Consider the following 144179-nt stretch of genomic DNA (forward strand, 5'->3'; position numbering starts at 1 on the left):
TCACACTCCAAGGAATAAAGCATGAGGTGACATACATTGCATTTCAGCAATCTTGTACATGAATTCCATATCTATGAGAACTTCACAAAGTTACTCATGACATTCTCACAACTTAGTACTTCACCAGTAGGCCCTGTTCGGAATCACATAGTGAGTCCGAACTCTGACTTTCTCAAATGAGAATACGTAAGCTGTGAAATGGCATGTCTCATTTCAGGATTAAGGTAAGCATGATGCAATTCATACATAGTGACTTCGAGACATAAGAGGTTAAATGGTTTGTTCTTATCTTGTCTCTAGAAGTGCACTGGTCAATTCAGTACCTTCGGAAGATACCTAGAATAACTATAGAGTCTCCAACTCTCAATGCCTCATAACCAGACATCATAGATTCTTCTAACAATCGTATGGAGGTCAATAGTCCTTTGACCCTAAGATTGCGAATATATCGTTTTAAACAAACTACGAAGAGTTTGTTCATGCAAATCTACATTTGTCTCTTCGTAAGTTGTTAAGTTTGTTTATGGACTAAAAGACTAAGTTTTTATCATAAAGCTTCAAACAAAGAAAAAATGAATGAACGTTTCAACTTTATTATTAAACGAATAGGCAATTACAAGCAAGAGTCTTCATGAGACTTTATTACATCAAATGTACAAAATAAAGACTACAACTCTTCTTGTGGGCACCATTGACAACATTTTAATCCTCCCTTGAGGCTCTGCGAAAAGATATGAGTGATCAAACCAATTTAAAAGGTGGCTAGTCAAAATTGGTGTATTGATATCTTGGCTAAGCATTAATGATGTGTCATTTACTTATAAAAGGAGATTTTTTGCGGCCTTCTCTTGAGGGAATAGATTATCATTTCGTTTATAACACCTTTGGATTTTATCAAATCTTAAAAACTTAAATCCTAAACTAAAGGACTAATCATAAACTTGTTTAAACTCTTATAGGCAAAATGTCTCTCAACTCTCTCTCAACCATTCTTTACTCGAATAAACTCGAAGGCGAAAATTACATCGACTGGAAACGTAACCTCGACATAGTCCATACTGTCGATAAGCACAAATGGGTACTCACCACCCCCTGTCCTCAAACGAATGATGATTTGACACGAGAGGAAAAAGACGCCATTGCGGCGTGGCTCCGATCCGATGAGATTGCGAGGTGCTATATTTTGGCATCTATGACCAATGTGTTGCAACAACAACATCGTGACATTGAGACTGCCGCCGATATGCTCTACAATATCCATGAGATGTTTGGAGGGCAAGGACGTCAAGCAAGGCAACAAGCGATCCGACAGTTTATGAACTATCTCATGAAGGCTGGAACTCCCGTTAGAGATCATATGTGATCATTAGCTATCTAAACGAAATAGCGATCCTTGGATCTGAGATTGATGGGGAGACTAAAATAGACGTGATCTTGGAAACTCTCCCCGAGTCTTTTGATACGTTCAAGCTGAACTACTCCATGAACAAGCTAGACTACACTGTTACCGAGCTCATGAAGGAGCTTCACACCGCTGAGGGACTCACTAAGAAAAAGAGGACTCAAGGAGAGATACATGCTACTGCCTCCACCTCTGGATCTAAGAAGAGACCTCGCAAGGCCGAGAAGAAGAACCTACCTAAGGTTCAAAAGAAGAAGAAGATGCCAAAGGTTCCGAAGGTGGACAAGTCTAACAACAAGTGCCACCACTACAACGAGCCTAGTCACTGGCGTAGGAACTATCCTGCCTACCTCAAAACTAAGGAAAAATGTATTGTACTTGTTACCAAAGCTTGCTTAGTAGCTGATAATGTAACATCATGGATTATTGACTCCGCTGCTACTAACCATATTTGTTGCTCCAGCTTGACTGGTTTTAGGAAAAGCAAAAGCTTAGAGGATGGCGACTTCTGCTTCAAATAGGGTGATGGGAGCTTAGTGTCTGCGAGGATGTGGGATCCGTGACGCTGTCTTTTGAAGACTGCACTTTAAATTTGAATAATGTTTATTATGTTCCTTCCTTTGGGAAAAACTTAATATATGTTGCTCGTCTTTTAGAGCAAGATTATTGTTTAAAGTTTATAAAGAATGAAATTCGTATTTCTTTTTCAAATTCTTTTGTCACTGATGCATGTATGAAGAATGCTCTTTTCTACATTTATCGCACGCAACCCTCTCTTTTAGACACTGAAATAGATAATGATCTAGTTAGGGAGCCAAAGATGATCAAACTTTCTGATTTCTCTGATCTAATAAAATCAAGTATCTCTGGCACTTAAGTCTTGGTCATATCAGCCTAGACAAGATTAAGAGACTTGTGAGGGACGGTCCACTCCAAGTCTCTGCAATAGGTTCACTACCTACTTGTGAATCTTGCATAGAAGGAAAAATGACTAAGCGACCTTTCTCCGATAAGGGTCGAAGAGCCACTGAGTTGCTGGAACTTGTACATTCTTATGTATATGGTCTGCTCAGTACACAGGCACGGGGAGGATACGAATACTTCGTTACCTTTCACCGATGATTACTCAAGATATGGTTAAGGTCTGGCTAGCAAAGCAATTCAATATGAAGGATCTAGGAGAAGCCGCGTACATTCTGAGGATCCAAATCTTTCGAGATCTGAAGAACCGGACTTTATCGCTCTCTCAAGCATCTTATATTGATAAGGTGATTGATCGCTTCTCGATGCAAGACTCCAAGAAGGGCCAAACACCCTTTAGGCATGGAGTCTCACTCTCTAAGGAACAGTCTCCCAAGACTGCACAAGAGATTGAGGACATGAGAAAAATTCCTTATGCCTCAGCCGTAGGAAGTATCATGTATGCTATGCTTTGTACTAGACCTGATATCTACATCGCAGTTGGCGTAGTTAGCCGTTTTCAATCCAACCCTGGACCCGAGCACTAGATTGTTGTTAAGCATGTTCTTAAGTATCTTTGAAGAAATAGGAACTTGATGCTTACATATTCAGGTACTGACTTGACTACGACGGGATATACTGACTCCAATTTTCAAGCGGATAAGGATTCTAGGAAATCCACTTCGGGATCTGTGTTTATCCTTAATGGTAGAGCTGTTGTGTGGAGGAGTATTAAGCAATCTTGCATTGCTGACTCCACAATGGAAGCAGAATATGTGGCATCTTGTGAAGCATCCAAGGAGGCTGTATGGCTTAGAAAATTCCTTAAGTACTTGGAAGTCGTTCTAAACGTCGACGAGCCCATCACCTTTTATTGTGATAACAGTGGGGCTGTCGCTAACTCAAAGGAACCTCAAAGCCATAAGCGCTCTAAACATATTGAGAGGAAATACCATTTGATTCGAGAGATCGTGCAGCGCAGAGACGTGGAGGTGAAGAAGATCTCAACGGTGGAAACCCTGGCAGATCCATTCACCAAGGCCCTAGCGAACAAGGTCTTCGACCAGCATCGGGAGGGATTAGGCATGAAGGACTATTCACATCTTCTTTGAGTCAAGTGGGAGTTTTTTGTCAATAATGCCCACAAGAAGAGTAGTAGTGTCCTTTTATGTACATTTGATGTAATATAGTCTTACGAAGACTCTTGCTTGTAACTGCTTATTTATTAATAAAAGTTGAAACGTTCATTCATTCATCCTTGTCTGTTTGAAGCTTTATGATAAACTATAGTCTTTAGTCCTTAAACAAACCTAACAACATATGAAGAGACAAATGTAGATTTGCATAAACAAACTCTTCATGGTTTGCTTAAAACTGCACATTCACAATCTAAGGATCAAATGACTATTGATCTCAGTACGATTGCTAGGAGAATCTATGATGTCTGGTTATGGGACATTGAGAGTTGGAGACTCTATAATTCTTCTAGGTATCTTCTGAATGTATTGAATTGACCAGTGCACTTCTAGAGATAGAATAAGAACAAACCATTTAAGCTCTTATGTCTCGAAGTCACTACGTATGAATTGCAGCATGCTTACCTCAATCCTGAAATGAGACATGTCATTTCATAGCTTACGTATTCGCATTTGAGAAATTCAGAGTTCGGATTCACTATGTGATAATGAACATGACCTATTGGTGAAGTACAAAGTTATGAAGATGTCATGAGTAACTTTGCGAAGATCTCATAGATATAGAATTCAGGTACAAGATTGCTGAAATGCAATGTATATCACATCATGCTTTGTTCCTTGGAATTTGAATAAACGAACTGACCAGTGTCCAAATTGAGTCATGACTCTTTTGGATGAATCAATGTGACTTGTTAGCTCCTCGTCGATACATTGTTTCTAAATTATTCACAAGCGACAAAGGAGTTGAAGAAATAACAGCTAGAAGGGTAAAATGGTAATTTTGTAAATCCCGACTAGCTGATGATATTCATAAAGGGTAAACATAGATAATATTCAAGGGATCCACTCATCACAATTAAGTTGAATTCTTGAGTAGAAAATAAATTCATTTGAACCGAGAGATTCTTAGTGTCAACTCTTTAGTGGAGTCAGTTGACATTAAGCTAAACTTGAAAAAGGTTTGTGAACTTTTTAGTCCAAGTATGTTAGCTCAAGCTTTGTTCATTTGGATCCATGAGGTCACTGTCACAAATCATATCGAGTAGGAATAGTTAAACTAGAAGCTAAGTCAAAACAAGAACGAGACAAGTTTTACGAAAATTGTCTAAAGAGTATTTTTGTCATTTTGGACATAGGACGAAATGAATATCAATAAATATTTTGACATTGTCATATGATGACAAATATCACTCGGCCAAGTCTAAGGAATTTGGGCCTTGATGATTAATTTTATTTCATGGAATTTTACTTGAAAATTCTTGATGGACTTTTCTTATGTTGTCATGAACAAGTGAAGAAAAATCTAGAAACACCTTCTAGAAGCCCTATATGGCCGTCCAACATAGAAAAGAAAGGGAGATTATTTTGTGCATTGATGTATGAAGATACTTGCCAAAGGAAAAAGAGGAAACAAATCTCCTCTTTGAGGAAAGAGATGGGCGGCAAACACAAGGCAAGGAGAGAGCAAAACAAATAAGGAAACAAATCCAAGGACTTGCATGGCAAGCCTTGGACGTGTGAACGTGATAGAATAAGGGCAATATTTGCTCATGAATATGTGATATTCTATAGAAGAGGAAACTACCTTATTGAAGATAATTCTTTTCCTATAAATAGAGCCCCCATTCCTCTCATTTTATTCATTCCAAAATTTTAGAGATTGAGAGCTTCTCTCTCTAGAACACTTGGCCGCCCCCTTTGCCTTTCTCTCTCTAGTTCTTTTCGTTTTTGTTTTGGCACCTAGGTCAACATTTGACCTAGTGTTTTAGCTCTTCGACTCTTAGACTTGTTCTTGAGTCGTCGTGTTTAAAAGTGTCCACACACTAATTCATTTCTTTCTCGAGTGATTCTTGTGATAGCAACTTTCGTGGTTACTCGAGTTTCCCGAAGAACGAAGAAAGACGAGCTATGTGGGGAGACAAACGCTTCAACCTTTCCTAAGGCTTCTCAACGTTCAAGCTTCACAAAGGTTAGTAAATGAGTAATGGTCTTTAATAGTTTTAATTTAAATATGAACATGTGTTTGCTCTGTGTCTAGGTTAGTAAAATCGTTTTACTTGTTTAAAAGAAATTTTTTTAAATTCCGCCGCTTGCTTTAAGCGTTAAATCTTTTCTTAACCCTAGATCAATTCCAACATTCATATCCACCATTTGAAACTCAAGAAAACGAGTAATGGTCTTTAATAGTTTTAATTTAAATATGAACATGTGTTTGCTCTGTGTCTAGGTTAGTAAAATCATTTTACTTGTTTAAAAGAAAATTTTTTAAATTCCGCCGCTTGCTTTAAGCGTTAAATCTTTTCTTAACCCTAGATCAATTCCAACATTCATATCCACCATTTGAAACTCAAGAAAACGGCCCACAATATACTTCTTAGAGCTCGTGTCCTTTGTTTTATACTTACCATCCAATGAATCTCAAAGATCTTTGGAGGAGCGTTTGGAGCTATATAGTTTCTATAGCGAGTCATTAAGACTATTCATCACGTAATTCTGTCACAAGTAGTCAGAATCTTTCCACGCGTTAAATGCCATTAGCACTTGTGGATCAGTTTCCTCCTCGCGAGACGTTGGTAGATCATAGGTCAAGAATCGCGCAAGACCGATTGTTGTCAAATTGAACAATATCTTTTGTTGCCAACGCTTGAAGTTCAGCCCCATGAAGTTCTCGGGCCTCTCGGCCGGCATAATGGCGGTGGGCAAGCATTCCACAGAACCGCTCGAAAGAGACCCATGGATCCATTCATGGCCGTATGAAAAAGCAACATCTATTGTATTTCCTTCCACTCCAAACGAGTGATTTTCCCACGACATTTTTGAGGATTTAGAAGCGGCCCTAGAGGCGACATGTCGCTTCTAAAAGTGTCGCTTCTAATTTTTAGAAGCAACTTTATATGCGAATGACCTTTAGAAGCGACAAAGTCACTTCTAAAGGTCATTTAGAAGTGATTTTTTTTTTATCTTTAGAGGCGACTCTAAAGGCTTTTTTTGTAGTAGTGGTAGCTGTCATCGAGGTTTGGTCCCACCAGCATCAGGACTTGGATGGTCACATTGGTCACAATCGGGGTGTTCACCACGTTGGGAGTTTCGGTGATGTTCCCATCACCAATCACGTTCGTCGTGTCGTTTTCGTTCGTCATGTCTACAAGGCAAATCAAAACTATTAGTTTTCTTCGAAAAATCAAAACGGAAAAATAATGAAAATTCACTATTTTCTTCCTCGCAAATAGTCTAAACAACGGTTAGAAGCTTCAAGATTGTTAGCAATGTTATGAAAAATATTGTAAGGGAAAATTAAAACAATTTGCGAAAAATTAATTAAGTAAATCCAGAAAACTAATAAACAATACTGAAACAAAACAACATAAGAATATGGATAAAATAAATCGGTATAAACCTTAACTGGAAAGAACAAATATATAAAGAAATAAAGGGGATCGTCGAGGCTTGTTTGATTTCAGATCGTATCGTGTTTAGGGGGAATGGAATCACGGAATTCCGAGGTAGAGGGAGAGAGAAAAAGCACATGACCAACATATAAAGAGTTGATCGAAATTTTAGCTATTAGCTTGAGTGATTTATTTTCTTTCTCTTAGACCCATATTTATAGTGGTAGAATGGAGATATTCTAGGAAGCTCCTAGAGATATTAATTCTCATTTATTCTTTCATATTTTGTAGTTAAGCATGAGCCATTGGATCTTGACTACAAATCCTACTTTTTCTCTCATCCATCAGATCATAATCTAGAATATTTATTTCCATGTTTTTCTCCTATATTTAAGGAATCTAGATATTTGAGAATAATGATGACAATATCTTATTTCATTATTTAACAGAGAGAATATCTCTATCATAATTATTCTCATAGATATTAGAAAATTAATTATGACAGAGAGTAAAAGACAATATCTTATGTCCTTATTTAATGGAGAGAGAATATCTCAACCATTATTATTCTCTCTCTTATTTGATTAGTTACCTGATTTCTTTTCCACAAATCTAACAACTAATTAAAGAGAGAATATTGAGTAATTAATACCCAATGTAGGCACCTACCTCATCATCATGGCTCAAGGAATTTTTGAATTCTACAGTGTTCATAAGACCAAACTTAAAATTCAATTAAATATTTACTTGATCCAACAATAAATAATAAATAAAAAAATTGGCTACGTAAGCCACCTAAACTATAGGAATTGTAAATTAGCCAACCTTTGGTAAATACTTTGTAAATAGCCAACTTGCATATGTGGCAGCCTATTAACTGCCTTTTTTTTACATGTTTGGCTGAGTTAAATAAGTCTTTTATTAATCTGTTAATAAGTTAACGTGGCTATTTACAAGAAATTAACCAAAGGTGGGTTATATCCTAATTCACTATAACCGTGTGGCTATATAACTTAATAACCCATAATAAATTCCACAATAAATATTTAATTCCGCAAATAGAAAAATTTCCGAATGAATGCTGATAAACAATTTAAAGCTGTGAGATTGTAATAATAATATTTATTATTACCATAGAGTTCTTATTCGTCTTTATCGAAGCCGAATCGAGGACTATTGACCTAGTAATAGAAGCTTAACAAATCCAATGAAAAAGACGAAAAATTCTTTTTTTCTTTTTCCATCAATTCGTCTAATCTTGGTCAAATTCTCCACCATGTAAGTCAAGACCGAACCCTCCTTTATACTAGAATTATATTTACTCATGGTGACGAGTGTCCACTGAACCCTCCTTTATATTATAATTATATTTACTCGTGACGAGTGTCCACTAATCTAGTCAGTTCGTGATCAAGATCTTCCAGGTTCAACCCGTATCGAGAAAGGTCAATTATTATGTTATACTTTTGTTGATACATATATACCCTAAGCACCGCTGCTTCCCCAGCGAAAGATTATTCCGAACGTTACTTATTTCGATAGTGTTAGCAATTTATCGCAACTGGAATCAACCCTTAGGTGAGTGATCATTAATCTTCTTTCAGGAAGGCTGGATTCCGTATCTGTCAACCACTTTCTTCTCAGATCATATTATGAATTCTCAAGACATAAGTTTAATCAGCGTCTCAGTAGCCTTTAACAAAATGAGTCAAAGAACCCAGCGATATGAACTAGAAGTCCATGATCACTTCATGATTTAGATCAAGTCTCACTGTGACCATCATAAGTGACCCCGGTTAGTGCGTCGTAACGGTACTTAAACACCACATCTACAACCAAAGTCTGTCCGGGTCGTACACTTACCAAAAGCGCAGAATGCTCCCACAAAGTGATAACCCTTCACTCGTGTTCCACATATATGCTTTTAGATACAGCTTTCCATGTGTGTATAAATCATCGACCACGTTTTAGCTCACCGCCTGAACTTAGGTGCCCAACACGTTATTCAGTTTAATACGGATGCTATGGAAGATAGTGGTTATTGATTCTGATTTCAGAACTCAATCCACTAATCATACGATGCTAGTAAAATAACTTTTTATCCAATTCAGTAATCATTCATGTTTATTATCTTCAAGTGGACAATATTCCTAACACCACTTTCATCTCAGATCATATTCTGAATTCTCAAGACATAAGTTTAATAAGGGTCTCAGTGGCCTTTAACAAAATGAGTCAAAGAACCCGGCGATATGAACTAGAAGTCCATGATCACTTCAGGATTCAGATCAAGTCTCACTGTGATCATCATAAGCGACCCCCGCTACTGCGTCGTAACGGTACCTAAACGACATATCTACAACCAAAGTTTGTCTGGGTCGTACACTTACCAAAAGTGCAGAATGCTCCCACAAAGTGATCAACCTTCACTCGTGTTCCACATATATAATTTTAGATACAGTTTTCCAAGCGTGTATCAATCATCGACCATGCTTTAGCTCATCGCCCGAACTCAGGTGCTTAGCACGTGATTCAGTTTAATACGGAGGCTATGGAAGATAGTTGTTATTTATTCTAATTTCAAAACTTAATCCAGTAATCATATGATGCTAATAAAATAAATTTTTTTTTTTATCTAATTCAGTAATCATAATAAAATAAACTTCTTATCTAATTCAGTAATCATTCATGTTTATTATCTTCAAGTGGACAATATTCCTAATAAATCCTCGTTTTAAAGATTACAAAAATCTGTAAAAATAAAATATATATTTAGATCTTGACGATCAGACTAGCCAAAAAATCAAAAGTTGCGTAATAGTCTCATAAATTATTCATGCTGCACTTCTGCAACAAATTTATCGATATTAACATAAATAAACTCAATTAGCCGAAATTAACACAAAATTTTTAAGAGTGCGATTGACCCAAAAAAATAAATAAACACACCACAAAATGATTGTTAATTTTTTTTTCTTTGGTATAATTACAAAGATAATTCTACATACAGAATGAAAGGTTATTGATAGGAAACAATTACAAAGTGAATAAAATTAACAAAAATTAACGTTGGTTATCAATAATCAATGAAACAAATTAACATTAATTATCAAGATAATTAACAAAAATTTATCTTCACTTGACCGCCTCTCTATGCCGCCACCGATTTCTCCTTCTCCGTCGGCGGCAAAGTGGGCGGCTTTGCCTCCGCATTCCCGTCTCGAAGCTTCGACACCAATGACATAAATAAGAGCTTTCTTCACCGGAGGATGAGGCGGTGGCAAAATAGGAGCGGGAGGTAGAGTCGGCAAAGAGGATTCCAGCAAAGGACTGGAGACCGAAGACGATGACCCGGATTCATCGGAGCATTGGCGAAGAAGGCTCGCTAGGTCACGATTTTCCGGATTTGGAAGCCGATGTTGGGGTGAGGAGAACGAAGCCGGTGGGGAAGTCGGAGAGGTCGGCAGCACGGCAAACGAATGTGGCGTTGTGCGTGGCACCGAGAATGGAGACAAAAGCCGAAGCTGCCATGTACGGTGGCGCGTGAGTTGCCGGCGGAGGGGGCTATAAAGCTTGACTTTCTCTATAGGTACTGTCGAGCCAGAGACAATTTCGCGAGGAGAGAGAGAGAGAGAGAAAGATTAGTAAATCAAATAAAAAAGAAAGAGCATCTAATAATAAATAAAAATAAATAAAAAATATCTACCATAATTACTCAATCAGTTATATATGGTCTTTTTTTTTTCCCATACGTCCATCAGACATTTAAAATAGTGGCTCAATGTTACAATTGGCATTAAAATTTTGCTTGCATATCCATGTATGCAAAATTAGCTATTTTTTTTTAAAAAATTCATCCGAACGTTGGTTATTTTGCAATCATCACGTTTCACGTGGCTTATTCCGTATAATTTTTCATTTTTTAATCTTTAGAGTGGCCAATTGTTTTTTCTTGAGGGACCAATCTTCATGACTGTGTTTCTTATGGAATAATTGTCCCAAGTTCTAAAAATGATATTATTGTTCATGTCCTTACTAGAAAATGTTTGCATATGTAGCTTTTTTTATATATTTTTTTTATGATGAAGTAAAATTTTACATTGATATTTTAGCCATAAAAATCTCTAGTTTGTGATCAGCAGCAGCCCAAAAGCACTCGCGTGTTTTTATTTTATTTTTAATTTGTTAAGTGCAAACATGTGATTTTATATATGAAATACAAAATTTACCGTGCAAAAAAAAAGTATATATATATATATATATAGAGAGAGAGAGAGAGAGAGAGAGAGAGAGAGAGAGAAATTTCATTTTATAGACCTACAAGTTAACAAAATATCGGGATTAGACCTCACACTTTAAAAATATCTGAAAATGGACTTTTGTCCCAATTTCGGACACAAATACCCTTTTGAATAAATACACTCATTTCACTTTCACTTTCTATCTTTTCAATCCATATTTCGGTCTTTTATGCTCGATTCCGATGAGATATAACTGAATTCAATGAGATACGAGGGAATCCGATGAGCTATGATAACATAAAATGACAAAATTTTACGTGATTTGACTTTTTCCGCGTAAAATATCCAAAAAGTATGAATTTTATCGTATAGCATCGTACATTATCGTACGGCATCGTACGTTATAATTATAATGTATATTATAATTTGTATGAATTTTATCGTACATTATAATTATAATGTATCGTATCTCATCGTACGACATCGTACGGCATCGTACGTTATAATTATAATGTACATTATAATGTGTATGACTTTTATCGTACATTATAATTATAATGTATTGTATCTCATCGTACGGCATCATACGACATTGTATGGCATCGTACATTATAATTATTTGTATGAATTTTATCGTACATTAAAATTCATACAAATTATAATGTACATTATAATTATAACGTACGATGCCATACGATAATGTACGATGTTATACGATAAAATTCATATTTTTTGGACATTTTAAGCGGAAAAAGTCAAATTCACGTGAAATTTTGTCATTCTATGTTATCATAGCTCGTCGGATTCCTTCATATTTCATTTAATTTAGTTATATCTCATCGGAATCAAGCGTGAAAGATCGAATGAAGGATTGAGAAGATATCTCAAGTGAAATGAGTGTATTTGTTCCAAAGGGTATTTATGTTCGAAATTGGGACAAGATTCCATTTTTAAATATTTTTAAAGTGTGAGGTCTAATCCCGATATTTTATTAATTCGTAAGTCTATAAAATGAAATTTCTATATGTATATACAACGCATCATTTTTAACGAGATTGTAGATGGGCTGTACATTTTTACATTAACGACTACATTTGACTCTACGAAAATGATCACTCCCACTCCCACAATGATGATGCAGAGCTGTCTAAGTTACGACTTCTCAAGGCAATTAATTTAATTGGAATTCTTTTTCTGGAATGATATTTCAACTCTCCCACTATAACCACCAACTCTCACTTTCTCTCTCTACATTTCTCTTTCGCTTTCTCTCTCAGTAATCGACTATGAAAACCTTGTCATTCGGCTCCAGAATTTCGCAAGTAACGGCACAGTCTCAGATCTGAGCTTCACTGCTTTCGATTCCTCATCGCTTCACTCCTATAAGCTCTCAATTGTATGTGTGCTCTGTCTCTACTTATACTTTTGCACCTCGGTTTGGTTGCCGAGAAAATGCGAGGCCTAACAGACTTTGAAACTTAGTTTTTCTGTTCTTTTTTTTTTGTTCGCTGCTCCTTGGAGCATCCTTCCATTCCTCTCTGCAGAAAACTCGCGAAGAAGTTTCTAAATTGGATGGATTTCGTTGTTCTCAATGTTACTAATTTGGTGGCCTTCGAAGAAATTGAATACTTTTAAGACGATAGAAAAGAAAAGAAATTGAAAAACTTATCCTTGTTTTTCACATTGTGTAACCAAACCGAATTCTTAGAAGCTCAGCTTAGCGAAGTCACGAACTCCTTTTTATCCACCGAGTGGAAAATTATATATGCGTGTTGACTCGTTTGCTAGTACATGGTTGGACATTTAATTTGGTAGAATCAGTTGTTGAAAGAAAATGGATAATCGCTGAATTTGTTTTTGATCGGGTAGGGAAATTTTCTCACAATTGAAACTTTCTATTGTTGCAGAAAGTTTAGTGTGGATTAAATTAATAATGGCTAGATCAAGAATGCATTTCGCAAGCCAAGATTCGTCGATGTCGCCTACTTCTGTAAGATCAAAGGAATGGGAGGGTCCAGCGAGATGGACTGAGTACTTGGGTCCAGATGTGACACCTAAGAGCACTAGAACTACCAGCTATGATGGCCATGCTCAAAGTTCAGGCGGGTCACACAAGGGTCTGAATCTGCAGTGGGTAGTCCAACTCACCGAAGTTGCCAAAGGTCTTATGGCTAAAATGTATAGGCTAAATCAAATATTGGACTTTCCGGATCCAGTTGGCGCTGTCTTTTCAGAAGCTTTTTGGAAAGCGGGTGTATTCCCTAATCACCCAAGGCTCTGCATTTCACTCTCGAAAAAGTTCCCGGAGCACTTTAGCAAACTGCAACTTGAGCGTGTAAGGTTTAAATTTTTGTTTTTATTATCTTCGATGTTTGCTACCTTCATTTGCATGATGTAATATCAGATTTGATTGAATTTGAAATTTAGAGTCGGGCCGGAATATCCATAAAATTAAGGAGAATAATATTGCAGGTTGATAAAATTGCTGTGGAGGCTTTGCATGAAAATGCTGAACTGCATTTACAAAGCTTGGAGCCATGGATTCAGGTATTGTGATTATATTCATAATTTTTGCAGTTGAGTGAACTCTCTTGTTGGAGACTTTTCATTATGGGCAGTGATATATTGAATATTATAGTTGTAGGTCTTCTGATTTATAGTAATGGTTTTCTTGCGATAGTTAATGTGTGGGTAGTGGAGAAGGTTGAGATTTATTACGAGTATGTTCGATCTATGTGCTTTATTTTTAGGAGAAATGTGTAATGTTTATAAGATTAAAAATCTTGGCATAATTGACAATGGTATATGGAGTTAAATAAATCTTTCTTCTCTTTTTCTATGTGGATCAGCTGCTGCTTGACCTAATGGAGTTTCGAGAACAAGGGCTAAGACTTATATTGGATCTAAGCAGTACTGTTATCACTTTGTTGGTGAGTTTCAAAAACTCTCTGCTGCTCTTACTTTTATGTAACTTCTGTTTTTGTTTTAAGAGTGATATCATGTGCTGCATCTTTGTTCAAAGTACACCTATGGTTACTTATTTATTCCATTAAGATATAGTAACATGGTAATTTGTTGGAGATTTAAGTGTTCTTATCAGTAATCATTAAGAAAGAGTTAATAGAAATTCCACGGGATTGATCTAGTAGTAATGGCTATGCTGAGATGTGGCGGTTCCAGATTTGATTTCCCCTGGACTGGCTATGCAAGGGCCTATTGGATTAGTCTTAGCAAGACTTGAATACACACGGTAAAAAAGAATAAGTTTAAGCAATCTATAAGTGTATGGTGGTTGAGTCAGCTGTTATATGTTACGAATTCCCAAAAAGAGTAAGAAGTTGTGAGAGGCTTGTAAAGTCATCTGCCCAGCAATCACTCTTTGTGGAATTTCGTGCAAAGAAACAGGTGTATTTTTTATGATGTAAAACCAAAGGTGGTTGAGTGTGAGGAGAGAAGAAAAACATCATTGCGCTACGGATGCACTTAAATTGTATAGAAAGAGATTCAGTAGTTTTCTTTTGCAGACAGGTCTAGTGTGATTCATGTTTGAGGAAGTCTTTTGTAATCTTAGGGACCGATCTAGTGTATTATAAGGCGGAGAAATTTCTTGTAATTTTTTCTACAAGCGTAATTATTAATAATAAAAATAGTTTCTTAAGATGAAAAAGAAGTAATCGATGAAAAATGTTAGTTCTACGTGATAGCCTAATAACTTGGTACAGTATTTTGCAGCCCAATCAGAACTCACTTATACTACATGCGTTTATGGATCTCTTTTGTTCCTTTGTCCGCGTTAATCTTTTCTCGGAGAAGGTAGTGTTTCATCTCTCTCTCTCTCTCTCTCTCTCTCTCTCTCTCTCTCTCTCTCTTCATTGTTCAGTTTACGTCATTGTACATGCTCAATTTTTTAATTGACAAAAGACTTATGATAGATGCCAAGGAAAATGATGCTGCAAACATATAACCTTTTGCATGCAATGTCAAGAGATGAACGGGATTGTGATTTTTATCATAGGTAAGGTAATTTTTTTTGAAGGTTTTTTTTTTCCCTAAACAAAGGATCAGATATATATATATATATATATATATATATATATATATATATATATATATATTTTGTGAGTACATGTATGTTCTATTCGTAACGTGCAGTATGGACCTGTTTATTATTGTCACCAACTATGACTCACATAAAATGCTTCTACAAATGAATCAATCCTTTTAGTTGATGGTTTATCCAAAGATTGTACGTTCTAAACCAAGTGGTATACTTAACAAAGATACATCACTACAGTTGAAGGACATAGTAAACCTAAAAGCAGTCCTTTGATTGAAGTAGTTCACTACAAATGAATCAATCCTTTGAGCTGATGTAACAGGTTTATCCAAGGGAAAATGACACATTTATACCCTGTGTTTTAGTGAAATGTCGAGTTTAACCTTTGGTTTTCAAAAATGTCAAGATCATACCTTCTGTTTAACTAAAATGACGAAATTATACCTTGAAACGGATAACAGTGCCACAAATCTTTTTATTGACTTTTCATTGACGTTGACTATAATATTTATATGTAAACACCAATTATCTTTATTCATTTGCGTCATATATGTAATTTATTTAAAAACCAAAAAATAAACAACAGTCTCTTAATCATGAAAAACGCAAAAGGAGGCAAAAGGGTTAAAATCGACAGTTGATAGTCATCAAAATTACAAATTCGAATAGAGAACTCATGATTCAGAGTTGCAATTCGAACACAGAATGAAGTTATCTCTTGGGAGATATATATTTTATTATTTAATTTCAATTTAAGGCTATTTTTATTTCAAAATTGGTAATTTGAAAATTATGTTACTGTTTTGGATTTGATTATGTTTTTCTTATATAAGAGTTAATATCAATGAAATAGAGATTTGTGACACTATTATCTGTTTCAGGGTATAATTTCGTCATTTTAGTTAAACAGAAGGTATGATCTCGACATTTTTGAAAACCAAAGGTTAAAGTCGACATTTCGCTAAAACATAGGATATAAATGTGTTATTTTCCCTTTATCCAAAGACTGTACGTTCTAAACCAAGTGGTATACGTAACAAAGATATGTCACTACAGTTGAAGGACATAGTAAACCTAAAAGCAGTCCTTTGATTGAATTAGTTCAATAATTTCATTCAATATATTCAATAATTTCAGGATTGTCTGGTTTCAACGATGTTGTGCTAACAAATAAGAATAGCTTGAGAAAGATTATAATTTATTATTTTTATCTTTTAAATAGAAACAGGGACATTTTATAAAAACCAAAGTTTAACTGGCAAAAACCAGAATTACAAGCAGCGAAAAAGCCAAATTACAACAATATCATTAGGACTAGAAATCCCATAACCGCCGGACTGAACTCAAACTAACACGCCAACCCGGAGAGGAAAGGGGAAATCAGAACCTAATACGAAGCAGATCCCCAGTCCCTCAGTGTGTAGATAATGTTTATTGTTTGCAAATAATGCCTTCATGGTCTCGGTGTTTTAGTAGTCTTGCGTGCGAACATGGCGTTATGAAATGGTTGATTATTGTCATACTGTCTGCATGATACACAAATCACATTAGTGATTTCTTTATTTTTCTTTGAAAGAAGCACTAGAACTTTTATTGATAACAAGGCATATTGCAGTTTTATCTCAACCAATTGGAAACATATTGCCCTTGCTACTGTAGATCACGAGTCTGTTTTTGTTTAGTTATTTATTTTTATATTTTATTTGTACGGAACTATGCCAGCCACAATCTGAAAGTGTATTATTTTCTTATAGGTATAATGAAAATAATAGAATCTTAGTGGTTGAAGACAAAATTGCTTACAAATTTTTTGACATTAATGGAAGAAAATAACTTAACCTATTAGGGGTTTGTGGAGTTAGCCTTGCTTCCTGTCTAGGCTTTGTTCTTACAGTTAGTCGCGTGTATATTTTAATTAGCTAGATTAACTATGCTAGTTCAACTTGATTTAAATTCCTATTCCCACTTATCACAACTAACAAGCTTCCTATTTTGATTGTAGGCTGGTTCAATTCATAGATTCCTACGATCCACCAATAAAAGGATTACAAGAAGATTTAAATTTTGTGAGTCCGCGTATTGGAGAGGTTAGTATTCTATACGTAGGTAAAAATTTTGTGCTCATTTTGAATGGAAATCATACCAGAGTGACATTTTTGCTTTCATCGGTGTTACAACTGTGAATTCTACACGTGGCATTAGTAAAATACAGTGTCATTCGGAACTGCTTATCAGACAAAATGCTTTGTGCATTAAGATGGAAAAATAAGTCTAGACGTTGATTAGGTGAAATTTTCAGCTGTGATTTTAATAAATCTTTGGCTATTCCTGCTTTTTAAATACATATGCTGTAGTTGATTAAAGTAAAATACTACTTTCATAGCTGAGAAAATATTCTAAAAAAGCTTAGTTCTGAAACTATGCAAATTTTGAGCAGGGTATTTGCTTAAAGATTTATATTGTACTCTCAGGTATTGGAGGCAGTGGGCCCTATCATTTTCTTATCCACAGATACAAGGAAACTTAGAAATGAAGGATTTTTGAGCCCATATCATCCTCGATATCCGGATATTCTGACGAATTCTGCTCACCCAATGGTAGATACTGTGTTTTCTCTAGTACCTTTCGCTTAGGGGTTTTTTTTTTTTCCTAGTAATTTAGTCTACCAGTTTATTTATTTAATTTTTCTTTAATTCTAACTGTGAGTTTGTTTTTGTTGCCTCATCCAGAGAGCTCAAGATCTTGCAAACGTTACATCTTATCGGGAATGGGTACTGTTGGGATATCTTGTTTGTCCTGATGAGCTGCTTCGTGTTACTAGCATTGATATTGCGCTGGTAAATTCTAACATACATGTAGAATGTGAAAAAAATGATTCCCATATCCTATCAGCTAGGGTTTTTGAGAGTAGTGAACTAAGAAGATCGAACCTGTGATTTTTTTTATTATTTTTTTTTTTTGGTATGTAGGAACATTATTTGTACAATTTGATTTAAAATCTGGAATTTTTCTACCATGCTTAGTGAGTACCTCATATAATCTTATCTCGTGCTTTCCATTGTTTGATACAGGTTGTACTAAAAGAAAATATGTTACTGACACTGTTCAGGGATGAGGTGAGGTTTTTTTATATTTGATTTCCGACTATTTACACCATCCTTATCACATTGTTGATTTCTTCCTGTAACTTAAACATGCAGTACCTACCTCTCCACGAGGATTATCAGCTATATGTTCTGCCAAGAATACTAGAATCAAAGAAGTTGGCAAAATCTGGACGAACAAAGCAAAAAGAAGCTGATTTGGAGTATAGCATCGCAAAGCAGGTTGAAAAGATGATTAGGTATGGTTTTATTTGTTAAAGGAGATCAACCTAGTCAGGTCTTCTGGAATTCCCTCTTCCATTGAAATTTGACTAAAAGGGAACTAGTAGAAGCTGAAATTCTGTCGGGAGGCTTGGAAACTGTGTGCTTATGGAGCAGGCTGTAGGATAGGAGACTTTGGCTGTGTGATGATGAAGACGTTCAATTTATTTATTTGAAAGACTACTATTGTTGATGGTTGCAGTGAAGTGCACGAACAAGCTTTGCTGTCATGTGATGCCATTCATCGGGAGAGGAGAATTTTACTAAAGCAAGAGATAGGCCGGATGGTACTTTTTTTCACTGATCAGCCTAGTTTGTTGGCTCCAAACATACAGGTAATATTGAAGTTAATATATTGACATTTAGTTGCCTTTTTCTTTTAGTTGATATACTCTTTGGTTGCCATGGAAAAAGCTTAATAAGATTACCCAATTTCTTCCATGATTTAAGCTATAAAGATGTAGTTTGGGGATCAAATTCTAGAAATCATCCATCTGTAAAAAAAAATTGGGAACTATTGATTTTCTTAATTCTTAATGACACTTGAAATATTAAGAAAAATGGATTGTCTGACATCTTCTGCTTTGTGGTAAATTTATCATGAATGTATTTACTTTGTTTATTTGGAAGGGAAGATTTGTGTATGAATGACCTTTCATGGTGACTCACTGGCATAATGTACACAACAGATGGTGTTCTCGGCTTTGGCTTTTGCTCAGTACGAGGTCATCTGGTATTTCCAGCACGTTGGAGTGGCATCATCAAAATCTAAAACTGGCCGAGTGGTTGCTGTTGATATTGTAAGTCAATCTTGCTGTTCTCTTGTTGCTCTGAGTTTTCTGAATTGTCCCATTCTCATGCTAATTTTTCATTTGTTGAAGTTCTTCATGTTGGTTGACATTCCTAAACCTGTCTGATCACTACTTTGGCTATGTCGCAGGATCCAAGTGATCCAACTATTGGGTTTTTATTAGATGGAATGGACAGACTTTGCTGTTTGGTTCGCAAATACATTGCAGGTTTGCTCTTGTTTCATATGTATCATTGTATTTTATACTAGGGAAACCTTTTCCATTATGAAACGATGGCGTTACTGATTTCACGTACCCAATGGCAGCCTGTAGTGGTATAATTATATTTTCAGAAAATACATGCGTATTTATATCCTCCCAACATTCTGGACTTTAGAATCTAGTCAATCAGTGAGCTTTGTATTGAGTAGAGGAAAAGGCTTAGTGCAAAATAAACGGAATGTTAGATTGATAGAGGAAAAGGCTTTGCTGGTCTAGTGGTCAGGTCCTAGGTTCAAGTCCCTTCTAAGGTACCCACCTAGCAATTTCTAGTGTTTTCAGCTCCCCAAATGTTGTGGGGCCAGGCGGGGAACCTACGGACTAAACCCTAGTTAAAAAAATGTTAAATGAATAGGGTGTATCCTTGCAAATTCTTAGTTTTTGAATAACTTCATTTATGGTGCAGCAATTCGAGGCTATGCGTTGTCGTATCTTTCTTCTTGTGCTGGTAGAATTCGGTTTTTGCTGAATACTCCAGGGATGGTGGCTCTTGACTTAGATGGAAGCTTGAAAGGGCTATTTCAAAAAATTGTTCAGCACCTTGAAACCATTCCGAAACTGCAGGGTGAACAGATATCTGCAATTCAATGCGATCTATCTGTAAGAGTTGTTCTAACATCAATTTTTGTTGTGCAATTGAGTACATCTCTGGAACTCTAGGAGTCTGACTAAGCTCACTTTCTTACTTAGGAATTTCGAAAAGATTGGTTATCAATATTGATGATTGTAACATCATCTCGTTCATCAATAAATATACGACATTTGGAGAAAGCTACAGTTTCCACGGGAAAGGAAGGTCTCCTGTCCGAGGGGAATGCAGCGTACAACTGGTCGAGGTTGGCTATCCATTCTTTTTAAGAGAGATTGCACGCAATATGTAGATGTACATAAATAGTAGTCAGCAGGATACACTATACACCTGAAATCGTTGATAATAATATATAATTCTCAATTCACAGATGTGTAGATGAATTGGAGTCTCAGTTATCAAAGCATGGCAGTCTTAAAAAGCTGTACTTTTACCACCAGCATCTGACAGCGGTAAGATCCTCCCATCATTGTTCTACATTCATGATTGGTAAACCGGTTTGGGGCGGTTTAAACCGACCAGTTCAGTGCACTTGATGTTTCCACTGGAACGGAAGGTTTCCTGTCTTGACTTGTTTATATATAAAATTAATGTTTATTTTGGAAATTTATTGTATAATTGATAACAAAGATAAAAATTTATTAATTAAAAAGGATTGAGTATTACAAATTTATTATCTATACATCTTAAATTGTTGAGGTTACCAAACAACAGTTGATGGGAATATCCAATATAACTTCTCAAATATCCAATATCACTTCTAATCCTGACCAGTATAAACCACCCAGTTTTAATCCTTTATTGAAACCGTCCAAACAAACGGGGCCTTGGACATTCCTGATTTTTTTTTGTACGTACGTAGTTTTATTAACTTTTTTTTTTTTTTTTGAATAGGTGTTTAGGAACACTATGTTTGGCCCAGAAGGACGCCCTCAACATTGTTGTGCGTGGCTTGGTGTTGCGAGCAGTTTTCCGGAGTGTGCTTCCCCCATTGTTCCTGAAGAGGTGATTGTTGGATTCAATTCTCCTTGTCTTCACCTCTTATTTCTCTTCTTTTTCTCTTCTGCATGCTTAGAACCCTGAAGCATAAGCATAAGTTTTTGTATCTTTAAAAGTTTGTGATTGACTTGAAATTTTCTTTTGAATCGTAATTTGTTAGGTGTGTTTTATTTAACATGGTGAAATATTTATTATCCCCTTATTTTTTTTAATCTTAGTGATCCTCAATAGTTGTGTATTCTGATCTCAGTCTGTTCAGTAAGATTAGAATTTGCTATGTTGAGTCAGTATGCATATCCAATAGCGATCGAGTTTACAATTTGCTGCTTAAGCATTCAAGAATGCGCTTTCTTAATAGTGAAATAAATTATTGTGACTGTGTTCCTTATTATTCAGGTGACTAAAATTGGTCGCGATGCAGTCCTTTATGTGGAATCTCTCATTGAATCTATAATGGGGGGACTTGAGGGCCTAATCAATATTCTTGATTCTGAAGGAGGACTTGGAGCTCTAGAGAACCAGGTATAATTGCATTTCACCTTCTTCTAGTAAAGAGTACATAATTTTGGTATAGCTATTGTTGCTTCATATAAATTTGGTGGGAATATCAGCTTCTTCCAGAGCAGGCAGCTTCTTATATGAATTATGCATCAAGGGTTTCGATTTCTTCAACTAAATCTCCGAAGATACCAGGAATTTATGCTTTGCCTGGCCACGAGAGCCATCCTGAAAGCAACAATTCTATCAAAATGTAAGGCATTACATATGTATTCAATGAATATAAATATTGTTTCTGCACTAGTAAATATTACTCTTCCTCATTTGGAAATCGCAGGTTAGAAGCTGCGATGCAGAGGTTGACCAATCTATGCTCGGTATTGAATGACATGGAGCCCATATGTGTGTTGAATCATGTCTTTGTCTTGAGAGAGGTTAGCATTTTTATGTTATATATTATATAAATTCCAAAATATTTCTGTTATCTAATCGTAGATAGCATTCCCTAATCTTGAAATAACGTTGTACTATCTAATTTTAAAGAGACATGCGAATCAAATGTCATTCTATTCATTGTTCAATGAATATTCACCAATCTTAAATTCTTGTGTCAATCCTACTTGATTTCTGAATGGAACTCTGTTAGCATCTCATTAAAGATTTCTCAAAATCCTGCGCGCAGTATATGAGGGAGTGCATATTAGGCAACTTCAGGAGGAGATTGCTTGCGGTATTGAAGACCGATAGTGATCTGCAACGACCTTCTGTTCTGGAGTCACTGATCCGAAGACACACAAGTATCATTCATCTCGCAGAGCAGCACATTAGCATGGACCTAACTCAGGGAATCCGAGAAGTGTTTCTCCTCGAGGCCTTCTCTGGACCAGTCTCTTCTCTGCATCTGTTTGAAAAACCAGTGGAGCAACATACAGGATCAGCTACCGAAGCTGTTTGCAATTGGTATATCGAAAACATCATCAAAGACACATCGGGTGCCGGAATCCTTTTCGCTCCGCTACACAAATGTTTCAAGAGCTCGAGGCCTGTTGGTGGGTACTTTGCTGATTCGGTCACTGACCTCAAAGAACTGAAGGCTTTCGTTCGTGTCTTTGGTGGATATGGAGTTGACAGACTGGACATAATGTTGAAAGAACACACAGCCGCTCTTTTAAATTGCATCGACACGTCGTTGCGATCGAATCGAGAAGTACTGGAAGCAGTTGCTGGTAGTCTCCACTGCGGCGACAGAATCGAAAGAGAGGCGTGTATAAAGCAGATTGTTGATCTGGACACTCTCATTGGATTCTGTGTTCAAGCTGGGTTAGCGCTCGCTTTTGATAGACTGTTAGCCGAAGCCGCAGGAGTTGTGCTCGAAGAAGGTGCGCCATTGATACATTCGTTACTCTCCGGAATGGTTAAGCATATTCCTGAAGAACTGCCTGAAAAGAGGGATATCAGAAGGATGAAACGGGTCGCAAACAATGTTGGAGTGGTCAGTGATCACGATTCTCAGTGGGTGAGACTGATCTTGGAAGAGGTCGGAGGCGCAAACGACGGTTCGTGGAGCTTATTACCATATCTGTTTTCCAGCTTCATGACTTCTAATATATGGAACACAACTGCCTTCAATGTCGATACCGGAGGTTTCAACAACAACATTTATTGCTTGGCAAGGTAGGCTTGGTTCTGTATGGTACATAGAATGAACACAGTGGATTGGTTTCACTTGCTGTGACCATTGATCTTTTTTCACTATGCATTTTGGCAGATGTGTCAGCGCTGTTATTGCAGGAAGTGAGTATGTTCGATTAGAGCGTGAACAACATCAGAGACGGTCATTCTCTAACGGGCATACTGATTTGGCGCCGGAATCTGATGCACAAAGCCCATTGTCGGTTGAAACGAGCATAAAGTCTACGATGCAGCTCTTTGTCAAGTTCGCTTCAGGTGTCATACTAGATTATTGGAGTGAAATTAACAGGTACATCCATTATCAAATCAACATTATTCTTTTTTGTCTTTAACTTGTATATTCTTGTGACAACTCAACTTTCTGCGTACAGATCTCATCTCGTGGCACAGCTTATTTTCCTAGACCAACTCTGCGAGATATCACCATATCTCCCGAGATCCACTCTCGAATCACACGTCCCGTATGCAATCCTCCGTTCGATATACAGCCAATACTACTCAACTACCCCCTCAACCCCACATGGAATGTTACTGAATGCTTCGCCCCGAAATTCGCCTGCTCTGTCGCTGGGGCACGGATCCCCCGCGGTGCGGCAGCCCCGCGGCCCCGGCGGAGACTCGACTCCCCAACACAGCGGTGGTAACGACTCGGGTTTCTTCAGAGGACATGGCCAGGACTATTCTCACGAGGGGGACATTGGAGGCCTAAAAGGCGTCGATCACCGGCAAAGGAACTCTCGTCGTTCTGGACCGTTGGATTACAGCTCGACCCGCAAAGTCAAGTTCTCGGAAGGGTCGGCTTCCGGAAGCAGCATTCCCAGCCCGTTGCCGAGGTTTGCGGTTTCAAGATCTGGGCCGCTAGCTTACAAGTAGCTATGACAAAAGCGTGTTGGTATGTATTTGCCGAATATATAAGCAGATCAGGGTGGGATGGAGTGGAAAGAATGGAAAAAAAAATGAGTTTTTGGTACAACCACTTGACATTTGCTTGTGTGATTGTGTAAATGATATCTTATTGTATTACTATCCTAACGCCGTGCTCTCAAGTTATGTTAATTTTCTAATCCGTGCTCAATGTAAGGTAGTTGAATAATGACTTCGTGTAATTGTCATATTATTATTATTATTTTTTTTTCAAACAAGAATTCGTGACTTCAATGTAGTGTTCAGCTACAATACAAACGCACAATTTTATTTATATTTTAGTTTTACGTAAAAGAAAAAAAAAGAGAAAAAGAGGTCAGGTGGTAGGAGGTTGAATTAAGAGCAAAAAAGACCCGAGCAATGCTAGACGCTGATGAGCTGTTTTTGAAAGGAGTCACAGTGATTAAAGGCACGAGATTTGCATATAAAGTATAGATAACCGGCTCACTCTTTTTTTTCACTCCCAAGAGCTGAAAATAACATTTTATTTTAGAATATTCTTTATTTTAATACATTTCCGTTCTTCTCCGAAGAAGTAAAAAAAAATTGGAGGACGTCTAATTATTTTTTATGCCAGGATGAACTTGTGCAACATCGCACGAATTTTTTTCCTATCATTTAAAGAACAATAGTGCAGTTGATATTTATTAAGTACAAGAAATATTTCTCAGAGTGTATATTTCAGAGGGGTAATTGTGGAGTATTCATGCTCAAGACATTGTTCTTTTTACCGTACTTTTATATTTCATTAACCCATCTTGGTTTAAATCCTGACATATGAAATTCTTCTTTAAAGTCTAAGATAACTGGATTCAGAAATGACATATGAAATGTCTCGTAACTATTTTTTTATAAGGTCTAAAAGTCAAAATTATAAGCTCAACTCCAATCCACATGGTCAAGCCCTTTGTGTAAGATTGTTTATTTTTACATTTATATAAAACTTTGATGAGATTTAAATAGTAGGTATGCTTTGATGTTTGATGACTATTTCTTTTTTCTTTTACTGGAAAAACCTCTCTCTATTAAACCAGAGGAACTATTACTTCGTCTCATGTCTCAACTCCAAATTCATATCAAAATTCATTTCCAGTGCTCCTTACTTCCTTTGGCCAACTATAGGAAATGTTTCAAGTTTATTTTTATTAATTGATTTCGATAACAGTAACTACTTTCGAATGCCTATAGGCTAGAGTGAAGAATGCTTCTTAGAAATGATCCCACATAGAAACAATACAAAGGAATACACTATAAAAAGCACATATAAGTAAACCAACTCAGTTGAAGTTCAAATTAAGCAGCCACGTGATAAGTACAAAGCGAACTATTCTTTCGCCTTTTACTAAAGAATACCGTGTGCTTGTCACAATTAGTGGCATACTCTTATTTTTTGAGGTTCTTCTTCTAAGAAGAAGTTCCTGCAATTCTCAGTTTTAAATTTACATCTAAACTACTACAATGAAATTTTAAAATTCATACAAATGGAAAAAAGTTGAAAGATTTAACACATGTGTATGAAACAGATTACCTCAAATTTATTAAGAAAATAATATTTTTTCCTTAAAATTAATTGAACTTTGAATATATCATTTTATAATAATAAAAAAATTCAAAAGAAACAAAATGTCTCTCTCCATTAATATATAAAAGTTATCAATTTTTCATTATATCATTGTAATACTCTAAGAAGTAGTGTCTTGACTATGACTTTGACCATCTACTTCAGCCTCACACCAATATATTTACGGAAATGATTTTGGTCACGAGGGGACGACTGTAAGATATCGAATTTTAATTATTATTTATGTAAATAATAATTATATGGTAAGGACTAAATTGTTAAGCGTTTTGTTGTTGTGTTTTGGATCGAAATGATGTGAAGTTGTTTGTGATGACGATTAGAATCTGAGAAGTGTGTTTATTAGGAATTATGGTTATAGTGTGATATATGTTTTTTCAGATTTGTTATAGAATTATTAAGTCGTTTTTGTTGCGAGTTTCTCATCGAGAGTTAGGCTCGGTTAGGTAGGCTGAACAGCGCTCGGGGCAGCGGCTCGGGACGGCGAGGAGGCTGTCCGAAGATTGGCGGAGGTGCTGCGCGAGCGACAACGAAACGGGGCTGGTCAGCGTGGTTCATCGGCTCGGTTGGAGCGAGCTGTTGGGCCAGGGACGGCAGCGACGCTGTGGCGGCTCTCGGGGGGCTGTTTACGGGAGTCTCTGCCTAATGTTAACGAGTCGAAATTTCCCGAGTTCCGACTCGAGTCTAAGACGTTATTAAGTAGTTTATTTTTCGAGTTAGTTACGAAGTTTTGATTAAGTTGTGCGAGTGCTCGAGTTAGTACGTTATTATTATTATGTTTTATAGTCAAACCCGTTTGATATATGTTGTTAAGAAAAATAAATTAGTATGTTATCATTATTAAACTCGTTGATTATTCAAATAATTATTTAGTATTCTTATTTACTTAAGTATTAAAAATCGAGTTCGACTATAAGCTCGACTCTTTTAATTTGGAAAAAGAATATCAACGAGAAATGTTTTATTTACGCAAGAAATGAAAGAATTGTTCGAATACGAACCAAGGGTTCGGTTATTTCATAAACATTTTATTAAATCGAATCCAAGATTATTTATATATGGTTAGATATTTAAAATAAACGACTTGGTTTATTTTAAGTGAAAGGTTTTTACGTTATGTACTTCATTTCTCAAATGGTTATAACTTGTCAATAAAAAGAGACAAGTCAAAAATATTTTCTAGAACATATTTGAAAAGTATCGTTTTGAGTTATTTTTATATAACTTCTGTATGCTATAGATTGTTAGTAATAACTTATTACGTTCTTTTCTTTTAGTTTCGACCTCGGGAACCTATTCTAAGCAGTGAGTCTTGCCCAGTCAAAGGAATAGGTGGTCGAATAGTATGAGACGTTTCTTAGCTTAAGTCAGAGAAGTTATGTCAAGATCTTATTATCTTTAGGCATCGATTCTTTTCTGTATCTCTGTTATGTTCTCATGTGTTCTTGATTGCTCGTGTTTGAGACGCTCTGAGTAGCGTGACTAGGAGGACGTTTGAATACGTTCCTTATGAGCTTTCTTCAGTAGAAGTATGTACGTTAGTATGTCGAGGGATGAGATACTGAGTACGCTCCATGTTCGATCTTTCTCTTCTATAGATAAGTCCAGATTGCTACAAGGATAGCAGCGAGTGTAAGGATATTATGTGGACGAAGCTACGAGAAGTAAAGAAATGACTCTTTCTGTTGGAAGAGAAGGATTCGGGATTCGAAAGAATCGTATCCAGGTAAGTAGAAACATTCCAACTGTATCACAAAAACAATGTGTTGTGTGTGTTGCTTATGTGCTTTGCATTTATATGATAGGGTATGTGATGATTGCATTTACTGCATTTGCATTCATGTGCATCTCATCTAAAAATGAGAAAAAGAGTTTTGACGAGAAATGAGGTTTTTTGAAAGAATGATGTGTGTTGTGGGTCGTCCATGAAAGGTCGGCTAACTCCTAGGATCGGGGAGTTAGCAACAACTTCGTGGGATAGGATCGGTCTCACGAAGGCTCGGGTCATTTGAATAGTTCTGGGAACCTTATGACTTCGAGGAGCGAATCATATGTAGTACTGGGTACCTTATGGTCGCGTTGGACCATTTGAATAGTGCTGGGCACCTTATGGTTGAGACTCCGGGCTGTTTGTATAGTGCTGGGCACCTTACAGCTGCGGCGTTAGTCATACATGTATGTGAGAGAGACCTGAGTGAACTACTTACAACACACACCTTGCGCGCAATTAAGAAGAGATTTAAGAAGAAGAAAAGATGATAAAAACTTGCTTGAGTTTTTAAAGTGAAAATCATATCATATGCATTGTTTCTGCTTACTGGGCGTTAGCTCATTCGTTTTTGTGATACAGGTGAGGGATGTGATTAAAAGATGTTTATACGGTAGCGGGTTGACTGGCGAGCGCTTCCACGTAGACGAGACTTCGTATATGGGCTATTTTGACCTGATGGGCCTAATAAGAAATCGTTTTGAATAATGTTTTGTGAAAGTGGTTATGTTTTGCAAAGTCTGTTTAAGACCTAGAGGTCAAGTAGATTGTTTCTTTCACTATGTCGTTTATGCATGTAGACTTTAAGTCAAAACGATGGAGTTGTGTGTAGATACGAAAGGTTTGTCATGACGTCGTGTCGTTTATGTTTTTTTTTAAAAAAAAATTCTACGTGTTTTCATTTAAAATAAACGACTCGTCGGGGCGTGACAACGACTGACGACTCACCCCCCAAAAAGTGATAAACACCAAAAAGTATTTAAAATTGGTCCAGTTGTCACATGCTCAATGGATCGTTCAAAGATCGGACTCGTGACAAATAGCATTCCTCATATATTTATGCTCTTGCTCTACTAGCTCAGAATGCCCTTCACATGGTTTCACTTTCACCTGAACCATGCTCTCTAGAGTATCAACATGGTTAGTATTATAAGACTCTCCGCCTCCATTTGGGTTAGGCTTAACAAGATAGCCTTGAAAGATACACTTAACAAATCTAGGCTCAAGCTTGCCTATGCTCTGATGAGCATAAGTTGAATACTTGGTAAATATGTTGCTATACGCTTACTCATCGAGATTAGTCTACAGTACACTACTCTTAAATGCATGACCTTGTAATACATTCAAACTTCAAAGTGAATCTTGTCAATGATATAACATCATGCTTCTTAAAAAAAAATGACAAACATTAGGTTCACTATTGACGTGGATATTATCCTATAACACAAACCAAACTTTTTTTTTTTTTTTTTTTTTTTTTAAGTTTTTATCACCGTTCAATGGCCATTGGTCATTCTTTTGCAACACTAATCTCCGAATTTCAAAAAAAGGCTAAAGTAGTTACATGCAAAGAGGTTTTTTTTTTTTTTTTTTTGCTTTTTATTTATAATTTTACAGCAGCTTTGAGTAAAGTTCTCAATACAAAGAATCACATTCTTTGTGTACATATACACAAGCTATAAGTGACCTTCAACAGGTCATTCGAGATAAACTTATCTAATAATGTTGAAGATATCGAGTTCCAATGGGACGATCTGCTAAGGCTCGTCACCGAAGATGATGCCTGGAAAATAAAGGAAGACACGGATAACAGTAAGCCATTTGCACATATCATATGCAACGCTAAATAGAAAGCGCTTTCAAGACCTTAATGTCTCTTTCGTTCCACGCCTAACTTTACAGCGGATTGTAGGAAGGCCAAGGCGTTGATGGGCTTCGTACCGATGACAACCAGAGAAGCCTGGAAAAAAAAAAAAAACCCCCTCAAAACAAGGATTTTCGCCCTCAAGACTTTTTTTTTCCTTGCAGCTGTAATGATATCTCAGAATTAAATGAAAGCAATAGAAGGAACGAAGAAAAAAAATTCGGTACCATAATAAACTCCATCAACTTCAAGCACATCAATCTGCATAATATAGAATGTGATTAGCCAGAAGTTATCATTCATCTTTTTTTTTTCTCTCGTTCCATTTTAACATAATTAAAGGCAAAATAACAACTTTTTCATTCGAATTAAGTGAAGAAATCTATCACATAAGCCATAAACATTTAGTTCATAAGTCTCGCAAAACGCATTCACGATTCGAAGAAATAAAAAAGGTTCCATTTTTTTTTATAAGGAAATTAAAAAGCAAGGGAGTAAGTAGAGAGAGTTACAGGGACTTGGAGGCCGATTTGACTGATACTATCCATGAGATCCTTAACCTTATTCTGATCGTTCGATCTTGTTAGCATCAATGGTCTCCTTATCTTCTCCAATGGAATCTCAATGACCACTGGTCCGGTCCCACCACTGCTCGTCGGACCTGCAGATCCTGAATAAAAAACAACACAATTTCTTGACTCGCAATTGCAAAGAGATACTGTATGTATGTGTTTACCATTTGAAGAAGCAGAAACAGGGAAGGTCCGCAAACTGTTTGGTAGTTTCAGAATAAAGCTTCCCATTTTTCGTCCTTCAAAAGAGGGTCGTTGTGATATTATTCTGTAAGTCTTTGTGTGTTCTGCAATTAAAGATTAGACAGAATGACATCAGGGTGGGGTCTGTCGCTTAGGCTCCCTTCCACGAATCTTAAAATGACCCTTTGGGAAGAGGACTGAGGAGTAATATGAAACTTTAGCTTAAAAGAGGTTTTTGACCTATCATAATATCCATCATTAAAATCGAAAGATTATTACCCTTGCTTTCAACTGTTTGAAAAAAATTCAACTCTTATTTAGTGTTACGTTTTATCATTAATCCACCTCAACAAGTGTTACTTGAGCTCGATGAAATTGCAAAGAGGTAGAAAGAGAAATTTGGGAAAGAGTCCAAAGAGAGACTAAGGTTTCATATTAAAAAGTACTCGTGAAAGATTTAAAGGAAATAATAAATAGTCAAATATATAATAAAATGCTAAGACTAAAATAATTTTAACATATATATATATACATATATATATATATATACATATATATATATATATACATATTCTAGTATCCCTCCAACTCACGATGCATTGGTGTGAAGCATCGAGAATTTGCTAACTAAGAATCGAAAACGTGGAGTAAAATGAGCTTTCATAAACAAATCGGCGATCTGCATGGCGAAAGTAATGAACGACAATGTGATGGTCCCAATTCTGATAGTGTTGACGAGTGGGATGACAATCGATCTCAATATACTTTGTGCGCTCATGAAATACAGAGTTACGAGTAATCTGAATAGCACTGTCACAATGCATGAGAGTGAGATTCGAAAGAGAGATACTCATGTCAACAAGTAACCATCTCAACCACACAACGTCAGCAGTACTAGAGGTCATGGCGCGATACTCGACTTCTGTAGGTGATCGAGAGTCAACCGTGTGCTTTTTACTCTTCTAAGAAATGAGAGAGTCGCCCTTGAGTATGCAAAATACAGTGGTAGACTTACGATAAGATGGATTTCCACCCGAATCGGCATTCGAGTATCGTAACTCAAGTGAAGAGTTAGACGAAAAGTGCAAAATCTGAAACTGATTTCCTCGAAGATATAGAATAATACGATGCACAACTGCCCAATGAACTGTAGTCGGAGAAGCAACAAACTGACTAACAAAATGGACGACATAAGCAATGTATGGCCTTGTGATAGTGATATAAACTAAGCAACTAACCAAAATGCGACACAAAGTGAGATCTAAAAGAGCAAGACCATCCGAGGAAATTTATCAAGCATTAAGCTCGAGAGGAGAATCAACAATGCGAGAGTCAGAGAGGCGACCCTAATCGAGAATATCAGCAATGTACTTAGATTGAGAAAGAAGATAGCCACGAGGATAGTGTTATGTGTCATTTTTCCACACATAGAAAATGAGACCCACATACAAAGAGACAAGACCAAATGAAGTAATAATCGGCACCAAAGGACAAGAGTTAAAGAACGAGCTTGCACGGAGGCTCGGGGACATAACTCAACCTGCCGGCCTGAGTCATATGGCCGGTCTGGGTCACATGACCGGCCGACCTGGGTCACAACCTGCCGCCCTGGATCACTTAACCGGCTTGGGGTCACATGGTCGGTCGGTCCTCCTTGAAGTCACTTGGCCGGCCCCATGGCACACGGTCGGTGCCTCGTCCCTTGACACAAGGTCGGTGCCTCGTCACTTGATCGGCCCCTCCTTGCTCGGCCGATCCAACTCTACATGACCGGTCTATTGCCACATGACCGGCCTCTCCTTGCTTAGTCGGTCCAACTCTACACGGCCCGTCCATTGCTACATGGCCGGCCCCTCCTTGCTCGGCTGGTCCAACTCTACATGGCCAGTCCATTGCTACGTGGCCGACCCCTCTTTGTTTGGCCAGTCCATTGCTACATGGCCAGCCTCTCATTGTTTGGTCAGTCCATGCTACTTGGACGGCCGAACACAACATGGACAACCCCTCGTCACTTGCTGGTCCACTGACACACGGCCGGCCAAGCCTTTTTCCTCCTTGCCGCCCAAGCCAAGCAAAATAGGTCTCCTTGACCCCTCAGACTTTATAAAACCCCGATCTGGACAAGAGCTTTCCTCCGCCTTATAGAAAAACATTACAATGGGATAAAAGAATCAATTAAAAATTATGCTAGAATTCCAATTCGAAATTCTTTAGGACCTTTAGGAACAGCCTGTCAAATTATGAATTTTGCAACATTCCCCACTTGTCCGATTGTTGCTGAGCAGTTTTTGGGTATCAAACGGACCTCCCCATAAGGTAATTTTAATGTGGCTGATTTCCCATCTCCGCGAGGGGTGAGGTAACGAAAATTCTCTACACTTGAGCTCTGCTAAAATTGTTTCTCACTGAGTATACTCTTGAGAATTCATAAGCAAACAAAGCAATCACACTAATGTTGAGCGTCGGAGAGCGGGTCAGAGGCACTGCCTTCGCGCTCCAATAGCTCAAGTGTTGTTTTTCTCTCAAGAACAAACAGGCATGACTAGAGCGCCCTCGTGGCTGGAGCGTCCTCACAACTGGAACGTCTTCATGGCTGGATCGTCCTCGTGGCTGGTGCGTCCTCATAGCTGGAGCACTCTCATAGCTGGATCGTAGTTATAGCTGGATCGTACTCGTAGCTGGAGCTTAGCCATAGCTGAAGCGTACCCATAGTTGGAGCATAACCATAGCTAGAGCGTTCTCATATATAGCTAGAGCACACTATACATAGCTGAAGCGAACTCACGAGCTAATCAACAACTCTTCTATGTGGAGCTTAGGTTGGAGATTCTTGTACCAATTTGGCCTTAGTGCGATCACAGGGTCTGACCCTGGATCGAACCACTCTAGTTTTCAATGTTGATCCTTTTTTAGCATTAACATTTTGGCGTTAGAAGGAAAGGGTCTCGAGTAACAATCACGAGATTCCCACAACATCAATTTCTTTTCATCTCAATCAATCTACAATTATGTCAACCGACATCGGTCAACAAGCATAGCATTAAAGCCGCGGTTTTGATATCTGGAAGATTTCAAACGGTAACATACTAATTTATTTTTTCTTAACTTATATCAAACGACTCGTACACATAATTGACAGTTCGTAATCAATTCGAGTCAAGACTCGGGAATTTCTCGACTCGTTACACGCTAAACGAATATTTCGCGAGCCTCCGAGCCAAAGCCAAAAGGCCTTTATTTCTTGGCCTACTCTCAGCTTGGTCCGGCCTCGCCCCGTCGACACTCGCGCAGCAGTTCCGCCATTCCTCGGACAGCGTCCTCGCCGTCTCGAACACGCTGCCCCGAGCCCTGTATAGTTACCTAAATCGAGCCTAAACTCTCGACCATCACAACTCACAAGCACACCAACGAAAATAACCATTAACTCCTAGTATCAAATCTGAAACTCAAACTTAACTTCTTAGATAAAAAAAAACCACAATATTCCATAATCCCTAGTAAACAAAATTCTCAGATTCTAACCGTTATCACAAAACAACTTCACATCATTTCAGTCCAAAACACAACAAACGCTTAACAATTTCAGCCAATACACAACACCAACAGTCTCGAATCATCAACAATTCAACATCACAATTAAATCTATCATCACACGGCCAGGACCCAATAACGCAAAACCAGCAACGTGAACCATCACCAATAACGTGAACCATCACCATCAACATAGACTCGGCAAGCTCAACATTTACAACAATTCAGATTCCATATCAAATTTTCGGCCAAACAAGCTCAACCAAGTCACCTAATCAGTCAACATAGAGGCAACGAGAGAAAATTCCAACAACCAATTCAATCAATAACTAAGAATCATCGTCGAAGTTAAATCACGAAACCAACATCCAAACAATCTCAGCCGAAACCCTAATCCACAAGAAAAGAGGTCGATGTTATGGTCAACAAAAGAGGCTCTTGCTTGAGGCTCTTGAAGGTGGCCCAAGGAGAAGGCAGGATGATTCTTATCCCGGAGGGCTATAGGAAAAATGGATGGAGAGGTTTTGCAAGGTTTCTGAGTTCGACACTTAATCGTTGGTCGGCAAATCATACTTACAACAACAAGGTTCAAAGATGGAAGGACACCAAGGATGTCAACAGGGAACTCAATTTCGTAGAGGCGGTGAAAGGTCAGAAAAGAAATGGGAAGGAAGTCCAGCCCGAGCAGATTTTTGTTCCTCGTTCTTCTTCGGAAGATCCGGGGTTCGTAGGAGGAGTTTGCAGGAGGTGTTTACGGAAGTACCGGAGTTCGAAAGAAAGAAACTTCTAGGAGAAGGAGGGGTATGCGAATCTCCGATTGATCCTGGCACGAGGATTTCCAATGACTCAAGGATTGACAAAGCTGATGAGGTTTTGGGGATTAACGAGCCCGATCACTCTTTTAACCTTTATGGCTGCAATCTGGGATCGAAGGGCGAGGATTTTCTTTCACAGACGGGTGACCAAATCGCACTTTTCCACTTCAACGAATGTGCTCAGTTCTTAGTTCCCCTAGATCGTGGGCATGGGCTGATTTCGGAGCCGGCTTCAGCTCGCGATGATACGTTCGAGACGTTGGATGGTGTGGCGGCTCTTTCCGGTTATGATCTTGAGCATGGGCTGCTTTCAAAGTCGGTTTCAAATCGTGTTGATATGTGCGAGGCTTTGGATGGCTTGGCGGCTCTTTTCGATTACGATCTTGAGCATGGGCTGCTTTCGGAGTCGGCTTCAATCCGGGTCGATACGTTCGAGGCTTTGGATGGCGTGGCGGCTCTTTTCTACAGCAGCGAGGAAGATGATAACTCTTTTGTCCTAGATTCCGAGTCTCGAAAGTCTGATGGGATAGAGCAAGGCGTCGTAGATCGGGTGGTATATGCTCCCGTTAAGCGAAAAGACAAGATTGAGAAGGTCTTTTTTGCTCAGAGAAAGGTTGAGAAGATCGATTTGGATAAAAGAGATCTTCGAAAAATGGCCTATTTAATCAGAGTTCGGAAACCAAAGTTCATGAGGATTCGTTCTGGATTTTTATGAAGTATTCTCAATGGTTTGAGAGGAGTTTTGGAGGATGTCTATGGTTTTCGTGGATCTCGTTTTGGGGTTTTTGTTTCTTATCGGAGCAGTCAGCGGGTTTAGAGTTTTTGCGTCTCTAGGAAGTTCTTCTCAGATAGGCTCATATGTGTTTCAGTGTTTAAGTCGAGAAATGTCCCTTTGTGTCTATTTACTTTTTTGGGGTTTTTATCGGGTTTTTCCCGAACAACCACTCTTGTAATTGGCATTTGCAAGATCTTAATATAAAGGTGTTCTTGTTTCAAAAAAAAAAAACCCTAGGTTCATAAATTGAGAAATTGGTACTTTACCTTGGGTCGATCTAAGCCTCGTCGGAGTTCACCTCGCCATCCTCTTAATCCGGCGACTTCTCTTTCTTCCTCGGTCGCCGACGTCTCACAACCGCCCGATTTCCTTCTTCCTCGGTGCGATTCCGACGCGACCACGCTCGGCTTCAATGTCCTCGCCGAGCTCAACCTCGTCTCCCACTCTCTCTCTCTCCCCCGAGTTCTCTCTCTCTCTCTCTCTCTCCCGTGCTCTCTTCTTCTTTTTCTTTTTTTTCTTTCTTTCCTTTCCTTTCCTTCTTTCTTGAGAAATTGCCCTATTTGCCACTTTTTTGATAACTTTTTCCCACATTCCACTAAAACCTTAATTTGTCCCAAAATGCCACCAAGACAAGTGTAAAAAGTCAAGTTTGCCCTTCACTATCTATTTTCTTTACAAATTGGCATCTATGTTTACTCAGCCATTTTCTCCCGAAATGAAGACCGAATTGTTCTCCTATTTCTCATATCAAACTCAAACTTTTCTCATTTTCCCTCTCTCTCACGTCAAAACCGTCGAACTTCTCTCTCTCTCTCTCTCTCTCTCTCTGTAACTGCATGTAACCTCCGGAAACCGTCGACTCAAACCCACCCATTTCGTCTCTACAGTAACTCTCTTTTCTGAACCCACTCAAACCCATCACTTCTCACCCAAACCCCTAACATCGAGAAGAAAAATGGCGGACTCAAATCCATCACCCCTGCGGCTGACACCCCCGCGTCGGAGTCCTCGAATCGTAACTAAAGTCCCGGAGGAGCCGGCAAGTCCAATGCCGGCTCGGAAACGGAAAACAACAACTTCGCCCAAACCCAAACCCCGGACGAAAATCGCGGCGGCGAAGCCCCCAAAGAGGAAGAACATCATGGCGAGTTCGTCCGACACGGAAGAGGAAGAACTGGTTCCCAAAAAACCCCGTACAAGAATGGGAACTTCAAAGCTTAGTGTTGTTGATGAAATTTTCTTGATTTTTCCGAATATTAGTCTCTGAACATGGGAATCGGTTCATCTCTGAATATTTGTTGGTGATTTTGTCTCTGAATACGTGTTGGAATATTTGTCTCTGAACATGAGAATCGGTCTGTATTGTTGTTGTATTTGTCTCTGAATACTCATAATGTTGTTGTATTTGTCTCTGAGTAGATATCAACAATGTTGACATCGATGTCAACATTGTAGACATTGTAGACATATAAGTCAACATTGTTGAAATCTATAAGAATAGTGGACAATGATGTCAACAATTTATTGTTTGATTCTCATATCATTTCCTGATCTCTTAAATCTTTATTTTCAGGGTTGGTCGAGATTTGTTCCCGAAGGGAACATTGTTGACCATAATTTCAGTTTCTTTGGATCCCTCGAGAAATTCGAGGAAGCTGCAGATATGAACGAAGAAGAGAGGTCATTGTTTAGCAACTGCTGCTTTGGCCAGTTTCTGCAACTACCAAAAATCAACCGCTCTTCGAAGATTATCAACCACTTGCTAATGTGGGAAAAAGTTATCAAAAGAGTGACAAATAGGGCAATTTCTCTTCTTTCTTTCTTTTCTTTCTCTTCTTTGTTTTTTTTTTCCTTTTCTCCTGGTTGCGTTTTACCCATGTCGGCCAAGTGATTTAAATCACTTAGAAGAAGATTCCACTCCCTTGATGACGTGGCAAGATAATACTAATCCTCTTATTTACAATTTAGCCCCTTTTTCTTTGTTTTCTTTCAATTTCGTCCTTTGTCAACTTTTTATTTATTGTTTACAATAAAAAAAAAAGTTGGTATCTTACAGTTTAGTCTATAAATTTGTAGTGTAAGCATTATTTGTCAAGACTAACAAATATTTTTCGCAGGGGTGATTGTGGAGTTTTTATTTTGAAGACATTAGAGATGCATATTGCAGGTCAATGCGACATTCATGCAAAGATAGACTCAATGACACGAACATTTCGGAAATTCGCAAGAATTATGCTATTCTTATTTTACTAATAGTGCAAACTACGAAATTATTTCCTTAGATTGATCTTTATAAAAATTGTTTGTATAGCTTATTTGAACCACTTTTGTACACTATGTGGTATCTATTTTATATGTCACTCGTAGCTTTTTTTGGAACCACTTGTGTACATTGAATGGTATCTATGTTATATAAGTCAGTTATTATTCTAGGAACCACTAACTATCATTGTATCTTTGACTCATTGTGTAATAGATATTTGTAATAGTATGGACTGCCAACAACCACAAATAAGACAGAACAACCGTAAAATGCACTGCGAAAAACCATTTATTGTTCCAAGACTTTGCCCATGATTAAGACATCAAATATATTATAATTTATAGAAAATGAAGTGAAACATTAATTTAGGTACACCAAACTCTTAATAAGTTGAGGAAAATTATTCGGTAAATGTTATTAATGCGTTAAGTTTTAGTTTTGACCATTTGTGCATTAACGATTATATTATATCTAGTATGATTTATCCAATGTGTTCGTTTTTTAATAAAGTCGTTAAACAAGTTATTATTGAAAATAGATATTTCAGGTTATAATATCAAACACATGTACTAATATGTCTTCAATATTTGTAATAGTATGGAGAACAACCACAAATAAGAAAGAACAACTGCAAAATACACTACGAACAACTCTTGTTGTTCCAAGACTTTGCCCATGATTAAGACATCGAAAATATTATAATTGATAGAAAACGAAGTGAAACATTAATTTAGATACACCAAACTATTAATAAGTTATTATTCGGTAAGTATTATTAATGCGTTAAGCTTTAGTTTTGAGCACTTGTCCATTAACGATTATACTAGATCTAGTATGATTTATCCAATGTGTTCATTTTTTAATAAAGTCGTTAAACAAGTTATTATTGAAAATAGATATTTCAGGTTATAATATCAAACACATGTACTGAGATGTCTTCAATATTTGTAATAGTACGGAGAACAACCACAAATAAGACAGAACAACCGCAAAATACGCTGCGAACAACTCTTGTTGTTCCAAGACTTTGCCCATGATTAAGACATTGAAAATATTATAAATTGTAGAAAACGAAGTGTAACATTAATTTAAATACACCAAACTCTTAATAAGCTGAGGAAAATTTTTCGGTAAGTGGTATTAATGCGTTAAGCTTTAGTTTTGAGCACTTGTCCATTAACGATTATACTAGATCTAATATGATTTATCCAATGTGTTCGTTTTTTTATAAAGTCATTAAAAAAAGTTATTGAAAATAGATATTTCAGCCTATAATATCAAACATATATACTAAGATGTTTTCAATATTTGTAATAGTATGGTGAACAACTACAAATAAGACAGAACAACCGCAAAATGCACTGCAAACAACCCATTGTTGTTCCAAGACTTTGCCCATGATTAAGACATCAAAAATATTATTATTTATAGAAAACGAAGTGAAACATTAATTTAGATACACCAAACTCTTAATAAGCTGAGGAAAATTATTCGATAAGTGTTATTAATGCGTTAGGTTTTAGTATTGACCACTTGTCCATTAACTATTATACTAGATCTAGTATGATTTATCTAATGTGTTTTTTTTTTTTTTTTAATAAAGTCATTAAAAAAGTTATTGAAAATAGATATTTCAGGTTATAATATCAAACATATATAAATATTTGTAATAGTATGGAGACACTACTAGAAAAAAAAGGCATTTAACTACAGCTTTTATATTTAGAAGTCTACGGTTTTGGCCTAAACTAGAGTCTTTGGAAGTAGATTACGGTCATCTATTTTTGGGGGTTTGTTAGACTCCATTCAAGTATAAAACCGTAGTGACTAAACAAAGTCCACTATGGTCAATGTAAAGCTGGAGTGTAAATCTTTAAATCTGAAAAAAAATTCTAATTTTTTACTAAGTTGGAAAAGTCCACTACGGTCAATGTAAAGTTGTAGTGTAAATCGCAAAATTTTTACTAACTTGAAAATGTCCACTACGGTCAATGTAAAGATGGAGTGTAAATTTTAAAATCTAAACTTTTTTTAAAATTTTTACTTTGGCAAAAGAGGGAAATTTACCTCTCATTTTCATTTAGGCGCCATAATGAAAACTAAAAAAAATTGACCAACTATATTTTATTTCACCTTCGTGTCTTTCCTTTTATTATTTGGACAAACAATAAAGAATTCTCTCATCTCGTCTCTCTCTCAATGTCGTGGCACGAAGTTTTCTCGACGCGAAGGTCAGATCTTGAGGCCATTTTTCCCGGCGATTGGGACACGAGCGTCTCAGACCCAGGCCTGTGCGGCGTGCTTCCTCCATCTCTGACGATACCCTTTCTTCTCCGACTCGCGTAGCGTGGTTTCGTCCTTCTCTGGTGGTGTGGGTGACAAAGATTCGCGAGCTCCAAGCCGGACGCGTTGGTCTCCCGCTACGTCTCTCTTGCACGGGCCTTTTTCGAGCACAAGCCTTCCCGGATCTGATTCCTCGTCGCTCGCCCAGCTGTCACTTAGGTTTTATTTCATCGCTCATCTTCAAGGTCTGAAATTGTATTATGAGAAGTGGTCTGATAATTTTTGGATTGATATTGAGTTTAATAAATTCCCTTAATGATTTAGGATTTTTATTTATCAGATTTAGTTTGATAATCTGATTTTGAAATTGATTTGAGTATCGATTTGAGCATATATAAATTTTAAATTCTTCTCACCTAATTACATGCATATTCTTCTTGTGTTTGTTTTCTTCTTTACTTCAGGATGATCAAACCCTTCATGGTGTTCCGAGGTCTCATTTTCCCCCATCAACGCCTAATAGACTTTATATTTACATTTCCCTTTCATAAGGACCGAGGGCCATCGGGTTCTTCGCAAGGTTTGGCATTTCTGGTTGATGTATCTGAATGCTTTTCTTTATTCAGAAGAATCACATATACACTGAATTGGGACTATGTACTAAACTGTGTTATGTGTCACTCTAATTTTGCAGAGGTGATAAAGAAACTCACTAAGCGCACGCGGAGCCTCGGAGAAGAATATTGATGGGTCTCGATTCACGTGGTCAGGTGAGGTTTCTAACTTTTTTCCAATTGTCTCTGAAATTAGGGTTTAATACTCTGTGAATTGGGGCTTTTTTCTCTGTTTGGCTCCATGGATTTCATGTAAATTTGAGACTCGGATTGGCTTGTTTTCGGTTTGAATTCATGGTATTGATTTTGTTTCTGGGAATTTTCATTTTGAATTGAAATTGTGGCTTTACTCTTGTGAATACTATTATGGTTGAGGTTTTATTTGGAGATAGTTTCTTTATTTGCTGAGGATTCATAATTGGTTTGATTTTTGAAGTGGGATTTCGAGCTGATTTCGAGAGGAGAGGTATGTGATTGTAATTCTTCTTATACTTTAAACTTAACTGTAATAATATTATGTTTTGATTATGGCTTTTGTTTTGTTAGTATATAGTCGATGGCCAAGGATATTGCATTGAATTGATCAGTTAGGCTTCATTTTATTGGATTATGAAATTATGTTGATGGCTAAGGCTATTGAATTGAATTGGTACTGAATTGAATTTTTGTGAAAGCTTGTTTTACTTTTTTTGTTTTTGTGTCTTGTGTTTATGTGAGGGGCTAGGCTCAGCAATGAGTTTGTTGCTTGGCATAGGCGAGCTGCAGAAAGCCCACAACGGAGACGGAGTTCAACGACCCGTCTGCTCAGAATAAGTCCCACTTCGTCTGGTCCGTCGATCTCCACTGCAAATTCGTCTCTTTCCTTAACCAGCTCGGCGTTAACAGTAGGCTTTCTCTCTCTCTCTCTCTCTCTCTCTCTCTCTCTCTCTCTCTCTCTCTCTCTCTCTCTCTCTCTTCAAACTTGCAGAGGCCGAGCCATTGTTCTTTGTGTTTTGGTCAGTGAAAAGTTTGAAAAATACTGATTACTCTTGGGTCTTTTTTATGTGCGCAATGCCAGTTCCATAATTCCTTTAACACAAGCCTGTTTTTAGGCGGCTTTGTAGACTTGGAAAGCTACTTTAAATATCTTTATTTACTTAGAATTATTCACATGTTATATTACACATCTTCTTTAGATGTTTGTGTTTCTATATGTGCTGAGAAGATGCAATGGTCAAGGATGTTTGTTAATTCCTTTTTGTGGATAATTTTGGTTGCAGAGCAGCGAGGTCGGGAGGCTGATTCAGGTAATTTCAAAGCGGGAGCGAATTCCGACATAAACCGAAGGAAGTTAAATACGGACCTTGTAGTTTGCGAATTCTGTTTGATATTATTAGAATATTTACAAATCTATATGATTGTTGTGATTGTGTATTGCTATATTGCTTGGTCTTTTATCTAATTTGTTTATGCATTCACATGAACATCAAGAAGGAGAGGAAGACCTCAAAGTGATGGAGGGCGAGCTTCTTGAAGAAGCATTCGCGACTCTTCTACATCGTCGCTGTTGTGGGCTCAAGTGTGGCGCTGCTTGGAACTGGATGCGACTCTAGGCGCTAAATATTCAAAGACTTTGATTCATAGGTAGTGTTAAATATGTGTAATGATATATCTCATTAGTTGACTAAGTAAATTGTGTGCATTGTTTGCATGCCTTTGTAAATTGTAAATGACTTTTCATGATGATTTTATTAAATATGAGAGTATATACTGTATTTTGTTTTGTTGTGTTTTGAATTTATTTTAGCATGTATTTCAATAGAAAATTGAAATTTTTAAATACAATTTATAATAAAAAAGAGATCCATAAACTACTATTTATAATCGTAGTCTTAGATTACAAGATAAGTAAACACTACATATAATCAAAGTAGTCGTACGATACAACTACAACAAAAATTGGTAGTCTATATAGTATATAAATGAATTGAATCATAAAAGACTACATTAGAACCATGTAGTCATATAGTATATAAATTAATTAAGCAATAAAAAGTACATGGTAAAAATGTAGTGATTCAGTTTAAACTACATGTAAATATCGTAGTAGTATAGTTTCTCTACGGTTTTTGATAGTATAAGAAACTACGGCAAAAAACCGAAGTGTTATGCAAAGTGGAAAGACTCCGGTGCGATAGACGCCGGAAAAAAAACCGTAGAGAAACTATATAGACTACATTTAAAAACTATAGTTAAAAGGCATTTTTGTGGTAGTGGAACAACCACAAACAAGACAGAACAACCGCAAAATGCACTGCGAACAACCCCTTGTTGTTTTAAGACTTTGCCCATGATTACGACATCGGAAATATTATAATTTATAGAAAATGAAGTGAAACATTAAGTTAGATACACCAAACTCTTAATAAGCTGAGGAAAATTATTCAATAAGTATTATTAATGCGTTAAGTTTTAGTTTTGGCCACTTGTTCATTAATGATTATACTAGATCTAGTATGATTTATCCACTGTGTTCGTTTTTTTAATAATGTCATTAAAAAAAAGTTATTATTGAAAATAGATATTTCAGGTTATAATATCAAACATATATACTAAGATGTTTTCAATATTTGTAATAGTATGGAGAACAACCACAAATAAGATAGAACAACCGCAAAATGCACTACGAACAACCTCTTGTTGTTCCAAGACTTTGCCCATGATCAAGACATCAAAAATATTATGTATACGCTAAGATGTCTTCAATATTTGTAATCGTATGGAGAACGACGACAAATAAGACTGAACAACCGCAAAATAGATTGCAAACAACCCCATGTTGTTCAAAGAATTTGCCCATGATAGATCATCAAAATTATTATGTATATCCTATGATGTCTTCAATATTTGTAATAGCATGGAGAACAACCGCAAAATTAACTAAGAACAACCCTTGTTGTTCCAAGACTTTGCACAATTCAAAATAATGAGAACAATTCAGAATATTCATAATCAAAAGGAACAAGTCAAATATTTATATTGAACAAAAGGTAAACTCAAATTGTCAATGTACGTTGTCGTCGGTTCCTACATGAGATTGTTATGGACGATTTGTACAATTTTTTGAATTGTGTCATACTTTCTTTCATACCGTGCACTTGTATTTTTTCTTTTATGATATAAACTCACCTTGAGATGGAAATCGAGATAATCTTGAACTTCCTTTGACTTTTTTCACATCCGGCTCCAAAACTTGTATAGCTTTAACTTCCTTCGGGATATTGATCCATTGAGACACCGAAGGAACATTATAAATAGTTTCAGCATATGCCAACATCCTATATTTTGGGTTGTAGTATTTGGAGCAAAGGTTGTACACATATGCTCTAGCTTCATCCGGGTTTTGAAGCTTTGCGGCCGCTATGGCATGAATGCAAGGAATCTTTCCAAGATCAAAGACTCGACAAGTACAACTTTGTATTCTCAAGTTCACGTTCGAAATGAAAAACATCACCATTCACCACATATTCTTCCTCATTCAGTTGGTATGAAGATAATGAGCTAGCCAAATCGAATCTTGCTATGAGTTTTTTTGTCAATTGTTGGTGTGATTGGTGTAGTTATAGCTTCTGCTTCCTGTCACTGTTTGAAAAACCATTTCCCCATCTTTTTTACAATAAAATTGATCAACGAAGTTATCGGATACTCTCTAGCATCCTCCAACATACTATTTAATGTCTCAACAATGTTAGTAGTCATAACTTCATACCTATTGCCGGTAAAGTGAGCTCTAGACCAATTTTGAAACTTCACATCATCTTCAAGATATTTGGCAACTTTAGGATGTCTTTCGCGCATAACATTAAAATGCCCCCAAAACTTATCCATACGGTATGCCAAAGTAGCTTTCTTGAATAAGTCAATTGATGTTGAACTCCTAAAGCGCTTTTTTATATTGAGCATAACATCGAAGTAGCAAGCCCCATGATGCACCATAGGATAAATTCGAGACAACGCATTTGTAATACTCTGATTCATATAAAAAATAAAGCATAATTCTGGACTATCCGGTATCACCTCTTGCAGCTTCTCCAAGAACCAAGACCAAGAATCGATATTCTCTGTATCATTCCCACACACCAAGCGATAGGGTAGGTGTGGCTTTTAGTGTCTTGTGTAGTGGCAACCAACAATATCCCTTTGTATTTATTTTTTATCCACGCCGCATCGATTGCAACAACTTTTCTCATGTTTTGAAATCCCCGAATGGCTGATCCTAAAGCCATAAAAAAAAAACTTAAACCTGCTACGTGAATCAACTTCAATGCATTTGATCGATCCTTTGCTAACTTTCTTAAGCATGTCACAATATGAATGGAGAATTGCAAAACTGTATTGTGGCATGCCTCTAATTAAGTCACTGGCAAATTGTCTTCCCTTCCGAGCCTTCCAATAACTTACGTTAACCTCAAGTTCGCTTTGTATGAATCCCATAAGAACTTTTGGCTCCGGAGGCTTGTTGCACTCACTGTAGTGTCCTTTCATGCGAGCACCAATGAAACGACTCGAAGCTTGCCTGTGACGGATGGATCTATATTCTAGCGAACATGTGTGGAACCCGTTGTATTTTCATACAATAAATGTGTTTGAGGCTAGCTCCTTTGTCGCGCGCAACCTCCATTTGCAACTTGCATCAATATACACTACTTCTTTCAAAGATTTTGTTGACTTGACCACTTTCATTTCGAACTTTCCTCTGATGGCTATGAGGTTCACTTTGAGACTAAAATCTTCTTTGTTGAGAAAAGAATCACCAACTTTTACATTAAACCCATCATGCCTCTTAGTTTGAAGAGTTGTGAGTGAATCAGTTCCAGGTTCGTCGAAGGCATGGCCTCGGCTAGGACCATCATAAACCGTCTCACGTATGTCGTCACATTCTTGCGAAATATTTTCAGCTCCATCAAGTATATGATCATCTCCACCCAAACTATCTTCATTGTTTGCCTCATCGCGATCTTCCATGATAGCATCATTATCTCCCATTATAGCATGATTATCTATACCTGACACACAATAATAAACATAATCATAATCATAAAAAAATAGTAGCAATGTTATTTTGAAAGTAAAAAAAAATATATGACAGTTGCTTACCGGAATGGGACAAATTCAAATGATCAATTCAACCGCAAGGTCATCTCTAACAATTTGACAATCAAAATAATCATCATATGCTTCATTCGGATCACCATCACCATTGCTCGAATCTTTATCACCATTGATCCACACTATTTCATTTCCATTAGTTTCTATATACATGACATAAAGAATCATTCCTTCTTTGTCTCGATAAAAGAGCATCAAATCTTTAATACCCGCATCATTTGAAATAACAACCGGCGCAACGTAGTCTTGAAATCTGTGACTAGGGGGTTTGTGTGTTATTTCAATAGTGACTTTTTCTCAGTCAACGTTTGTTCTTTCATAAATTGTATCAACCAATTTTGAAAACTTGGTGCTTCTTTCAATTGCAAATCCTTTGACCATACCAACTCCAATCCATTTCCAAGAGCCACCATCAATATTTTCCCATTTTCCATCACTCTCTATGTGAACGTAAATGCAACTCATATCTGTAAAAGATTGTAATATAATTTTGTTTAATAATTATTGTTGATCTCTAAGTATTGTAAAACAAAGTTATAATAATTATACATCAACTTCTCCTCTAAAAACTACAAACTATTTGGATAACAAAAGTACATTTGAAACCTATTTCATATGTAAGAAAAAATACTTTCATATATGAACCAACAATGAAAAAACAACGAAGAACAACCACCATGAACCCATAAAGATGCTCCTGCACAAAATTGGTTGTTCATGTCGAATAACAGTTGTTTCACTTCATTATTTGTCCAGAAATTGTATTAAAGTATTTAGCTTAATAATAAGTGTATTTATATAAACAATTATCTTGAAAAATCATATAATTATCATTCAAATAACAAATAGAACAACCGAGAACAACCACAAATAACACAAGTTAGTTGTTCTGTGTATTTGTGGCTGTTTCTGACTGCAACAACAATGGAAGCTCTAATGAATTTTTTTTTTTTTTTTTTTTTTTGCAAAAATGTTGCTTATATATATAAAATAAAACTTTTTAACTTAACTTTAACAAGATCTTAAAGCATTACCTTTGTAAAAACTTGACCTTTCCTCCATTCACTTTCAATCTTTCAAAATCCATTTTTTAAACTTTTCAAATGCCAAGAAAACTCCAGTGACGACGAGCTCCGAGACCTGAAAAAAAAAATGTCCTCTTTGAATGAGGCGGGAAGCAAAACAAGTGGAGTAAAAAAAAATCGTTTTACGTACGGGACAATTTGAGTTCGAGAGAAAAGGTCTCTTTCTCTCTCCTCGTCAATTTAGCCTCCTCTGATTCTCTGATTAAGTGAAGAGATTCTATTAAAATCAATTTTTTTTTTTTTTTATCTGACAAGTCATTTTGTAAATAATTTTTTTTACTTGTTGTTTTATTAATAAAAATATGTCAACAGGTTATTCTGCCATTGCCTCGGCAGTGTGAGCGAGTCTCAAAATTACCAATGGCGACAATCCCTTCCTTTTCTCTTCTCAGGTAGTACTGCTTTCTTACCCCACGCTCTCTTGTTCTTCTCAGCCTCAGACTTTCTCGCTTAACCAAACAGGAATTGTGTCACAACCACGGCGAGAGCTTTTTTTACAGTCAAAGCCTACAATCCTAATCTCACATTTGCAAAGCTCCTTCTTCCTCTTCAACCGCGAAGGTTCTTCTCAACTCTTGATCATTTTTTCCAATTACTTTGGGATACTCTATCGGTTGACTTGGCTCTAGGGTCTTATCCTTAAGGCTGATACACTGTTGTCAGTTTAACGATTTCGGATCATTTTGGAGCAATTCGAACAGTGCTCTTGTTGTGATATTCTGGGTCATGTAATATGAGATGAGAGAGCTTCAGTTTATGTTTTCAGGTCATTGTGCCATATTAAGGCTTCAAACAACGAAGAGGCGGCTGCAAAGGCAGCTGCAGCGAATGCAGACACTGGGGCTCCGACTATGTATGGTATTCTATTACACATTCAAACTGATTTGATATCACATTGAATTTATAGCATGCTCTTCAGTGGTTTGTTGTCTCGGATCTTGCTTCATTAAAAAAATTAATACTAATCGCATGCTCTTTAGTCTTTTCGAATATTGGTCGATGCGTTTATGGGATTTAATTATACCCGAATAAAATGGAACTTTGTCTCTACGCTTGATTTTTCAAGAGATGTTTTTTCTTAACAGGTTGCTAGAGTTTTTAATGGATTTTCTAAATATATGATGAAAGTGTATCAGTTGCAGTCTGATACCTGCAAGAACTGGTTAGCACAGCTCTTATGTTGTAGAGAAAGGTTTTTCCAGTCTGTGGCGTATTTGTATACACATAAATTTGGATATCACTAGAGTACGAAGGTCAATCAATTTCATGGCAGAGCGTGTATGGAAATTATATTTTCTGACAGTATATAGTCCTTATGAGCCTGTATCCACATATTGCTCTTGGTACGCATATGCCATTTGCTTAAAGTTTGACATTTTATGCAGAAATTTGTGGGCTGAGAAACTTCACTTGGACCTTTGGGTTACATTGAAATTTTCCCAAGAGTTAAGAAAGAAAACTTATTTTGAGTTTCCTAAGCACTATTTTTCTTTTCAGATTTGATAAGATAATTGCTAAAGAAATCCCGGCTAACATTGTATATGAGGATGACAAGGTGTTGGCATTCCGAGATATCAGTCCACAGGCTCCGGTACACGTTCTTATCATTCCAAAGCTCAGAGATGGATTGACACAGCTCGGAAAGGTGGCTTTTTCTGTTCAACCGTGTATGCGTTGCTTTCTGCTTTTGGTTGAAAGAGCTTGAACCTATGCTTTATTTCCAGAAAGGATAGTGAGGTGTTAGACTTTCACATATACTTTTGTCTGGAATGTGCAAAGGAGTTAGTTCATGCTCTTCCTATTCTTTAATTCTTTTAAAGAGGGAAAACAAAAGAGAGGAAACTAAAAGAGGCAATAGATGGAAATTTGAAGAAAAACACTGGCCAGATTAAGCAAATTATGAGAAGGTTTTGTAATTGATGTTTAACCATAGAACCACCGACCGACCCATTTATTCTTCCATGTGTGGTGTGGCTTGTACTCAAAATTTCATCACAGGCAACAATTTGGTGATATAATTCTTTACAGTGCTAATCTTTTTGAGATGTCTTCGCTATGTCAACCATCATAATTAGGGAAAAATGCTCTGAGAAATTCATTCAAATCTTTGCAACTCCTTTCCCATCAGGCTGAACCAAGACATACGGAAGTACTGGGTCAACTTCTTCAGGCTGCAAAAATAGTTGCTGAGAAAGAAGGCATCGTTGATGGGTTTCGTGTGGTCATCAATAGTGGTCCAACTGCCTGTAAGTTGGTTATTCTCACCATTTATTATCTGTTTTCCCTTTTCTAATAGTCGTGTTACTGATCAAGATAAGAATCTCCGGCTTTATGTTTTAAGGTCAATCAGTATATCACCTTCACTTGCATGTCCTTGGTGGGAGGCAGCTAAAGTGGCCACCTGGTTAAAAATCTGAAGCTTGAAGCTTTTTATATGGACAGTGAATCACTCTTTCAATTTTCATGAAAGTCTCTCTAGGACTCGGAATATTTCCTTTGAAGGCATACATTGTATTGTGTATTTTCTTTTAGAAGATGTTCTTTTTTGTTGTTTACATTTAAAACGGTTGCAAAAGCTCATACTTGATTCCCTCTATAGGTAGATACGAAAAGCTGCTTGAGAAGAAGGAACAACTTGACATCCAAAACATATAATAATAATAATAATTATTATTATTCTTATTTTTATTTTTGTAATGGATTCAGTACAGGTCTAAACAAAGCCAAAGTTGTGAAGATCTGAACTTGCATATGAAATTTTGCATATAAACTCGACAAAGATGATGCATAACCTGATGAAATTATTTCATAATTACAAATGAAAATATAATTTTTGCGAACCACGGACACCGTATGGTCGGAAAATGGGATCCTCATAAGATGTTTACAATCGCGGAATGGTTTCAACAAAGACAGGAACAGTCCAGTAAGTTATTCATCTGGGCTAGTATTTTGTATTGATTGATCTTTGATCTGATCAACCTTAGCTTTTGCAGCACCTGGAGCCAGATCTCGTTCACAGTCCCTCCCTTCCCCATACTCAAAATAATGCCTAGCTCGGATCAGTTCTCACAAATCTCTCCACAACCATGTTATAATTAAATCTCAACAATAGAAATAAAAACTAAAAAAAAAAAGGAATGACTCACCTGTTTCCTCTTCCTGGAATTCAAGTATAGCATCTCTTCTTGGGATTCAAGAATTCTTTTGGCACCTACCTTTCACCTTTTTTGATGTTTCATTATTATTTTGATGTACAATATTTTCTTCCAAAAATACCTCGACTAGGAATTCAGGCGCTATTGACGTTCCACGAATATTACGATCTTCATGTAGTCTTTGACATCTTTAAAAAGCATATCATTGGTATCAAAATGAAGAACATAATGAATTGAGAGAAAAAGATTTCATTACTGAACTTAGTTCTTACAATACAAGAAAACTCTATTTATATAGTCAACACTCAGTATTAACAATACTAACTAAGACTTAATAAATGCCACGTCACTAGTTCCCTCAATAGCCCCCTTCAAACTTAAAGTGGATTTGTTAATCAGTTTGAGTTTGGCACGCAAAGAAGGGAAGCTTAAACCTGAAATAGTCTTGATAAGAACATCCGCGAGTTGGTCACAAACTGGAACATGCTTGACTTGAATTTGACTATGCAACACCTTATCTCGAACATAATATAAGTTCATCTCAACATGTTTAGTCCTTGCGTGTAAAACTGGATTAGCTGAGATAATAATAGTACTAAGATTGTCACACCACATATCTGGAACCCTAGTTTGCGAAAGACCAAGCTCTCTGCAACTAGTGAACTAAGCCAAGTCACTTTAGACACCATACTTGCTAGACTTCGAAATTTTACCTCAGTTGAAGAGCAAGATATAGTGTGTTGTTTCTTTGAGCTCCAAGATACTAAGTTAGATCCAAGAAACACACAATATCATGAGTTTGACTTCCTATCATCAGGTTCTGATCTCCAATCAGCATCATTGAAGCCTGTGATGTTGTAGTGCGGTGAAGGAGTCAACTTAAGACCGTAGTCATTTGTAACTGCAAGATATCTCGGGATTCGTTTCACAGCAACCCGATGAGATTGTAGTGGAGATTGCATGAACTGGCACATTTTGTTGACTGAAAATGATATCTCTGGTCTTGTCACATTGAGATATTGAAGCCCTCCTACAATACTCATGTACAGTTGAGCATCAAGGATCTGGTCACCCCTATGACCAGATAGCTTTGTGCCACTAGTCATAGGAGTAGAACAAGATCTTGCATATTGCATCTTTGGCTTGGAAAGAAGTTTTCGAATGTACTTCCCTTGATTCAGCAACAACCCTGTATTCATAGGAACCACCTCAATACCTAAGAAGTAATTCAGAACTCCAACATCCTTCAATGAGAACGCTTTGCTCAAGTTAGTGAACTCTCAACTCTTACTGAGTCTGCTCCTGTGACTAAAATATCATCCACATAAACAATGACAAGGATTTGAGACTGACCTGATCCTCTAAGGAACAGAGAAGGATCAGTCTTTGATGTTGTGAACGCTAGTTGAATCAAAGTTGCTTGTAGTTTTCCAAAACAGGCACGTGGAGCCTGTTTGAGTACATAGATGGAGTTTTGCAGCTTGCACACCATCTTAGGATAAATAGGATCCTCAAAGCCTTCCAGTTGGACCATATAAACCTCCTCATCCAGTTCAGCATTCAGAAATGCATTGTTGATATCTATCTGCTGCACTATCCACTGATTGGTCAAGGCTACACTGAGAACCACTTTGATAGTTGTAGGCTTAGCTACATGGCTAAATGTATCATTATATCAAATCCAGCTACTTGATTATTTGCAACTAATCTTGCTTTTATACTTGTTTAGAAAGCCATCATGATTATTTTTCATAGTGAACACCTACTTACAGCCAATCGCTCTTCTATCAGTTGGAAACTCAGTAAGATACCAAGTTTCATTTCTCATGAGTGCTAGATACTCAGCAGACATAGCACCAAACCAATCACTGTTGTTCATTGCTTCAAGTACACTGTTAGGTTCTACTGAAGCTGAGTATACCTTTGGCTTATGAATACCCTTTTTGGCTCTAGTCACCATAGAGTGTGCGTTGACAGCATCAGTTGATGCAGTCAAGTTGTGACTCTCAGCTATAGCTCTTGAGCTTGTTTGAGGTTTAGTAGACATTTCAGCACACAATGGTTCTGAAGTTGAGCTTCTGATAGGTGTAAGAGAAATATCAATATCCACATGTTGGTCATGACTCAATGAATGACGGGGAGAAGTGTTTGGCGCAATTGGAATGACTGAATGTATTGGAGACTCACATGTGTAGAAGGAACAGGCACAAAATTTTGAAAGAGTTTTTTGTATGGAAAAACTGATTCATCAAATATTACATTCCTAGAGACATATACTCTGCCCTTGCCATCAAGACATTTATAGACTTTGTGATTTAGACTAAAACCCATAAAGATACACTCTGTAGACCCGAACTCCATTTTGTGTCTATTGTATTGTCTAACAGGCACAACCAAAGACTCTAAGTTATGAATAATTGGGTTTTTTATTATAGAGAATCTCAATGGGGCTTTTTTCACCTAGGACAGGAGTTGGAAGTCTGTTGAACAAGTATACAGCTGTTCTACAGGCTTCATCCCAGTATTTGTAAGGTAAACTAGACTGAGCCAATAGAGTGAGTCTATTTTTAACTATATGCCTATGTCTCCTCTCAACCAGACCTTATTGTTCATGCGTGGAGGACACGGAATTCTGTGAGTGACACTCCTAAAAACTCTAGATAAATGGTGAATAGTATAAACTCTCATATCTAATGAGATTGAACAGATTAAATTTTATAAGGCAATTATAGTTCAACCATTGTTTTGAAGTTTTGAAAAGTAGCAAGTGCTTCAGAATTTTACTTTAACAGATAAAGCTAGGTATATCTAGAATAGGTATCAACAAATGAGATGTAATACTTAAACCTATTTTTAGACACATTAGGAGAGGGATCCCAAAGATCTGTGTGAATTAACTACAAGGTCTCAGTGTATATAGGTTCAGAAGGCAAGTATGGAAACTTATGAATCTTACCCAAACAATAAGCTGAACAAACTTCAATTGGCATTTTATTCATTGAAAACGGTATATTACATTGACTAAGAACATGTTGAACCACTTTACATGAGGGGTGGCCCAATCTGAAACACCAAAGTTTGTACAACTCAGAACTAGGTAATCTGGTCCTTGACAAAACAAGAAAGAGAATGAAACTAAGAGAATACACGATTATTTTGACAAAACTTAAGACACACTAAGAAGTGTTTTTATAATTTCTGGCACATGAAGAAGTGTCCTAAGATCTAGAGTATGATTGATGTAAGGAGATTCAAAAGAAGATTGACCAATATGTTTAATTAGTAGTCCCTTACTATCACCAACATGTAGCTATTCCAGACCAAAATGCTCCATCTTCTGGTTCAGACTCTGAGTGTTTGCTGTGTCATGATTGGTGGCACCCGAGTCTGGATCAAAGATTGAAATTCCGAGCATTCCGATCGAAAACCGGATCGGAATCCATATTTTTTAGAGTCTCGGCACCGATAGTACAAAACCGAAATTTTTCTCAGATTCCGAGGTAACCCGGACAGGAATCCTTCTACTTTCCGACATTCTTAGGGCAAATTCTCACTGCATTCCGTCGGAAACATCGTGGTAAGTGGTCAAATACCAAAACTTCTTAAAATCTGATGATATTTAGTGTTTTTCATGGAATTTGTTGATTTGATGATTTAGTTCAAATTCTTAGTTTCTAACTTCATTATTGTGTTTAATCTGAGTTTGTATCCAATTTTTTTTTTCAATTTTTTGGTTAGATTCGAAAATAGGTTTTAGATTTGAATGTGTTTGAGTTTTTTTTTTGTTAAATTAGTTGTAGAATATGAATGTTTATGAATAATCAGTTGATTTTTAACATGAATATTATCATTATTTTGATCTTTTACTTTGTATTGAACTATTTCATTAGGTTCTTGTTGGATTTTTTTTAAACTATTATTGTAGACTTTTTCTATTTTTATCCTATATTATGTATGATTTTTTTTTTAAATATTTGTTCACTGCATTGCTCTCGGTAAATACGATATTTGATGATATTCTTCAACAATAATGGCAAATTTAGAAGTACAGTTTATTAGAAAAATCCGAGTCTCGAAACGGTAACGGTATTTTGATCTTTGGTCTAGATACCAATCAGGATAGTGCCAATTACCATTGTTAGGACTCTTAGATTACTAACTGTACTCCTGTGACTGTTGATCCCCATCCAATCCGACATGTTTCTCATATAGAGAACTGCGCATTCATCAGACTTCATTTTGTTATCCATAATATACTTCAAGAGATTATAAGTCGAAGTCATGCTGAAATTAATAAAATACAAGTACATAAATTACTATTGAAAAAGAAAAACATTCATCATATAAATTTAGGAAATAAAAAACATAATGCATAAGAACAGGGAAAAATACTAAAGATTTAAAAGACCCAGTTTTTTATATTCCAAGGTAATTCGACTAATAGTCACAGTCCTTTCACTCTGGTGACGTAACGGAGACACCTAGTGAAAATGAGAACCATCTCAGATTAATGAACAATCTCAGTACATGTACCTTCATAACTATGCTCACTAACTACCATTTTAATAGGAATCGTTGGCCACATGAGCAACCACCGGTTGGTTCATGCATGAGTCGACCCAACATTTCAATGAAAGAAATCTAGCCCATACGCACTAGCATAACTAGTACACGCAGAGATCAACCCTCCCCCCTATCGTCAGAGACACAACCTTGGTATTGGAATAAGAAAAGCCCTTCAGAATGGAACTGACCACCATGTTTAGAAAACCGCCAGTCACGAGGGGATCTTTCATCCTCACGGTGTTGTGTCAATGTTGGAGGCCTAAGACTCAATATTCTTTTAATATTTTAATTTCCTAGCATTTACTTTAATCTATGTGATACACTCGTGTTTACTAAATCACATTAAAAGCTCGAGTGATTCTAAGCTACCCTTAAAAACAATAAGTTTCGATATAGCTTAGTGATTAGGAATTTTGTGACATTCTAGTCTTGATTATCCTAATATTATTCCTTCACGGAAAAGCTCCCAGTACAGAAGGTGAGACACTAGGTATTCTTAAGTACCTTCTCAGCTTAGCCTCTTACCGGCTTGGTGACAAAGCTCTCCGATCCGTTCAGCTCATTCATTAATTAACTATCCTAATCCAATTAGCAAAATCTGAGTCTCGAAACGGTAACGGTATTTTGATCTTTGGTCTAGATACCAATCAGGTGTTGGAAACGATCTAGGGTTTAAGAAAAAGTTTAACGCTTCGTTAAGCGGCGGAATTTTAAAAATTTTCTTTTCAAGTAAAAACAGTTTTTTACTAACCTAGACAAAGAGCAAGTACATATAAATAAAAACTATTATGAGCATAGAAGTTTACTAACCTTTTTAGACGCTTGAACGTTGATGAGCCTTCGGAAGGTTGATAACGTTCGTCTCCCCTTGCAGCACGTCTCTCTTCCTTCCTCGGCAACTCGAGCAACCACGAAAGTTTCTATCACTAAATCACTCGAAATAAAAGGAATCAGTGAGTGGGCACTTTTAAACACTACGACTTAAGAACGAGTCTTGAAGTCGCAGAGCTAAACTCTAGGTCAAATGAGGACCTAGGTGCCAAAACAATAAAACGAAATTGACTAGAGAGAGAGAGGAGAGGGGCGGCCAAGCTAGAGAGAGAAGCTCTCAATCTCTAAAACTTGGGATGAATGAAATGTGAAGAATGGGGCTCCTATTTATAGGAGAGGTCTCACCTTCAATAAGGTAGTTTCCTCTTCTATAGAATATCACATATTCATGAGCAAAATTGCCCACTTCCCCTTTAATTCACTCGGCCAAGGCAGCCTTCTAGAAGGCTTGGATTTGTTTCCTTTTTTTGTTCCTTGCCTTGCCTTGCCTTTTGTCTACTTGGCCGATTCCCTTAAGCATCCTTATGCAAATTTGTTTCCTCTTTTTCTTTTGGCAAGTATCTTGATACATTTATGCACAAAATATTCTCTCTTTTCTCTTAAGTGGTGGGCGCCCAACATGTCTCTAGAAGGAGCTTCTAGAAGCTTCTTCATTTGTTCATGATAACATGAAAAAGGCCCATTAAGAATTTTCAATAAAATTCTTATGAAATGAAATTAATCCACAAGGCCCAATGATCAAGTCATGGCCGAGTATTATTAGGTCATCAAATGACCTTGGCAAAAAATTTACTGACATTCATTTCATGCTATGTCTCAAAAGACAAAAAATACCATTTTGACAATTTTCGTTCTTGTTTTGACTTAGCTTCCAGTTTAACTATTCATACTCGATGTGATTCGTGACAGTGACCTCATGGATCCAAATGAACAAAGCTTTAGCTAAATACTTGGACTCAAAAGTTCACAAACCTTTTCCAAGTTTAGCTTAATGTCAACTGACTCCACTAAAGAGTTGACACTGAAAATCTCTCGGTTCAAATGAATTTATTTTCTACTCAAGAATTCAACCTAATTATGATGAGCGGATCCACTGAATATTATATGTGTTTACCCTTCATGAATATCATCAGCTAGTCGGAATTTACAAAATTACCATTTTACCCTTCTAGCTGTTATTTCCTCAACTCCTTTGTCGCTTGTGAATAAGTTAGAAACAATGTATTGACGAGGAGCTAACAAGTCACATTGTTTCATCCAAAAGGAGTCAGGACTCAATTTGGACACTGGCCAGTTCATTTATTCACACTCCAAGGAACAAAGCATGAGGTGATATACATTGCATTTCAGCAATCTTGTACATGAATTCCATATCTATGAGAACTTCACAAAGTTACTCATGACATTCTCACAACTTAGTACTTCACCAATAGGCCTTGTTCGGAATCACATAGTGAGTCCGAACTCTGACTTTCTCAAATGAGAATACTAAGGTGTGAAATGACATGTCTTATTTCAGGATTAAGGTAAGCACGATGCAATTCATACGTAGTGACTTCGAGACATAAGAGGTTAAATGGTTTGTTCTTATCTTGTCTCTAGAAGTGCACTGGTCAATTCAGTACCTTCAGAAGATACCTAGAAGAACTATAAAGTCTCCAACTCTCAATGCCTCATAACCAGACATCATAGACTCTTCTAACAATCATACTGGGGTCAATAGTCATTTGACCCTTAGATTGTGAATATATCGTTTTAAGCAAACTACGAAGAGTTTGTTCATGCAAATCTACATTTGTCTCTTCGTAAGTTGTTTAGTTTGTTTATGGACTAAAGACTAAGGTTTTATCATAAAGCTTCAAACAAGGAAGATTGAATGAACGTTTCAACTTTTTATCAATGAATAAGCAATTACAAGCAAGAGTCTTCATGAGACTTTATTACATCAAATGTACAATATAAAGATTACAACTCTTCTTGTGGGCACCATTGACAACATCAGGATAGTGCCAATTACCATTGTTAGGACTCTTAGAGTACTAACTGGACTCATGTGACTGTTGATCCTCATTTGAGATATGCAGTGATGCCAAATGTCCTTGAACTGACCACTAGACTGTATACAATGTTGAGTTGTGATAGACCTTTGAAGGACTCATCAAACCTATAGAAGCAAGACAGTGCTAGATGGCCTAGTTTTCCACACACTTGACACTAAGGCCTGGAATTAATGTTGAATCCGCTGCCTGTACCACGTTCACGACCTCAGTAGTTACCACCACCTCCTCTAGACTGAGAACCAAAGGCTTGAGAGCTGTAGTTGTGGTGCGGATGTGGCGAAGAGAAGTTTCCACCATTCTGAGAAGCATGATGAGGATAGTTGTACTAGGAAGAACTGAATTGACTACCACCACCACGTCTTTTGTCAAACTGTGGTGAAATCGCTGCATAATTCACATTCAGTGTTGTCGATTTTGAGTGCACAATTTCCAGATCATCATGCTTTCTCTTAATTATGGCCTCTTAAGATAGCAAGAGTGCCTCAATTTCTTCCTCAAAGTGAACATCATTTAAAGCAACTGTAGTGAGCACAAAAGTCTCATATTCATCAGAGAGACCCTCGCAAATAGCATTCACATGATCTTGTATAGAAAACCAAACTCCAACATGAATGAGTTGATCTACTAATTTTCTGATTTTCAGCAAGTATTCGTTCATTGTGGAGTCATTCTTCTTAGTCCTAGAGAGTTGATTCCTAAATTGTGTTACCTTCGCTCGGATTTGCATGGAAAGTAAGTTTCAAGCGTCGACCGGACCCGAGCTGAAGTTTCACAGCTCACAACTCGAACTAAGATATGCTCCGCCATCGATGATTATGTGGGGGATGATTCTCCCAAATAACCATATTAATGCGGAAAAGTAATTAATTACGCTAATCATGAGCTAATTAATTCATTGATTATATGACAAGATCTAGATTTACGTTAATTAATTTTATACGAGAGCATATATGTCAAACAACCGATTTAAGAGTAAACGAATACTTACATTGATTTTCGGTTCAGCTACAGAACGCTCCTAAACCAATCGCGTACTCCTTGCATCGTCTTGATGAAGGACTCGAGGATGACACCTTAGTATTCCGAAACGTAATCTCCGAGACGAATAATAAAGATGAGTGGGCATAGTCTTTATCTCACTAGATCACGAAACTAGGTGTTTCGAGATCTCGCTCTTATTTTACTAAGAATGGAAACGAATTTCCGAGGGGAAGGAGAGGCAGAAGTGCACGGCCAAGGGAGGCTAGAATGAACGAATTTTTTCACAAATTAATTGCTTAATTTTGCCTTCCCATGAACCTCTATTTATAGTAGTAAAATGAGATATTCATGGAACCTTCCAGAATATATTATTTCATTTTATTGTGTTCACACTAGAGGATTTAATCTAGGCCCTTGGATCTCAACAAGTGAATCCTACTTTTTCTCTCATCCATCAGATCAATATCTATGGGATATTATTCTCTATTTAAATAGAGAATATTTTATTTAGTGAGATAATAAAGGAGAATATATTATTTCCCTTTAAATATATTCTCATATATTCTCCTAAATACTTTCCTTTAAATAAGGAGAGAATAAAATACAATATCTTATATTATTCTCTCTCCTTTATTTAAACAACTAAAGAGAAAATATTGGTAAATACCGATTTGAAATTTTCGAACTTGATGGCACACGGCCAAGGTGATTTGCGCAACTCCCTAGTGCCAAAACCCTAATTCGACTTTTCCATGTGTGCAACGCCCAATTGCTTAAAACCCAATTAATCATTTATTTACTTGGTCCAACAATAAACAAATAATTAATAATTGTTTATTTACTTGATCAAACAATAAATAAACAATTCTACCATAAATATTTATTTAATTCTGCGAATACCCGTTTTCCAGAATTAATGCTGTCAATCATAATTACAGCAAGTGAGATTAATAATGATAAACATTATTATACGAAAGTTCTTATCCGCCTTTATCATAGCCGAATCGGGGACTATGGACCTAGTAATAGAAGCTTAACAAATCCGATGAAAAAGACGAAATAGTCCTTTCCCTTTTTCATCGATTCGTCTGATCTTGGTGAAATACTCTACTTTGTAAGCCAAGACTGAACTCTCCTTTATACTAGAACTATATTTACTCATCGTGACGAGTGTCCACTGATATAGTCCGTTCGTGATCAAGATCCTCCAGGGTCAACCCGTATCGAGATAAGTCAATTTATTCCGTTATACTTCCATTGATACATATCAGCCCTAAGCATTGTTGCTTCCCTAGCGAAAGATTCTTTCGAACGTTACTCACTTCGAAAGTGCTAGCAATCTATCGGTTCTGGAATCAACCCGTAGGTGAGAGAACATTAATCTTCTTTTTGGAAGGCTGGATTCCGTACCTGTAAATCATTTCCCACTCGAACTATGCTCTGAGAAGACTCCCAAGACATAAGATGTGATTAGCATGAATAGCCTTTTAGCGAATGAGTCAAAGAGCTCAGTAACATAACCCAGTGTCCATGATCACTTCAGGATTTAGATCAAGTCTCACTGTGACCATCATAGTGGCATCGGTTAGTGTGTCGTAACGGTCCTTAAACGACACATCTACACCAAGACCTGTCCAAGTCGTACACTTACCACAAGTGTAGAATGCTCCCACATAGTGATCAGCCTTCACCTATGTGTTCCACATATATGACTTCAAATATAGTTTTCCTGGCGTATATCAGTCATCGACCATGTTTTAGCACACCATCCGAACTCAGGTGCCCAACAGGTGACTCAGTTAGATATTGAGGCTATGGAATAATGAATGTTTAATAAATCTCAATAAATAAGAAATAACGCTTTCAATTCAAATAGATAATAAATGTCAAATTTTATTTTATTAATAATTTCAACGAGAATTCACATAAGTATCTTCTCGTGGGCAAGAATTCCTAATAGATTAGCCACAAGATGAGTAGTTGATCTTGCCTCTCCAAAAGTCAAAATTTAGGATTAGGTCGTTCCAGTTCTTCATCGCTGATCTTCAAAAATTTCTGAGGCTGTTTGGATGTTCAGAGCAAGAATTCGTCCAAATCGTAACCTCGAACTATGGACAAGATCTGCTTCCTCCAAATTTAAAAATTGTTGAGATCTAAATTTGTTACGGTAGATCATGAGTAGTTGAAGACAATTAGACTGGATCGTTACTGAGCAGATTGATCTGCTTCATTTCAAGTAATTAAACTTGTCGCCATCGGATTGGAGAGAGAGAGGAGGAAAGAACGATCGAAAAGATCGATCGAGAAATCCGAAGCCGGTTATGGCTCTGATACCATATTAAAATGAAGAACATAATTAATTGAGAGAAAAGAATATCATTACTTAAATTAGTTCTTACAATACAAGCAGACTCTATTTACATAGTCAACACTCAGTATTAACAATATTAACACTTAATCAATGCCACGCCACTAGTTCCCTCAATAATTAGCGTTGTTCAACAGTCCACCAATAACATCCCAACACTAAAAAAACTGTATAAATACCCCATGTTCCACCATTTGAAGGGGAGAGCACAAAAATTATAGCCAAAACTCAACCTAAATCCTTTCTCACCTAAATTCTCTTAACAACACACATCTCCCAAGAAAGATTTCTTTAGAACCGCCCTTTCTCCTTGCTCATCACCCATCTAATCAAGAACATACCTCTCCCACTACACCATATCATCAAGAACATTCACATCTCCATACTCATTTTTCACCAAAAACACCATCAAAGAAAAACTTTCTCGTTCATTTCTCTCTAGAATTGAAGAGGAGATCTCCTAACCCACTCTCACATTCTCATACTTTAATGACACACAATAAAAAGAAAAATATTCATCTTTCTTTCTCTCTAGAATTGAAGAAGAAACATTTTATTTCTCCCACGCATTCTCTCATACACAAGCCAACGCTTCATATTACCTCTCAAAGGTGTCTAAGAGCTTGTTGAAATGTCATTATCAAGTTCTTCACCTACAATAGAGAAACATCCCAATATTTTCCCTATTTCTCTTCACTTTATATAGGGAAAGGAAACTACAAGTAGTCAATCCATTCACCACCATAAGAAGAGTTTGTTCGGAGATTCGTCACCACCTAGATTGATCTTTCTAACGTTCCTTGGAGACCGTGGCCTGTCGAGTTTGTCCTCACAAGTCACGATCTTCTTTCGACCAAGAAAAACAATCTCCACCACCACCACCACCCCGATTAACCTTCTCAAAAGACCTTGAAAACTGTTGCCATTGACCATGTTCTTGCTTGCTGGCCATACCACAAGGTGCTTTCTAAGCCTCTCTCCATCGCCGTTGACCATGTTCTTGCTCGCGGGCCATACCAATAACCTAGATTTGGTTGTTCTCGTGGTCTTTGCACTCGGCCGGGTTAGTGTTCATTTTTTTCTCTTTTAAATATTATCAATTTTTTTTAAAAAAATTTCTTGTTTGTGTAGGTGATATTGTGGATTGAAAATCAATATAAAGTGTCGGATTCTTGTTTCTAAGCCTCTATCATTACATCCGACCTCAATTTAGGGTTTGTATTTTGTTTCTTTTTTTGTGTAGTTATACTCTCTGACCCCGTTCTTGCTCGGCCGACTATCTCGAGGTAAATCTTCTTTGATTTTTAAATTTTTTATATGTTATTTTGGGTTTGTTTGATTGTTGCAATGTTACAATAGTTTATTTGGATTTGTATAGATGAATTTGTGTTCGGATTGTTGATTTTGATAGGTTTTAGCTCAAATTTGTGAATGTTTCTAAGTTATATGATGATTTGAAATAGCGTATAAAATCTTGAATGGTGGGAGTGGTAGGTCCAACATAATGTGTTTTAAAGGCATTTATACAAAAACGCCCTCTATTGTATAAAAAATAATTTTTTTTGTCCTTTTGTGAAAATAATAATTGTATACTAAAAATTTGTCTTTTGTGAATTCATGATTATTGTGCTTGTTTGATGGCGTTTTTTTTATTGAGTGTCAACTATATATAATGTGTTATTTATGGTTTAGTATAAGTTGTTGGATTTGTGATAAGTGAGATTCATTCACACTTATCTATGACTCTTAGATAAGAATCGAAGCTTGTTCTTAATGTTTTTGATATTATTTTGTAGTTTTTATTGAATTTTCAGGTTTGAGAGAGTATGAGAAGGTGGTGGTGCGAAAACGGGCTGAATCGGAGCTAAATCGAGCAAGTTATGGTCATTTGAAGTCAAGTCAACAAAAGTCAACGACGGTCAATGGAGTCAACGTTTCTCGAGAGGCGCGCCGCGCCTAAAACATGGCGCGCTGCGCCCTGGTGCCAAAATTTATACCGAGAGCTCGAGGAGATGACGCGCGAGAGAGGCGCACCGCGCCTTCAAAATTTTACGAGAGGCGCGCCGCGCCTGTTATGTGGAGCGGCGCGCCTATGTGATTTCGCTTAAGGGGCGCGGCGCGCCTGATAAGTGGCGCACCGCGCCATATCACTTTTCAGCTTTTCCAAAAGCTCGTTTTGAGCTATTTTTGACCCTTGGATTCGATCCAAGGGCTGATATTTGTTCCGAAAACCCTCCTTCAACCCTCATATACACTTGTTTGAGAGAGGGAAAACAACTTTTAGATTCATAACACTTTTATTTTTGGTTTTGAAAACTTGAGAGAGAAAGTGAGAGAGAGAAAGCTAGGGTTTGACACTCATTTTGTTCTTGAGCTTGGGAGTGAAGAAGAAGAAGGAGAAGTGACAACCTCCATCCTCCTCATCAACTCCATTTGTTCACCCTTAACTCTATCTCTTTTATTTATTGTTCTTTATTTATTTACCCTACTTATTGCTTTGTTGGATATATTTTAAGCTTTCAAGCATTCTATTTGAGTTTTGTTGATTACTTTTATCTATTGAGCATTGAATATTGTGATTACTTTATTGTTTTATCTAAGTGAAATATTGAAGTAGTGCTTGAGTTAATGAAAACTTTGTTTGGTTGTTGAGATTAGCATTCAATGTCTTGTTTCTTTATTGTTTTGTTTCTTTTACTTATTTCTATTTTGCTTTGTTTATTCATAATCATGAGTAGCTAAGTAGATTTAGGGGTGCGATGTAGTTAAGTAATTGAGTTGGTTGGTCAAACCTTTAGATTAGATTTTGTGCTTCATGGTTGGGTAGAGAGGGAAATATTATGGGTATGGGTTGTGTGTTAACGCTAATTAGAGTAGCTAACTAATTAGTGAACCTTAGACGAGTTTAGAAACCGAGAGGTAATAAACGAGTGAGCTCTACCCGTCCCATCATTAACCTTCCTAGAGCTATAGAAAGACTAGGGGGTAAATGTAGTTGATTGAAATCCCGGGCTAAATGCGGTTTCGTGTTTTAGTAGGACCCAAACCGAGAGGTGTAAGTTCGACACGTAGCTAGATTCCTAAAGACTCGAGAGAGATTAGTGAATGTGTTAAGAGGGATTGAGACTAAATTTTACAACTCTAAACCCGAGCTTAGAATCGTACCAAGACCGACCGACTCGATGAAATAACGAAATCGCGCCCCTTCCTTTTAACTTGTGTTTAAACAGTGTTTTCACTTTTGTTTACATTTCATCTTGTTCTCAAAACAATCAAAAACCCCCATTTTTCATTTTCATAACTCGAAAAAGAAAGCTAGTGAGTTTGCTTCGGAAATAGTCTAGAGTCCTTGTGGGATCGATATCCGTGCTTTTGCACTCTATTACTTGACGACACGTTCGCTTGCGTCATGTAGAATTTTTCTTTAGTTAAGAAAATTCCCATCAAGTTTTTGGCGCCGTTGCCGGGGACTACGGTTCTATTTTCGATTGAATTATCTAGTTTAATTTTTTAGTTTGCTTGTTATTATTGTGCTTATTGTGTGCCTCTTATGTTTTAAAGGTGCATGCGACGACGTAACCCTCCGCTCATTCCTATCAATCACGAGATCGAACGGACTTGCCGACGGAACCGAGCGGAGGCAAGGCGAGCCGCCATGGAAGGAGGCAATGAAGCACAACCTCGTGCTCGTCGAAACGGAGAACAAGTGGAAGAACGAAGGACCATACTCGATTATGGTCAACCCACTTTTGACGAGCATCAATCGACGATACGAATTCCGGAGATGGAAGGGAACCCGAATTTCGAGATTAAAACCTCGATCATTCACATGGTGCAAAACAATCAATTCGCCGGTTCCCCCTCCGAAGATCCGCAAGACCACATCAACAATTTCTTGCGGATTTGCAACACGTTCAACCTCCCTCATTTGTCCAAGGAAGCCGTGTGTCTCCGACTTTTCCCGTTCTCCATCCGAGACCGCGCACATGGGTGGTCATCCTCGCTTGCTCCGGGTTCGATCACCACATGGGATGACTTGTGCTCAAAGTTCATCTCACGATTCTTCACTTTTGAGAAGATGGCCCGGAGGAGAAACGAAATTCATAACTTTGGACAATTCGACGGAGAGTCCCTTTACGAAGCGTGGGCTCGCTTCAAGGACATGATTCGGAAGTGTCCGGGCCACGGTATAGCGGAGTGGGTGCAACTACAAATATTCTATAGTGGGCTTATGGCCTCGACTCAAGACCGAGTCAACACCGCATCGGGAGGCTCACTTCTCGACAACACCACCACCGACGCATTTGCACTACTCGAGAAGATGGCCCAAGTGAACGATCAATGCCCGGTCGAGAGGAGAATTGCCGCGAGAGAGCCGATAACTCCGGAGATGGAGCTCCTCAAATCGTTGACAATTGAGGTAGCCAAACTCGCGAAGACCGTCCACGGTAAAGAAGCGGTGAAGGCGGTGGGGAAATCTCACCACAAGTGTGGTTTGTGTGCGGGTCCTCACCCGACGGACGAATGTGGCGAGATAGAGGAGTCTAAGTTTGTGGGAAACCACAACAATCGTCCCACGTACCAAAACTCGGGGAATTATTACACGGGAGCGAGGAACAATCATCCAAACTTCTCATGGAGAAATCCTCAAGACCAAGTGGCAAGCAACCGGCTCCACCTCAACACCAACAACCATACCTTCCACCACATCATCAACAACATCAACACCCACCGCCTCAACAACACCATCAACAACACCATGGGAGCTCACAATACCGGAATAATCCTCCTCCTCAAGACAAGAGACCGAATCTTGAAGAATTAATAGCCCAAATGGCAATTGAAAACACCAAGTTCATGACGAATACCACGGCCGCACTCGAACGTCAAGAAGCGGCCCTCAAAAGCAACTCGGCCCAAATAAGAACTCTTGAAGTTCAAATGGGTCACTTCGCTAAAGCCATGAGCGAGAGACCGCAAGGTTCCCTCCCAAGCAACACCGACGTCAACCCTCGACCACAATGTAACGCCATTACATTGAGAAGCGGTGACGTGACCAACGACTCGACCGAGAGTCAAGAGAAGAAGAGAGGAAAGGCACGCGTGGACGAGTCATCACCGACGAATCAAGTTTCACCGACAAGACTTCCGATCGCTCCACCAAGTACCAAGGTGCCCGTGCAAGTCCCTTTTCCTCAACGCCTCAAGAAGAACGAGCTCGACAAGCAATTTGGTAAGTTTCTTGATATCTTCAAGAAACTCGAAATCAACATACCATTTGCCGAAGCGATAGAGCAAATACCAAAGTATGCGAAGTTCTTAAAGGAAATCATTACCCACAAGAGATGGATAAGCGAAGAATGCGACACTATCGCTCTCACCGAGGAGTGTAGTGCGATTATCCAACTGAGGCTACCCAAGAAGTTGAAAGATCCGGGGAGTTTCACCGTCCCTTGTGATATTGGAGGCTCGAATCTTGGGAGAGCACTTTGTGACTTGGGAGCTAGCATCAACTTGATGCCGTACTCGGTCTTCGTCAAGCTTGGAATCGGGGAGATCGCACCGACCCGCATCACACTTCAAATGGCGGACCGGTCGATCAAGTATCCATGGGGAGTGATCGAGGATGTACTCGTTAAGGTGGATAAATTCATCCTCCCGACGGATTTTGTTGTGCTCGACATGGAGGAGGATCGAAACATTCCGATCATTTTGGGGAGACCATTCTTAGCGACCGCCGGTGCGCTCATCGATGTGCAAAAAGGAGAATTGAAGTTGCGGGTCAATGGCGAAGAAGCTCATTTCAACGTCTTCAACTCGGTGAAATACCCGCGAGCTAGCGACGATGTGTTCCGCATCGACATGTGTAACTCCATCATCAACGACTACGCTCACCAATCCACCGATTCACTAGAGGTATGCCTTCTAAACTCAATGGATTTTTCTAATGACTTGTTGAAATGTGAAGCTTTAGATGAGGCAAAGTACATGGATAGCTTTGAGCCTAACCGGAAGAAGTATTTTGAGAGTTTGGGGGAGAGACCACCACGAGTCCTTCCGTCAATCGAGAAGGCACCCAAGCTCGAGCTCAAGGAGTTACCATCACATCTCCGATATTCCTACTTATGAGATGAGTCTACACTCCCGGTGATCATTTCCGCGCACTTGAGCAAGACGGAGGAAAATAAACTTTTGGAGGTGTTGCGAAGCCACAAGACCGCTATAGGATGGACTTTGTCCGACATCAAGGGCATTAGTTCATCCTATTGCACGCACCGAATCCACATGGAAGACGGTCACCGCCCCTCGGTCGAGCATCAACGGCGACTTAACCCGGCGATGAAAGAAGTGGTGATGAAAGAAATTTTAAAGTGGCTTGAAGCCGGAGTCATCTACGCCATCTCCGATAGCCCTTGGGTGAGTCCGGTTCAATGTGTGCCAAAGAAAGGAGGCATAACGGTGGTGAAGAACTCCAACAACGAACTCATTCCGACTCGGACCGTGACCGATCACCGCATTTGCATGGATTATCGAAAGCTCAACAATGCGACCCGGAAAGACCACTTCCCGTTGCCTTTCATCGACCAAATGCTCGACCGTCTCGCCGGCCACAACTAATATTGCTTCCTTGACGGCTACTCCGGGTACAATCAAATCACCATCGACCCCGAAGATCAAGAGAAGACCACTTTCACCTGTCCCTATGGCACATTTGCTTTCCGGAGAATGCCATTTGGACTATGCAATGCACCGGCGACTTTCCAACGATGCATGATGGCTATCTTCTCCGACATGGTGGAGCGTACCATCGAGGTATTCATGGACGATTTCTCGGTGTTTGGTTCCGACTTTGACCAATGCCTTGAACATTTGTCCATGGTGCTTGAGAGGTGTGTTGAGACAAATCTTGTGCTAAATTGGAAGAAGTGTCACTTTATGGTGAAAGAAGGCATTGTGTTGGATCATCGAATCTCGGCGCAAGGATTGGAGGTTGACCGAGCCAAGATAGAGACGATTTCTAAGTTACCTCCTCCAATATCGATTTCTATAGGCGCTTCATCAAAGATTTTTCAAAGATCACCAAGCCTCTTTGTGGTCTACTCGAGAAAGACGCGAAGTTTGTCTTCACTTTGGAGTGTGTAGAAGCTTTCAACACTCTAAAGAAGATGTTAAGCACGGCCCCGATCATCACCGCCCCGGATTGGGACTTGCCTTTTGAGTTGATGTGCGACGCGAGTGACTTTGCGGTTGGAGCGGTTCTCGGCCAAAGGAAAGACAAGGTCTTCCACACCATCTACTACGCAAGCCGAACCCTCAACGAAGCTCAACTCAACTACACCACCACCGAGAAGGAGCTTTTAGCCGTGGTGTTTGCCTTCGACAAGTTCCGGCCGTACGTCATCGGAAACAAGGTGGTAGTCTACACCGATCACGCCGTGATACGTTATTTAATGACGAAGAAAGATGCCAAGCCTCGGCTTATTCGGTGGGTTCTCTTGCTTCAAGAATTCGATGTTGAGATCAAAGACAAGAAAGGAACGGAGAACCTAGTAGCCGATCATCTCTCTCGTCTTGAGACCTTCGAGCATGTCCACGACCACTCTAAGCCCATCGACGACGTCTTCCCCGACGAGAAACTCATGGCGGTTCAAGAAGTAGCACGACCATGGTACGCCGATTATGTCAACTATCTAGTCGGCGAGGTGATTCCGGAAGATCTCAAGTCGCACCAAAAGAAGAAATTTCTCTCGGATGTGCGACGGTACTATTGGGAAGAGCCGATTCTCTATCGGCAATGTGCGGACCAAATCATTCGGCGGTGTGTCCCGGAAGACGAAATGGACTCAATTATGAGGCATTTCCACAAGTTGGAGTGTGGAGGGCACTTCGGCCCGACACGTACCGCGGCTAAGATTCTCCAAAGCGGCTTTTATTGGCCGTCGATCTTCAAGGATTGCCGAGAATTCATAATGTCATGCGATCGTTGTCAACGGACGGGAAACATCTCTAACCGGAACGAGATGCCGTTGACAAATGTCCAAGAGATTGAGCCATTTGACGTGTAGGGGATCGACTTCATGGGCCCATTTCCATCGTCCTACAACAACAAGTATATCCTCCTCGCGGTGGATTATGTAATGAAGTGGGTCGAAGCTAAAGCGACATCGATGAGTGACGGGAAAGCGGTCCTAAAATTTTTCAAGAAGAACATCTTCTCTCGATTCGGTACCCCTCGAGCCATCATAAGCGACGGTGGGTCTCACTTTTGCAACCGCCAATTTGAAGCGCTTCTCACCAAGTATAGCGTTACCCATCGGAAAGCGTTGGCTTATCATCCTCAAGCCAATGGCCAAGCGGAAGTGTCAAATCGAGAAATCAAGCAAATTCTCGAAAAGACGGTGGGTAGTTCGTTGAAAGATTGGTCTAACAAGCTCGACGACGCTCTTTGGGCTTACCGAACCGCATTCAAAACGCCCTTAGGTATGTCTCCGTATCGACTTGTTTATGGAAAAGCTTGTCATTTACCGGTTGAGCTTGAGCACAAGGCCTTGTGGGCGATGAAAAAGCTAAACTTCGACTACCAAGCGGCGGGGCAACAACGACTCCTTCACATCTACGCCCTCAACGAGCTAAGAACCGATGCGTATGAGAACGCAAAGATCTACAAAGAAAAGACCAAGGCGTGGCATGACAAACATATCGTGCGCAAGGAGTTCGTAGTGGGTCAACGAGTTCTTCTCTTCAACTCTAGGTTGAAACTCTTTCCCGGGAAGCTGAAATCTCGATGGTCTGGACCGTTCTAAGTCACTCAAGTGTTCCCGTACGGCTCGGTGGAACTCAAGGCCGCAAATGGATCGGTATTCAAAGTGAATGGACAACGTGTGAAGCCTTACTACGGTGGAGTATTCGAGAGTGAGCGGGTAGTCACTCTCCTCGATCCCGAACAATGAACATCAAAACGGTACCCCGTCGAGCTCTAGACGTTAAATTAAGCGCTTATGGGAGGCAACCCACAAATTTCTTTCATTGAATTTTCATTTGATTTTCTTCAATTTTATTTTTTTTGTTTTTTTTCTTTAAATATTATGTTTGAAGTTTTCCTTTCTAAGTTCTTATTTTGTTCTTTTTATACTAATATATATATAAAAAAAAAAAAGGAGCTACAGGGCGCGACGCGCTTGACAAGTGGCGCGCCGCGCCTAAAGGAAAAAAAACTTACCGAGAGCAGGCGCGTTGAGGCGCGTTCGGGGGCGCGGCGCGCCTTTGATTTTCTGAACGTCCGTGCGGCGCGCCTGATAAGTGGCGTGGCGCGCCTACTCGTGTTAATAGCCCGAGATTGGCTCAAAACACTCATTTTTTCAAATTCTTTCAAACTCTCTCAACCTCTCTTAAAACCTCCGACCCCAACAACCAAAACTTCAAAAATTTCAACTTCAAAACACCAAATTGTCTCATAAATCTTGCATTAAACATCATTATTCCCGCTCCTTCTTGTGTGTTCATCGTCGATTTCAACTCTTTTGTGCATTTTCACTCCGAATTCCCTTTTTCACGGTGAGTTGAGTTTCGAAATTTCTTAATGATTTTGGCCGAATTGATGATGGATATGGTGTTTAGGATGTGTTTAGGTTGTTTGTAGATGGGGTTTGGGTGCTCGAAAATTGCATTTTGTGTGGGTTTCTTGCTCAAAAATTTGCACGCTAAGTGTTCGTAAAAATATCCGAGAGAGAAATTTTGTGATTTTTGTGTGTTTTAGGCCGAGTTTGAACTTGTTGTTGACTTTATATAAGGTGATAGTGTGGTGCATAAGTGTTGATTTGACAATTTTGAACATCGGGTCGATGTTTAAATTTTTCCATATTGTGACCCGTTGTCCCGGACGCCGTGTCCCGGCGTCGTGAGTCTAATGCCGGGTCGAGTTGTGATTTTCAGGAATGGCACCAAAGCGAGCGCGAGCAGCGTCAGCCCGTGGAACTCCGTTGTCGAGGCTCATCGTCGGAGCCGAAGCAAAATGGGCAAAAATCGTAGTCAAGAACTTCATCCCGGAGAGGAAATTCGTGCCGAGCCCCGACAACGGAAACCTAAAAGCTCAAATCGAGGAGCGAGGTTGGGAAAAATTAGCGACCATCGAGACCCGCGCTATCATGGACCTTGTTTGCGAATTCTACGCGAACCTTGGGGCCACCGAAGAAACAAGCCCTTCGGTAACGGTTCGTGGGGTTCTCGTGAGCATAACGTCGAGGGCAATCAACGAGCATCTCGGCCTCCCTAGCATATCCGATGACGACTACCACAACTTGGCCCTCAACCCTCCATTCGATGATATCTTGGCGACATTGTGCGGCCCCGGAGCGTTGTGGAAGCGCAATCAAGCGGGAGAACCGCTCGAGCTCAAGACGACACACATGAGCAAGTACGCAAAGACTTGGGCTCATTTCATAAGCTCAAACATCATGCCAAGCACGCACACCCACGGCCTCCCAATCTCCAAAGCGGTGCTCTTGTATTGCATCGTCACCGGGCGAAGTGTCAACGTCGGGAAAATAATTCGAGCAAAGATGTTCGATGCGGCAAAGTGTTCAACAACCGGCGGTCTCGGTTTTGGCGGGCTTATCACGGAGATGTGTGAGACGGCCAATGTGAAGACGTATGACGACGAAGAGCGGGCGCCGAAAGGAAAGAAGATTGACTCCACCTTCATCAACGGTCTTCCTCAAATGGCCGGGCTAGCGGAGGCGAATGGAAGAGGCTTCATCAACATGGCTCCCGACCCCGAGGAGCCCGGCCGCTACCAACAAGCGGCTCCGGAAGCGCCTATGCCCGAGCCCGACATCAATGAGCCACAATACGCTCAAGTGCTCGCAATGATGGGGAACCTCGGTGTCGCCTCTCAAGAGCGGTACAGAGTCGAGGACCAACGGTGAGATGAATTCGTGCGTCGAGACGCCGAGCGGCGCCAACAAGACGATCAAAGATGGGAGTACGCCTCCCAATTCATGCGCGAGGAGACGGAACGACGCCGTGTAGAAGACCAAAGATGGGAGCAATCGGAGGCTCAATTGGGGCAACTCGAGCGGAGCATAGATCAACTCGGTGCGGCGCACAACTCGCTCGCTACCTTTGTCAAGAATCAACAATCGTGGTTCTCGACCACGGCGGAGTTCGGCTACAACGCTTACAACCAATGGGCTCCCGGAGGCGCCTCGGCAAGCTACCCCGACACAAGTGGATCCGGTGCATCGTCAAGTCTCCCCGACGGTTTCTTTGACCCGTTCCCGCCATGCTACCGATACTAAAGCCACTACGGCGCACCACCACCACCGCCGGACAATGATGGCGACACCGCCATGTGATCCCATAGCTCCGCCCCCCTCCAATGCGCGTCATCGAGGACAATGTCGAGTTCAAGTTTGGGGGGGTGTTTCCACAAATTGCGAGGGCTTGTCGGTACTCTATTTGCTCTCTTTTCTCATTTTTTTTATGGATAATTTAAGTTTTATTGCTTTATTTTCGTTTTCGTAGCATGTTTTGTTTTGGATAATTTAAGTTTGTTTGTTGTGTTATGTGTCTCTTTAGTTTAATCTAGTTTTTTTTTTTTTTTAGGTTTTCCATAATTTGTGTGACTTTATCTTAAGTAGCTTAATTTCATAATTTATTTTCTTTATTTTTTTTAGTGTTTGGAAGTGTGAAATGCCTTGGTTTTGCTTGTGGAATATATATGAATGTTGATGACCCGTATAGTCTTGAGACTTAGGAGTAATAGCAATGTATCTTTCTTGCGCTACAAGTCTTGTGCTTGGCCAAAACTCTATGGTGGCTTTGCTTAGCTTTTAGTGACCCGATGAATCTTCATCTCACGTTGCACGTTTCGAGTCCATAGAGAGTATTTAGGAGTTTTGAAAATATAATCTTAGCAAGAATGCATCTCGAAACACTAGAACCGTTTGATGCTTCCTCGAGGCTCAATGGTAATAGGAGAGAAGCGTTAGGATGAAAAAGGCATAGGAATAGCCAATCGAGCCAAAAGCCAACCCGGTCTACTTCCATTTAGAACCCTATTCACATAAAGCCGAACGTAAATCAACTCTTGATACATAGTCACAAAGAAGCCTAGCCAATGAATTGAAATTCCCATAAAGAACCCCGTGATCTAGCGACTCTTGAGTGACTCTTTGAGCATGTGTGTTATATCTTGTAGAATGTGTGCTCTTCTTGCTTGTCGAAATTTGTGCCGCGCCGGCTTTTGTCAGATCCATGTAATTATTATTTTCCTTTATTTCTTCTAAGTAAAAAAAAAATGAAAAAAAAGAAAAGAAAAAAAAAAGAAAAAAAAAGAGAAAAAAAGAGCACAATCTTGCTTAGTAAAGAGATGTACATATTCATATATCCTTTTACATTTTATTTTATTTTGTTTGTATTTGGCATGGTGCAACGTTTCTTGTTAGACAAGCAAGCACATAATCTAGACTAGAGTTTGAAAAGTCTAAGTTTGGGGGTATTTGTGAAGCTTAGTGTTAACGAAGAAAGGAATGTAAAAGAAAATTGTGAATATTGCTGTGAAACCCCGAAATCTAATCTAGCAAAGAACCTTAGAATTTTTATGGGCTAAGTTTTAAGTTCTTTTTTTTTCTAAAAAGAAAAATATACATATATATAATTGTATATAAATTTAATGCCATAATGATGTCAAATTATTTTTTTTTATTTCCAAAATCATATCAAAAGAAATAAAAGTATATATATTAGGTTTTATCTTTCTTGATATGCATGGATATATACGTAGATATAAATCATATATATATATATATATATATATAGTATTTGGTATGCGGTGGGTAATATAATATTATAAATATATATTGGATTGTATATAGATACTAACTATATATATATTTTGTTTTTTATGATACGTATATCTATATATATAGCTTTTTTTTTTAATTCCATAGAAAAAGTATCAGGTTTTATTATATGGGCTTTGTTTTTAGTACGTGTTGGTTGCCGTTTAAGTAGCCAACGAAATTCTTTTCCCCCGCTTTGAAAACTCTTTCGGCCAGTGAGAAAAATAATAGTGACCAAGTCTTCCGCCTAATTTTTAGCATATGGGTACATATTTACAATAATAATATACCATATAATTTTTATTACGTGGGTTTTCGTTTTGGCTTGTTATGAAATTATATTAGGTTAGTTTTTTTTTGTTCCACTCACTTTTTCCTCAGACTCTCTCTCCAGCCCTCTCACTCACGTTTTCTCCTCCCTCTCCCTCACTTTTCCTTTTCATAAAAACCCTAGCCACCAAGCATTTTTTAGATCTATCTTTTTGGAGTCTAAAACTCTTAGGAAACACTTTTTCATCCTCTCTATTAAGGTATTTCGTGTTCCATCACTAGATTATACTATAATATTATTATTTTTCTCTCTTTTTATAACCAAACTATTTTTTAAAGTGGTTTCTAGTTCGGATTCAGAGAAAACCGATTTTAATACGCTTACTACGGTTTTGATATTGATTATTTTGCGTTGATTCTTTTTGGAAACACTAGTTTAAGATGTCTTCTTTTTAAATCTGCAATCGAAAAATATTTTCAGGCTGTACATAATATTTTGTGAATTTATTCCGATCAGTGCGCATACCAGTTTTACAGTTTTGATCAAATTTTAGAAATCGTTTTTCAGACGCTTAGTGCGAATTGCCCGTTAATTATTTTTATTCGAAAGTTTTTGCAATGGTTAGTACTATGTGTCATTTTTCTAAATATGTAATTTATTTTAAGTTTCAATCAAAAAGTTTTACGGTATAAGAATTTTGGAAACGATGCGCAGATTGGTTTTTACAAGTTCCTTTTTTTAGCCAAATTGTTGCATCGTATTTTATTTTTAATAAATAGTTAAAAATTTATTTTGGCCGTGATGCCTTTACAAAAAGTGCTCAAAATTATATTTTATACATACTGGAATTTTTACAAAAGTTTTTCCAGAGTTTTAGTTTTCCCCGAAACCCTAATAGCCAAGGGTATTTTAGTAATTTCACGTCGGATATCGTTTCTGAAAATTTCCAGAAACTAAGTCATGTATCAAATCCTTTTCTTACCTGATAAGTAATAGTCAACCTTTTCCGTTTAGGTTCCGAGTCATTAAGAGCGTCATTTTCCTTCGACGATCTACGATCGTAACCTTCGATATCCAGGTAAGAATAATCTCACTGCAACACAGATTAGTTCAAAATAAATTTGATGAGTGTTTATTCATGATATGACTTGTTTATAGATTTATATGTTTGAGTATGCGATTTGTTATTTGATTGCGTGACTAGTTGAAGTAGTTTGTGATTTATGTGTTGTATGCCATGTGGTGTTATGTTAAAGTATATTTGAGATATATGTTTTATTCTAGTCATGTTTTTGGTATGAGAATATAAATAAAAGTTTTTATGCCCATGTCATATCAGTATGTAACGTAAGGTTCAAAGTGAAAAGATAAAGTTAAGCAAGGGAGTCATACCGCCTCGAGCTACGGAGGTATTATGGAGAATTTCTCGGGCCGAGGCTCAAATGGGGAAATTTCTCGGGCCGAGGCCCTAATAAGTTAATTAGCTAGATAGAGCGAAGTGTGGGCTTTGCAACCCCATATCTTCGTCTCTAAAGTGATCACTGAAATAGGTATGACTACCCTAGGGGCACCCCGAGCTAAAAGTTGATGGAATCAAGAAAAGAAAGATCAAGTTACCGAGTAGTTTCAAAATACTAATAAACAGTTCATGCATTGCATTACTTTATTTTGTGAGCTTTATATTATTCTCGCTGAGCGTAAGCTCATCTCTTCGAAAAAAATATACGTCTGTGTTGTAGGTAAACAACTCGCAAAGAACTGAGTAGGGTGGACTAGCGGCGTCAATAGCGAGAGGGCGGGTCATGGTTTCCATTCACGAAATAAGTCTTCCGCTACAAGTTATTAAGAAATAAATTTTAAGGCTTTTGTTTTCTTTATTAAGAAATAAGTCTTCCGCTACAAGTTAAGATTTTCTAGTTCATTAAAGTTATTTTATGGATTACGTTTTATTTTTCTAGTATGTTGGTTTAAATTGAGTATCTCATAGTTTTCATATTTGGTTAAGTACTTCTCAAGATATTTTGAAACGCAATCTATTTTTTATTTAATGCTTTTGTTTTTTTTTTTTATGTTTAAAATTTTGGTTCACCTTTGTATGATATGTTTTAAAAAAAAAATTTCTCCAAGTTTTCTAAAGAATTTTCTAAGGTTTAAAAAGTAAGATAAGTAAGACGGTCCGAAATGTCGGGTCGTCACAATTGCTCTTTTGGTGAGTATGAGTCGCTAGGGTAGCGTGTTTAGTCACTTAAAAACTCAATATCCTACCCTTGACCCAAGCCTAACGTTACAAGCCTTGAAAGACCTTTGGACTAGCGCTTACTCTCCTAAACCGAGTGGAGAGTGTTTGGTGAAAGCCTTATGGTGTTCCTAATTCATCATTGAATATCATTTTTGAGTTTGCATGCTAGGAAAAGGTGGAAAGAACTCCGAAGATACTTGACTTGGACTCGATGAAAACTTTTACACGGGAAGCCTCAAGCTAGGTAAAGCCACACGAGAATTGGTTGAACACTTGTATTAATTGAGCTTTACATGTGATTGTTCTTACTCTTGAGTCGATTTTGTCTAGGAGAGACGTTCATGCGAAACCAAGACCATAGCACTTTCAACACTCATTTTTTTAGTTTAGCGTAGCATAACTTCTTTTATTCTTCGGTATAGCTTTATGACTTTGTTAAGTTTTGTGTGGTTGTGTTGTATATACTTTTGTTTTGTTACTTGAGGACAAGTAACGGTTCAAGTTTGGGAGTTTGATAAGTGAGATTCATTCACACTTATCTATGACTCTTAGATAAGAATCGAAGCTTGTTCTTAATGTTTTTTATATTATTTTGTAGTTTTTATTGCATTTTCAGGTTTGAGAGAGTATGAGAAGGTGGTGGTGCGAAAACGGGCTGAATCGGAGCTAAATCGAGCAAGTTATGGTCATTTGAAGTCAAGTCAACAAAAGTCAACGACGGTCAATGGAGTCAACGTTTCTCGAGAGGCGCGCCGCGCCTAAAACATTGCGAGCTGCGCCCTGGTGCCAAAATTTATACCGAGAGCTCGAGGAGATGACGCGTGAGAGAGGCGCACCGCGCCTTCAAAATTTTACGAGAGGCGCGCCGCGCCTGTTATGTGGAGCGGCGCGCCTATGTGATTTCGCTTAAGGGGCGCGGCGCGCCTGATAAGTGGCGCACCGCGCCATATCACCTTTCAGCTTTTCCAAAAGCTTGTTTTGAGCTATTTTTGACCCTTGGATTCGATCCAAGGGCTGATATTTGTTCCGAAAACCCTCCTTCAACCCTCATATACACTTGTTTGAGAGAGGGAAAACAACTTTTACATTCATAACACTTTTATTTTTGGTTTTGAAAACTTGAGAGAGAAAGTGAGAGAGAGAAAGCTAGGGTTTGACACTCATTTTGTTCTTAAGCTTGGGAGTGAAGAAGAAGAAGGAGAAGTGACAACCTCCATCCTCCTCATCACCTCCATTTGTTCACCCTTAACTCTATCTCTTTTATTTATTGTTCTTTATTTATTTACCCTACTTATTGCTTTGTTGGATATATTTTAAGCTTTCAAGCATTCTATTTGAGTTTTGTTGATTACTTTTATCTATTGAGCATTGAATATTGTGATTACTTTATTGTTTTATCTAAGTGAAATATTGAAGTAGTGCTTGAGTTAATGAAAACTTTGTTTGGTTGTTGAGATTAGCATTCAATGTCTTGTTTCTTTATTGTTTTGTTTCTTTTACTTATTTCTATTTTGCTTTGTTTATTCATAATCATGAGTAGCTAAGTAGATTTAGGGGTGCGATGTAGTTAAGTAATTGAGTTGGTTGGTCAAACCTTTAGATTAGATTTTGTGCTTCATGGTTGGGTTGAGAGTGAAATATTATGGGTATGGGTTGTGTGTTAACGCTAATTAGAGTAGCTAACTAATTAGTGAAGCTTAGACGAGTTTAGAAACCGAGAGGTAATAAACGAGTGAGCTCTACCCGTCCCATCATTAACCTTCCTAGAGCTATAGAAAGACTAGGGGGTAAATGTAGTTGATTGAAATCCCGGGCTAAATGCGGTTTCGTGTTTTAGTAGGACCCAAACCGAGAGGTGTAAGTTCGACACGTAGCTAGATTCCTAAAGACTCGAGAGAGATTAGTGAATGTGTTAAGAGGGATTGAGACTAAATTTTACAACTCTAAACTCGAGCTTAGAATCGTACCAAGACCGACCGACTCGATGAAATAACGAAATCGCGCCCCTTCCTTTTAACTTGTGTTTAAATAGTGTTTTCACTTTTGTTTACACATCTTGTTCTCAAAACAATCAAAAACCCCCATTTTTCATTTTCATAACTCGAAAAAGAAAGCTAGTGAGTTTGCTTCGGAAATAGTCTAGAGTCCTTGTGGGATCGATATCCGTGCTTTTGCACTCTATTACTTGACGACACGTTCGCTTGCGTCGTGTAGAATTTTTCTTTAGTTAAGAAAATTCCCATCAATTTGATATAAATTTTTTTGTCTTATCAAATGGACAAGTCATGGATGACTTTACATAGAGGTACAAAACAATACGTGGATGGTGTGGAATCTTTATTGTGTCGTTGTCGAGCAGTTTTCATTAATATAAATATAATTCATTGTCCTTGTAAGAAATGTGGAAATTATCAATACGGGGACATCCGTTTGTTAAGAGATTATTTGATCATAAACGGTGTCGACAAAAGCTACACACAGCGAGTACATCATGGTGAAAACTCTAAGAAGTGCAAGGGTAATGAAGTATCAGCCGAAACAGTTCCTAATGGTTACGATTTTGACGCTTCGTATGTTGCTAAGATGATCGATGATCTTCAAGATGAACTGCTTGATAATTTTGAAGATCTTCATTCCTTATTATCTGACGCCGAAAATCTTTTGTATCCTGGTTGCTCGAAGTTCACAAAACTCTCAATCTTAGTAAGGTTGTTTAATCTAAAAGCTAAGTTCGGATGCAGCGATGTTATTTTCTCATAACTCCTCGATTTGCTAAGAGACATGTTGCCCGAAAACAATCAATTGCCAACCAGTCTTTATCTAGCCAAAAAAATATTGGCGGCCATCGGTTTGGGTTATACCAAAATTCATGCATGCCGGAATGATTACATCCTCTACCGTAAGGAATATGAATCTTTAGAGCAATGTCCCGTGTGCAATGAATCAAGGTGGAAGAAAAAAGAATTCCAAAAAAGAAAAATCCGATTCCTGCAAAAGTATTATGCCACATTCCTATCATCCCACGTCTGCGATGCCTATTCCGAAATTCTGAGCATGCCAAGAACTTGACTTGGCATGCGACTAAAAGAGTAGATGATGGAATATTACGACATCCTGTTGATTCACCATCATGGAAACACTCTGGACTTGATGTGGCCAACTTTTGACAAAGAGCCGAGGAATTTACGTCTAGCACTTTCTGCAGATGAATCAATCCACATAGCAGTCACAGTAGCAGATACAGCTGTTGGCAAGTGCTTTTTGTAATTTACAATCTTCCTCTTTGGTTGTGCATGAAACGCAATTTTATGTTGATGTCTTTACTTATTTCCGGCCCGAAGCAACCTGGTAATGACATTGATATTTAGTTGGCCCCTTTGATTGATGAGCTTAAAGAATTATGGGAGAATGGTATACATGCAAAGAGAGGAATTTACCCATAAAGCTCTTCTTATGTGGACGATAAATGATTTTTCTGCTTACGGTAATTTATCTGGATGTTTTATGAAAAGCTATCACACATGTCCAATTTGTGTAGAAGCTAAAGAAGGCACTCTTCGCTTGGAGCACGGGAAAAAAATGGTGTACATGGGTCACCGACATCACATTCACCATACATTCTAGATCTTCCTCAGGTAATATTTTGAATAATAACTAAAAGTTTGTATATGTTCAATATCATTACTATAAGTAATAATGTGAAATTATAGAAGGCTAGATCTTCACCGCGTTTGTCTCCTACGCATGGTTGTACGTCGACTTCATGCCATTCGAACCCTACATGTGTGAATCAACACCTACTCCACCATCAGCTCAACATCCGCCTCATAAACCGAAACCAAAGAGAGCGCAAAGAAAAAGTTTGTCACCTCTGAAAGAACCTCACGTGCGAGATTCAACTCATACTCCTCCTAAGTTATATAATTTGATGTAATTATTATTTTTGTGTTTGATTAATGTTGCATGTAACAATGTTTTCATCGTTTTAGGTTATGTCCCCTCCAAAACAAACCGAAGTGCCAGTCACATCGACGGCGAGACCTTCGTTTCCCGCTATAAAGTGTCTTCTTGCCATTGAAAATTTGGAGAAATTGTTGCGAGCGGTTATGTTATAGATTTAGGAAGTGATCGTATTCACGGGATGCCACTTGGGAGCGATAATGTTCGTGTGAGTGTGTGACATGTTGAAGTTGATCACGAAATGATCAATTACCGATACGTTCGCAGACGAGATGTATTTGGTCACCCACACTCTTAACTCGATGGTCATATGGCCGAAGTCTCTTGTCATATACGAAGATGATATAAGTAATGTTTAAAATTTATTTTAGTATATGTTAGTATGTAAAGTAATAAACTTAATCACTTATTCATAGGAGGAGTTATGGCAAGCACATAAGAATGGTAAAAAAGTTGCACAGTCGGTAAAGAAATCGAAACCCCAAGCTACATCTCATAAAAAAAAAGGTTCAGCTCGTGCACCTCCTCCTGTAGTCTCGCAAGATCAAAAGTCTTTATTACCGACATTGGTCGATCAAATTTCGAGACTAAAAAAAGACGTGGTGCTCGATTATAAGTTTCCCGAGTTTGTGTTCATCGAAAAAGCCAGATTGACTTTGATGAAAGAAGATTTCGAGCAATTCATGGGCTTGAGGGAGATCGGAGTAAGCTGCATTCTAGTTCTTATAGGTACACTTCTATCAACTTTAAAAGATATTGAATATGAAAACGTGCATTGTTATTTTAGTTGATGTGTTTTTGTTTTACTTTCTTACATTTTTTAGACATTTGCGTGATCATCTATGAGATGTGGACGGATTGCGAAAATTCGCCTTTCGCAATCCGATTGATGTTTCTCCATCCGTAACTCAAATAGACGAGCCTATAGAGCGATCACGACACCTATTTAAGGGAATGCAAGAATTGTTTCACGATCAATTATTACTCGCTCCTTATAATTATGAGTAAGTAATTAGATTTGAAATATCTTTTTTATTTATCTCTGTTATATTTATCTTGACATGCATATGAATTTTTTTTATAGTTTTCGTTTGGGTGCTCCTTGTGGTTGATGTTAGAAAGCGCACGGCATACTATCTTGATCCCATGAATACGAAAAGGGTGCCAACTCATTCGAATACGATAGTGGACTTGTAAGTATTGAAATTTAAGGTTATGAACTTAAAGTTAATAGTTATGATAATTTTTTTTAATAACTTTTATTTATGCATATAGAGCGTTCGATGACTTTGTCGGTAACAAAAAGTTTTCATGGAAAATTCCAAAGGTATGTGCATGATTAAACTAGTGTATCAATTATTATAAACTTTAGTCTAACTTTTTTATAGGTACCGAGACAACCTTCGAGCACTGAATGTGGGTATTTCGTTTTAATGATGATGAAAAACATTATTGAAACTCAAAATTTTCAAAGAAGTGTACAAGAGGTATGTACACATTCAAATATAATAATTCAATATTTAATATACATATGTTTACTATTACTAACCAATTGTCTCATATATTATTAGTTTGAAAAGTTGAAGACTTATACGAATGAGGCAATAGAGGCGTATCGAGAAGAATGGTACCAAATGCTATTATACGGTATGAACATGCAATCCAAACATCAAATGTAGATGGATAGTTAGCATGGCTTAGGTACACTTTTATTCGATTTGAGAATGTTGAAGTTTATTTTGGTATGTTTTGATTCAGATATTCGGTCCAACTATTATTATGAATTGTAGAATTTGATTTTGGAATTATTGATGGATTATTAGAAATGAATATGTAATTGTATGCCTAATTAGGTTCGGATCTATATTGGTATATATGAATCTTTGCAGGAAATTTTGGTTATATTTGAATTTGTATATTTAAAAAAAATACAATAAACGACGCTTATATAATCGCCGTTAAAACCTCTCACCCGAGAGCGTGACACGTGGCAAAATAATAGATGAGCCCTCTAAAAGTATACACGGCGCTTATATATATAAGCGTCGTTAAAACCTCCTGCCCCAAAATCCTACTCTTGTCTCCTACGTGGCACAATTATAGACTGCGCTTTTTTAAGGCGCCGTCTGATAATTTTAACGTCATGTGATTCAACGGCGTCTATAAAACGCAATCTTTTTTATTTAATGGCGTTTATAAAACGCCTTCTATCACTTGTTTTGTAGTAGTGCGTATAACATATATATTCACGATTTGTCTCCGTTTATAGACTAAATTGACTTCATTATAAAATACATTTTGTGATGCCAATCGTTTTGTTTGAACATGAACAATATGGTTTTCTCAAGCTACTATCTCTGACGAGCCGTCTTTGGCGGTTGATCATCAGCTTAATGAATGGCAGCTTATGAGTAACTTCGCGCCAGATCTGATCTATTGTTTCACTTCGGAATTCGAAATAAGGCTTTACCTACAATATGTCACATAAAAGTTAGAGATTTAACAAGGTTAGTACGTAGAGATTTTAGGCTCATACCTATCATCTTAAAATTGTACTTATCTTTAGATAATTAAGACTCAATCTTGTCACAAAAGAATCTATTGTTCACTTCGGAATTCGAAATAAGGCTTTACCTACAATATGTCACATAAAAGTTAGAGATTTAACAAGGTTAGTACGTAGAGATTTTAGGCTCATACCTATCTTTTAAAATTGTACTTATCTTTAGATAATTAAGACTCAATCTTGTCACAAAAGACAATTATAATATAATGATTAAGACTCCTGTATTTAAATTGTGACAAAGTGCATACATTTTTTCTCTTCATGTTCTCTGTAATACAAATAACGTTGTGAAGAGTTCTATGAGAATAAAAGTAGCGAAAAAAAAATAAGCACTAACTAGATATACGGTCATCAAAAGTTTATAATCGAGTTTGGAATATAAGTATATACTTAAAAATCACAAGTAAATATACCAGAGCCGTCCCAGACATAAGGTCTTGTAAGCTATCAGTCTAGGCCTCAAATTTAGAAATGGAAATTGTCTATGGTAATGTGTTAAAAGTTTTTATCTTGAATTTTTTTTCATTGATGTTTATATGTATATATTACTATTTTAAAACAGTTTAATTTTGTTCACGGTTTAAAACATCATTGTTCACAGTATATGTTGAGTTCAGGTACTTATCCCACCACTTTTAAAGAATGAGTCTTTAAGTAACAACTTAAAAACATTGAATCTTTATGCCGTCGTACAAACAATATGCCCCGCACGTTACTGCGAAATAATTAAGCAATGATTTGTGCGGTACATTTTCATATCACTATTTTGAAAATGTTGCACTCTTAAAACACTATTGTATAGCAGTTTTCTTAATTTAGATTGCTTAATTAGTTTTCAAAATAAAAAATTGCTTAGTTATATTTATATATAGGTTCTTCTAGAAAGAAAAAAAAAACTATATTTAGGCAGTAGAGTTTTGGGCGCTCTAACTTATTAGCCTTTCTAAAACTTAGAATTGTGAAATAACCAATGTTTTAGTAATATTTGGTAATTAGCCAATCTTTTATGCAATAAGACCTAATTACCCTTACTTTTCCCCTAATTCTTTACCAAAAATAAATTAAATAAAAATAATTTATCACTAGTACAAAACATGTCATCAGGTGCGACTTTTTTCGCACCTGAAAGTGCAAAGGTCGCACCTGAAAGTACTTTCAGGTGCGACTTTAGGTGCGACAAAGTCGCACCCGAAAGTCCGCACCTGATGACTTTAGGTGCGAAAAGTCGCACCTGAAAGTCTTGATTATCAGGTGCGACACATTTAGGTGCGACTTTTCGCACCTAAAGTCGCACCCAAATTGTCTCCAAAACGCTCTATAAAAGCAGGGAAAAAGGCATCAGATGCGACTAGTCGCATCTGATACTTTAGTGCCAAAAGCATCAGATGCGACTAGTCGCATCTGATGCTCTTTATCTTTATTTTTAAAAAAAATTCATAATAAATATTCTGGAACGACATGATGTACATTGTAATACCAATCTGATGCAGTACAGTCCCACATCGAACACGCTTTGACATTTCTGGAACGATTTAAGAAACGGTCCAAGCACGCTCGACTTTGAGGGGGCGCACCGGTTGACTCGAGCATCAGTTTTGCTATTGGTACCATTCGTTTCGAAGCTACGGACGTTATCTACATGGAACGCTTTTCGAGTCTATAAATGAAAACTTTTCGGCTCCTGAAAACGTCATTTACTGCACTTAATTCGAGTTTAATGTTTAGTGTTAATTGTATGACTTTTCGCTTACTTGTCTTTTGATTTTCTTTGCCTTTTCGGTTTCTCTTTTGGTTTGTATTTACTCCTCGTTTTCAGACCTGGGGAGGCAGTTTAATGGATGAAATATTTCAGGAAAAAATATTTTGGACCAGAATCACACTTATTATTACATGTGATTATATTGTATCCCGCCTAATCTAGTTTACAATTTTAATTTCATTAAACTAATTTTAAACTAAACAACCTATTCACTAACCTAATTGATAAATTGATAATAAATCAAAACAAATTTAAATTAAACTAAACACTAAACACTAACCTAAACATATTACTAAACATTAACATGTTATCAAATTACTTACAATTACAATTAACATAAACTAATCAAAATTAAATTAAACAACCTAAACATATTATTCCTATCTAATTAACATTTACAATTATTAATATATATTAACCTACATATTTCACATTAACTAACCTACATATTAACTAACCTAACATATTAACTAACAGATTATATAAAACTAACCTAACTAACTAATATATACACTAACCTGCAGACAAAGGACGCGCGGCCGGGGACTCGGCTCAGAGGCTGGGACTCGGGGACAGCGGCTCAGAGGCTGGGACTCGGGGACAGCGGCTCAGAGGCTGGGACTCGGAGGATAGGAACTCGGCAGCGGGGCCGGGACTGAGCGCACGGCAAGGTTCGGAGGCTCGGACGACGAGGCTGTGAGCGAGGCAGAGAGAGGGAGAGGCAGTGAGTGAGAGAGAGGGAGAGGCAGTGAGTGAGAGAGAGAGAGAGAGAGAGAGAGAGAGAGAGAGAGAATACCGGTGGAGAGGCGGAGAAGATGGCAGAGCGCGGCGGAGGCTGTGGTGGCAGCGAGAGAGAGAGAGAGAGAGAGCTGTCGGAGAGGCTTGAATGGTTGTGGAGAGAAGTTGGTTGTTGTGGAGGTCGTTGTAATGGTTTGTGGTGGTGGAGAGGGCAGAGCAGAGTTGCAGAGCGAGAGAGAACGTTTTTTTTTTGTGAAATCGGCGGACTCAAATGAAGAAGACGAAGTGCAGAAGATTTGGTTTTATAGAAAAACCTAAATTTCAGGTGCGACTTAGTCGCACCTGAAACCTCTATTAGATGCGATTAGTCGCACCTGATGCATTATCAGGTGCGATTAGTCGCATCGGATAATATCTAAAAAAAATTAAACCAGAATGCCACGTCAATACTTAATGAAAAAATGAGGGGGAGAATTGGCCCGCTTAAAATTTTAAACTATCAGGTGCGACTTTGTCGCACCTGATAGTTTTTTGAACTATCAGGTGCGACTAGTCGCACCTGATACTCAAAAGAAAAAACAATTTTAGCGAAATTTTTTGGACTTCGGGTTGACAATCCGGTGCGACTAGTCGCACCCGAAAGTCATTTAGATGCGACTTTTAGGTGCGACTAGTCGCACCTGATAGTCATGCGCATCAGAAAACCAAATTTGTAGTAGTGTATCTATACCAAAATACTCTCTCTCTCTCTCTCTCTCTCTCTCTCTCTCTCTCTCTCTCTCTCTCTCTCTCTTTGTTACATTTTTAGCCATAACAGAGGTTAAAAAAAACAGCATCTCGCAATTAATAGTCGGTAATAACTGTTAATACGTTTCTACCATAAACCTATTAACAGTTATTACCGACTATTAGTTAAAGCAGAAACCTATTAACAGTTATTAAAGATTATTAACTGCGGTTTTTATGTTTTTGACATTTGTGTATGGCTAAAAATGTGACAAGGGATAGAGAGAGAGAGAGTGAACATGAAAAATAGAGAGAGAAATAGAGAGATAACTGAGATCCTAATAATTGGGGATTTTGAATAATAAATTATATTTTATTAATTTCGAAAATAAATAATATTAACTAATTAATAAGGGTAAAAATGATATAAACAATGTGCCACATAAGCAGAATGGCTATAAATCAAAAAAATTTGAAACGTATGACAGAATTAAATTCTTAGGTTTGAATTGGCTTAGTCAGTTTCAAAACTCTAGAGTTTTTTACTAACTTCAAAAACACATTAACTTAGTCACTTTATACTATTACTTTATATATATATATATATATATATATATATATATATATATATATATATCAATCACCAATTTTTTTTTAAAATATCAAATTTTTAAATTGAAACTATAAACAACTTTTATCCTAAATAAAACGGCAAGCAAAAAACAAAAAAACAAAAAAAGAAAAAAAAAAGAAGTTAAATATAATTTTAGATCAGTCAAAAAAAAAAAAAAAAACCATCAATGAAAATAAGCTCAATAAAATAGTATACCACAAGAGAAATTGTAGACATTTCGTGTTTATATGGTATTAAAAAAGATTGGTCATTGGAATAAATAAGATTGAAAAGTCGGTATTCCATGTCATATGTGATCATTTATTACCTCTCTTAGCTGTTTCTGATATTCAATGACTTGCTGATCAGGTACGGTTCTAAGCAATGAAACAAGGAATCCGGGCTTTAGAGCATCGTTGGCGGAGATAAACATGGCGATCTTTGTGTAGTCGATGACGTCTTCGAAAGGCAACTTGACCGCACCGCCGATAATGACGGGTATGCAAAGGCTGACGATGGAGTCGAAAAGCCGGTACGAGTCTGGATTCAGGCAGAACTTCGACGTGTGCATGCCACGTGTCAAGTCCTCTTTGGCTTCTTTCATCACCACATCGTCTTCTTTCTCTAGTACCTCGAACAGCGCTTTGCGAGTCCTACCACCCTATAATCAATGCATAAAAGAGATGGAGAAAAATGCGTAGTTAATTTAGAAAGAATTAACTTCTCAAGATAATTAATGAAATAGATCAGTCATTATTCTGAACATTCATTGTCCCCAAATGTAATGAATATTTTAAAAAAAATTAGACGTATAATATATCAAAACATCTCTTTCGTAATAGTAATAATAAGGGATATATTATTGTAATTTGATCAAAATATATATATATATATATATATATATATCGACTTTGAATTTGATCAAATTATATATATATATATATATATATATATATATATTTAATTTGATCAAATTACAATAATATATCCCTTATTATTACTATTACGAAAGAGATGTTTTGATATATTATACGTATATATATATATAATGTAGAAAAAGAAGTTGAAGAATAAACACATTAAATCAAATGAAAAAACTGTGAATAACCCGAAGGTAATGCATGATTGTAACAGAATGTAGATATAATCCATATCAAATTTCTCATGTAAATTTGATAAAACTCAAAGAAACAATGTACCTTTGCGCTACATATACAATTTATTAAAAATCAAAAGGCTGCACTATTATTTTTAAGTTAGATACATAATTCAAGCTCAAACAAACATTAATATTGAAAAATAAATTACTTATATCAAAAGAGAGAACGATTTGTATACAATAAATTAAACACGTATATGAGATGAAATTACCTCTTTGGCGCCCATGAAAAACAACAAAGTATTTCGATTACTAAGGCCGAGGTCACCCGTGTAGGAATTGACTCGATGGGCGTAGGGCGCGACGACGTCCTTCACGAGCGAGCCCCGGGGCCCACCCAAAAGCATGGTGCAGTTCACGACCTCCTCTACGACGTGTCCGTACGCGTCCGGATCCGAGGCCGCGATCACGTGGTCCCGCCCCCCGTTCCTCCACCAGTGCTCCTGCGTCCCCAGCCACTCGATCACCGCCCTCTGCGCTCCCTCGTCATCGTACGCTTCGGGCCTCATCCTTGCCACGAGCACGCTAAGGGACGAGAAGAACGGGACGTAGAACAGCTCGGCCTCGTCCGGGTCGTAAACCCTAATCACCGGCGACCCGACCCGCTCCGAGTCTGGTCGTTGCAAGTCCGTGAAGATGAGCCACTCGGCCATGTGTTGGTGCGCTGGGTAATACGCGAGCCTCCCGTGGTGGTGCTCGATTACGCCGTATGTGAACCTGTGTGGAAGGTCATAGACGTATAGCTTGACCGGCTTTTCGGGGTTTTCGTTGTTCGAGACGATGATTGGGGTTTTGTCGGGATGGGAAAACGGGGAAGGGGCGTTTAGGATTTCTAAGACGGTGTAGAAGACGAGGATGGCAAGGATCATGCCCAGAGCTCTCTTGGAGAGTTTTAGGATTGAGGTTTCACTTGGCTTTCCTAAGCCGTAGGAAGAAACCCGAGATGATATTTCTGCGTCTCTTGGCCTCTGTCTCAAGCTCATCATTGCTCTATGTGTTATTACTATTATTATTGCTAATACTTTGTTTTGTTCTGTGAATCGGAAGACGAATTGTATACTTATTGTGAATTTAATACAAGGCTCTCTCTGAATTTATTGAATATTTTAAAGTTGAGTTAATTCATCATTAGCATTTTGAGTATTGAATTTGCTGAGTATGCACATATGATCGTTTTCAATTTGTATACATATATTTTCTCGTTGATGGACATGAGAATGGACAGGATGTGATGCATCCAAAATTCGACGTCAAATACTCGTTTAATTTGTGGAAATTATTTATGTTTCAACATCTCTTTCAGCAAGAGGGTTTATTTTCTTATGTAAAACATTACATCAAAATATCACATACATACTTACAATAAATAGATACTCTTAGCGCTTGGATTTGTAGTATGTTTTAAACGTTTGCGGTGAAGGCAACGTCAATATATTCACGTTACTGAATGATGCTAACGTATAACCTAAAAAACAAAAAACAAATTGGTTTCAAATATTAAAGTGAGAATCGTTGAGAATCTCAATCCTAATCACAAATCAGAGTTGTCTGTTGTACGGTGACCGAGTATTAATGATTTGAGGAAACTATCTTTTTGTGGTCAAAGGAGAGATTGTTATGAGTGTTGTCCACTGATGATAGTTACTTAATATAATAAGAAGTTTACTTTATTAGCATTATTGATTAGTGGATTGTTTTCTAGTTATAATCAATAACAACTATCATTCACAATCTCTGTATTAAACTGAATTACATGTTGGACATCCAAATTCGGACGGTAAGCTAAAATCACATATGTTGAACACAAGTGAAAGGTAGATTACTTGGGGGAGCGTTCTACACATTTGGTATGTGTACGATCTGGACAGACTTTGGTTGTTGATATGTCGTTTAAGCACCTTACGACACACAAATCGGGGTCACTATGATGGTCACAATGAGACTTGATCTAAATCCTGAAGTGGTCATGGACTTCTAGGTTGTATTACAGGATTCTTTGACGCATTCATTAATGGCTACTTGAAGATGCCTAAATACTTATGTCTTGAGAATTCGAGATATGATTCGAGCGAAAAGTGATTAACAGATACGCAATCCAGCCTTCCTGAAAGAAGAGCAATGTTCACTCATCTAAGGGTTGATTCCAGAACAAATTCATTGCGCGCACTTTCGTAGTAAGTACGTATGAAAAAATATTTCGCTAGGGAAGCAACTATGCTTAGGGCTCATATGTATCAAGAAAGGTATAACGGAATAATTTATATTTCTCGATACGAATTGCACCTGGAAGATTGAGCTCATGTACTGACTATATCATTGGATGCTCATATACATAGAGTAAAATATAATTCTAGTAACAAGAAGAGTGCAATCTCGGCTCATCTTGTGGAGTGACGCCAAGATTGACGAATCGAATGAATAAGAGAAAACATAGATTTCATCTATTTTTTCGGATTCGTAGGAGCTTCAGTTACTACTTCCATGGTCCCCAAGGTGACTCTAATAACATGGATAGAGATGCTCGTAATAATTAGATAATTGATTACACTCTCACTACATTTGGTTGCAATTTCTTTCACATTCATAATAAAGAATTTTACGAATAAGTTATTAATTGTTTAAGTAACTTCGGAATATCATTTAGATTTAAATGGGCTTGTAAAAGATCAATTTAAATCAGCCCACAAGGCCCAATTAGGCTTGGGTAGGCGTGTACATAGAGGTACATGGGCCTTGTATTTGTTTGATCAAAACCCAATAAGGATGGAGCTTTCTCAAATAGTAAATAAGTATTATATATTAGATATGATCCGATTTAGTGAGTATTTAATGTAGTAATTATTTATGAGAGTATCATGGAGATATTCTCTACTTTTCTTTTATTGAATAATATATCCTATTGTAATAAACAAATAATAGATTAATTATGTTATTTATTGAGAGTATCAAGAAAATATCATCTACTATCATATTTATAGAATAGTATCTCTTATTGTGAGAAATAAATAATATATTGATGATGTTATTTATGGAGAATATCATGGAGATATTCCATATTAATCAGTTACCTGATTAATATATTCTAAAGTGAAAAGTAAATAAATATCAAATGCGAACTGGATATTCTATTTATTAAAGTATCTTGAAGATATTTGATTTGTTCTATTCATATAATAAATATCTCACATTAATTAGAATAAAATCAAACAAAATCAAGTAAGTGTATATTCTACTTTATGTAAGATAAAAAGGTATAAATTAATAGGGGGTTTGGGATAGTGTAAAAATCGCCCGAAACAAATACAATTCAAATCTTGGAATTTGTGCATCGCCCTCCCTCTGGTCATGAATGTTTTTTCACTCTCTCGGAGTTGGAAAATTCGTTCATACTTTCTTCAAATAAAGAAAGAATTATTCCATCAGCTTGTTGGAGTAATTAGTGAGAAAAGAGTTGGCTCACACCTTCGTCTCTTTCCTTCCAAAGATAACATCTTGGAAGATTATGGTATCGATCAACCCGAGCGTGAAGATCCGAAGATCCAAGAAGCAAGGAGCCGCCGAGGAATCCAAAGGCTTGAAGATTTGAAGATCCATAGAGCAAGGAGTCGCCAAAGAGTCCTAGAGCTTGGAGATTCGAATATCCAAAGAGCAAGAAGTCGCCGAGGAGTTCGAGAGCTTGGAGATCCGAAGATCTAAAGAGCAAGGAACTGCCGAGGAATCCGAGAAGCAAGGAGATCCAAAAGTAGAGAGCGTGGATGATCTGTAGCTGAGCCGAAAGGTATGTATTACTAAATACCCTTATGGTTTGTGGTGATTATGCTTGTCTTAAATATTAAATATATTGTTATTGAATATTTTTTTAGTATCCTAGTAATTATTGTTTACGTTAAAAATTAGTGATTGTTCGTGTATTCTTCTATTCCGCACTAGTAAACATATTGTAAGGGTTACGCGATTGATGATCCAATAAGAAGTATTGAAACGAGTGTTCGTGTTCAATACATAGGAACAATAATTAACCCTAGGGAAGTAATTAATAAAGATGAAATTCAGTTTACATATTAATATTTTCTTTTAAAATTTTAACAGTTTAGTCCCGTTCATTTACAATTTAAATTTGATTTTTGTTTTTTTAATTATTTAATGGAAGTTAACAAAAATCCATATTTTTATTAAGTCTAACGGAAATTTCACTTCCGTTAAACAATGGAAGTTACCAATTTGCTTAATGGAAGTGTCACTTCCAATAAGCAAATGGAACGTAACTTCCTGAAAATGAAATTTCTATTACTGAAGATTCATACGTGAAGACAAAAGTCCTAATAAATGAGCTACTATCCTAACTGACCTAGCATGATTTTATAAAGTTTTTTTTATTTCTTGCGATAATTATTATACAACTTCCAAGTTGCAAATATATACGTTTATTTATTTTGAACGGCTAGCTAGGCTCATAGCTTACAAAGGTATTATTTCTCATGAGTTAACACTAACAAATTCTCTTACAAATAGAGAGGTGATCCACAATAAGCTCTCACATCTCTCTACAACAGAAAAATAAAATCACCACCTCTTCTCATTATACATTATACATTATACATTATACATTATACATATAACTAAAGCAAAGTGAGAAAATACTGTAGCAAGAATAGTATTAATGGGCCTCGCTGTTACATTTTCATTGGTTACGTTGAATTTTCACTATATATATTACTATTTTTTTTTTGTGTCAGACGGTTGAATTTTTATGCAAGTTTATCTCTTTAACAAGGATTCAACAAATTTAATAAATAAATAAATAAAGAAAAAATAAGAAAAAGAAACAAAAAAATTACACGTGGCCCCTCTCTCTCTCTCACTAACGTTTTGTTTCTCAACTTTAAACTCTATTTTTATTTCAAAAAGTTTATGAATAAAAAATAAATAAACAAAAGATGGACATATTTGATAAATGTAACGAAAATATAAAGCATGTTATGTTATATACATTATTATTATTATTATTATTATTATTATTATTATTATTATATAAACGATATTTATTTAAATAATAGAGAATTCCATGTACACTCTGATTTGTTCATACAAATTTTGACTTTGACACAAATATAAATTATTATAGTGATAAACCTATTATATCTCGGTTAAATAATAATATAAAAGAATAGATAGACTAAGACTTAAATATGTATAATAGATATAGAAATAGATATATATATATATATATATATATTATAATAATATATGTATGTATATATAATATAGTATTATCTTTTATATTGAGATTTATATATATCATGTCACAAATGTGTATATATATATTATTATTATTATTACGTGATATAATATTGTTTACTAACTTTAAATTTTCAGCGTATAATAATTTTAATTTACAAGCTTAAATATCACTATTATTATCTTTTACTAAGTTTAAAACTTTCATAAATAATAAATTGCTTTTAACCCGGGACAGTAAACTCGTATCTCTCTATATGCATGTATCTCAAATAGTCTTCCAAAATTGTAGTTATAGTGCTTGAATAAAACCAACATTGAAAAATAATTATTTAAAAGAATCTTTCAGAAGTATTTATATCAAATAAGATATAGGTCACCAAATAACAGTTAATAAAAAAGAAAAAATGACATGAACTAGTCAATTCAAACTATGACTTTTGCAAAATAGCCATAGTTTCATTAGGTTAGACAAAATAGCCACCTCTAATAGAAAGAAAAAAAAAATAATCCACAGAACGAAGAAGAACGCCGGCACCGCCGCCAGATTTTTCCAAGAGCTCTTCTCTGCAACTTCGGACTCATCACTCCGAAGAAGAACGCCGGCACCGCCGCCGGAGGCAAAGTCCGACGAACCTTTCCAGCGAGGAAGCCCTCCTCGTCGCCGTAGCGTGACGGAGAGTTCCGAATCTCCGTCGATCTCCTCGCCTACGCCGCCGTGACGGAGAGTCCGACGGGAGGTAAGATCGACGGAGCGATCGGGAACATCGCGAGCGTCGAGGACGCAAGAATCGCGTCGCCGAAGAAGGAGATGTATCGGTTCTGCTTCAGATCCTCGATTTCCAGATTGTCATTAAATTTAATCCTGCCTCAATTAATTTTAATCCAGCCCTCATAAACCTTACATTATGTCTTTATAGTTCGTTGGGATTAAATTTAATCCAACCTGGATTAATCTTACTTTGGCTAGTTTGCTTATAGTTGACAAACTATGGCTATTTTGCAAAAGCTTAAGTTCTATTTGGCTATATAGCCGCTTGATCCAAAAATAAAATAAAAGGCAAAACATAGTAACTTACCGTTCATTGTATAGTAGGATAATGTTATTCTTTTTAAGTGAAAAGGACCGATTTGTAACATTTAGTTGACAGTTACGGTGAAAATTAGGAGGGAAAAGTAAATCAAGGATTTAATGGCAAAGCATGGAAATCCTTGTCTTAGCTACCCCTGACATAATGAGCTTCATTCCAAGTTCCAACACAAACACACTGTCAGAACAAAAGAGAGGCCTTAAAACAGAGAGAGAGAGAGAGAAGAGAGAGAGAGAGAGGGGAAAAGGAAGAAAGAGCGGGAAGTGTGAAACGCCGAAGAAGAAGTAGAAGAAGAAGAAGAAGAATTAGAAACAAAATAGGAAATCAATCTGAATTTTAAAGACGAAGCGTTGAAGTTCTTCTCAAGGTAAAACCCTTAGTTTTTCCATCTCAGTTCGAAATTCAATAAGAAATTTAGGGGTTTCGTAATCAAATGATCGAGTTTAGGCTTGAATTTGTATGAAGTTTGTTGATTGTGGCATGTTTCTTCTCAATTTCATGTTTTGGTCTGAATTTGCGTATTGAATTTGGGGGTTTTTGTATTTGTTTTAATGTTTTCTCTAATTGAAGACGAAATATAGATTTTTTAGAGTTAGAACTCAGATGATTATTGTTGATTGATGTTTGAATTGTCTGTTAGTTTGAGTTTTTCTATTCGATTTCATGGTCCGAGTCCGATATCATCGCGAAAGATTAGGTATTTGTCAGAAAATCTAGTGTTAGATTTTTTACTTGAATTGATAATGAAATTGTTGTTTATTATGGTGGTTATTTTGTTGAGACTTGCTCCTGGAATCCGAAAATCTGTGGTTTGGGACATTTTTTTGAGCTTGATTCTGGATATGAGAATCGTCTAACTTAGGACTCCGAGTATGTGTTCTAGATTGATGAATTGAATCCAAATTTTGATTTTTTATTCTCGGATGGCTTGTTGTTGAAAATGGTCAAGATAGTTGATTGATGTCTTGATTGCTGAGAATTCTGAAATTGTAGTTGTTTGTGTTTTAGTGTCTTGTGTCCGTTTTGTCTAGTCTGAGAAATCTGAAATTGAAGTTGTGGTTTGGACACCGGTCATGGTCATGGGGGACTTGGGGCTTGTACACCGAGATTGGTGGTACCGGGCTCCCGTTCCTGTTTGTGCGACTCCGCTGACCATTGCGTTAAGATGTCACTTTTATTTTTTTATTGATGTTGACCGTCTTGGTGGGTCCCGTCCCTTTGGTTGATCTCGTTTTCTCTTTTGGTATTTCAATTCTCTATCACCAACAAGTGAGCATTGGCAATTTTGCTAAATAAGCCTTAAAACTTAGGTTGTCTTTGCTAAAAGACTTGTAACTATTTTACTTATCAATTACTTTTGAATGACTTTGTATAATTTTATTCTTTAGGTACTCCAGTAAAGATATACTCGCATCATTCTGTCCACCCATTCCAAAGTAGGCCGAAGTGCAGGGCCATATATTTTTTTCTTGTGGAAGAGGAACAAGAGAGTGAGAGATTTTCCATAATCTTCAATATTCCATCAAATATAGAGAACAAATATGGTCCCAATTTCGTTCACAGACCGGTTAAACCCAACAGCCCAAGTAAACCCATATTACTGGACAGCGAGACCTCTCTCCACCAAAAGACTCCATTTCCCTTTTCTCCTTCGAATCCGTAGACCAGCAAGAATCTTAACCCTCGCCGCCAAAAAAGACGACACAGAAGTAGGGGGAGTTGGATCAGACGGTGGAGATGGGAAGGAGAATCGGCGGTCGATGTGGGAGGGGGTGAGGTGGCAAGATCTGGTGCTGAGTCCAGATCCCGATAATGTGGTGGCCGTCGGATTGACAGGCTTGCTTACTTGGGCGAGCGTTCAGGTGCTTTGGCAGTTGTTGTTCATCTCCTCGGCAATTCTTGTTGCTGCGCTTAAATACTCTTTCATCGCTGCTCTTCTCATCTTCATTCTCATCACTCTCTTATGACCTTCTCAACAATAATGCATTGTACAATTATAATCTTTACTCAACATTTTCTGCTATGTGTTTCGTTCGAGTAGTGAAATACTGCTCGAGCTGTTCCCAAATTTGGCTCATATGTTTAAGAAACACCCAATTTAGAAACACTGGCCGTTTCGGAAATCCTTTTTTTTAGAAAAACCTGATCAGCTTGGTTGAAGTTTGAACCAACGTGCAGTTATGACCTCGACAGGGTAGGGTAAGCACAACCCTCAGCACCTGCGAGTGGAAATCAAGAGGAGAAGAGACTCGATTGTTAGGAAGCGCATCCAAAGGCTATCTCAGTTTGGTAATGGGCATGAGGTCTTCGGCCCTCCTCTAGGGTCAATTCCGATATCAGACATAATATGATATCCAGAAATCGACCAAGCATATACATCAAGATTCAGCTCAACCCTATTCACACGAGACCAAGCATACGAATTACTCAAGTCACGAGCCTAAGTTGAAGCCGACACTAAAAGAGTATTTTATTGAATCAAGGACTCAGACCGTCCAGCGTCTTGTTCTATTTCAGAATTCCCGGCAACTACTCGTTTTTTTATGGTTTCATACTTAGTCACACTACATATCTACATATATAAGAATAGTTATCATTTTTATATGATATAAGATTAAAAAAAGAGTAAAAGGCTGGTTGGGATATTAATGAAATAAATGTGGAAAAGAACACAGGAGCTTGTTACTCCATTGCCAAAGACTCACTCAGTTCAGGCTCTACTAGGCTCATCTGTCCCCTTCTCTAGGAATGAGAAGTTTCATCATAGACTTCGACAACTTTCCAAACAGCTCACTAACAAATGTCTCATCTTCACATGTTCAAGCTCATTCCCCTTAACAGTCTCCAATGAAACCAAGGTCTTCACCCGAGTCTCTACACTTCTACTAACCAGCAACGATGAGGAACCAGAGCTTGGCAACCTTACACAAATCATCTGGTGGTCATTTATTCCATGTTATCATCTTCCAATTCCGACAACATACTAAATTGCCATAGCCAGTTCAAGTGACACAGTTTTGATCACTCACCCCAAGCACGCTCTATTTTATGCTTCATTTTTATGTCAAAACTAAGTATTTTATCATAATAATAATAAATTAATAAAAACGGAATATAAGAACATACCTCGTAATCACCAACATTGGGGTAATAGAAAATCAAAACAAGACCTCATCAAGGATATTTAAAAACAATACAAATCATAAGCTATCCACCTAAAAGATAGAAATAGAAACTGAAAATAAAAACTCAACCAAGTGGTTGATGAATTATTCAGATGCCGTGAATTGAAAATTTTCCCTTACTAATGGGTAAAAACAACAAACAAACAGAATAAAACTCGTATAGTTTATTCATGAGGCAGTGAAGTGAATGCCTCACTTGGTGCTGGCGAACTTGGCACGGAGTTGCTTGGCGGCAGCGACCATGTTGGTGAGGGCGGGCTTGACTTCGGAATATTTGCGGGTCTTGAGGCCACAGTCTGGGTTGACCCACAGAATGTTGCTCTCCAGCACAGCAAGCATCTTCTCCACACGGTCTGCGATCTCTTCCACGGACGGGATTCTCGGGGAGTGGATGTCGTACACTCCCGGCCCGATCCCGGCTCCGTACTTGACTCCCTCGCGGAACACCGACAGAAGCTTCTCGTCCGACCTCGAGTTCTCGATCGTGATCACATCAGCATCCATGTCGATGATCGAGTGGATGATATCGTTGAAGTTCGAGTAGCACATGTGGGTGTGGATCTGCAAAAAGGAATTTCAACAAAACAGAGAACACGAGTCACATAAATATAATACATGAACGGTCGGTCGGTCGGTCGGTCTCACGTAAAAAAAAAAAAAAAAAAAAAATAAAACTCATATATCGAACCTGGGTCGTGTCCTTGACTCCACAGTTGGTGATTCTGAAGGAGTGGACGGCCCAGTCAAGGTAGAAAGCCTCCTCAGACTTCCTGAGGGGCAAGCCTTCTCGAAGTGCAGCTTCATCGATCTGGATAACAGTGATGCCTGCTTTCTCGAGATCCTCGACCTCGTCCTTGATTGCCAGAGCAATCTGGTAGCAGGTCTCAAACCTGATGGCAAACGGATGTCAAAACAAACCATGAAACTATAAACAAAATTAGATATTGAGGAAGAATAAAAGAGTAATTTCTCACCTAGGCTGATCATTTCTGACAAAAGACCAGTTAAGAATGGTTACGGGACCAGTAAGCATTCCCTTCATGGGGCGCTTGGTCATGCTCTGGGCAAGGGAAGACCAGAAGACTGTCATGGCCTTGGGACGGCTGACATCACCGAAGATGATTGGCGGCTTCACACAGCGGGACCCGTAAGATTGCACCCATCCGTTGGCCGAGAAAGCGAAACCGGACAGTTGCTCGCCAAAGTACTCAACCATATCGTTTCTCTGATTGGAAAAAAAGAAACCATAACGAGTTGGTATCACATGCATCTGGAACAATAACTTTTAAGTTGTGATAAAAGTTAAAATGCAAGCTTTTGTATTGGTGCAACTCACCTCTGGCTCTCCGTGAACCAAAACATCGATGTCAAGGTCTTCTTGGATCTTGACCACTTTCTGGATTTCTTTCTTGATGGCTTCGATGTAGTTTTCCTCGGTGACCCTAAGATAATAAACAGGAAACCATTTTAAGAGACTGAAAGGAAAAGGAAAAAAAAAAGGTCCCAGAAAGCTTACTTCTTGGCTTTGTATTCACGGCGAACTCTTCTCAACTCGATGGTCTGAGGGAATGAACCAATGGTGGTCGTCGGAAGAATGGGAAGGTTTAATTCCTTCTGCTGAGCATCGAGCCTTGAGGTTACATTTGTGGCTCTGCGGTGCTCAGATCCCTTCAAAGCGGCAGCCTTAACAAAAACAAAAAAAAAAAAGAAAAAGAGAAACGTAGATGCTAATAAGAACAAACGAACATCTACAGGCTACTAATAAATCACTAACTGATTTTTTTCTTCGTCTTTTTCACACACAAATAAAAAATGACTTACAGCTTTCTGGACAGCCTCGTTAGTCACCCTAGGAGATGACTTCCTCGAAGCCTGAGCAGCAGCGTTTGAAGAGAAGAAAGCCTGCAAGAAAATATGCAACAAAAAGTTTAATTTTATAAATAGATCCAACACAGCATATATTTACATAATTGACACTTAATTAATTAGACAGAATTAAACTGCACTAAAACAATTGACTAATTAAAATAAAGTAATTAAAAGAAGAAGAAAATATAGTTAACAAGGGAGCACCTCATCCTTCTGTCCAACCAGTGCCGTAGCCAGAGCATTGACTTCCACAACTTTCTGTGCTGCGAATGCCAACCATGACTTGAACTCAGCATCAAATTTGGGCTCATTCACAAGGTCGACGGCAGTGTGGAGAAGAGAGCATGATGTAGAGACAACCAGCTTGTCTGAATACACGCAAGAATAATTAAATACGTTAGAAAATAATAAAGGATACAAACATAACACATTAAACTAAAATGACTACGAACCTTTTCCAACAACGCTTTCCAGAACCTGTAGAACAGCGAGAGAAGATTCAAGATTGTTGGCCCAGATGTTACGACCGTCTACCACTCCAGCAAACAGGTACTTGTCAGAAGGAAATCCTCCCTTGATCAAACCAAGGGTCTTCTCTCCACGAACCAAGTCAAACCCATAACCAGTAACACCCTTCAGAGAGGTGAGCGTTTTGTATGCCTCGGCGGGGATGTCAGCGAAGTATGTCTCGACAAGAACGTTCAAGCCGGATAAGCAAGACTCGAGCTCTGAGTAGGCCTTAGTGAAAACCTCCAATTGGTGAGAACCAAGATCCTTCACAAGCGTGGGCTCATCAAATTGGATCCAGGTAGCACCTGCAGCCTTGAGTTCAGCCACAACCTCCCTGCAATAAACAAGTATATCATATGTCAATAAATGAGGAAACCAAAGAACATATAGTGTCAAGTAGAAATAACGGAACTTACTTGTAAACAGGGAGAATCTGGTCAAGGAGAGAAAGGAGTTGGAACGACTTTTCAACCCCCTTTGCTGGCTTCGACAGCAACAAGTATGAAACTGGACCAACGAGAACGGGCACAGTATCAACTCCGAGCTGCATAACAGGAAAGTAAAACAAATTATACATGATAATAACACACATAATCAGCAATAGTCGCTTATTCATCTTCTCTTATTTAGAAAAAAGCAAGCACAAGACTTACAGCTTTAGCCTCCTTGTACTCCTGGACAGCCTTGTGTGAAGCATAAGAAAATTTGACATCAGGGCCCAACTCAGGCACAATGAAATGGCTGTACCAATTGGACGAATTAGTAATTAATATTATATAATTTTGAATAGCAAACAAGAAAGACATATTGAACCGTTTATAAAGGCTGTGATATTCGCACTTACTAGTTGGTGTCAAACCATTTGGTCATTTCCATAGCAGGAACAGTGGCGTTACCCCTGGCCATGGAGAAATAGACATCAAATCCGATCTCACCGCCGTTCCAACCGTACCTCGGAGGCACAGCTCCAAGCATGGCTGTGGTGTCCAACATCTGATCGTAGTAAGAGAAGGTGTTGCTGGGGATGTATTTGATCCCGGTGCTGGCCATTTGCTTCCAGATGGATTCCCTGAGATCCGCTGCAACCTTCTGCAGATCATCGGCGCTGCTCTTGCCATCCCAGAAAGATTCCAACGCAAACTTGAGCTCTCTCTTGGGTCCCATGCGGGGATAACCGACAATGTGAGACGCCATTGCTCTGTTCATCAACACCGACATAAAACAAATATATTATCATCTTATACCGATGCTCAGATTTCATCCCATATACTCATATAGCCTGGAGACAGTTCTATAAAATAAAATTTAACAAGGGGGTTTTTTTTTTGTTGCTGATTAAAAGAATCTTTTTTGACAATAGAATGCATTTTTGGACAGCCACAAACCAGCTGTTCCATCGGTTATTATTTTCCACAGTGAAAAGAAAAGAGCGAGTGAAGTGAACATATCAACACCATATCATTTATAAAACTAGATGAGCCAAGAATCTATTTTAATACATGAAGAAAAAAAAATCAGAACTAGAAGGCATAGAACTTGAGATCTCGGCAGAGCGAGTGAAGTGGACATATCAGCACCATATAATTCATAAAACTGGATGAACCAATAAACTACATTACTATATTAAAAAAAAAAAAAAAAAAAAAAGGAGCTAAAAGGCAGAGAAGTTTCAGATCTCATAATCATTTACTATGTCATAAGAAGCCATAACAAAAGCTCTTTAGAAAGGGACTTAATAACAAACATTGCTGAATATAAATAAATAAATAAGAAACCATAACAAATCTAGTGATGCAAACACGTTGGTATATATGCATCTAATGTAACAACCTTAAAGCACATAAACATGGATAAACTCTTATTACAGAGCTTCAAAATGCACAATTCTAACCCACTAACATATATTTCAGATCAGATCAAAGAAACTGGGGAAGTATAACAACGCAGGTTAGCTATCACATAAAAACCTGATCTGAACCCAAACGAAAAACCTCTACAGATCCACAGAAGCCGAAGCGAAACCTCATCAATGCATTGTCTATTTTTAAGAGCAATCACATCACTCAACAAATCAAACAAGCGCACTTATCGCCAGATCGGAAAAAACAAAGGAACGGAAAGCTCATAAACAGATCTGATAAACACGCCGACACTAACAACGAAGAGAGAGAGAGAGAGAGAGAGAATATATTATACCTGGTAATAGTGGTGCGAAAAGTGAAACGAGTGAAGGAGAGGCGTTTGAGAGAGAAAGTGGAAATGGAGAGAGACGAACTGAGAGACGCGAATGAATGAAGAGAATGATTGTGCATTTATACTACCACTCTCACCAACTCTTATCTCCTACACACACTACTCTCTCTCTCTCTCTCTCTCTCGTGCACGTCTACGCTTGTACCTTAACTTTTGGATCCAACAACTTTTTTATTATTTTATTTTTACGAAATTAATAAATAAAAAAAGTAACTATTATTTAATTGCATGTGGAAATCGGTTCCGTAGAGCAGTGCGAACTGCGAAGTATTGTATTCGGTGGAATTTAATGATTTTTTTTTAATTAATGATATTTTTGTCCTTCAGCTCTGTCATTGTTTGGGCACGGTCCAAGTCGGATCTAAAATTGATCAAAAAATACCACCATATCAATAACTTTTTTCAAAAATCCATCAAAGTATAATTTTAGCCAAAAATACAAATTGGTCACTTGTGAAAAACCAAATATACCCTCTATCTTAAATTTTCTTTCAATCTCACACCTACCTCATTTAATATCATTCCAAATTTAACTTTCTATTTTTTATCCTCCTTTATCTCTCTCTCTCTCTCTCTCTCTCTCTCTCTCTCTCTCTCTCTCTCTCTCTCTCTCTCCCCCCCCCCCCTAACCGTGAACCCACTCTCCCGATTTACTCTCTCTCTCATTCAAACTCACCCAAGGTTTCTGAAACCGTTCCTCACCCAAAATCCCCGAGAGAAGATCGTGTTCTTCTTCCCTGAATCGCGACCGAAACCCACCCCGAACCCGAATCCTTCACGACCAGTCTCTCTCTATCTCTCTCTCTCATTCAAACTCACCCAAAATCGCGACCGAAACCCTTGCCCGAACTCGACTTCACTCAACCAATCCCTCAAGTCGCCATGTCTGACTCACTCAACCCTATTCTCGAACCCACAACGCGAAAGAGTCCTAGGACGATAGGGCCCAAACAACCGGAGGCGTCCGGAGCGACCACGCCAAACACTTCTCCGGCCCGGAAAAGGAAAACGACTGTTTCGCCCAAGGTGAACACGAAGAAGGCTACGAAGAAGCCCCGCCGTGGCTTGAAACCCACCTCTGATACGGACAAGGTAATTTCTCAATATTTTTTTCCCGTGTATTAACATGTCCTGTAAATGATATTAGATTTGTTGTTTTTGGAAATTTTAGGCTATGAGTTTGTTTGTTGGAAATTGGTGTCAAAACAATGAATTTGTTCAACATGTGGTCGTTTCATAGTATACAGGTTTTTTGTTTTGTTTTTTCTTTTGATGAATTAAACGTTTGAACATTTTGTTTTAATTGCAAGTACAATTTTTTATGTTTAGAAGCATTGGTTATGGTAGTGAATGAGTTCTGAAATTAATTACATGATTTTGAATTGATGTGTTACAAAATCTTTCATTATGGTCGGAAATTGTGTGAAATTGTGCTCAGAAATTGTGTTTGAAATTGTGTGAAATTGTGTTTGAGATTGTGTTGTGCTCGTGTTAATTCTCATCTTATTTGTTGCGGTATTCAGGGGTGGAGGAGGTACATTTTTGAATCAAATGTGGTTGATCATAATATCAGTTTTTATGGAACGCTTGAGACGTTCGATAAATCAGCGGCTATGGGTCCAGAAGTGAAGGCTATGTTCAGCAACTCTTGTTTTGGCCAATTTCTGGACGTCCCGAAGGTCACCCGATCCTCAAAGATAATTAACCATTTATTGATGAGGGTCGGTTACTTTATCGGTGAAGAAGAGAGGGAAGATACTCTCTTTATTGAGCTCGGGGGAGAACCACGGCTTTCACAAGAGATGATGTTTGTTCTATCTTAGGGTTGCGCCATGGGGACGTCCCATCCTTGGATTATACCGAGCCGGCCGAAGGTGGACTGTTCAGGGAATTGTTCTCCAACGGGACGACCAACAGTCGCGTAGTGCTTACAACAAAATTGGTGGAATCGCAAGGGTGGCCGCATGAGAAACGAGTCAAGCTCTTACTTCTTCATTTTCTCTTCAACGTACTTCTTGGTGACCCTTTGGGTACGACCATTCGAGATTGGTCGTACGTTAAATTGGTAGAGGACTTGGACCAATTTAACTCGTACCCGTGGGGCAATGTGGTTTGGAAGTTCTTCGTCGAAAACTGCCGTAAGTACGTGAAGAACGTGGAGAATAAGGATTCCAAGGCGAAGATAAACCTTCCTTCTTTCATGTACCCACTTCAAATTTGGGCGTACGAAACCATGCCCGTGTTCTCGACTCTTTTGTATTGCGAGAGATTGTCTGATACCGATGTACCCTTCATGCGTCGGTGGAAATCAACGACTCATGTCGTTGACAACACGTTCTCAAAGATTTTGTGGCAATCTGAGAACTTTGTGTTCAAGCCAATGGGAGAAGAAGAGGTTAGCTTGAAGACAATGAAGAAGACGAGCCAACCGAAGCTCAAACAGAAGGTGATTAATATTGATTATGTGTTTTTTTTTTATGGTTTTAACGTCAATCGTTGACATTGATGTCAACAGTTGACGTCAACTGTTGACATTGATGTCAACAGTTGACGTCAACTGTTGACATCTGTGATTTATGACATTTTTGTTTGTTGACATTCATGTCAACAAACAGAATGTCAACAGTTGACGTCAACTGTTGACATCTGTGATTTATGAGATCTATGTTGCCTAACCTTTGTTGACATTAATTTTGACAGGCACCGGTGGAATCAAGTGGAGGCACATCCACTCCGTATACAACACATCCGTCCGGCATCGGAGAAAACTCTAAGGTTTGTAAATCTTTCATACATGATTTACTCTTTATTTATAGAAAACATTACTTACGTCTACTTTTAACATAGGCTCGGTTGATGTCCGTGGAAGCCTCTGTCACCCATATAAGGACAGAGTTCGCGGCGTTCAAGACGGAGATGGAACAGAGCTTCAAAGAATTCACTGGATGTGTGAATGAAAAGTTGATCGAGCTGGCCAAGATGATCCCGGGAGCTGTCCAAGATGCACAACCTAAAGAGCTACAGGATCCAAAAGCTTCGACCGAGAAAGACGGTGATGAGGAATAGGCTGAAAAGAGAAAAAAAAAGATGAAGACAAAGAAGAGGCTGAAAAGAAGAAAGATGATGAAGACAAAAATAATCAAGACAAAGAAGAAAAAGGAGATGTTGATCCGGTTGTCAGCATAGGAGATGACATAAGAGATACACAAGAGACTCAAGAAGGTATTATTGGTTGAAGAGTCGAGTTTGGTTTGTGTTTTATGAAAAGTTTTTGGTTTGTGTTTTATGAAGTTTTTGGTTTGTGTTTGATGAAAAGTTTCTGGTTTTTGTTTTATGAAAAGTTTTTTTATTTGTGTTTTTTGAAAAGTTTTTGGTTTGTGGTTTTTGAAATTTTTTTGGATAACTGTCTAACTATGTCATGGTGGAGACATAGAGTTTCGTGGCGGTGGAGGGGAGTTTCGCGGTGGTAGAGGGGGGGAGCTTCGTGGTGGTTGAGGAGGGGAGTTTCGTCGTGGTGGAGGAGGAGTTGGGTTTCGTGGTGGGAAGCATCGTCGTTGTTGTTGTGTTTCATTGTCTGACAACCTAATGTAGAACGAATTGCCGATTCATGAGTTGGGACCGAATCACACCCCTCCTCAAGTATTGATGGCATAATGGGATTTCCGTCACAACCACTATCACGGCTGTTGCGAGTGGATCCAACTCTTGGAGAATCGAGCCCCGATGGTTTTTCTTTTATTTCCAATATCAACTGTAATTTCTCCGTGTCATCTTCCCTCCTTCTTCTCAAGTATAAATAACCTTTCAGCGTGTCGTCGTTGGTTATCTCAACGGGTATCATTGCACCAGCCATCGCATATGAAACGCCAATTGTATGGGTAGATGGTGATTTGCGCAAATACGCGTAAATTATTTGCATCAAACTAGCGAAGTTCACTTCAGACGGCACCATAATTCCGAAAGATCCTTTCTCATTATACCGACCAGGTTCAACCCAAGTGCCACTATGCTTGAATAATAAATAAATTTCCATCACCACTGCATACAAATAAACAAAGGTAAAGTTAGTAACTGTTGACTTCAGATGTCAACAGTTGTTGTCAACAGTTGATCTCTAAGTCTCAACCGTAGACGTCAACTGTTGACGCTAATGTCAACTATTGATATTGGATGTCAACAATTTACGTCAACTGTTGACATCTGATGTCAACAACTCATGAACTTCGCCTAAAACCAAGAGAAACCAATAAAAATTGCCTAGAACAAAAAGAGTCTTTTTTTTTTGCCAATCTCAAACATACCCAGAATAAACATACCCAAAAACCAAAGAAAAGTTTGATAAAACAAAAAACAAAACAAAACTAACCTTGGGCAAGTCTCGGAGCTAAGTGCTTGGTCGGAGCTACGGTCTTCATCGTGTCCGGATCTATGAGCTTTGGTCGTGTTTCCTTGAGCGTGTCGGAGCTCAAATCCAAAGGTTTGGGTCAGCTCAACTTTGGCAAGGATTGGGTGAGCTCAAATCTAGGGTTTGGGTCAGCTCAACTTTGGCAAGCTTTGAGCTTTTTTCTTCTAACGAGAGAGAGAGAGAGAGATAGATAAAAAAACAAGTTTAATTCAGAATGGATTAAAGAATGATATTAAATGAGGTAGGTGTGAGATTGAAAGAAAATTTAAGGTGGAGAGTATATATGGTTTTTCACAAGTGGCCAACTTGTATTTTTGGCCAAAATTATACTTTGGTGGATTTTTGGAAAAAGTTATTGATATGGTGGTACTTTGAGAAATTTCTCAAAAATCAAACCACAACGGTTTAAATGATTTTTAAAAAAATAAATCGGACCAAATCAAATAAGAAAAAAAACCAACCGAACCAGTTAAAATGGTTAAATTGTTTCAGATCGTTTGGATTGTTTTAAACTGTTTGACCGTTTTAAATCGGACCGTTTAAATTTGACATATTTTTTATTTATATTTTTCTTAAGTAGTAACTGATCATGTCCATTTTTGGACTGTTTTAGACCGGACCAATTTATACCTATTTTTTTTAAATACTGACCGGTCTAGACCCCAGTTTATAAATTTTAGACGGGACCGGACCGTTTAATTGGACCGGACTGCACCGGTGAAATTTTAAACCGTTTAAAATCAGACAATTGGTCTAAAAACCGGTTGTCCAGTCCGGTATACGGTTTCATCAATTTTTCTGCGCCGCCCTATTAAGTGACTCCCAAGAAGAAAACAATTCCATTCTTACCCCTTAGGTGCCTATCTCAGTTTGATCTTTAATCTTGATCTTACTTTTGCTGTCAAAATAGATGGGAGTTGACCAGGTGCTTATCATGAGTTTGGCAAAAAAAAAAAAAAAATAATTAGCTGTTTAGCCATCTAAAACACTAGCAATTTGGTTTTAGCCAACCTTTCGTTAATTTCCCGTAAATAGCCATCTTGCTTACGTGGCAGCTTATTAATTGAATTAGTTTTACCTTTTTGTCCTTACGCTATTTTAATTAGGCCTTTTTTTTAAAAAAAATTTGAATTAATTGAACAACAATGCACAAACAATCAATAAAATAAGACTAATCATCAACTTAATTGTTTCATATTATTCTTTTCCTTCAATGCCGCACATCGTTGTTGGTCATGAATATCTTCAGTAACCGACTATGGCATCGGGCTTTCAAACGAATTAATCTTCTCCAATAGCCCGAGAATTATCGCAATTTATCTTAAATATGTAGGTGGGTCGAGCCACTCTAGAATTGTTATCAACCATTCACAAATTGAAACACTCAAATTTGAAAATAAACACAAACCTTATCCGCCATCCATGAAGCATGTTCGACTCTGCTAAAATCGCCGAAACACATCAGAGGATGTCGGATTTTTAGTGGTTGGGGCCGTGCGGTGGTGTGGTGGCCGGCCTATGTGACGTGGTGGTGGTCAGATTTAGTGAAGAAAAATTTTAAAAATAGAAATAAAAGGAGAGAGAGCAAGATAGACTTTGGGGTGGTGGTGGCCGGAGTGGTCATTGTAGTGGAGACACGGAGCTCGGGGCGGCGCGACGTAGCTTCCAAAGGTGTGGTGGCCAGAGAGAGAGAGAGATAATGAGACTCACCGGAGTTGGAGGTGGCGGAGGAAAGATCTCGGGTTACCGGAGGCGGAGCATAATCGGTCAGAGAGAGAGAGAGAAAGCTCTGAAATTTAAAAAAATGAATGAATAAGAAGAAGCACGATTTTATACTCTGACCTAAATTCTAAAAGCGACTTGTCGCTTCTTAAAGTTAGGTCAGACAAAACAACGTCACTTCATGGTAAACTTAAAAAAGAAACGGGCAAAACGAAACCGATCAAAACTTTACTAAATGTGGAAGTGACATTAGAAGCGACAGTTCGCTTCTGAAAAACAGAAAACTTTTAGAAGCGCCAATTGTTGTGTCCAATCCCAAAGTATTCATTTTCCAAAGACCAAATCTTTGATATACCAAGTTTTAGCTTTGAAGCGACATGTCGCTTCTAAAAGCGCCGTCACTTCTAAAAGTGTTTTTTTTCTTTCTAATAGTGAATTATGTTAATAAATTGTGTCATTTGTTGACATATATGTCAACAAATCACGTTATTTGTTTACATGCATCAAATGAGTCTATATTTATTTATATATGTCACCATATCATATCGTTTGTTGATATATATGTCAACAAATCTTCAAACAAGCCTAGAATATGACATATGAACATATTTCAAAATCAACCAAAATTGACGACTGGTAAAGTGTTAAAATCCTAAATCATATCATTACTCATAACTAATAATGGTACCATCAATGAAATTTTTTTTTCTTCAAGTTTTTCAAAAAAGGAAAAGTTGGGATTCAAAAACACGAACTTTAGTGCCGGTAGAATAGTGTAAGATTCTGATATGAGATTGAGCGATGAAGATTGTGGGCTGGAGCGATGGGGGAAATAAAAGAGATAAAGAAAGAGAGTGATATCGAGTGAATAGAGTAAGACATCGATCTCGGGAGAAGAGAGACGTAGAAAGAATGAGAGTCCAAAAGAGAGGGAAGATAGAAAGAAAGAGAGTGAGACGAGAAAAGAGAAAGAAAGAAAGTGAATGGAAAACAAAAATCATATGGGAGGGAAAATGAAAATTAGAAGGATTTTTTAGTCCAATTTTTACTAACAGTTTTGTCCTAATTATACTTTACTTTACGTTGATCTTAGTCAAAATCTTTTAAGTTACTAATATTTTTTCTAAATCCCTAATTTTAATTGAGGCCATATACGGCATTTCATTATTATTATTTTTTTTATCAAATACATTTCTTCTTATATTTGTTTTGTTTTGGTTTGTTTTGTTTTTTTTTTCAAACGCTCTATTTATATTTGTTATATCGTGTCTATATTATTCTTATGTGCAAAAAAAAAAAAAGTGTCTCTCACCGTCTCACGCGCGCTCAGTTGCTGACTCTCACTCGTTCGTTCATTGTTCGTCACCGTCGAACTCGTCTCTCCCATCAACCCAGTCGCAACGAATCAGAGGTATGTATAACTTACACGGTTTTATGCCTTTGCTTTGATATTCTAGAAGCATTCGAGCATTTAGGCATCAATTCAAAGTATTGGTGATCGTTGCTTGAACATCAACTATTCGATAAAATATCCGCACGAAATGGTCTGAAAGATTAACTACTGAGCTACTGCGGATAGTGGTTTTAGAAGTAAGCTAGCAATGAAAGAGAGACCAAAGTCCTCAGAAAATGTAGGACAGATTATATAATCAGTCACGTTACATTGTAGCTTTTGCAATTTAAGCACATTTATAAATGGATAGCGATATCAAAGCCGAGCTTAAAAGTTTCCTCAAAGACATCCCATCCGTCGAGTTCTGCTGCGTTTACGGCTCATCTCTTCACCCAAACAACCACGATAAAGTGAGTCCTCTCTCTCTCTCCCCCCCTAATGTCATTCTGTGGGAATGTAAATGTTATTTGTGTGTCACAGTCTAGGTTGGTTGACTTTATTCTTGGGGTGTCAAATCCGCTTGAATGGCATGCCGAGGTAAGATTCAAATGCAATTTTTAGCTTATTTCTAACATGAGTCGGGATTGTTCAGATTCTTATTCTAGCTTTGTTGTTCGAAATAACCCAGAATCTGGAATTGAACAGAGACCACTATGCTTCTTGGTTGTTGCACCTTGGTGGGGCAAGATTGGTGCTGAACTCTTTCTCTCTAACTCTCGAACATAAATGCTATGCGTATCTCACGAATCCTCACAAAACAATTGTTGATTGTGCCAGATTACTGGTGTTTCTGAGAGTATTGGTGTTGGAGTGCACTTCAATCCCTATGTTAAATGGAGGAACAAGGTAATGGCCTTTCTTGTTCTTCTTTTCTAAAGCCATCGTGGTATTGCTTACTGATATGTATTTTTAGATTCAGCATAATTTACAGTTTTTTCGAGTGTCTAAGGATATATGCTTTTAAGTTTTAAATTCAGCACAATATTGTTCTTTTTTTTCTTTTTTTTAGAGATGAAAGAAAATACGTACCAGAAAAAGAAAAGCAAGCACATTGAAACTCATTTCAAATCCAGGACCAAAATAGAAATTAGTTAACCACTGTTTTTGATTTCTTATTTTGCAGCAAAATATGATTATTGATTACACTTTTGTTTTGATCATAACCGAGCCTTCCAACACCAATGGTGGTTTGCCAGATACAAGAATATTGAATTAGCCACTTTGATTGTTTGCTTGTATAAATGATATTTTGATAAGAACTTTTGTAATTCATTACTATCAAAACAAGAAAATATGAAGATAGTTACAAGTTTTCGAGTGGCTTGCTCTGTTCCAACGAAAAAATCTCTATTTTTACCGGAAAGCTGCCTCTCTTTCTCCTCTCCCTTTCTCGTATTCATAATAAGCTAATTCCAATAGAACACATTTCTTGTAATATTGGTAGGTTTTTGCGTCTGTCTGTAATTTTTATGACATCTGAATTCAAAATCAATTCTGGCAGATGATCAAGTATGGAGTTGTAAACATGCATGATTTGGTTCAAGACATACTCACTTGGGAAAATTTGTACTTGAGTGGCCGACTTCAAAAACCTGTATGAGTATACTCCCATTCATTTTGATTCTCTGCTCGAGAGCATGTCAATGCTTATGCAACTGTGTCCATTAGGACTTATACAGTCATATATATGTGTGTATATGTATATTTTTTTTTTCAGGTTCATGTACTGGTTGATAATTTGAAGCTTGAAGATACGAACCTGGCTAATTTGAGGGCTGCAATCTCTGCTGCACTCCTACTTCTACCAATGAAGTTCTCCGAGGCATTCTTTCCATGTCAACACTTTTCACGGAAGTCATTTGTCTGGGTGTCTAATTTGTAATTTTGTGCAGGAAGATCTGTACGCCAAAATATGCAGTCTATCTTATACGGGTGATTTGCGCATGCTTTTTGCAGAGGACAAAAACAAGGTAATCTTGATAAGAACGTGCAAGAGATATCTTGTGCTTACACAAGTAGTGGCGCTATCAGATATTGGATTCTGTAATAACAATTTACTTACAGAACAGGATCTTTTAAATAAACGAACTTGGATGTATCATCAACACATTCGGCTATTATCAGCATGTTAGTTTCGAGCTCAAATACTAAACAGCTTGTTGTCATTGTAACCTTTTTTATTTTTATTTTTATTTTTTTGCTTACCATTTTTGTACTGAATGAGTCTCCCAGGTTAAAAAGATTGTTGGAGGCCAATTTGAATTGTTCCGGTCAATATATAAGCCCTTTATTCAAGAGAACAAAACAAAAGAGCTGCTGAGATCGTCACCATCTCTAAATCACCATGCAAATCTAGTGCAGGTCGATTCTGGTTGTCAAATTATCATATGCTATGTCTGTATGGATTATGGTGTGAATGTTAGCAGTTAGCATTTTCTTTCAATGGATTCCTACAATAGTATAGGTGACTGTCTATCTCAGTAGCACATTTTTACTTCTTTTTACAGGATCATAGCTTATCAGCCACTCAGACTCTCGTATCTTCTCTCCCCCTAGTGGTGAGAAGCCAAATGGCGATGAAGCTAGGAGGAACAAAACATCTCAGTGAATCTGGTACGGTAATTTCGGGACAGTCCTTTTATTTCTTGGAAAAATTATACAAAAGTCATTTGAAACTAATTAATTATCAAAATAGTCAAAGTTTCGAATTTTCAGCAAAATAGCCAAAGTTACGTCGTCAAATTTTTTTTTTTTTATTTTTTTTTTTATTTTTCATACAAAGATTTAATTTTTTGACGATTATTATAAGTAATCTATCACTTTCAATTTTGAAAGTTGATTATTACACATTTTTCCTATTTCACTAGTTTTAGACAAACTTTGACTATTTTCAAATCCATTATTTTAAATTGGCTATTATTTAGCTAAATCACCCTTTTTTTGGGACAATTTGGCCAATACCTTCGTTTTAAAAATAGTCAAAGTTTCATTTTATTAAAGAAATAGTCCAACAGGACGAAGTAAATTAAATTATTTGTTTTAATTAATTTGATTTATTTCGGCCTGGTGGGTTATTTTTTTTTTAATAAAATAAAACTTTAACTAAAATATTAAAAGAAATTAAGTAGTTAACTAGTTGCAGCAAATTCTTCTATTTTTTTTTTTGGAAAAAAAAATGATAATATAACCTTTGTTTATCTTGAGATTATTATAATTGGTTATTATTTGTTAATTATGTGTAGAAACATATATATCAAGTTCTTGACGGATTTCGTAGAACATTAAGTAAATCCTCTTTCAGGATCAAATCCCTCTTTCACTGTTTGTCTGAACATAACTTTGTTAGTTCGTTCTATAAAATGGTCGGTTTTCTTCGTGTGAAGTTGCATTCCGATCTAGAGAAGAGGCGGCCAATTGCATAGAGAAGATTCTGAAGCGGAAAGTAATGGTTTCGAGTGCAAGGCAAGCAATCTCCGGCCTAGTGGCTGCAGGAGGTTTCAATGGTATTCGATACCTTGCTAGGAAAATGCAAAAGGCTTGGAGATCCTGGCTTTGACTTCTAGATTGTTTGATTTCCCCTATTTGACCGGCGTATCTCAGTTTTGACTGTAGAAAAGCATGACAAAGAGTCATGAATCTGATCTTCTTCTTCTTAGCTAATTCGATACAATCTTAAGCCGTTTATCTTGAACCCTCAGGGTTTTGGGGTTGATATGTATCACTTATGTTTCGGTTAGTACATCTTGAGAAATGAGCGAGGTTTTCTTTTTCTTAATCTAAGAACTTCTTCCACCTCGCAGTTTAGATCAATTGGTTTCAAATAACTACTCTCCCCCAAAAAATAATAATAAGAATAATAATAATAACAATAAATGAAAAGAAGGGCTAGCTCAGAGGTAAAAAAAAATCTTAAAAAAATGGGAATAACCATTTTTTGCTCTTGTAATTGTATTTTATGTTTTTAAGGTATTGCTTTCCTGTATTGTAGGTGGTAGATGACGTGCCATCAACACTTGCTCTCAATGTCCTTTTAATTGTTTCTCTAAGCAATAGTTTAGACTTCAGGTATCTATATTTATAGCGCTGAAGAGAAATATCCAAATACACGTCTTATTCTTGTCAATAAAGACATGTACAACAATAAAAATAATTTGTTTATTTCCGAAGTAATAAATGATTGATTACAAATAGTTATGAGAGACTATCTTTTGCCAGAAATACCTTGCTTCCGTATAATTAGGAAATGCATTAACAAAATTACGCAATAAGAATGTCACACGTAAATAACCAACTGAAATGAATAAAATGACAGATCAAGGTTTAGAGTGAAATAATATGGAACTAATTATCAAGTTCAATAACTTTTCTTGACCATGTGATTAAATCTTGTGAAAGTAATAAAATGCTTATATAAATCATCTATATTTTTAATGATGGTGTCAAAAAAATTTTGACAATATAATTTTGACTATTTTGCTAAAAACATGATATTTTGGATATTTTATTCATTAATAAATTCAATTGGCTATTTTGTATAATTTAAATGGGATCCTTATATAAATAGCGAGAGTTTTTGACCAATTTTTTCTATACTTACTTAGAGAGTCAACGGCTTGGTTTTTGGTCAAGCGTAAAGTCCTAGTTCTCATGCTCGGCGTGACTAGCTATTTTCTCTAGACCTCGTTTATATGTTAGTCTACATGTAGAGTAAAAGTGGAGCTGGATTCCAAATTTATTATAATGATTAATGTATTCTCGTTAATAAATTAGATCAATCGCATTACTCGTTAGAGCATCTCCAACTCACTCTGTAATGGAGGTGGATGTGACAAAAATATGTTATGCATAATTATATTATTTTATCATAAAATGACATATGAAACTATTTAATTTCTCTCTAATTTGGTATAAATTAATTTTGAAATCGATAGAAAATAAGTACACTAAACAAAGCCAATAAAAATACCAAACTTCATTGAAAACAAACTAGAAAATAAATTACATGTAATACAGATATACATAAAAAAAAGTTAATTAGTATTGTAGGATGTAGTTTACCTTATAAATTTTGTACAAAGTATATAAATTTGATAGATCATGTTTATTTAATTTATGGGATACAAAATAGAAATTCAATATATGGACTACATACATAGAAAATTGTCAAAATTATTAAAATAATAGAGAAATGAAAGATATGATTTCGGGTGTTAAAAATGGAATATTGAGTTGGAGATAAAACACTATTTTATGTGATAGAAAATGCATTTTAAAGCACAACAAACTACATTTTATAATTTTGGATATGAGATGTGCTTAATATTTCCTCCTTTAACAATCACTCAATTATCTAAAAACTTGAAAGATATAAAAAAGAGAAATTGCCCCATTTGCCACCAATTTTATAATTTTTTCCTACTTTCCACCAAAACACTAATTTTTCCCAAAATGCCACCGAGATGTCAACATTATTGACATCTATGTCAACAATGTTGACATCTCATACTGAAGTGCAAAAATAGATGTCAACATTGTTGACATAGATGGTGGCATTTTGGGAAAAATTAATGTTTTGGTGGAAAATGGGAAAAAATGATAAAATTAGTGGCAAATGGGGCAATTTCTCTATAAAAAATAGCTTTTATTCAACAAGTATTTATTGTAACTAGCCAATCCTCTACCTCCTTTTAAGGATATAGCCCAAGTTTGATTTTATTAGGAAAATAACCGACTAAAACGAAGCTAATTAAATTAATTAGTTCAGTTAATTAAATTAACTAACAGTTAATATAATTAACTTCGGTCTGGTGGACTATTTTCCTAATAAAATAAAACTTGAGCTATTTTATTTTAAAGAAGTGTGGGCTATTTAACTACTGGCCTAATTTCCCTTTATTTAATAGGTATATTCGTGCACAAAATAATTAAAAAAAATAAAAAAAAATTTCGGGAAGCTACCAATTTTAATATTTCAAATGATCGTTTTACGTCAAATTCCCACTCCATTGTTCATAAGCCCCACACTTGGAAACAACAAAGCATTCTCTCTTCTTCTTCGAAACTATAACTCTTACTTCTAGGCCAGGCGAGGGTGTGGCAGCAGCTTAGCATCCACACACAGGCAAGACATTGTGATCATCTCACGATGTTTCATGATCATTAGTATTTGTATGGGATCGAATTAAATAAAATCATGTTTGTGATGTTGCAGGTGATTTCGACGGCGGGTAATAGCATGCCTACCCTCGAAAAGTACGGCACCAATTTGACTAAACTCACTGGAGAGGTACAGTTGCTATTTTTGTTGTTGTTGTCAATTTTACGAAATAATTGGGTACTGGTTTGTTTTACAGGGAACGGTGGATTCCGTTGTTAGGAGGCAGACACTTATTGAGAGAGTGGTTCAGATCTTATGTTGGAGAACCAAAACAATCTGTGTCTCATCAGAGAACCCGGTGTTGGAAAGACAGCCATAGTCGAGGGACTTGCCCAACGCATTGCCCAGGGATGTTCAAGAAATCCTAGAGGGAAATAAGGTTTATTTCTTACATGACCAACTTAAATCTGGAAATTATTAAACGAGCAACTCTTTTGATTGTTTGTTTATGTCTAAAATAAATACCAGGTCATAACTTTGGACATAGGTCTGCTTCTAGTCACGGGTACAATGTGGCGTGGAACTTTTGAGGAAAGATTGAAGAAAGTGATGGAGGAAATCAATCGTAGTGACGTGATTATCTTTTTCATCGACGAGGTCCACACATTGATTGGAGCCGGAGCAGAAGACGGCGGGGTTGGTGCTTCAAATATATTGAAGCCTGCTCTTGCCAGATGTGAGCTGCGGGTAATGCCCGGCTCACTTGCAAAAAATTGTTTTCTTGTTATCACTATCATCACTTACATTGCTTGGAGTGGTTATGCAGTGTATTGGAGCCACAACGCTGGACGAGTACAAGAAGCATATCGAGAGTGACCCGGCTTTGGAAAGATGGCTTCAGCCAGTCCAAGTGCCCGGGCCCACTTCTAATGAGACCGTCCAGATTATCAAGGGTCTGCGCGAGCGCTATGAAATTCATCACAAGCTCCAATACACAGATGACGCACTGGTAGCTGCAGCTCAACTCTCACACCAGTACATCAGGTAAACAAATACATATATACATATACATATAATATACATATATACATATACATATAATATACACACACACACACATATATATATATATATATATATATATATATATATATATATATATATATATATATATCTCAAGATTTTGAAGGGATTGCATAATGATTTAATTTGATTTTCCAAACGAATTATTATGCATGGACCATTTTCTACCGGACAAAGCTATAGACTTGATCAATGAAGCAGGTTCTCAAAAATTCGCATTTGTCGTGCTCAGGTGATATAACAGTGATGAGTGTATCAAATGTGGTTTTTGAAGGCAGCTTTTCTGCGAGTGGATATTGAACCCATGATCTCTATTTTGGAGGTGGTGTAGAATTAACAACTAAACTATGCTAGGAACCATAGAGTGACTTAAATATATTAAATGTTGTCTTGTAACCGTTCATATAAATTTCATTCAGAAACAGATGCATGAAGAAGCCATAAAACTTGAGAAAGAACGACGACAGATTACCAAGGATAAGAACGAGGCTACGCAAAGCCAAGACTTTGGAAAGGTAGTGAAACAAATATTTGATGTCTAGTTTATAGTTATGAGAGCGGAACCACATTGGTAATGTTCTGCATGGAATATTTGCAAATGTAGACCGGGGAGTTACGCGATAGAGAGATGGAGCTCAAGGCACAAATATCGGCCACGGTGTACAAGGGAAAAAGGGAAGGGGATGAGCGAGATGAGCCCCTTGGAGGTGACGGAAGCGGACATCCGACGCATGTTGTCAACTTTGACGGGCATCTCTATCGACAATGTCTCCGCGGACGAGTCGGACTGCCTTCTCAAGATGGAAGAGAGCCTCCACGCGCGGGTCGGAGGCTAGGACGAGGCCGTGAAGACCATCAGCCGCGCGATCCTACGGTCCTGCGTGTGGCTCAAGAACCTTAACCGCCCCATTGTTGCAAAAAAATCACACACGCAAACTTATGTATCGCTCAAGTAATATAGATATGAAGTAACGAGTGTCGAACCCACAAAGACTAGTGATTTTTAACAATCTACTAAAACTTGTAGCGAATTGATTCCTAGAAGAAGGTGATGATGTTTTGAAACGTTTAACTAAACTAAATAAAACAAAAGCAATGAATTAAACATGAGTTTTCAATAAAAGGAAGTTAGGGTCACGATTTCACCGTAATTAACTAGGTCGGGGGTTTTGAGTTTGAACAACAAAATCTAGTCCTACGGATGCTAATCTCACTCTATCAAAATCATTCAATAGCCTCTCTCTTGAGTGTTCTAGCAAACTTATGTAATTGAAGGATTGTTATCCTCTCGACTTCTAATCCTATTAATACAATTACACACAAGACAATAAGAGTTCAAGCGATTACATAAATTGCCTAGATTTTCTACTAACCTATGATCAACTATGAAGACATGAATAAAAACACGATTATTTACTCTCTCTCTCTCTATCTCTCTCTCTCTCTCTCTCGAGTAGTTATACAATCCTAGACAACAATTTTAATGGTGATCAAGCACTAGAAAACATTAATAATTTACGTCAAGCAATCCATAATAATGAAAGAAACAAGTATTATCTAACCCTAACAAACCCTTTAACCATTATCAATGACTACATCTCAACCCCATAAAAAACCAAGCCTCCAATAGTGTTCTGTTGGAATAGATCTAGGATTAAGAAAAGATTTATCGCTTCTAGCAAGCGGCGGAATATAAAAAATTTCTTTAAAACACGTAAAACGTTTTTACAACCTAGACAAAGCGCATGAACATATAATTTAAAATTACATTTAGTTTTTACTCGGTACCAACCTCGAAGTGAGATTGAACGTTGAGAAGCCTTCGGAAGGTTGAAACGTTCCTCTCTCCACGCAGCACGCCTCTCCCACTAGTCTTCTTAAACCTGTTGAGCAACCACGAAAGTTTCTACCACTAGAATCTTTGGGTGTGGTTAGGATTTAGAGTGTTGGCACTTTTAAACACGATGACTCAAGAACAAGTCTTGGAGCCAAAGAGCTAAAACAAATGCTAGGTCTAATGAGGACCTAGGTGCAAAAACAAAAGAACAAGAAGGGTTAGAGAGAGAGAGAGAGAAAAGGGGGCGGCCAAAATTCTAGAGAGAGAAGCTCTCAATCTCTAAAATTGTTTGTTGTGAGTTGTGAATGAGATGGAGTATTAATAGGAGGATGATTACCTTCAAAAGGTAGTTTCCTCTTTTCTATAGAATATCACATATTCATGAGCAAATATTTGCTTCCTCTTCCTCACGTCACACGTCCAAGGCATGCTTCTAGAAGGCCTTGGATTTGTTTCCTCTTTTGCTTCTCCCTTGGTTGGCCGTGCACCCCATTTCCTTTCAGAGGAAATTTGTTTCCTCTTTTTCTTTTGGCAAGTATCTTCATACATCAATTCACAAAATAATCTCTCTTCTCTTGCTATGTTGGACGAGTAAAGGACTTCTAGAAGGAGCTTCTAGATGTTTCTTCATTTGTTCATGACAACATAAGAAAAACCCACTAAGAATTTTCAAGTAAAATTCCATGAAATGAAATTAATCCTCAAGGCCCAATTACTCTAATATGGCCATGTGACACATTTCATTGTCATCATATGACAATGTCAAAAAAATTATTTATTGACATTAAATCATCACTTGTCCAAAAAAGACAAAATTACCCTTAAGACAATTTTCGTAAAACTTGTCTAGTTCTTGTTTTGACTTAGCTTCTAGTTTAACTAATCGTACTCCAATGACTTGGGGTAGTGAGCTCATAGATCCAAATGAAAAAATCTTGAGCTAGCATACTTGGACTCAAAAGTTCACAAACATTTTCCAAGTTCTAGCTTAATGTCAACTGACTCCACTAAAGAGTTGACACTGAAATCTCTCGGTTCAAATGAATATATTTTCTACTCAAGAATTCTACTTAATTATAATGAGTGGATCCACTGAATATTATCTATGTTCACTCTTCATGAATATCATCAACTAGATGAGATTTACAAAATTACCATTTTACCCTTCTAGCTGTTATTTCCTCAACTCATTTGTCGCTTGTGAATAAGTTAGAAGCAATGTATTGACGATGAGTTAACAAGTCACATTGATTCATCCAAAAGAGTCATGACTCAATTTGGACACTGACCAGTTCATTTATTCACATTCCAAGGAACAAGGCATGAGGTGATATGTGATATACATTGCATTTCAGCAATCTTGTACATGAATTCCATATCTGTGAGATCTTCACAAAGTTACTCATGACATCTTCATAACTTAGTACTTCACCAAAAGGTCTTGTCTATATCACATAGTGAATCTAGAACTCTGACTTTCTCAAATGAGAATACGTAAGCTATGAAATGACATGTCTCATTTCAGGATTGAGGTAAGCACGATGCAATTCATATGCAGTGACTTTGAGACATAAGAGGTTAAATAGTTTGTTCTTATTCTGTCTCTAAAAGTGCACTGGTCAATTCAGTACCTTCAGAAGATACCTATGAAGAACTATAGAGTCTCCAAACTCTCAATGTCCCATAACTAGACATCATAGATTCTCTAAAAAATCATACTGAGATCAATAGCCATTTGATCCTTAGATTGTGAATATACTGTTTTAAGCAACCATGAAGATGTTCATGCAAATCTATATTTGACTCTTCATTTGTTTTTGGGTTTGTTTAAGGACTAAAGACTATAGTTTATCATAAAGCTTCAAACAGACAAGGAAGAATGAATGATCGTTTCAACTTTTATTAATTATTCAGCAGTTACAAGCAAGAGGCTTCGTGAGACTTTATTACATCAAATGTACATAAACAAAGACTACTACTCTTCTTGTAGGCACCATTGACAACATGTTCATGATGATCAACATCAGAGCATAATTATAGAAAGCATTAAGATGTAAAAGGAAAGGAAAACATAATTCATATTAACTAAATGATGTTCAACAAAAATTAAAATAAACTAACAATAAAAAGAAATGAAGAAGGAAGAAGAACGAATTGATTTGAGTTCAAGAGACTCGTCGGAGGAGTCGATGCCAATGAAGAACACTTTTTATCTCTTCAAAAGCTCTACAAATTAGACAAACACTATAAGAGAAACTAAAATAAAAGCAAAAGTGTATTTTTGAAAACCTAAATTGTATATATAGGGGTTTGGATGATTTTCGGAGGTATTTGTACATAGATGAGAATCCTAGGATCGAAAACACTTAAAAATCGGAAAATTGACAAAAGTAATGATTTTTGAGCATCATGGTGTGTTGATGGCCATGTTTTAGCGCGTTCTGTCTCTGGGTTTTATCGCAGCGCGATGAAACTGGAAAGCTGCGTAGTTATTTTGAATAGACCGTAACTTCTTGCTCCGATGTTCGATTTTAGTAAATAAACATGTGTTGGAAAGTTTAGAGGAAGCTCTATCCAATAGTGGAAAGCATTAATCCAAAATATTCTCTTAAAAATCTCACATCATGCAAAAGAAGACACCATGTTTCTTGATTAGCTCTAACTCATTTGAAAAGTCTTCAAATCAACCCAAAATTGCTCCACTGCCTGTAAAACACTTTTAGCTCTTGAAATACCTATAATTGTTTGAAAATCTTATAAAAGTTTCCCCAAAATAAAAGAAAAATAAAATAGGTGTTATGTTTTTCCGGGTTTCTCTAAATCTGTCAAAGAAAACAAACCAAGACAGACATAACTTGCACCATAAGCAACACACACAATGATGAACTAAGAACAAAACAATGAAAAATGGTAAACACACACCGGATTCATCCTGGTTCGGTCACTAACCTCCTACATCCAGCCTTGGGGGTTCCTTTCGCTATCGATGAGATTCAAAGATCTCTTTGTAGTTACAGATTACAAGTCTTTCAAACCAAAACGAGTTTATCTCTCTAAACAAGTTTCTCTCAAGCACTTACTCTCTCTACAAAGTATATATGAACTGAAAGAATGAACATTGTCAGCAAAACACTAAACCTAGACCTATTTAAAGAACCGAGCACAGCTTTCTTGAACGCCACGTCATGAAGATCCAATGGCCGAATTCTGCTTTTGCTGAAGAAAAACGACTTTAACTGCACTGCTGTAACTGAAACCGTTACATGTGAGTCCTTGGAGCTTCTCCACGTGTCATCACATGATAAGATCACATAACAACAATTCTCCACCTTGATCTTCATTATCTCAAGTCACTTAGATCAGAAACCCCCGGATCCATCTACTCTTCTTTTATGCTGTTTTCAACATTGACTATCTTAAGACAATATTGAAACTTTGTGTTTGGAAGAGGCTGGATCTATCTACTTGACGGATTGAGGAGAATAATTTTTTAGCTAGTCGGAGGGCTGGATCGGAGTCTCGACGTTCAGAGGTTTTGGATCAAAAGATTTAGAATCCAGTTTCTATTAGTTCCCCTCTTGAGAAACCTTATTCTCCTCCATATCACTGGCATCCAAGTTTGGATTCTTCGGCCTTAGGCAATCCACGGTCTCCATCCGAGCGGTGTAATAGTATTTCGCTAGGTTGGTGGAACATTCCTCCGACTCCTTATAATCGGAAATCGCCTTCTCGATGATCTCTTGCATCTTGGCCTTCGCAACTTTAAACTTTGCCTAATCCGCCGCTGCTGCCTTCTGCTCGGTGGCTTGGGCTTTCTCCTCGGAAGCTTTAAGCGCCGCCTTCAGCTCATTGTTCGAGACCTTGAGCTTCTTAATGTCCGTGAAGAGTTTATCCTGATCGATAAGTCCATCGACCAGATCGAGGCCAAGATAAGAGAGACCAGCCATAGCCTGTAAAAAAAATCGATAAATTCAGAAATAAGTGTGATCAGATATCACAAATTACCAAGTTTAAAACCCACCAGAGAAAGGCAATCGGCAAGCTGAGCTACACGAGTAACCTGAGAAATCTCACACACGCTCTTAGCCTCATTCATATCTGACACGCCTATCATGTAGTTGAACACGCGGTTCAGATAATCAAGAGCACTGACTTTGGTCGGATCTGTCAATGCGTGAGTACCAGATGATGAAGGGTTGCGATCCTCGGTGTCTTTCATATGTTTGGGAGAAATGTGAGGTTTCTTTAGAGATTTTCCATCCATGGGGGGCTGGGTGGCTCTTTTTTCGGAGCTTTAGCCGGCGGAATCCTAAAGCCCTTGGGGAACGCCAAGTCAACATGATTAGAACCTGTCCATTTCTACAGAACATAAAATAAGTGTTCAATATGAACCGAACCACACTATAATAAAACCTAAACTAAGTTCACATACCATAGGAATATGGGTTGGCATGATGAAAAGCCCAGTATTATCTCAAGTAGTTATTGGCAGTCCACATATGACTATACGTTCTTGGATTTTGAAAGAGACATAATAAGACCAGTATCGCCAACCTCCGATCGAGAATGAAGAAATTTTGAAATATACAACCAAAGTCAAAATTCATCCATAATAACGAAACAAGAGATAAAGCTATAAAACTAAAAAATACCCACCGGATGTAGAATATTCATAGGGTACAGAATACCAACTTTTTGGCAGATCAGAATGCTGAATAAAGAATATTTTCCCTTTCAAATCCTTGTTGCTGGTTGATAGACTAAGATCAAATTCCATTTCTCGATTGCCGTAAGATTATATCAGCCATTACATTCAGGATTTAACTTCAACTTATAAAAATGAGTAATGACATATTGGGACATGTCTTGACCATATAGTTTCCGCCAAAAAATAATCATACAGATTAAAATTTTGTATACATTCAAATTCAGTCGGCGCTAGACACAAACCCCTTAAAACTTTTTGAATGAAACGATGAAAAGGAAGATCCCCAATAACCCTAAGGATTGAGGAATCTACGAGCAGACCGAGAAGAGGTCGATGGGCGTATTGTCTTGAAGAGGGAGAAATCAGTTCGAAATTGTGGCCAATCTCGATAGTCTTCTTAAAACGTTTTAAATAATGATCCGTCACCGACGAAGAAATATGTTTCGCAGTGAAATCTGTAGATTTTCGCTGTTCGGGGTAATGAGATACCACAATTGAATTTTCTCTTCCTCATTCTCATCCAGATGCTCGATAATCTCATCATTTCTAGGTGTAAAATGGGAACCACTGGCGATACAAGGTTGAGATTCCAATTCTTCAGTAGTTCTACTCAAGTTAGATCTAGTATTTCCACTCGACACCGAGATGTGATGACGAGAACATTGAGATGTCGATCGTCGCGCGACTCATCAGCTGTCGATCCCAAAAACGAATCGTTCTCAAGAGACATCTTCCTACAAGTAAGCCGATGAATAACGTTATTTCCAAAGTTTCCATTATCACTCTCTTTTCCTTCTTCTAGTTCTACGATAGAACCAAAAGGAACGATTCACAAAGGAACCACAAAAACATAGGGTTCTCACTCTAACTATATCGTCCAAACAAAATTCTTGGAACACATAAATTCTATTCTCTCCCCGGTATACAGATAAACACCGAATTTAAGATCTGGTTCATCGCGAATATGGAACCTACTACCTAGGAAGGTCAAAGGCATATTTTGCTAAGGAGAACAAATAGCCAAACCAGTCTCTCCTTGCTATTGAAACCTAAGAGCAATGAATTGCATAAAAAACAACAAACGATTCCTAAGATTGGCATCGATCACAACGAAGCCTCCCGAAAATCATACAAGCCTAAATAAATAAAACATAGAAAAGAGAAGCGCGAGCACTAACCTTATAGACGAGAAAGAAACAGGCGAACGGAAGACGAGACTCTAGAGCACGTCTCGAGCAGCAAAGGAAAATTAGAAAACGAGAGAAAATTTCCAAATGAGAAGGAAACTCTCATATTTATAGACGAAGAATATGAGGAGATGTAACCAGGCTTCCAAGAGAAGTTTTATAAAATAAATAGCCAAGATCGATCATTGGCAGCAATCCGCGTCGAAAAATACGATCCAATGGACATATTCGAATCGTCACTTGAATGCAGAACGCCACGAAGAAACGTCACTACCTTATGATGACTCGAGCATTCGAATCGACAACTCGGCTGACACCAACACGTGTCATAAGCCAACGCAAAATAAAACACTAAATCAATTTATTACTTTACGAGTTTCTTAGACATAGATGCATGACAAACGTCCTAGCCATTCAGTGTGTTAGTTTAAAATACCGAATACAAATAAAGTTTTTCACTACTTAAAAATACTAAGAAACTGGAGGACAGTGTTATGATCAGAATTTCAGAACATTGAATAGACGTAAAACATGGAGCATGATAATGTTCGAGGTGTAAGAAAAGTGACGAATGATTGGGATCATAAGCTAAGCTCCGACAACCGACCAGCAAAACAAAAAATATCGGAGAAGCACTCCGTATGATATATACTAATCGAATTAAAGCTTGCAATGACCACGTAAGCACTAATAACCGTCTAGATAACCCACAATTAGTTATCTGAACAGTTAACCACATGATCTCAACAGTTATTAAATAATCAATTAGGACGTGGAGACTGATTAACCCACATCCACACCTGATCCCCACCTATAAAAAGCACAAAACCCTTACCATAAGTGGCTGGAAACTCGTTGGCATAACAGACTAACCTCGTATAACTTTTGTCATCTTTATTTTCACTTGTACTTAAACCCATTTGTAATTTGTACTTTTTATATTGAGGTTCGTCTAATATAAGAACAATCCAGTCTATGCATTTGTAATTATACCGAATCAGTAATAGTTTTTGTGCATCCGTCGAGACAATTGTTGTATCTATTTTCAGATATCAACACTAATAATAAAAAAAACAACAAAAAATAAATCCAGTCTAAAAAGTACTTTACATTTAATTATTTTTTGTGACAAACAAAAGATGGGATAAATAAACATTCACCAACTTTTTTTTTTTTTTTTTTTAAAGCTAACATTGACTAACTTCCAAGCAAGCAAGTGCGGTATTTAAAATTATATATAATAGTGTAATAATGAGGTGTGCAATAGAAAGCAATGTTGACATTCTCTTCCAATCAATCTTTTGCTCTACTTGGACTCACTAACCGGAACCTATTTTCAACTCTCTCTTGCAAACCTTCCTTCCCCAAGGTATCTTTTTTTTTTTTTTTTTGGTAGCTCCTTCGCTTATGATATTCAATTTCAATAAAATCCCATATTTGTTAGCTAAAGTTTCCTCTGTAGTTATCTGGGTTTCAGTTTGTTATATATCTGTAGCTGTCAACCGTAATAATTTCAATAATACATAACATAGCGAGAAAATCGAATAAACATACGATTGCTTTAATTTCAGTTTCAGCTGAAGATTTTTTGTCAGAAACTCTTGATCACTCTCGAATATATAAATTGAGATTACAGATTTACAGGCAGACGCTTGTGTTTGTTTTAGTTTTTAGTATTTCTCTTGATCTAATTTCGGTAAAAATAATATAGAAAATACTGTAATATCGTTTAACATAGAAACAAGTTGTTTTGTATAGACTCTAGAAGTATTGTTCATTTGGTTGATTCTGTTGTAGAGCTACGATTATTGCTGAGTTCAAGAAATGGAGGGGGATTATATCTACACATACCTAAGCTATGACTAATTTCTGAAAATGACGGTTTTTTTTTTGTTTGTTTGTTAAGCAATCAATTCAAATGGCACGATCTGCTTTGGATGAGATGTCAGTATCTGGTGCTTTCGCAAGAACCGCCTCTACATTCCGTAACTTCGTTTCTCGAGAACACGAGTCCCAATTCCCACCTGAATCCGGAAGATACCATCTTTACATTTCTTATGCCTGTCCTTGGGCTTCGAGATGCCTCGCGTACTTGAAGTTAAAGGGTCTTGAAAAAGCCATCAGCTTCACGGTATGTTTTGATTGTGTATTGAGGTTAAGAAGACCTTGATTTTGCGTTTTTGAATTTCGATTGTTGTTCGTTTAGTCAGTTAAGCCGATATGGGAGAGAACCAAGGAGAGCGACGAGCATATGGGTTGGGTGTTCCCAACTTCGGATACGGAAGAACCCGGGGCCGAACCTGATCATTTGAATGAAGTGAGAAACATCAGAGAACTTTACGAGCTCGCAAGTACAAATTACACAGGAAAATACACTGTCCCGGTACACGATCCTCAATATCTGATTTGAGTAATTATTCAAGAATTTTAAGTTATTGTATATATGTAACGTTTGCTCTTGGGCAGGTTCTGTGGGATAAAAAGCTGAAGACGATTGTCAACAATGAGAGTTCGGAGATTATACGGATGTTCAATTCTGATTTCAATGGTATAGCGGAGAATCCAGATTTGGACTTGTACCCTGCGGATTTGCGAGCGAAAGTTGACGAAACTAATGAATGGGTCTACGATGCTATTAATAACGGCGTCTATAAGTGTGGGTTTGCAAGGAAGCAAGAACCGTACGATGAGGTAACTCCCATTGTTTTATTATGTGACAGTGGCAATGTTCTTTAACCGAGTCCATTGGTATTTATTTTTCTCGATCATAGCGCAGGCTGTGAAAAAGCTATACGAAGCCCTGGACATGTGCGAGGCTATACTCGGCACGCAACGGTACATGTGTGGGAACACTCTGACCGAAGCAGATGTCCGACTGTTTGTAACTCTAATAAGATTCGACGAGGTACTGATCTTTTTACTAATCTCAACTCAAAAAAACCATTTAATCTGGCATTCCCTATAGTGTTTGTCAACAAAAGTGAACTTGCGTGTTGTTTGGATCTGATCACAGGTCTATGCAGTCCATTTCAAATGCAACAAGAAACTGGTTCGCGAATACCCGAATTTGTTCAACTACACAAAGGACGTGTACCAAGCTCCGGGAATGGGAAGCTCGGTGAACATGGCACACATAAAGCGACATTATTACGGAAGCCATCCTTCAATAAACCCGTTCGGAATAATTCCCTCTGGCCCGGCAACTGATTATTCCACTCCGCATGACCGACACAGGTTTTCTGCATAGTTCCCTATGGTCTTGCGTTAGTTTTGTTTCAATAATCTGAAACTTTCATGTATCTTGAACCCAAGAAATAATGTGGTGTGTATGAAGGACTTGATTCAGTACGGGTTTGTTGTCTCAAAGGATTACGTTTTTTTTGTATCAACTTCCCACTTTGTTTATGACTGCTATACGATTCTGCATATAATAAAAAGGAATGAATTGAATTGGGAACGGAGAATTCCAAATGGAGAAGCACTGATCTAGGGGAGTGTGGAGTGCCCTGCTTTCATTCCACTCAAACTATTCACCAAGACATATTTCATATTATAGATTTAATAACTTCTAAAAAAAAAAAAAAACTGACTCCAAATTATGAAGATTTCGAGATTATAAACAGAACAATAAATTTTAATGATAATTTATTAGAATTTTACATATCGGATTTATTAGTAGTTTACAATTTCATTAAAAATATAGGCAAAATTATTTTAAAATAAAAACAAATGAGGTAGCTATGGAATACCGTGGTTACAAAGATAAGAGTGAAAAGAAACCAACGGAAAGAAAACAGAAAAACTCAAACAAACAAGGCCCTAGGAGACCGCGCGGGACCTCAACTCACGATCATCGGCTTTAATGGCCTCTTCCGAACAAGGCGGGACTAAACCCAGCCAGGTCGAGGACGAGTGATGGTTAACCGCGTAGCGCGCTAGATTATGCGCAGCAACATTACAAAGACGAGAAATATGCATAATGCGAAAAACCTCAAGCTCCCTCACCTCTCTGAAGATGCATTGCAGGATCGTCCCAAGCTCTGTCGCAGGCGTCACACCCTCATCGATCATTCTCACCACCCCCCAAGCAGTCAGACTGGATCTTCGCTCTCCTGCCGCCGACGCTGCGAACTAGCTCTATGCCCTGGAGGACAGCATACGCTTCCGCAAGCTGGGGGGGAGAACCCCCTAGCCAGGAAAAACGTTTGCGAGGCGATCACCTCTCCGGTGTGGTCTCGAACTATACAACCGACACCGAAGCCTCCACGGTCGCGAGCGAGTGCCGCGTCGACGTTAATCGAGAGGGTCCCGTCACTAGGGGGGGTCCATCTGGGGGTCGTAGTCACCCTCGTGCTCGTCGGAGTCTCCCCAACCGTAGCCGCTCTGTACTCCTCGAGGAAGCTCACCGTCCACTGGACTAGCTGTGGCTGGCTCCAAGCTGATCTCCCGGCCAAGACATTGTTCCTGTGGTTCCAAAGTTCCCAAATAATGGTAATGAAAAGCTCATGAAAACGAACCTCAAGGGTCTCCGTCGCTCTGAGGATAGCGTCGAAAGCATCGCCGTCTCTGAAAGGCGGAAGAATGTGGCCGAAGCCCACCTCTTTCCAGACTCTCCTGCTCCACCTGCAACCCCAAAAAGTGTGGAAAACAGTCTCTCTCGCCTCCTGACAGACAGGGCAGCTGTCGTCAGAGGTGATCCTCTTCTTGGCTAAGACTGCTCTGGCCGGGATCTGGCCTAAACAGACTCGCCAACAGAAGAGTTTCACCTTAGGAGGAGCTCTCAGCTGCCAGAACTTCGTCCACCACTTCTCCATCGCCGTCGGGTCTGAAGAACTGGCGACCGGAGTACTGGCTCTCTCCATCGCGACACGGAAGCCACTCTTGACGGAGTACTCTCCGTTCTCGGTGAAATGCCAGCGTCGCACGTCAGGAATGCCCTCACCCCCACACGGAATGCTCAGGATCGCCGCAGCGTCCTCCTCCCCGAACATCGCTGTGATAAGATCAGCGTCCCAGCTACCGTCGAGTCTCATAAGCTCAGCTACCCGCATATCGGGGGGAATCCAAGGGGGGTCAATCCAGGTGGCCGGTCTGTCTCTCGGAATCCAACTGTCGCCCATGACCAACACAGACTCCCCGTCTCCGATCCTCCATCTCGAACCGGACTGAATGATCTCACGTCCCCAAAGAAGACTGCGCCATATGGAAGAGCTACACGAACCAGGGAGAGCCGTCATAATATCACCGTCGGGGAAGTAGCTCTGTCTATAGACTCGTCCTACCAGACTATCCGGTCTCCTGAGAAGCCTCCAGACACTCTTAGCCAGAAGGGCCTGGTTGGACTTCTCCAGATCTCTGAAGCCCATCCCGCCCTCTGACTTGTGTCGCGTGAGGTCCTCCCACTTACACCAGTGGATCTTCTTCATCGCTGTTCCACCCCCCCACCAGAATCTGGCGATCGCCGAGTGGATGTCTGTAATCAAACACAGCGGGATCTTGTGGCACGAGGCCACGTAACTGGGGATCGACTGAAGGACGGATTTAATGAGGACCTCTCTGCCAGCCTGCGAGAGGGAAAGGCCATTCCAACTCTTAATCTTAGCCCAAACGCGGTCTCTTACAAACCCAAAAAGCTCCGCCTTCTTCCGACCAGTGAACGCGGGGAGACCCAGGTATCGCTTAAGGCAGTCCGTCTTCCTAACACCTAGGATCTGAGCCAGAACCTCACCCTCCTCATCGCTAACCTCTGTACCAAAACAAACATCGGACTTTTGAAAGTTCACCATCTGGCCCGAGGCCTCAGAGTAAGTCCGTAAAATGTCTGTAATCCTCTCACACTCTTCAGGTGTCGCTCGGCAGAAAACCAAGCTATCATCCACGAAGAGAAGGTGAGACACATGAAGGTCTCGGAACCGGACTCCAGAAATCGCTCCAGAATCCTCGCTCGCACGAAAGAGGCTCGAGAGACCCTCAGAGCAGAAGAGGAAAAGGAAAGGAGAGAGAGGGTCCCCCTGGCGGAGGCCTCTGAAGGGAGTCACACTGCCTCGGATGGAACCGTTGATGTTGAAAGCGAATCTGACTGAGGTAACGCATCTCATGATAAGGTGAACCCACCGCGTGCTGTATCCCAATCTCAACATCATCGACTCCAGGTAGGCCCACTCAACCCTGTCGAAGGCCTTCGCCATGTCAAGCTTGAGAGACGCACACTTTCCATTTCCGAAGCGTTTCCGCTTCATCGTGTGGAGAGCCTCGAAACCAACCATGACATTATCGAAGATCAGTCTACCACCAACGAAAGCGCTCTGGGACTCAGAGATAGCATCGTGCATAGTAGTCTTAAGACGGTTGACCAAGAATTTGGCCACTATCTTATAGATCACATTGCACAGGCTGATCGGTCTGAAGTCACTGACCCGTCTCGGGTCCTCGACTTTGGGGATAAGGGTGACCACAGTATCATTAATGGTGGTCACCTCGTCCCCGTCGTTAAGAATCCCAAGGCAGGTCTTCAAGACCGATTCGCCTACTACGTCCCAATATCTCTGGTAGAAGATCGCGGGAAAGCCGTCACTTCCCGGGGCCTTGATTGCATCCATCGAGAAAAGCGCATTTTTCACCTCCCCTGGCTCAAAAGGGCGCTCCAACTCGGCGTTCAAAGCCTCCGAGATCCTATGCTGAACGCCCGCAGAAACTAACTCGATTCTCTGCGTAGAAGGCCTCGCTGAAGAGAAAATGTCTCCAAAGTAACCAGAGACGATCCTCTCTATCTCAGTATCTCCACTGTGCCAATCCCCGCAATCGTCCACCAGTCCTCTGATAGCGTTCCTCTTCTTCCTAGCTGAAGCCTTGCGGTGAAAGAGCTTCATGTTCTTATCCCCGCACCGCATCCAGGACACTCTGCTCCTCTGTCTCCAGTACTGCTCCTCCTTCTGAACTAAGGCGTCAAGCTGTCTCTCCTCCCGTCTGAAGGACTCCATGCAGAAATCCGGGCTCGATCGACCCGCAAGCTCAACGATCTTCTTCTGCTTCTCAATCCTATCTCTGATCTCTCTGTTCCTTTCGCCGCCCCAGCGGGAGAGGCTCCGTCTGCACTGACAGATCGCATCAGCTAAGCTCGGACTCGGATCACCACTCTGGCCCGTCCCCCAAGCTCTACGAATCCGCTCGTCACACTCAGGCTCACCTATCCAAGACTCCTCAAAGAAGAAACGCCTCGGCCTCCTGCTCCGCCGGCGATCTCTGAAACCCGTCGTAAGCAGAAGAAGAGGTCTATGGTCCGATCTAAAGAACCTCAAGTGTCGAACAGTGGCCGAGGGGAAGAGATCGCTCCACTCGTGGCTAGCAAGGCATCTATCCAGGCGCTCCTCAATACTTCCTCTGCGCCAGGTGAATGGGTCTCCCTCGAAACCTAAGTCATGGATGTCGCAATCCGAAATCATCTCTCTGAAAGCCGATAATTGGCCGGGACCTCTGTCTCTACCTCCTCTAATCTCAGAGTTGGAGGCAACTTCGTTCATGTCGCCCCCAACTAACCAAGGGCCCGTGAAAGAGCTCCGGAGGCGACGAATAAGCTCCCAGGTATGTCTCCTCTGGGTGCTCACTGGATCTCCGTAGATCCCCGCAAATCTCCAACTCTCGCCTAACTCGTTAACCAAATCTCCCTCGATGTGATATCTCGAAAACGTCCGAGTAGGAATCTCACCGGCTCTTTCCAAAGTAACATCAAGCCTCCACTCCTACTAAGACAGTCCACCGTCATACAACCATCAAAACCCAGCAACACTCTCGCCCTTTCAGCCCCCTCGCGCCGTAGTCTAGTCTCCGAAAGAAAAACAAAATCGGGACTATGATCACGGACGTGGGCAAGGAGGGCTGACCTCGTCCTGGGGTTACCTAACCCCTGGACGTTCCAAATAACGCCTATCATCGCGTTCGGCGGCCCTCGCTCTCGAGGGGCGCCGCTCTCTCATTAGAAACAACTAAGGTCGAATCTAGTGAACTAGAAACTTCCAAAGCGCGAGTAACAGAAAATAAACCTCTCGTCTCTAGGTCATGTGTAGCAGAAAGTAAGTCTCTATCCCCTATATCAAGAGTGTTAGGGCAAGGGAAACTAACCTGGCTCGTCAGGGTAGTCGAGGGAGGCCCCGACCTGGTCTCAGAGAAGAGAATCCCCTCGCTAATCTCTCCGCCACCTGGTTTAGACATGCGCACCAAATTCAAAGAGTCCGTCGAGGCATGAGAGTGAGAGCTTGAGGTCCCAGGCGGGAGACTCCCTAAGAGGCGCGCCATTTTCTTCAGGTTTCCCGATTTGCCCCGGTCGCTCTCTAACTCGTGATCATCTCCACCTGGACCTGCTAAGAGCAGACTCATTTCTGGCCCCTTATCCAGAGAAGGGAGCTTCCTCTTGCCCAATTGCCTATCATGCCCAAAGGTGGGACCCTCAGGACCGAGCTCCACCTCACCACTAGCCTCGAAAAGCCGCGCCATCCTCTTGACCTTGCCCACTCTAAGGTGCTCGTTAGACAATCTTTTCCCTGCTCCATCTTTTCCCTGCTCGTTAGACAAAATACCTAGTCTGCCAGCCCTTCCATCACCACTGCACACGTTGGTCTCGCCAGCAGGCCTCCCAGCATTGGGTTGTTTCTTCATCACCCGAGGCCCATGAGCAGGAAGCCTAACTTGAAGTGGAGGGACAAAATTGGGCCCAGCATCGACAGGGCCTTCCAGAAGCCCATTCCCTCTCCTGGTCTGCCCCACGGGAAAGGGTGGCCCAACTTTAACCTCTCTCGCCACCTCAGCCCTGGAGGAGAAGGTACAAGCGGGTCCCACCCGTTGAGGTATCCCATGCTTGGGAGAGAGTCCTTCCTTAAAACCCTCAGCAGTATTGACTAAAAGAGAGGCTTCAGCAACCTCGTTCCCCACGCCAACCACTTTGCCCTCATCTTTTTGCCCTTTTCCTTTTTTTCCTCCAGAACCCTGCAGCTCCACAGTGTCCTTCTCTGCCCATCCCACGAAAGAGGGTTGGTCTTCTCCTGGATTTGGGCTGGTGCGAATGTTGCTGCGTCGAATCGGGAAAGGGGACCCAGTCTCCAACGGTCCTGGGTCAGACGCCTCGCATGTGGGCCCACTCGCCGTCGTCGCCTTGCCCCTCGCCGTCGTCGCCTTGCCCCTCGCCGTCGTAGCCTTCCCCCTCGCCCGCGACGCTCGCTCCGCCAGTCCGGGTCCCGGTCGTTTTCTTTGCCCCGCCGCCCTCGGTTGTGGCTTCTCCTTCATCGGAATCTTCCCGTCGACGGGGCCTGTGTCGCTTCCACAGAGGTGGGATTTCCCCTTTTCTCTCGGCTGGGTTTCTTTAATCTCCTCCCCTATCTCAGTCCTGGGCTCAGAGCTCGCCGCCGCCGTGGGGGACGAGGTCTTGTCGCCCGGGACCCCATCCTCGACTTCCATATCCGCCGTGTCTTGTCCTTTAAAAATGATCATATTGAAATGAGGTATTTATGTAAATTTACCAAAAGTTTGGTGGCCTGGGCCACCCGTGCACAACGTGGGTCTGCTATTCTAGAGATAGGTTACTAAGCCGTATATCGTTTGGATTGGCACTAATGGCAATTGGTCCAAAGGATAATGTGGAAATTGCTTTAGCCGTGTCTTTGTATTTTATAGTGAAAATGGTATGATCAAGACTTTTATTACAAAATAGCTTCTTTTAAGCAAGCATTTACTTTCTATTTAGCTGTATTTATTATTTATTGTTTACAATTTAATTTTGAATGAAAATCATTGCTTACCGTTTGAAAAGCAGCTATTTCTGAAAGGAAATAGCAGTTATTTTGAGATATTATAAGTGTTATTTTTGTAATTTCTCCAAGGAAGATGATGCTACTTACTAAATCATCTCGGTAAAGTCCCACCTAATACGTTTTTGTTTTTTTTTAAGTATTTACATATAAGTCATAATTTATGTAACTATGTATCTTAATATCTACAGATACTCTTACGTAGGGCGAATACACTTTACGAAGCGTGCTTGCCATGCCCATGAAGAAAGACTTGTGTATCTGTTTATCTAAAAACGTATGAAAGTATAAAGAGTTACATATCTTTATAAGTGTCTCGCTAGAAATATATAATTCTTAATTTAAGTTCAAATTAAGGTCTTTTTTTAAAAAAAAAAAGGTTCAAATTGAGGACTTGCGATCAAAGGGTGTTGATGAATGGCGTGTAGAATATGTCGACTCATCTAAGATGGAATTGGTAGACGCGCGTGATAGTGATATCATATAGAATTTTATGTATAAGAAGATATAGCTAGTGTGATTCTTGTAACTATATGTAAAGTGTTGGAAAACTGAATTCGGTTGGTGATGTTTATATTGCTATTTAGTTACTGCTGTTTGTGCATGGAAATTTGAGTTATAACGACTTTTAAAATATTGAAAAGATAAATAAATAATGTGGCGTCACTGGTATGGCAAGTGATGCTATAGGCACGGTGATAAGCGCATTTGCTAGAAGTGATGTACACGTCGTTCGCCGTGCGATCTCAACAGTAACGGTAACGGTATTTAAATCCTTACATGCGAGTCACGCTAATTTCAGTTTGTATTTGCAAAATTACACAAAATTCAACAATATGTATTATATGTTAAATTAATGAAAATGTGCTTTTTTTATGTAAATATCCTTAAGTCACATCAGCCCGGAACGAGTCACCGCACGCTGCCCCAGCTCGAAGCAGGACCACAACCCAGAGCACCCCATAGCAGGTCACCGTAACATGCATTATCTTTTTTAAAAATTGGAAATACCGACTCATTTTGGAGTTGTTGTCTTTTAAAAAAATTATTTAAATAGCCCTCAACAAGTCACTAGATTCATAAACAGGTCACCGCAACCCACATTTTATTTCCTTTTAGAGATTATATAACTTTTTCATAAATAAATTTTATATTGATTAAAATAAGTTCATTCATGCGGTGATTTGCGGCGCAACAAGCTAAGGATTTTATGTAAAATACACATAGGTTTAAAAATTTGATTATTTAACGCATATATTTGATGAATTTTGTACAATTTCACACATAGAAATTGAATCTACCCTAAAAAAGCGAGGCTAAAACATTTAAAATCATTGATGTCCCTGTTAAAGTGGAGTTGATTGGTATTATTCTAGTAGTGCGGTCTTGCATTTATATTATTCAAAAAATCATTATGCTTATAATTCTACAAGATTGACAGCATATTTGAAAAGTGTAGACACGAAACACGTATTGAAAATTTATTTGCAATACATAAGCATACACACATACACACACACCGTATATACATGTATCTATTATTTCTATACAACAATACTAATATGTCAAAGTTTCTAGAAGGAAAAGCATATCATTATATATAATATATGATAGGGATATATGATTTGATAGGTTTGGCATTTACAGGTGCTGCTGCTTTACTCTATGGTATAAAATTATCACGAGGCAATGTCGGGGAAGACACTAAACTGCGAAACAAAGAAGATGAAACGTCAGTGAGTTATTTAAGTAAATATATATGTAAAAAGATAAAATAAATAGGAGGTAAGAAGATGAAAAGTTATTTACTCGTGCATGATATTGCTCCAGTAGCCAGAGTCGTCGTCCATGTCCAGAAGATCAAAGCAGGAAGTAGTATTACTAGTAAGTGATGGATCATTATTATTATTATTATTATGATTATCATTTATTAATGTAGTAGTAGTAGGAGGAGTAGGAGGAAGAGGAGGAAGTGATATTGGAGGTGGAATTTGGCAATCAGTATAATTAAACATTGGATATGGAGTGTTAGTAGTGGTGGGAAGTAGGAGATGATTCAAGTCAAGGCCTTGTAATAAAGTGGTTGCAGAAGAAGAAGAAGAAGAGGAAGACGAAGAAGATGGAGGATAATAGGGTTTGTGATGATGATGAGGCAAAAGGAGTTGAAGGATTGTGTTGAAGAGAGCGTCGTTGGAAGAGAGAGGGCGGTGAGTGACGGGGTCGATCCCCATCTGCAAGAGCTTCTTCTTCAAGTGCGTATTCCACAAGTTCTTGATTTCGTTGTCGGTTCTCCCTGGAAGATGGCCTGCAATCGTCGACCACCTGAGCACACAAGGACATCAAGTACGAATCAGGGTTTAAATTTTGATAAATAACCAACGTCCTGTAAACATATGACCTAATCTATTATATTTTCTAAAAATCAAGTATGAATAGTTATGTATGTGTTTGTTTACTTGTTTCCGAGAAGGGCATGGAGGTTGATGATGAGGTTGTGCTCATCTTGGGAGAAGTTGCCTCGCTTGATGTCGGGCCTCAGGTAGTTGGTCCACCGCAGGCGGCAGCTCTTGCCGCAGCGGTTGAGCCCCGCCAGTTTCGGCAGAGCTCGCCAGCTTCCGTGCCCATGCCTTCCGATGTACTCCACCAGCTTCTCGTCCTCCTCCGCCGTCCACGGCCCCTTCTTCACCTCGCTTGATCTCTCCATTGCCAGCTGTTTCTGGACATTGAGAGATATATGCGTACGTATATATAGAGGAATATTTATCTGCCTTTTGACTATGGTAACCATTGAGAGAGAGACTGTTTGAAAGTAAGCATATAATATAGATTATTCACATGTTAAAATTTGTCATTATCGAATTCCGAAGCTAGCTTATTTTGGTTTGCTTCGACTGGCTCACGCAACTCTAGACATCTCTCTCTTTCTCTTGGACCCCACCACTAAATTACTTACTCTTCCTTATTTTCTGGACGACCACTATTTGGAGTCTACGTATCAAAAGTTATAATAGATATATTACGATTATCTTAGTCCCAACTTCATATACACAGTTATTTAAACTTAGGATAAATTTCACTTTTGCCCTCTAAACTTGTTGACGAACCACAAACCTTAACCTAACTTACATTTTGTTACAACCGGTCACCATATAATTTTGAAACCCTTTCACGTCATGTCCTTCCGTCAAGTTGTGGTCGATTCTGTTACCATTTAGACCACGTGTGTCGCACGTGTGCCCATTTCAGAGCAAAATTATTGAATTGCCCTTTGATATCGTCAATTGTTAGACCATTCAAAAACCCAAAACCCAAAATTGTGATTTAGGGTTCGATTCATCCCCAAATCAGTTTGGGCTCGTCAGTTTCACCAAACAAATCGCGAATCCAGTTCACCAAAACGCCATGGAAACTTACAGCTCGAGTAGTTGGAATCGTCGAGTTTCATGCGGAAACGACGAAGCCCATACCAAGAATCGTGGAACACCGAGATGCAGTTGTGGCTTGGTTTGCTCTAAGAAGACATCGTGGACATCGTTAAATCCGGGTATAAGGTTTTTTGGTTGTCCCCAATATAAGGTACGTATCAATTTCCTTTGATTTTCTATTTAACTGAGAATGTGTTGGGTTTTTGGTAGAAGGTTTTTAAATATTCCCGAAGGTTAGATTTTAAGGTTTTTTATTTCAGTGGGAATAAAATTGTTGGTTTTTCGTCGTAGTTTGGTATTTCCGAGGGCTAGATGTTGAGGTGTTTTATTGAACTGAAAATAAATTTTGTTGGACTCAATCAAGTTTGACATTTTGCAGAAAAACAAAGATACAAGTTGTGGATTTTTACAATGGATCGACCCTGAAATGTGTAGTAGGTAAGTTGAAATTATTCCAGGCTTGCTGAGAAAGATTAATGAAGGCGGCTACAATTATGGAACTCATGACGACGATGAGCAGAATGGTCGTGATGCTATTCTCGATGAATTGAAGAACCTTGGTCAACAGATTCAACGTGAAGGAAATTTTTTGAAGTTTCTGCTATCTGTGATTGTAATTTTTCTCTGTTTTATAGTAATTTATAAGTAGGATATCCCTATAAGTAATGCAGTGAATGACATCAGGCTGAATGACAGTGGATCCATTTGGTTTATGTGAATGTATTTTGCAGTCATGTAATTAAATTCTGTTGTAATGAAATGTATTTTGCAGTCATGTAATTAAATTCTGTTGTAATGAAATGTATTTTGCAGTGTACCAAAATGTATTTAAATTCTGTTGTCAATCAATTTCTGTTATTGACCTTCAAAATACTATTGTTTGGTCACATAATAAACAACATAAACAGATTCCAAAATGTGGGCAACATGCTTCAATTCTGTTGTTAAACCAAAAGATGCAAATACACGCGTAGAAAATGACCTAGGAAATAATGTTTGGTCACATAATAAACAACATAAACATATTCAAAAAGCCCTGGCAACATGCTTTAATTCTTTCTGAATAATTTTCTTGGCCGAAGAGTCTGTAGCCTGTTTGGATCATCAACAGTCTTGAATCTCGGACTGCGCTGTAAATAGAACAAGTCCAGATGTATTAGAAATATTGGGTGTGTAACTAATAACTTAGAAATTCACGAAGCCTTGTTTGTAATCGCTCACTCTAAGTTGTTGAGGTTGACATTGACTTGCAATTTGAGTTGCAGCTTGACTCGCACTTTGACTTGGCCCTTGAGTTGCAGCTTGACTTGGCCCTTGAGTTGCAGCTTGACTTGAACCTACGCTGGGACCTGCGTGTGAATGTTGGCTAGGTGGTTGACTTCCAGATTGGCCACGTGGTCGCTGAGAGCGTTGGCTTCCATCTCTAGCTTTCTTCTTTGATTCTCTCTGCAGAACAAAAAAAAAATAGGATTACTTCTCATTTCAGCTCTTGGCATAATTATTGAGTTAAGATCACTAACCAAATTCTGTTGTTTTCTTCTAAAACAGGTCTTCATGTTATGGCCATATTCTCCACAAGCTGAGCACTTGATGAGGATATATCTTCTCAATGTTGTAGCTCCTCGACGGGGCAAAACTTCATCTGGCTCGACCCTTCTCAGTTTTCTAGGCCTCCCTGGCTTTGATCTGTTAGGAGGCATTTCCATTGGTGTCGTCCCAGTTTTTGGCCATTGTTCAATGGGGTTCAGTGGATGGATTTGGTGTCGGTATGCCTTCATGTACGTTTCTTTTTTGTAACAGTCAGCGACGTACTTCTCAGGGTCTTCATTATTACTCCAAATACAACTGATCACGTGTCCACAAGGTATCCCTGCATAACAAATGAAAACCAATGACGTCAATGAAAACTATTGAGCGAGTTGATCGAGCTTGATCGAGTTGAGCGAGCTTGAGCGAGCTCAACTCGCAGCTCGCTCAAGCTCGCTCAACTCGCAGCTGCTCTTTCTTTTGCATGAGGAAAAAAGTTGCATAAGGAACAATACCTGATAAGTCCCATCTTTTGCATGAACAGGTCCCGTGTCTGAGGTCCACCGCGTACATGCTGCCATACATATTTTGGACTTGCCATTGCTCATTGCCACAATAATGGGCCATGTTTTGTGCACTGAGTAACTTGTTTTTCTCTAGGATCTTCGAAATCCGGGGACCTATGTCTCCATGCCACTTATCTGCTGCTACCCGTTGCTTAGTGAATCTCTGTAGTAAATACATCCTGATTCTCTCAAGCATTGAGAGTATTGGCTTTTGTCTAGCCATCAATAAAGCCCTAGTCCCGTTGAAGCATTCGCAAAGATTGTTCAAGACAATGTCGCACTTAGGAGTCGTTCTGAAGCATGCTCGTGCCCAATGACGAGGCTCCTTGTCAATCAGCCATTCCCAAGCCTTCACATCTTCATTCTCGATGTCTTCCATCTCAGCCAAATATTTCTCCATTGAGTAAGCCATGGCAGCAAACATGACTTTTGTTTTTAGGAATTGCCCCTTGAATACCTTATGCATTGATAACAATATAGTAAATTGTTAGGAATTGAGTAGCTACTGATAATTAAAAGTTGGGATTATACTTACCTTGGTAAAATTACTCCTCAAATGTCTAGTACAATGTCGATGCTCAGCTGTATCGCACCTTCTACCCACATGTCATTTAATGCTTCTCTAAGTCCCTTCTGTTTGTCTGTTATGAATGTCCAGTGTAGACCGTTGTGGATCTTCACATCCTCCCGTAGAAACTGCAAAAACCATGTCCAACTATCCCTGCACTCAGATTCCACAACTGCAAAAGCAATTGGGAACATGCTGTTCTTAGCATCGATCCCAATTGCAGTGAGCAATTGACCGATTTGATGGCCTTTGATGTGACAGCCATCTAGGCCTATCACATGCCGACATCCCTCGTTGAAACCATCCATGCACCCTTTGTAGCATATGTACATCCTGTTGAAAACTGGCTTTCCATCTACGAAGGTTGTGTCAAACATTACTGTGGATCCCGGATTTGATCTTTTGATTTCAGCTCCATAGTCCCAAAGCAATGCATATTGTTGTTTGTATGTCCCCTCTAGGTAATCTTGTGCATACTTCCTGGCACGATAGGCTTTCATCTTTGAGCAATTCAGGATGAAGTCTTGCTGCACCTTGTTCATGAAGCTCCCACACGACCAATTCTCATTATCTTGGAACTGATTCCTATAATGCTTTGACAACCACCTTGAAGTTGCAAACCTTCATAATACATATATAAACACATAAATAAAAGCATAAATAAACACATACTTAGTACTACCCATAGCTTTTCTTAATATAGAAAGATACATGTACCTGTTGTTGTTAGTCCTCGGGCAAGTATGCTCTGACCTATATGTCTTTATCAAGAACGAGTCAGTGTGGCCTATGACTGATGCATAGCAAACCCAATTGCAGTTAGGGTCTCTACAGCAAGCCCTGACTCTTTCTGGGTCATTTTTCTTAAAGTATATCTGTTTGCCAGCACGAATTGCATACTCCCTAACAGCATCTTTAAAAACCTTAGCGTTTGGGATTACTAATCCTAACTTGAAACAATCTTGACCCATATCGGTGTCCTCTCTGAATGCCGGAAAGTCAGGCAACACATTCTTCCTTTTCTTGCATTTTCTTGATGAGCTTGGAGCAAATTCATCTTCTAATTCTGTTCCACTCTCGCTTGAAGAGTTTTGATGTATCCTCATGTTATCTTCATCCTCATAATCACTTCCTTCATCTTCATCTAACTCATTATCACTTACCACTTGCTTACCTTTTCCCCCACGTAAACTTGCGTCTACACCATCCCCATCCACATCCACCTCATCTGCACTAGCCTCATAACCGCTTTCTTCTTCCAACTCATCTTCATCATCTCTATCAGACTCTTGATTATCATTAGGAGCCTCAGTAGCAACCTCAGCAACAACCTCTTCAGTATCAACCTCAACATCAGGCAGAGCATCATCCTCATCATCATCTCTAACCCCTGGTTCACTCCCTTTTCCATGTTCTGTACCAGCCTCAGCAACACGAGGCTCACTAACATAACCAGTCTCAGCAACACGAGGCTCACTAACATAACTAGTCTCAGCAACTATAGGCTCACTAGTTGGACCATTCTCAGCCACTAAAGGCTCACTAGTTGGACCACTCTCAGCAAAACAAGGCTCACTAGTCTGACCAGTCTCAGCAACACAAGGCTCATCTACCCCCGTAAGATACAGAGGACTAGGCATTCTCGGGTGACCACACCATACTTCAACTTCAAAACTTGTCTTAAGTATTTCCCCAATCCTTTGCAACAAAGTGACATCATCTAAAATATATCCTACATCATCACTATCTTGACACTTAAAATAGTAAACAGCCCCGACCGGGTACCCCAGGTCTGTCTTCAGAATACCATCCAACTCAACCACAGAGCTTTTATCTATGTCACAGTAGTCTACATGAGATATTGTACCATTTACGTACCTCCAACCGCGATTGTTGAACTTCATTTCACCCCCATGGTGAACCACGTAGGTAAAAAAACCAGATCCAGGGGCTGTAAAACATGAAACACAAAAAACTCATTCATTATTGAAACAAATAGAATATATAGTAAAAAAGGACGATGTTGGGCCATATGTTCCCTACGCTTAGACAAAAACTGTGATATCAAGACAATAAAAATACTTAACAATGCACCATTAAATATGTATCACCAACCAACAAACAGAAAATTCAACGATGTGGTCCCTACCCATGTGATTCGAGCAAGAAATCAAAATAAAAGATAGACGTGCAATGTGGTCCCGAGAATAAAGAGACAAACTTTAACACTTTTCTATATATACTCTTACTCACCATAGTTTGGAGTTGTTCTTCTTATTCCGTCTCCAACATTCTCTGGAGGTTCCGTCGACGAACATTTCTTCTTCGTCGGAGTTTTTTTCCCACGTCTCTTCGCAGGGGTTTTCTTCTGAGGTGTTTTATTCTTCGGCGGTGTTTTCTTCTTAGGTGGCGTTGGCGTTTTCGGTGTTCTCTTTGCCGGAGGTGTTTTCTTCTTCGTCATCGCTCAGTTTGAATGAGTATCAGAATTTCAATTTAGGGTTTTCGTTTCTCTGACCCATTTTTAGAGGATTTCAATTCTCTGAAGCATTTACGATAATGCCCTCTGAAATGGGCACACGTGCGACACACGTGGTCTAAATGGTAACAGAATCGACCACAACTTGACGGAAGGACATGACGTGAAAGGGTTTCAAAATTATATGGTGACCGGTTGTAACAAAATGTAAGTTGGGATAAGGTTTGTGGTTCGTCAACAAGTTTAGGGGGCAAAAGTGAAATTTATCCTTAAACTTATGTAGGGTTGTTATTCTAATTAACTGACATGTTATGTACGCTACTGGACGTATATTGCTCAAGCAATTGAGTTTACAAATTAACCCTGTTGTTTCATTTTCAGTACCATATTTCTACCCGTAGAGATGGCATTCTATTACGGTCTGTATTCATACATAATGTATGATACATTCAGAGCCGGCTCAACTAAATCGGGGGCCCTGGACGAGAAGAAAAAAAGGGCCCTAATTTTTTTTTTCTTTAAATCATCCTAAAAAAATTTAAAAAAATAATTATTTTTTTCCACGTGAAAGTCATTTTTTTTTTGTCTTTTGGCCTTTTTTTTATCTTATCAATTTCAAATCACATTTTTTTTAGTTTGAATATGGTAAAAGTATTTAAAACAAGGATTAATACGAGAAAAAAAAATTGGAAACTAAGATATTGTTATAATAGAAAAATATATTATTAGAACAAGAATGAAAATTGATATATTGTATTTTAAAAATAAGATAACTACTATAATTATCACATTTGAAGCAAGTTTAATCAAGAGAAAAACAATAAATGAGGTATTGAAAGAATGAACAATGTCGATATGTGATGCCTTAAAATATTGTAGAGACATGAATTGGTTTGGATTTAAACATGAATTTATATATTAGTGTTTCTAATTTTCTGTACATATTATATCAACGAAATTTGATCCCAGCTAGGAATAACATCTCTACTCTACAGATCAGCGGTCTTCCTAAAGTTTAGAGCATGTGCTTGTATATGCGCGCGCGTGTGTATATATATATATATATGTTAAGTAAAAACCCCTTTTTGAATTTGAATTTCTACTTCTCGAGAGATAACTTCCAATGCAAGCAACCTCTATGATCTAGCTTCGTTTGTGAATTTGAGCAAGAAAAGAAAAAGACACAATCTTTTACCCTGGTTCGATCTTAAGACCTACATCCTGCAATGAAGATCGATCAACTATCAACGAAGAAAACTCTCAACTCTCACCGAAATACAATTCACTCAACACACCCTTCTTGATCTAAGTTCTAACCCGAACCTTCTCTCTCAAGACACTCAGTGTATTTCTGAAATGTAAAGAGTACAAATGTGATTACAACACTACTGAAAAACCAACTAATCTACCCTATATATACACGCCTGCATAAGGTGCCTTGCCAGCTAAGCAATCTTGCTTTAGATCCAACGATTGAACTGCAACACCTGCACTGCCTTCAGACTCAGGCCACGTGTAGAAGAGGATATGAAGATTAACAAAC

The 144179-nt window shown here is 38.2% G+C and overlaps 7 protein-coding genes, 1 long non-coding RNA gene, 1 other non-coding gene and 4 pseudogenes across 17 annotated transcripts; 8 read left to right on the plus strand and 5 right to left on the minus strand.

Annotated features, from left to right (window-relative positions):
- Positions 1 to 12366: 12366 nt before the first annotated feature.
- On the plus strand, positions 12367 to 24616 carry GRL (transcription activator). The gene is made up of 24 exons (XM_089625218.1): positions 12367 to 12584; positions 13096 to 13523; positions 13661 to 13735; positions 14038 to 14118; positions 14921 to 15001; positions 15121 to 15203; positions 17248 to 17332; positions 17717 to 17842; positions 17975 to 18082; positions 18317 to 18361; positions 18446 to 18588; positions 18813 to 18945; positions 19300 to 19410; positions 19551 to 19629; positions 20087 to 20280; positions 20371 to 20516; positions 20640 to 20721; positions 21164 to 21274; positions 21665 to 21790; positions 21880 to 22019; positions 22104 to 22200; positions 22449 to 23440; positions 23535 to 23747; positions 23830 to 24616. Exons 2-24 carry the CDS (start codon positions 13122 to 13124, stop codon positions 24329 to 24331), a joined length of 4155 nt encoding a protein of 1384 aa, XP_089481344.1. The 5' UTR covers positions 12367 to 12584; positions 13096 to 13121; the 3' UTR covers positions 24332 to 24616.
- Positions 24617 to 25681: 1065 nt separating this feature from the next.
- Positions 25682 to 25798, plus strand: LOC149384894 (U5 spliceosomal RNA). Its single transcript, XR_016301546.1, has one exon. It is a non-coding gene; the product is annotated as a U5 spliceosomal RNA (small nuclear RNA).
- A 3505-nt stretch (positions 25799 to 29303) lies between these two features.
- SRX (sulfiredoxin) lies at positions 29304 to 30527 on the minus strand. Of its 2 annotated transcripts, XM_089627521.1 has the most exons (5): positions 30330 to 30527; positions 30106 to 30263; positions 29821 to 29854; positions 29596 to 29689; positions 29304 to 29512 (listed from the first exon to the last, which is right to left on the minus strand). In XM_089627521.1, exons 1-5 carry the CDS (start codon positions 30394 to 30396, stop codon positions 29497 to 29499), a joined length of 369 nt encoding a protein of 122 aa, XP_089483647.1. In that variant the 5' UTR covers positions 30397 to 30527; the 3' UTR covers positions 29304 to 29496. The 2 variants fall into 2 exon arrangements, with proteins under 2 accessions (XP_089483647.1, XP_089483646.1); XM_089627520.1 differs by having other exon boundaries at positions 30106 to 30527.
- A 9387-nt stretch (positions 30528 to 39914) lies between these two features.
- Positions 39915 to 42405, plus strand: LOC149384896 (uncharacterized). Of its 3 annotated transcripts, XR_016301168.1 has the most exons (6): positions 39915 to 40260; positions 40480 to 40595; positions 40710 to 40785; positions 41066 to 41513; positions 41889 to 41915; positions 42100 to 42405. It is a non-coding gene; the product is annotated as an uncharacterized LOC149384896 (long non-coding RNA). The 3 variants fall into 3 exon arrangements; XR_016301166.1 differs by having other exon boundaries at positions 40710 to 41513; XR_016301167.1 differs by having other exon boundaries at positions 39915 to 40234; positions 40710 to 41513.
- Positions 42406 to 43753: 1348 nt separating this feature from the next.
- Positions 43754 to 46242, minus strand: LOC149384897 (uncharacterized; annotated as a pseudogene).
- Positions 46243 to 46895: 653 nt separating this feature from the next.
- Positions 46896 to 49543, plus strand: LOC149384898 (HISTIDINE TRIAD NUCLEOTIDE-BINDING 2). Its single transcript, XM_089626024.1, has 7 exons — positions 46896 to 47018; positions 47175 to 47254; positions 47325 to 47423; positions 47629 to 47715; positions 48360 to 48507; positions 48991 to 49108; positions 49204 to 49543. Exons 2-7 carry the CDS (start codon positions 47223 to 47225, stop codon positions 49269 to 49271), a joined length of 552 nt encoding a protein of 183 aa, XP_089482150.1. The 5' UTR covers positions 46896 to 47018; positions 47175 to 47222; the 3' UTR covers positions 49272 to 49543.
- Positions 49544 to 65659: 16116 nt separating this feature from the next.
- On the plus strand, positions 65660 to 66955 carry LOC149384899 (uncharacterized). The gene has a single exon (XM_089626194.1). It carries the CDS (start codon positions 65660 to 65662, stop codon positions 66953 to 66955), a length of 1296 nt encoding a protein of 431 aa, XP_089482320.1.
- A 15436-nt stretch (positions 66956 to 82391) lies between these two features.
- Positions 82392 to 88685, minus strand: LOC149384900 (putative arabinosyltransferase ARAD1 pseudogene; annotated as a pseudogene). The gene is made up of 3 exons (XR_016301333.1): positions 87912 to 88685; positions 86869 to 87201; positions 82392 to 82608 (listed from the first exon to the last, which is right to left on the minus strand). The product of XR_016301333.1 is annotated as a putative arabinosyltransferase ARAD1 pseudogene (transcript).
- Positions 88686 to 97143: 8458 nt separating this feature from the next.
- Positions 97144 to 101946, minus strand: LOC149384901 (5-methyltetrahydropteroyltriglutamate--homocysteine methyltransferase). The gene is made up of 12 exons (XM_089626741.1): positions 101789 to 101946; positions 100437 to 100790; positions 100246 to 100333; positions 100009 to 100136; positions 99535 to 99926; positions 99287 to 99450; positions 99035 to 99115; positions 98730 to 98896; positions 98550 to 98655; positions 98188 to 98438; positions 97902 to 98103; positions 97144 to 97774 (listed from the first exon to the last, which is right to left on the minus strand). The coding sequence occupies exons 1-12, from the start codon at positions 101902 to 101904 to the stop codon at positions 97406 to 97408; spliced, it is 2418 nt and encodes an 805-aa protein (XP_089482867.1). The 5' UTR covers positions 101905 to 101946; the 3' UTR covers positions 97144 to 97405.
- A 7308-nt stretch (positions 101947 to 109254) lies between these two features.
- Positions 109255 to 113140, plus strand: LOC149384902 (translocator assembly/maintenance protein). Of its 4 annotated transcripts, none has more exons than XM_089626058.1 (11): positions 109255 to 109383; positions 109642 to 109775; positions 109851 to 109902; positions 109994 to 110056; positions 110143 to 110211; positions 110867 to 110959; positions 111083 to 111187; positions 111258 to 111335; positions 111598 to 111726; positions 111873 to 111978; positions 112749 to 113140. In XM_089626058.1, exons 1-11 carry the CDS (start codon positions 109255 to 109257, stop codon positions 112919 to 112921), a joined length of 1131 nt encoding a protein of 376 aa, XP_089482184.1. In that variant the 3' UTR covers positions 112922 to 113140. The 4 variants fall into 4 exon arrangements, with proteins under 4 accessions (XP_089482184.1, XP_089482187.1, XP_089482186.1 ...); XM_089626061.1 differs by having other exon boundaries at positions 109676 to 109775; XM_089626059.1 differs by having other exon boundaries at positions 109268 to 109383; positions 109846 to 109902.
- Positions 113141 to 113237: 97 nt separating this feature from the next.
- On the plus strand, positions 113238 to 117501 carry LOC149384903 (ATP-dependent Clp protease ATP-binding subunit ClpA homolog CD4B, chloroplastic-like; annotated as a pseudogene).
- An 8029-nt stretch (positions 117502 to 125530) lies between these two features.
- LOC149384904 (Glutathione S-transferase family protein) lies at positions 125531 to 127742 on the plus strand. The gene is made up of 6 exons (XM_089625143.1): positions 125531 to 125646; positions 126184 to 126408; positions 126484 to 126660; positions 126744 to 126968; positions 127054 to 127182; positions 127291 to 127742. The coding sequence occupies exons 1-6, from the start codon at positions 125551 to 125553 to the stop codon at positions 127522 to 127524; spliced, it is 1086 nt and encodes a 361-aa protein (XP_089481269.1). The 5' UTR covers positions 125531 to 125550; the 3' UTR covers positions 127525 to 127742.
- An 8137-nt stretch (positions 127743 to 135879) lies between these two features.
- On the minus strand, positions 135880 to 136796 carry LOC149384905 (transcription factor MYB92 pseudogene; annotated as a pseudogene). The gene is made up of 2 exons (XR_016301334.1): positions 136531 to 136796; positions 135880 to 136396 (listed from the first exon to the last, which is right to left on the minus strand). The product of XR_016301334.1 is annotated as a transcription factor MYB92 pseudogene (transcript).
- Positions 136797 to 144179: the final 7383 nt, after the last annotated feature.

The sequence above is a fragment of the Urtica dioica genome, chromosome 9 (genome assembly GCF_054948205.1).
Source record: "Urtica dioica subsp. dioica isolate 48M chromosome 9, U.dioica_male_clone48M_v1_H2, whole genome shotgun sequence".
Taxonomy (NCBI): Eukaryota; Viridiplantae; Streptophyta; class Magnoliopsida; order Rosales; family Urticaceae; genus Urtica; species Urtica dioica.

What these genes read in the sequence shown, in the direction of transcription:
- GRL (XM_089625218.1), top strand. Translation starts at nt 13,122, where the DNA reads ATGGCTAGATCAAGAATGCATTTCGCAAGCCAAGATTCGTCGATGTCG. An exon ending in GTACTGTTATCACTTTGTTG is followed by an intron (nt 14,119 to 14,920) that starts GTGAGTTTCAAA and finishes AGTATTTTGCAG; the next exon opens with CCCAATCAGAACTCACTTAT. An exon ending in ACCACCAGCATCTGACAGCG is followed by an intron (nt 20,722 to 21,163) that starts GTAAGATCCTCC and finishes TTTTTTGAATAG; the next exon opens with GTGTTTAGGAACACTATGTT.
- SRX (XM_089627520.1), bottom strand. Translation starts at nt 30,396, where the DNA reads ATGGGAAGCTTTATTCTGAAACTACCAAACAGTTTGCGGACCTTCCCT. An exon ending in AAATCGGCCTCCAAGTCCCT is followed by an intron (nt 29,855 to 30,105) that starts GTAACTCTCTCT and finishes TATATTATGCAG; the next exon opens with ATTGATGTGCTTGAAGTTGA. An exon ending in AGTTGATGGAGTTTATTATG is followed by an intron (nt 29,690 to 29,820) that starts GTACCGAATTTT and finishes TTTTTTTTCCAG; the next exon opens with GCTTCTCTGGTTGTCATCGG.
- LOC149384898 (XM_089626024.1), top strand. Translation starts at nt 47,223, where the DNA reads ATGGCGACAATCCCTTCCTTTTCTCTTCTCAG. An exon ending in CCTTCCTTTTCTCTTCTCAG is followed by an intron (nt 47,255 to 47,324) that starts GTAGTACTGCTT and finishes TTAACCAAACAG; the next exon opens with GAATTGTGTCACAACCACGG. An exon ending in CTTCCTCTTCAACCGCGAAG is followed by an intron (nt 47,424 to 47,628) that starts GTTCTTCTCAAC and finishes TTATGTTTTCAG; the next exon opens with GTCATTGTGCCATATTAAGG.
- LOC149384899 (XM_089626194.1), top strand. Translation starts at nt 65,660, where the DNA reads ATGGCAATTGAAAACACCAAGTTCATGACGAATACCACGGCCGCACTC.
- LOC149384901 (XM_089626741.1), bottom strand. Translation starts at nt 101,904, where the DNA reads ATGCACAATCATTCTCTTCATTCATTCGCGTCTCTCAGTTCGTCTCTC. An exon ending in TTTCGCACCACTATTACCAG is followed by an intron (nt 100,791 to 101,788) that starts GTATAATATATT and finishes GTTGATGAACAG; the next exon opens with AGCAATGGCGTCTCACATTG. An exon ending in CAGATTCTCCCTGTTTACAA is followed by an intron (nt 99,927 to 100,008) that starts GTAAGTTCCGTT and finishes TGTTTATTGCAG; the next exon opens with GGAGGTTGTGGCTGAACTCA.
- LOC149384902 (XM_089626058.1), top strand. Translation starts at nt 109,255, where the DNA reads ATGTGCAAAAAAAAAAAAAGTGTCTCTCACCGTCTCACGCGCGCTCAG. An exon ending in ATGTTAAATGGAGGAACAAG is followed by an intron (nt 110,212 to 110,866) that starts GTAATGGCCTTT and finishes CAATTCTGGCAG; the next exon opens with ATGATCAAGTATGGAGTTGT. An exon ending in TACCAATGAAGTTCTCCGAG is followed by an intron (nt 111,188 to 111,257) that starts GCATTCTTTCCA and finishes AATTTTGTGCAG; the next exon opens with GAAGATCTGTACGCCAAAAT.
- LOC149384904 (XM_089625143.1), top strand. Translation starts at nt 125,551, where the DNA reads ATGTTGACATTCTCTTCCAATCAATCTTTTGCTCTACTTGGACTCACT. An exon ending in AAAAAGCCATCAGCTTCACG is followed by an intron (nt 126,409 to 126,483) that starts GTATGTTTTGAT and finishes TTGTTCGTTTAG; the next exon opens with TCAGTTAAGCCGATATGGGA. An exon ending in CAGGAAAATACACTGTCCCG is followed by an intron (nt 126,661 to 126,743) that starts GTACACGATCCT and finishes GCTCTTGGGCAG; the next exon opens with GTTCTGTGGGATAAAAAGCT.